At 37.2% G+C, this 144,179-nt stretch overlaps 1 pseudogene; it reads right to left on the reverse strand.

The window, feature by feature from the left end:
* Positions 1–16,533: 16,533 nt before the first annotated feature.
* Positions 16,534–19,063, reverse strand: LOC145130291 (germacrene A hydroxylase pseudogene; annotated as a pseudogene).
* Between the last annotated feature and the right edge of the window lie 125,116 nt (positions 19,064–144,179).

The raw sequence follows: 144,179 nt of genomic DNA on the forward strand, positions 1-144,179 counted from the left end.
ATTAATTCTTGACTAATATTAATTAAACAATATGATTTCTCCTTTAATATATTATTCTCATAATATATTAATAAATCATATTTAATCCTTTCTCTCCATAATTCATCCTATCAAGTTGCTTTGGTGAAGGCAACCCAAAAGGACCATGCACCATCGGGTCAAGTACATACCAAAATAGTTATGGACTTAGACACTAATCCAACAGTCTCCCACTTGGATAAGTCTAATAACTATTCTGCGTATGACTTCAGATCCTGATCTGCAATCGTAGCTTTCCAAAGCCGCTGTCAACTCTGATCCTATCACATACGCGTGTCCTTTAGATAAGGGATCATATATTCCTCCATTCTAGATATCGTAAGACATGATTTATAATCATTCTTTCTGTACTATTTCTCGACTTCCGATTTATGACGACTGACTAATTGAACAAATCAAATTAGCCCTAGCCCGGCCGAGCATTTACGTTTGTCATCACTAAATCATCGAGGGGCCCAAAGATATCGCTTTTATCCTTCTTTGGATAAAAGGAACGGATAAACTTTGATTCAATGCTCGCTTGCACTTACTCACCGAATCACACACAACAATATGTTTTATAACACCAAGTTACTGGTGCGTTTACATATTATCAATGTGCAACCGATTTGCAAGATACAACTCACACATCTTGGTTTCAAGAATATAAGATGTTATCGTCTCACCAATCACTCGTGATACAATTCATGTAGTGATCCAAGTGAGCGTGGGTTTAATCCAATGCTCAAATCATATTCATAAGCACTCATGAACGTTGCAGCAAACATTTGCTTATGTCTAATACTCTTTAGACAATCCACACACCAATTCACGACAGTCTTTATTCATACCTACTTCCAACATATGAACGACTGTGGCCCGTTCGAATAATTTGACTGTTCTTAACCAATTAAATCATTCAGGAAGTCAAAACATGCAAAGTGAAACACAAGAATAATACTAATCCCATATGGCCTCAAACCTTTGAGCATAAATAAAACACCTTTTATTTATCACTATATCGATTACTCATTATTTGTTGTTTCGGGTAATCAACTTCTTACTTGAATTATTACAACACTTGTCCCATGCTCTTAGTATGCACACAATGTTTACCTATGGTTCTTACTTTGTGAAATAGATCAAATGAACACATTTCCAATCATACTCATTTCACAACTCCCAATCCTTTTTCACAAGTGAAAGAATATCAAATCCTTGCCACTTATGGAATATGCTAGATTCTAACATTTTATGCAACGATCCTTTTGTAATGTCACTGCACTAAAGTCACAATGACTATTGCCAATGAAATTACAAAGTCCTCTATCGATGATTGTTACAAGACAATTCCTTAGATGTGATGTCTCTCACTCAAAGTACATTCCTTTGAACATCCTTTTGCATAAAAGTTTCTAATCTAGACATAGTTTTTCAATATTCAATTCCCAATATGGACATGTTTCCATATTTTCCATATGACAACTCATTCTTAATAGAATCTTATCCATTTATAATAATGTCGATATGTTCCATCCAATACTATACTTCCAACTACTCACAAGCGACCAATCCTCGGCGAACTTTGGATTGTCCTTTGATAGTTGTTTAATTATCTTAGTCAAAACCAATTCTTGTTCTTTTTCCCTCTAAATGCGCTAGACATTTGGAAAATTTTAGAATGGTCAAATATTATAGCATTTGCAATCGATCCTATACCCGAAGCGTATGGGACACGATGCATAACGTCTTACATAAAGATTTGATACTTTATCAATCTTCTGCCATAATATTTTATGTGCTACGTTCTCAAAATTCGAACTATGAAGAGGAATGCCGTAATCATAATCGAAAATTGTGAACACACTATGTTTCCACAACCTAAGCCTTTAGATTTGAAATGAAGCATAATATTCTCTCCCTTAATTATTGCAAAACAACTTTTCAACTCTTGCAACTTTGCAAAGTATAACTATTGTTTTCTATAATTAATATTGCTAACTTGCAATACTTTCCATAATAATCATACAATCATAACATTTATGCTCCCACTATCATGATGATTATTATAAACATAACACTTATGCTCCCACTAGCTTTGACATGTATTCAGAAACCAACTTAACTTGCAGAAAAACAATACTTGTTGAATTTCTTAAGTTCATGTTTCTAATACCTAATGCTTTGATAATCCTTTATCTAAGCTTATACACCTTTTCTTTAGATAGTTCATATGTGTGTCTTGCCAAATCTCACAATTCGAATCATGGAAAGGGATACCGTAACCATAATCTAATTCGAGAATTCAATTTCACTATCTTCTTAAAATCTTTCTTAGTGAAAGCATTTCCTCACAGTCATTTTCACTTAGATTTTAATGGTGTATGTGTTCCTATCCATGTGAATTTGTCAAAACCAAAGTTTACGACAAATTCAAACTCATATGGACCGAACTTTCTTAATCTTGACTTCTTGCCTTATGGTAACACAGCTGCCCACCATGTCTTCCAAGTAGTTAAGCAGCTCACCCTTTCCTATCAATGTACTTTCATTGATCAAGGTCCTTGCCTTTTATGCATTCAAACGAGAACTCATAGGACTCACATGCATAATTAACTCAATTGGAATGGCACAGAAACAAAAGAGTGTCAACATGATAGGTTGTAAACCTCAACTCGTGTGCTAGTGATGATCGATAAGGTTTATTTTGATTTGTTCTTGAAACCTTTCAAGACCATTGAGACTCCCACTGACTCCTTGACGTATAAGATTCTCTTGTCAATAAACATTTCTTGACAAACAAATATTCAAGAGTTAGTGTAGTTTTTATCAAAACAAAACACTTCATAAAATTGGTCCTAGTTGGTCTTTTGTCTTGTCCAAGACATCACAACTTTCCACATTTGATGAATGTTATAAACCTTCTTAAGACTTGTCACTCATTGTCACAATCTTAACTCTAAGACTTGTTTGGAACGAAGTATGATTGACTTTTTGATTTAACCATTTCTTCAATTCTTGATTCCTCTTCTTAGACATGCAATTGTACTAAGACTCACTTAGAGGATCAATTGAGATATGGTTCTTAATCATTAAGACTTATAAAACATAAAAGGTACTCTCCCTTCTTCTTAGAATGGAGAAACTTTTATCTTTCTGCCTACTTGATTCTTCTTATTCGTTCTGCTATTGATTTAAACATTTTCAATCAATTCAGAATTACACTTAATCTTATAAGTATAATCATATTTACTAAACCTTTAGTAAATCATGACGAACATATTTGCTACTCTTATGGTGGACTTTGATCAACACACAACTTTGTGTACTCGATCTCCTAGTCCTTCACTTGACACTTTGTCAATGAATTAGTCTAATTTTGAAATATGAAATTTCTCATTCATCATGCAACCAAGTTGCGTGATTCCAAATTTCTGTCCAACTGAAACTTGGGCGATGAGAAACTCTCCTTTTTTTGGTAAATTTTCGACATTTCCATAATTAAGAATCAAATCCATTATTGCTAATCAATTTTTCATACACGCCATTGCAAGGATAAATAAATAATATAAAGTCAAAATTTATTTTATTGCGGAAAAATGTTGTCCTTACAATGCAATTCATTGAAAAACTATGCTAATACATATTTCTTAGCAATCTAATTCTAACTCTAAGTAGTAGCTCAAGAATCTAATCTTCAAGTAATGCGATCAAAATCCATTTCTTCACGGTTAGATTCTGCTTACTTCTTCCCTTAAGCTTCCTCTCTTTTCTTCGATCCTACAAAACATCAATTGTAATCTTATCACATTATGTATTAAGAATCTAGAATAGGAGTTTAAAAGAGTTAGTCAATGGATTTTACCTAAAGCAGAGCCATACGTTTTGACTCTCCCATCTCTTAGATATCTTAGGTAAATAGGGCAACTTCGTCTCCAATGCCCCTTCTCTTGGCAATAAAAGCAAATCGACTCTTTCGGAACAGGACATGGAACTACTTCAGACATTGCCTTTCTCTTATGATCAAACTTTTCGATCATAGCATGTCTTTCGTTGCCATTGTCTATATCCATAGAGGTCTTGAAGGCAGATTCACCAATCAACTTTGCTTTTCCATTGCGCCAAACCATTGCTGATTCAGCAGCAATAAGCATATAGGTGAGATCTATAATGGTCACGTAGTAGTTCATCATATAGTACTCTCTTACGAACTCACTATATGAGTTAGGAGGTGACTGAAGAACCCAATCAACAGCCATCTCCTCACAAACAACGGATCCCAACATTCTTAACCTATCAATGTGTGACTTCATCCCTAGGACGTGTGCACACACCGACTTTCCTTCTATATGTTTGCTTGCCAAAAGGGCTTGAGTGAGCTTGAACTTTTCAAGCCTTCGAACTTGTGGGTTAGGGAGAATAATTGGAGGAGGTGGAGGAAGTGAAGCATGATTTCTTGTTCCTCGATCGAATCGTGGAATATCATCTTCATGTGGAAAGATTGTTCCACGGGATTTGGGAAGACCATAGTTGTCGAACTTTGACATCTACAAAACGGGAGAAAACAAATTCAAGTTAGTTGATTGATTGAGTCCTTAGTAAATCACCCAAATGAGATACTAAGGCTAGGACCCAACACAATATGCTACAACCTAGAAAAGGGATGCCGTAATCTAGTTGCAGAATATTTGAAGGTAAGTGAATGACGATTCACTAATTTCCACCACGAAAAACAAAAAAAAAAATTTAAGTTTTTAAATCTATGAAAACTCCTAGATCCTTTGAGATTCATTAAACATTTCAATGGCATGTTTAAATCTCGATATGCCCCTCAAGTTTGTGACTGGGATGCCGAGGATCACAAAGCGGGTGTGAATAACCATGCAAACTTACATGGTGCCCTCACATGTTACAGTCACCTATTCGATGTGTCGGTAAACCACACACGCTCCACCGAACTATGACAAACATTGAGTCACCCTTTGCTACCTTTGCTTAGAACCATTTAGTGTGCCGGTAAACCACACACGCTCCACTAACGTCTTCGCAAGGGCACAAAGTGTAATTTCATGGAATTGCATCAATTCACTTTTGCCTAAGTAACTAAGATTGGGAATTTGTAAAACATTTAGTTACTTTTGTACTCCATTATACTTATAATGGAAGGTTTTGTCCTATCCTACCTGTTCGGCTAACGACCCTCCACTAGTCAAGAGTGCGGTGGGTAAGAGTGGATACCCATTCAATCGCCATTTTATAGGCAATTTCCTTAAACACTCCTTATAGACCAGCTTCGTGAATGAGGCCTACTAACGGTAAGACTGACTTTTACTCATACATATATATAATGTTAGACTTTTAATGTTATATATAGTATATGGTGTATTTTACACTTTTAAAATACTAGGTGGTCAAATTTAACGATTATTCTTTTAATTCAATTAAATTGTAAACCAAAACTTTTATGGATTTATTAAACCTCTTTTAATTATACACCTTAATTAATTTATAAAACCATAAGGGTGTGATTTGAACTTTTCAAAAACAATACTAGGGTTTTAGAATTTAACATTCCTAAATTAAACTTTTAATCAACTTTTAAATTCCAAAACATGAAGGCAAGTTTTGAAACATTTCAAAAACTTAGGGTTTAGAATTTAAATATACATCAAAATTAAACTTTTAATCAAAATTTAAATTCCAAAACTTGAGGACAAGTTTTGAAACCTTTTCAAAACATTAGGGTTTCAACTATTTAAATTTCAAAACTAAACTTTTGAGTTTAAATTTAAAAATATAAAACCTAAAGGGATTAATTTGAAACTATTCCAAACTTTGTCAAGAATATTCTAGATCACATAATTCAAATAAGGCAATTAACTATAATTGGTGGTTATCTAATTAGATCTAGTTCAAATTCTTGCAAGATAATGATCAAATAATTTCCATAACTTAACATATATCAAATAAGGTAACAATTATCTTATTAGATGACCAAAATCTTTTATTTTGACAAGGATAATCATAAGGGATTAACAAAATTCGAATTTTATTAAGTTTAAACAATTATGGCAATTATCCTAAGTCAAAATAGATAAAAAATCCCGAAAATTCGCCTGTCTGACAGCTAAACTTGTCGAGTCCCCTTATGGACTCGCCGAGTAGGGGCCTACTCGCCGAGTCCACAATGGGACTCGCCGAGTACATCAGGCAGGAGGCAAAAAAACGATTTTTTCAAGCATGAACAAATTAACAAGGCATCAATACAATAGAAACCAATCTAGGCTCTGATACCACTGATGGGTTTTGATCATAAGAACATCCTATGTGCTCATACAAACCCTAATGCTTGGATCTAGGTTTCTCTATTGTACATGCAAGTCATCCAAGACTATAAACCCTAGGTCTAGTATATGATAATCAATATAACATATAAATTAGGGTTTAGATCATACCTTAATTGTTATGTAGCAATAACAATCTCAAATCCTTCTTGTATTGACTTTAGAAAGCTTAGAGTCACAAATGTCACTCCTCTAATGGTTCACAAACACCAAGAGCAAGAGGATGAAGAGGAGAAGAGAAGGAGGCTCTCAAAAACGTATGGAAACCCTAGAAGGAAGCTTGTCCACGTTTTTGAGGCATAAGGGCTTTATATATAGTGAGGCTATTAGGGTTATCTAACAAGGAAACCCTAATTTGGATGCTTAAGCCCTAAGCAACCCATAGACTCCTTTCCTTAAGGGCCTTGGACGATTTCTAATGGGTTTCCCCATAGAATTCGTCCACTCCTTAATATAAGGCAATCCATAGCCCAAATTGCAATTATCTTATAATTACAATTCCAGTCCCTTAAGTTTAATTAATCTCTTTTAGTCACAAAACTAATTACTAATTAATTCTTGACTAATATTAATTAAACAATATGATTTCTCCTTTAATATATTATTCTCATAATATATTAATAAATCATATTTAATCCTTTCTCTCCATAATTCATCCTATCAAGTTGCTTTGGTGAAGGCAACCCAAAAGGACCATGCACCATCGGGTCAAGTACATACCAAAATAGTTATGGACTTAGACACTAATCCAACATATGTAAGAGTCCATATTTAATTAGTCTCTTTTTGATCACCAAATTAATTCCAAATTAATTCTATATCAATACTAATTAAATAATATGATTTCATATTAATATATTATAACTAATAATATATTAATATATCATATATAACCTCTTCTCTCAAAAGTCTATCCATACAAATTGTTCCGGTGAAGTGCAACCCAAATGGACCATGTAGTGTCGAGTCAAGTATATACCAATTATAGTTATGGACTTAGACACTAATCAAACAGTCTCCCACTTGGATAAATCTAATAACTATTATTGCAAGTACGACTTGATAACCCGACTAGCAATCGTAGCTCTTAAAGCCGCTGTCGAACTCTGAACAAATCAATGACGCGTCCATTAGATAAGGGATCATATATTCCTCTATTCTAGATATCATATGGACTAAGACATGGATTATAATCATTCTCTCTGTCTAGTTGTTGTTTCCCTATTTCTGATTTATGACGACCAACTAATTGAACAAATCAAATCAGTCCAGGCTTTGCCAAGCACTTAGGGGTGTCATCACTAAATCATCGAGGGGCCCACAGATATCGCTTTTATCCTTATGAGGTAAAAGGAATGGATAAACTTCGACTCATATTCTTGTAATAACTACTTGTTGAATCATACACAAAGGCACGTTTTATAACATCAAGTTACTGATGCGTTTTCGTACAATCAATGTATAACCAACTCATAGTCAACAACACATATCTCTAGGTTTGAAGAATATAAGATATTATCGTCTCATGATTCACTCGTGATAAAATCCATGAAGTGATTCAAATAAGTGTGGGTTTAATCCAATACTCGAATCTTATTCCAGAAGCACTCATGAACTCTGCAGCTAAGTCTAGCCACCTAGACAAACTACAGACTACAGACGCATTCATGACAGTCTTGCTTCATACCTACTTCCAACGTATGACCGACTGTGGATGTTTGAATAACCTAGTTATTCGGAAAGTCAAAACATGCAAAATGAAACACAACAATAATACTAATCCTATATGGCCTCAACACTTTGAGTGTAAATAAAAACACCCTCTATCTAAGCACCATATTGATTACTCATTATTCATTGTATAATGTTTCGATTTATCAACTTAATACTTGAATTAAAAACAACAGTCATGCCATGCACCAAGCATGCATACTATGTTTGTCTAAACAATAGCTATGCCATACTCCAAGTATGCACACTATGTTTGTATATGATCCTTATTTTGTGAAACAGATCGATTGACAATATTTCAATGATGTTCATTTCACAATCCCAATCCTTATTGTAAATGTAAGAGTACCAAACTCTTGCCATTTACTATAATCTGCTAGATTCTAAACTTATATGCAATGATCCTCTTGTAATGACTATGCTCACGTCACAGAGACTTGGCAAAAAACATTACAGAGTATTCCAATGGAGAGCAATTCCATGGAAACGAAGTCTCAAATTCAAAGTACATTCCTTTGAACATCCTTCTTTGCATTAAGTTTTCTAATCTTACACAGATTCCAAGAATAACTTCCACCTATGGAAACACTTCCATATTACCATTTTGATTATCACTTTAGAACAAGAGCTGACTCCTTTTCAGAATATGTCAATATGGTTCTTTCCAAAGTTTACACTATATTTCTAATTGTCCATAAGAAACCAATCTTTGGTAAACCTCAGATTGTCCTTGACAATTGTTTAATCATTTTAGTCATACCCAGTTCTATTCCTTTTTCGCTCTTAATGCCCTAGGCATTTGGAATATTTAGAATGGATGAATATTATAGCACATGTACTCGATCCTATATCTGAAGCATAAGGGACACGATTCATGATGTCTCACATAAGGACATGATACTTGACCAGTCTTTTGTTACAATATTTTTTATTTGTCATGTTCTCACAATTCGAACTATGAAGAGGTATTTCATAATCATAATCGAATTTTGAGAATACAACATATATAGAATTTCCTTATATTGAACCATTCCAACACAACATTCATATATATCCTTGACTAAATTTGATTAAAATCTCAATATAAACTTGTAGAATTGGAATGAAGTATAAAATCCTTTCCCTTAATTATAGCAAAACAACTTTTCAAAGCGAATTGAAACTTTGTTTTCTATAATTAACATTGCTAACTTGCAACACTTAACATAATAATAATGCTCCCACTAGCATAATGATTATTATCTTTCTAGCATAACACTTATGCTCCCACTAGCTTTGACATGTACCCAGAAATCAACTGGACTTCTAGAAATCAATACTTTATTGACTTTCTTACCAAAGTTCAGATTTCTGATACGAGATTGCTTTGATAAGACTTTATCAAAATCATACACCTTTCCTTAGATAGCTCACATGTGTGTCTAAACAATTATGAAGAGGGATGTTGTAATCATAATGTTTAGACCTTTTCACCATTCTAACAAGTCCATGTTTGTGTGTCGGTTAACCACACGCGCTCCACTAATGACTTTGAGAATGCAAAAAGTCACAATTACTATCTACTTAAAATCTACTTAGTGAAAGCGTTTCCTCACCATCATTTTCATGAATCGAAGAGAAACCTTATGAGACTTAGATTTTTTATGGTGTAAGTGTTCCTATCCATGTGAATTTGTCACAACCTTAATCACAAGACAAGGTTAGTGGCAAATCGAAATTCATATGGACTGAACTTGTTCAATCTTAATTTCTTGCCTCCTGGTAGCACAAGGGCCTACCATTGCTTCCAATTTCTTATGCAAACAATTGAGAACTCTTAGAACTCACCTGCATAGTCAACTTAAACTGGAATGGACCGAAACAAGAATGTGTCAACATGATAGGTTACAAACCTCAGTCGTGGGCTAGTGATTAACAATACTCTTTATTAGTTCTTGAAACCATCTCAAGATCTTTTAAGACTCCCACTATCCTCTTCACATATAGGATTCTCTTGTCAAGAACCATTCCTTGACAAAACAAATATTCAAGAGTTAGTGCGGATTCTTATCAAGATAGACATTTCACACAATAGGTCTTAGTTGGTCTTTGATTTATCACAACTTACCAATTTCAAATGTACAAGAGTAAGAAAACATTTTACTCTACATTTGACAAGTGTTTTAAACCTTTCTTAAGATTATGTCACTCAAGGCTCAATCTTGGAGTATGACTCTAAGACTTGATTTTGGGACGAAGTATGATTTATCTTTTGATTTAACCATTTCAACAATTCACGATTCCTCTCCTTAGCCAAACAAATGCACTAAAGTGTCCTTAGAGGATCAATTGTGATATGGTTTTGTAATCACTAAGATAATCATAAAACAAGTACTCTCCCATTTCTTCAGATTGGAGAAACTTTCATCTTTCTGCCTAATTTGATTCTTTTTATTCATTCTGTCTATCATTGAAACTTTTCTAATGATCCAGAATTATACTTAATCTTGTAAGCATAACCATATTTACTAAACTTTAGTAAATCATAACGAATAATCTTATCAATCTTTGTGGTGGACCTGACCAGCGCACAACCTAGTGTACCTGATCCCTTAGTCCTTTACTTGACTTACATATACATGTAAACAAGGACTTAGTCTTAATTTCCCAAAGATGAAAATTCTCATTCAACACACAACACAACTTGCATGATTCCAAGTTTCTATCCAACTAAACCTTGGGTGATGAAAATCTTTCCTTATTTGGTAATTTTTGACACTACCACAAACGAAATATCAAATCCATTTTTGCAATATTGCTATTAATGAAATCATATAAACAACAATTGTTCACTAATACCATTGTAAGGATACTTAAAATAAATAAAATCAAAACTTTTTCTTTTATTTTAAAACTTGCGGAAAACTTTCCTTACAATGCAAACACATATGAAAACATGTTGTTATCTATTCCTAAGCAATATATATCATAACTCTGAAGCAGTTGCTCAAAATTCTGATCATCGAACTATGCGATCGAAATCCATCCTTTCGCGATCAGAATCAACATACTCTTCTTTTAATATTCCTTTGATTCTCTAAAACATCAAAATGTAATTACATTACATCATGTATTAAGAATCTCCAAAAGAGACTTAATAGAGTTAGATAATGGAGTTTACTCAAAGTAGAGTCAAACTTTTGACTTTACCATCCTTATGTGTTTTCAGGTAAATTGGGCAGCTTCACAACCAATGCCCCTTCTCTTGGCAAACGAAACATATGGACTCTTTGGGAATGGTACACTTGATTGTCTCAGACTCAGCCTTTCTCTTTACCATTGGTCAAATGACTTGACCATGGCCGATCCCTTTCCATTGGGAAGAGAAAACTTTTATGGATTTCCAAAGTCACCATTGTCAATGTCCAAAAAGGTTTGGGAAGTAGATCTTCCAATCAAATTTGCTTTACCACTGCCCCAAATCATTGTTGATTTAGCAGCATCAAGCAAATAGGTAAGATCATTAAGGGTCATTTCAAGGTCTGCTACATAGTAGTCCTAAAAGAACTCACTATATGACTCAGGAAGTGATTCATGAACCTAGTCAACAGTCAACTTCCTTGAGACTTTGACACCCTACTCTCCTGTCTTGTCAATATGTGACTTATCCTCCGAGATGTAAGCACATATAGACTTTGCTTTCCAATAGGGATTGAGTGACCTTGAACTTTTCAAGTATTTGAACTTGTGGGATAGGGAGAATAATTGGAGGGGGTGGAGGAAGGGAAGCATGATTTCCAGTACCATTAATGCACAACGAAGGGATTAATCTTTCACCTTGATTGCCATGTGGGATATCATCTTCAATAGGAAGCTTGTTCTAAAGATTTGGGAAGACCATAGTTGTCTAAGCTAGACATCTATCATGGGAGAAATTCAAGTTAGTTGATGCCGTAACCTATTTATAACTGGAAGAGGGATGCTGTAATCCAAGTTATAAAATATTTGAAGGTAGGTAAATAACGATTACCAATTTCCACCAAGAAAACAAAAATAGATTATTAAGTTTTAATTGGATTTGGAACTCCTAGATCTTTTGAGATACATTGAACTTTCAATGGCATGTTTGAATCTCGATTGTGCCCTCTCAAGTTTGTGACTGGGATGTCGAGGATCACAAACAAGGTGTGAATAACCATGCAAATTAACTTGGTACCCTTAACTTTATCACCTAATTGATGTGCCGGTTAACCAAACGCGCTCCACCAATCTATGATAAACATTAAGTTACCCTTTTCCACACATTGTCAGTCCCATGTTAGTGTACCGGTTAACCAAACACGCTCCACTAACGACTTAACAAAGGTGCAAAGTGTAATTTCATAGGTTAGCACCATTTCACATTTTCCTAAGTAACTAAGATTGGGAATTTATAAGTGTTTATTTAGTTACTTAGTATTTATCATTATACTTTTAATGAAGGGAGAATTATAGTCTTGTCCTACCCGTTCGACTAACGACCCTCCACCAGTCAAGGAAGCGGTCGGTGAGAGTGGACACCCATTAAACTGCCATACTAATGGTAAGATTGACTTTATTTTATACATATTTGTATAATTAAAATTATAATAATAGTATAAGGGTTGAATTTTAAAAATTTTAAAATTCTAGTGTTTGATTTGGAATTAAAGTACTAGTGTGTGTGACACTTTACAAATTCCAAAACTTGAGGGCAAGTTTTGAAACTATTCAAAACCTTTCATATTCATAAAATATGAGTTTAATGTTCCTTTAATGGTAAGACTCTTGAAAATCCATAACTTGAGGACAAATTATGGACCTCATAAAACAATTTATGGGAAAAGACTCTTCAAGTTTATTAACCTATGACTCTTTAATAATACTTTTAAAGAAAAACTTTTGGTTTTCCATAACTTGAGGACAAGTTATGGAATCCATTAAAGGCCATTAAGATCAAGAATTACACTAACAAACAATTTGCACATAATTCCTATGATCTACCAAAACTCATAAGCATGAACATTCATAATCAACAATTTTCAAGAATTACATAAACACACATAAAACTTGAAATTTTGATAACAACCCTGAAATTGGTTTACCATAATCATTACCACATAAAAAACAGGTTTTATAAGTCCAAAACAGTTTAAGGTAATGATTCTAGACCAATTCCAGCCCTAAAACTCGAAAATCTGCCAACTGGAAGACAAACTCATCGAGTTCTATAAGGAACTCATCGAGTTCATGCTATAACACATGAACTCGTCGAGTTTTTGGCCAGAACTCGTCGAGTTTTCAGTCTGGCCAGATTCTGGGTTTTGAAAAATAAGTTGCATCAAGTATAAATGAAAACAAGCGTAGGATCTGATACCACTGTTGGGTTTTGAGCATTCTAACACTCCTAAGGTGTACAAGCAACCCTAAATACCTTGCATCTATGTTTTCTCTATTATACATGCAAATATGAAGTTTCCAAGGTATTACCCTAACTAGCATACAAAGGTTTGATACTTGGGTAATAAAACAAGTTAGATGACATACCTTTTCTTGTGGTTGATTCCTTGGAGCTTTAAGAGCCTAACACCAATAGTGTGAATGCCTCAAGTGGAATCACAAATCACTATCAACAACTTGGAAGATTTGAGAGAATATCTATGCTCCATAAAATCGGCCCTCTCCTTATAACACACACTCTAGTACCAATTTTATGAGCCAAGGACCCCTTTATATATTATGGAGGATTAGGGTTACATCCATGTAAACCCTAATACCTATGACCTTTCATTTACACGGGATCCATGGGTTAAAATCTCAATGGCCTATCCATGGACTTCCATATACTCTTAGCCCATCCTAAGTAAACCTTCGCCCATTCCATATATATGTAAGAGTCCATATTTAATTAGTCTCTTTTTGATCACTAAATTAATTCCAAATTAATTCTAGATCAATACTAATTAAATAATATGATTTCATATTAATATATTATAACTAATAATATATTAATATATCATATATAACCTCTTCTCTTAAAAGTCTATCCATACAAATTGTTTCGGTGGAGTGCAACCCAAATGAACCATGACGTGTCGGGTCAAGTATATACCAATTATAGTTATGGACTTAGACACAAATCCAACAATTATTTCCAGGAGGTTGGGAGTTGGTGGAAGCAGTGTTCGTAAAGAATGTTAGTGCAGAGGTCGTTATCGGTTAACACTCAATGAATTTGATTCAGGTGCACATAGGTCGTTATGATGTATGGATCCCTGGGATTTCAGCTGGGCACGCATGGGTCTTTCATTGAAAAGCTAATATTTAGGATGTTCTTAGGGAGTACCTCGATATGGCTGACTGTCCCTTCGTGCTCGCTTCGTTCGGGAGGTCTCGCGATGGTGATAATTTCCTCCTTAACTTGACGCTTGCCCGCATCTTTTCGATCTCCTGTATTCCTCTGGTCAGCATTGAACTTGGACCTCAAATCCTTGGCAATTGCTATGAGGTCGCCCGTTAGGCGTTTTTCATCCATTTCCTTCCTCAGGACCGTGCACTCGCCGGTGTCGTGCGTTTTACTTTTGTGGTACTTATAGTACTTCCTTTTTTCTTTGTCCACCTTTTGATGTGTTTTCTCAACCGCATGCACCTCAGCCCGGTGACTCCGAGGCTCATCCTTACTGAAAGGGAGAAATTTGCGAGGTCGGTGTCTTGAGTGCTGGGTGTCTTGAGTGTTGGTTGTGCTTGTCGTGGCTTCTGTCATGGTGGTCTCGGTGATTGGAGTTTGCATTGGAGTTTTCTTCCTTATGCTTCATATACACGTTTGCGACGGCTTTCAGGTAGGCTTCCTTCTGTTCCTCGCGTTCGATTTCGGATGTATTTTTCGACTCTGTATTTGAGTTTGTCTCTCGACTATGGTACGATCTCGTGCATCTTTTTTTATAAGGACCCGAGGAGTAGATCTTCGGTGAAGGCACCGGTTACAAAGAACTCTTCGTGATCCAGAACGCTGAGTGTCGCCAGTGTAGGGTTGTTTTAAGGCTGTGTATCTCTAAGTACGCGCCTGGATGGCGCCAAATGTTGTGATATGTCTTCGAGCCTAACGTGCTGATGGATCGTATCATCTGGTTAAGCCTAAGAATCACATCAAAGAAAGAGCCGACGTTAGTCGTCATCCGGGAGGGAATCTCGGAACGAGACTCCAATGGTCTAGTCAGTAAGTGTATGGGAAAATTAGAGTTTAGTATTAGATAGAGAGAGGGCGATCCTTTCTTCTGGAGAAGAATGATCTCTTTTATGCCTGTCGTCGAGGGAGTTTGTCCCCGACACTACCTTTTGTCTTGCTTGGACTGTTAGGACGTGGAGACATCCTATTGGTATATTTTAGTATTATTTTTTCTTAAGTTCCTTGATTTTTCCTTTTGTTCGTTAATTTAAATTTCGCTATCATAAAATCAAAAATCACTTAGAAGAAAAACAAGCTTCATCTTTAAGTATATCCCTTTATTTTTTTCACGAAATTCATGGAGTATTTTAGTATTGTTTTTTCTTAAGTTTCTCCATGTTTCCTTGGAATTTTTGAGGAACTATCTAGGAACACACTTAAATTCTTTCCATTCAACATAAATGTGAGGCCTTTTATTTTCTTGGAAAAAATGATACGATTTATTTTATAATAATGAAATTGTAAAAAGTATATCCCTTTATTTTTTTTCACGAAACTCATGGAGTATTTTAGTATTATTTTTTCTTAAGTTCCTCTATGTTTCCTTGGAATTTTTGAGGAACTACCTAGGAACACAATTAAATTCTTTCCATCCAACATAAATGTGAGGCCTTTTATTTTCTCGGAAAAAATGATACGATTTGTTTTATAATAACGAAATTATAAAAAAAAAATTAACGAGGAAAGTTAAGTGTTTATAAATTTCATAGGAAATACCGAAGAATTCTTACTCCTCGAAAACATTAGTAAGGAAATCCCATACGCAAGTGATTTTGGTATACAAAAATCCAAGATTTGCACCACCATTGCATACCGCTAAGAGTTGAAGTAAAACAATAGACACAACCTTGTAAGTCTTTCATGCATTCAAGCTTATAAACCTAGTTGACTTGGGTCTTTCAACCAATATGGGACTTATTCCCACATTCACCTATTTTGCTAATTTTATTCTCTAATACCCGTCTTTGAGTATCGATATTTCATTCACATATACTTTATTTTGAACATATAATATATTGTTTCGAAGTTTTCACTGAGGACAACACAAACTCAGTTATAGTTAATTATCTATACAAGATATGTATATATTTATAAACGTACAAAATTAATAAAAATATAAATATTTATACTAAAATTTTCCAACATACTGTTTAAAGCACATACATCATTATAAAACATATAAAGAGAACGGAATCAAAATGGAATTACGCACATGCATTAGTTTGTATTACAAGCACTTGGAACTAAAAGCAACTCATGCTTTCGCTTTAGAGCTGCTCCAAAAGTCTCACTCATATCAAGGTCTTCAGATGTTGTTCCATCCGGGAGTTCCCAATTGAAGTGGTGGAGTAGCATCGCAAGAGGTAGCTCCACGTTGATCAATCCCAAATTCATGCCAGGACACATTCTTCTTCCAGCCCCAAATGGGAGAAACTCGAAATCTGTTCCTGACATGTTAATTGGATTATCACTAAATCTTTCAGGTACGAAACTTTTTGGATCAATCCAGTAGTCTGGATCACATCCTATTTTCCACACATTGATCATAACTTTTGTATTGGCAGGAATGTGGTATCCACCAATCTCACACTCTACTCGGGACTCTCTAGGGAGTAACAATGGAAGAGGTGGGTGCAACCTTAATGTCTCCTTAATCACTAGCTTTAAGTAGTCAAGTTCTTGAATATCAGACTCACAAATCTTGTTCTTTCCCTTGAGTACATGTCTCAGTTCTGCTTGCACTTTTTTCATCACCTTTGGATTTTTCATTAGTTCTGACATTGCCCATTGAATCGTTACTGCAGAAGTATGTGTGCCTCCGGCAAACATGTCCTGTGCCATAAAAAAAAACATGAGTTGCAAACTACATTTACTGGTAAGTTAGCTAGGTGGGTAATTAACCCTAGAACATTGCTATTTGTGCTTTTTCGTGTATAGTGTCTAGTTTTATTTTCATAGAAAGCATTGGTGACAGATTTGCGCATGTATCGTGATTGATTTTCTGTCACAAAAACTTATATTTTGAAAATTGGTGTCCAATTAAAAGAATAAACAATGTACGTCACAAGAATAAATTAACCATATTTGTTTAAAAGTGTCATATACGGCTTGCATTTACCTTTGCATGCATTTTATTCAACATAATTAGTTATTGTTGGGTACATTCTACTTGATTTCTTGCATATAAAATATCGAGTAATACCTTCAAAAATTTATTCCATATTCATTATACATGATTCGGCCCGTATTTAATAACGGTTGAAAAACTCATGTACCGCTAAAGCTTGATGCATGTATAAAAACTAATGGGATATAATCATTTATCTCTAATGATTTAGCATAAATAAAGATGGCAAAAAGTTAGAAACTAACAAGACATGATAATTTGACTCAGAACTGAGACATGAATTATTAAAAAAGTTTGGTTAAGAGATTTCAATATGTATAATTAAATGGGTTGACATCACAAAAGAAAATTATAAGAAAAATTAAACGGATCAAGACTTTACTTTCATTTTTTCACTTTTTAATTTATCTTCCACACTCGGCAAGAAAACAAATTGGATATATGACATAATAGGACACAAAAATATTTAAGTAAATAATGATTCATTTAATATTTCAACTTGACAAATTAAACAGGTCATGTTTGCAAAGTCTAAGCATTAATAACATATAATTTTAATTTTAAAAGTTAGTCGCTATATTAAGAAAGAAGTACCCTTCAAGATTTTTTATTTTTTTTTAAGAAAGAAGTGATTATTTCGCGACGTAGATAACCGCATGAGATCTGTTCATTAAGATGTCGTACATGTTTGCCAACATTTATTTTGCATATATGTAACAAAATACTAACCAAGATTACTGCTTTGACGTTGGCAGAAGTTAACGGAAACTGAAGACCCCCGTCATCTTTAAGCCTCAATAGAACATCAACCAGGTCTTCATTGTCAATGATGTGTCCACCTGCTCGACGTTCTTGGTGCTCGGCTACGATGCTGTCAAGAATCTGATCCATCTTCTTGTGTAACTTCACTAACTTTTTCCTCACCCCGGAAACTACATGCAATACTTTCACAGAAGGAAATATATCAGCCACATCAAAACCACCGGATAAAGCTATAATCTCTTCAAGCAACGCTGTAAGGGTTGCCTGATCCTTACATCTGCTCCCAACCGCAACCCTACATATGATGCTATTTATCAGCGTGAAAGTCTTCTCAGAAAGATTGATTATTTTTTATGTCTGCATAGCCATGGATTCAATGAGGTTCCACGACTCTTCTTCACGAATAGATCGAAACGACTGGACCTTTTTTACACTCAAAAGCTCCAAGGTGCATATCTTGCGAATCTGTCTCCAGTATTCTCCATAGGGAGCGAATGCAATATCTGTGTAGTTGTATGCAATGATTTCAGCAGTTAGAAGTTTGGGTCTGTCTGCGAAAGAGAGATCATGAGTTTTCATGACTACTTTGGCCAAATGGGGTGATGAGATTACAACAGCGGAGACTTCACCGAGTTGAAGACGAAAGACTGGTCCTAGTTTTTCGGCTAAGTTTGCTACAGCTCGGTGTGGGAGTGCGCCAATGAGATGATGCATGTGTCCGATTAGAGGGAGCTTCCATGGCTGTGGTGGAAGCTTTGTCGTTGTATCAAGGGAGTTGGAGCTTCTATGCGATTTGAAGAATAAGAAGAATATGGCAGCAACAAAGAAAAGGAGAAAAAAGGGGATTTCGAGTTCCATTTTAGCTTGGCGAAGTGCTTGTTAGAGAGCGCAACTAAGGGTTTCTTATAAAGGTAATATGAGTTGACTATAAAAAAAGGAAATGAAATTATCAAGTAATAACATATTTTATTTGTTATAATTATTTAGTACTTAATTTTTAACAGCAAATTTTATTTCAAAAATAAGATAATAAAGGTACATAACAGAGATGCGGTATCTCATAGGATTAAGACACAGTTTGACCGTTAGAAGTTTATATATATATATATATATATATATATATATATATATATATATATATATATATATATATATATAGAGAGAGAGAGAGAGAGAGAGAGAGGTAAAAATTCAAATGAAAATCACAAAAGAATAAGAACCTAAGAACTTCTAATTTTAGCTTGTTAAAATAAAATAGTGGCATTATTGTAAATAACAACACATTTGAGTCTAGTTTCACAAACAATTTATCATATGTTGCAAACTAGATCTAAAAGTTAAATTTGATTCTTTCTTTCATAGTTCTCAAAAACTCAACCCATCAATTCTCTCCCTCATTCCACCGGTGGCAGGAACCTCCAGCTGCTATCATCGCCGCTACCGATGTGTAGTTCGTCGGAATCCAAGTTTGCACCATCGCCGTCATCCAGATGTGTGATTTCTATCCGAGATCCACCTAATCGAACCACCAGATGCATCACTAGCTTCGTCCTCCTCCACCTTCAGAGCTATGATTTTTGCCGGTAGCCGCCACCACCGGCGACCAGCGAGATCAGATTTACAGCTGCATCAACTCCGAAGACATACCTCCTCCGACGACATCACCTTCTTCATCCTTCACTGTCACTCCAGCAGATCTACAGCCATATCCATCATTTTCTTGTTGATTTCTTGTGAACCAATAGATCTACATCGGATCTCTCTAGATCTGGATCAGATCTCATGAGATCTTCTCATGAGATCTGCATTGGATATCACCAGATCTGATGTGTTTGTGCATTTTCAGTTCAGATCAGATCTGGTCAGCGCACCAGATCTTGAGATTAACGAATTTTCGAACGCCATATCTACTACCTAACACCAGATTTTCATCAAATCTGATGTGTATGATGCATTTCATGTATGGATCAGGTGTATCTGGTGCATTTCATGTTGGCTTGCATCAGATTTTATTTTTGCAGATAAATCTTCAAAAAAAATCAGGTACGTCGATTTTTATAAATAAATCTCTTTTAAGTTTAGTTTTCTACTTGTTTTTCTACTTGCATCTGTTGTAGATCTCTATGATATATATTTTTTTTTTGTTTTTTTCTGTTAAAGCGTGAATTTGATGTTTTAATCCCTCATTTGTTGTATAATTTTGTTAATCTTAGTTTTAATTGTTATTAAGTTGTGAATGTATATTTTTTTTTTTGAATTAAACTTTGAATTTATTATGCTAGTTTGTTAATTTTCTATATTAAATTGTGTATTAATTATAATAAGTGTTTTAAGTTGATAATATGGATGTGAAAACTACTTTTTGTGTATTAAAATATGAATTTAGTGTACTAAGCTGTGATTTTTGTTTTTTAAACTGTGAATTGATTGCATTAAGCTTTGAATTTTCTTTTTAAGCTACGAATTGACTGTATTAAGCTGTAAATTTTCTATTTGAACTGTAAATTGACTAGATTAAGCTGTAAATTATGTGTATGAAGCTATGAAGTAACTTGTATTAAGTTAAGCTATGAATTTTGTGTGTAAACTTTGAATTGGCTATATAAAGAGTGTTAAGTTGAAAATATGGTTGTGGATGCTTACTTTTTGTGTATTAAACTTTGAATTTTGTTTACTAAACTATGATTTTTGTGTTTTAAACTGTGAATTTACTGCATTAAAGTGGGAATTTTCTTCTTAGACTATGAATTGACTATATTAAGCTGTGAATTTTGTGTATTAAATTATGAATTGATTGTATTAAGCTGTGAATGATTTAACATTAAGTTGTGATTATTTTATAATTTTTTTGTTTGCTTTTGAAATAATGTAAATTTTATTCACGGCTTAATATATTTAATTCACAATTTAAAATATGAATGATTTATGTATAAATTTTTTGTTAATTTTCTTCTGAATATATTTATTTTTTATGTTGTATAAGTATGTAAGAATACATTAGTTTTAATAATACTTTTGCATTAAATTCAAAATGAGTTAAATAAATGGTTTTATTAGACTGTGAATGTAGTATTTAAGTTATTAATGCATGACCTTATTTACACATCTGATTTAGAAGAAAATGATGGTTGTGATGCTGATACATGTGGTTAGTGACAGTGTATGGTGGTAGTAGTAGTAGAATTTGAATTTTTGATTTCTTTGAGTTTGTGAATTATTGTAAAATGGTTTGTATTAAGTTGTAAATTTTGTGAATTAAGCTATAAATGGATTGTATAAACTTGTCATTTATATAAGTTTTGTGTTCAAATATGAGAACATATAAGAATGAAAATATTATACTGCAAAAATTACCATTTTGCCCTTTTGTCACACCCCCATACGGGAACGGCGGAAACGTTCGGGGCGGAGGACGTCATATGTAGTATCACAACACATGCATCATAGTAATCAAAGTAACAAACAACCATTGCATTAATATTAAAGTGTTTACAAAGTATGTGATTCGCATAAGATTGACTCCAAAAGTAAATAACAAAACAAGACATGAAGCTACTATGCTCCATCTTCTGAATCCCAGAACGCATACATGTCTTCTAGTTTCTTGAGAATACAAGTTATTTTGAAAGAGTAGATCAACATTTAAGCTGGTGAGTTCATAAGTATTTTAGTTATGAAGTATACTATAAGTTCTTTTAGAAAAGTTCGCATGTTCCTCCAGAAAATCCTATATTTTCTGATATGATGAAAGATAAGTAAAAATGACTCTACAATTCCTTCTATGAGTACTAAATGGATACAAGTTATATACAATTTAGAGTAAACAGACAATCGATTGTGTGAATTTGCCCTAAGCCCACAACCAAATAAGGAACAAGAAATGAGGCAGAAGTCACACATCCCACTGTTTGTTAAATCTTCATTGTATATAACCTTGGCGTATTCATTTGGTACTTACGGAGTTAACTGTAATAGTTCTTTTATATTTGATGAAAACATTCTTTAAGAAAATCATATATTTCCTTTAGTAAAAATGGTAACCATAATAGTTCTTTCTATAATCACTTAGTTTATACCAGCTATATATAATCTAATATCGAACGGACAGTTAATTGTGTGAATCTGCCCTAAGCCCTCAACCGAACAAGGAACAGAAAATGAGGCAGAAGTCACACATTCAACTTCCTATCGGATATTAATTATATATAATCCTAATGTATAAATTAAGGCATTATAGAATTAACCACTAAAGGTGTCACACCCCGATCCTTGTCGGAATCGATCGAGGCGTGATATATTGTTCAAAGTCTCATGAAAACTATGTTATAATATGATTAGATTCAATTAAGTACTAAGTATGCAAACAAGATCCACAACATACAAATACAAATCTAAATACGAACAACATTTATTACATCAAATTTAAATAGTCTTGTCGATTTCTAAGGCACAACCTATTTTTCATCAACTTCATTCTTCAAATCTGCATCATGGGTAAAAACAGGTCAACTACGAGAGTTGGTGAGTAATCTAATTTTAGTAGAGAAAATTGTGAAGTTGAAACATTTATAATTTGAAATTTGTTTTCTTTTGAAGTCGGCAAACAATTGTATTTGAGATAACGGTTTATAAATCAAAAATTGATTAACAAATGATAACAACAACAATAAGTCCTCACCCTATATATACATATGTATATATATATAAATATATATAGGATGGAGCATCTAATCATCATACACACTCAACCACGTGCGATCAATCACCTTAGCGTCCCAAGGCGGGGTGGTCAACCCAATAGCGCTATTATTGTCCATAACGTACCTCAAGAATACGGGCATAGTCATGGATATTAGACTAAAAATGATAATGCACTACAAATACATGTAGCGTAAACAAACAATAGTTATACAATTAATGACTCACGTATAAATGTCCCAACAATGTCTCAATTGTGATAAAACAATAAAATGAAGTTGGAACATCTTAGAACCACATGATACACCCCAAAAGTATTGAAAATTATAAAGTATGGGGTAGATTACTCACATTAGTCCCAAAACGAAATGCGTGTGTCGTACGATAGACGATTCATGTCAAAATGGCGTAGAACCTAATATAACTAATAGTTTTGGTTTAGGAACTGCTAAACGAGAATGGAGTATTAATACAAATAATTAGACACATATTCTTATATTAGATGAATTAACAATAATTCATTTTGATTATAATATTAAGGTATTTATTTGTTAAATGAATTTTAAATTGAATTACTTACTTTGCATAATTAATTTATATTTTCAATTTAGGCCAGATTTTAATAATTTCTTATTAAAATAATAACTTGCCCAATTATAATTATTTACAGATTTTAACAATTGTTTATATGAAATAATCATTAAAATGCATTTTTACATGCTTAAATACTTAGGAAAATAGTTTTAAATAGTAAACAGTATTGAAAAATTATGAAATTATTAGGAAATCATTACTTCATACAATATGAATTACTGTAAAATTTGTATATTTTTCGGAACTGTTTTAGTATTTATTTAATATTTTAATGATTAAACAACACAAAATTCGGGAAAAATAGTAAATGATTCTCAAAAAATCTGTAAAATTAACCATAGTTTTATAACATGATGTAGAGCTCAGTGTATAAGTTTCAGATATTTGTGACTATGGGAAGTATTTTTTATATATTTCATTATTAATTAATCAATAAAATCATAAATAATAGTAAACAGTAATATAAATGCATGAAACTTCATAAATTATGTTTAATCAATATATTGGTCATCCCAGAATTTTCTCAGAATTTATTGAATGCAAAAAGTATTTTATGTGAATTATTGCCCTACTTTATTGCAATAATTATAGTAATTCAATAAAAATAAGTTATTTTCTGAAAATTTCCTGAACTTCTTATTTTATTTATGGGATTCTGAGAAAAATCATGTTTATGCATAAAATGAGTTTTAGATATTTTGGTGGATTTAATTTGTTTCTTGTATGAATTTGAAACTTTTAACAACATACCTTGATGAATGCTTCAAGAGGGATGAAGATTTGAGTATAATAGATTGTTCTTGGCTGGAATATGAGTATTTCTTGGATGAATTTCGAGATTGAGAGTGAGAGAAAGAATAGAGAATGTTTAAGTGGTGAAGAGAATAATGTGTTGGGAGAAAAAGGAAAGGAAAGTGGATGGGAGGTGTGAGTGGGAGACCATGGGAATAATCTTTTTGCTTTTGGTGGTCTTCATAATTTCCCACTAACACAAACATCTTTTACATAATTAATATAAGAGTTTTATAAAATTTAATGTAAAGTTTATAAAAATAGAGTTTTATAAAATTTAATGTAAAGTTTATAAAAATGGAGTTTTATAAAAGATGAGTTATTATTTGATTATAACAATCTACTTTGATTTGAAGTTTAATTATAGCATTCAAGTTTGATTCTTTTAAATTTAATTAGAGCATTATACTTTGATTTGATTTTAATATGGTATCATAATTTAATTTGATTATAGTTATAACGTTGTACTATACTATGTTGCTATTAACGTCAATTTATATCGTAGTGTATGAGTTTCGATCCTATTAGCGTCAAGTAATCTTGAGTAGGGTTTGAATGAGATTGCGAGAGGTTTCGTTTGTGATCTTTTTGAGTGTCCGGCTTCGCAACGCAAGGTCCATAGACCCCGTTAAGCCATGATTTAGTGTCCTACACAATCCCGATGATTGTGCAATAGTGTTTTATCGCTTTGGTTCATTGTTTAGCACTGTTAAGGCTAAGGAAAATCAAACACATGAACTTTCCAAATGATGTTTTCTCATTAAAATAGCGAATTTTACAGTGATTACATAACGTAAACCCTATCATACAAGGGTTAATGGAGTTGACCGGTTTGACTAGTTGACTTTGTTTGACTTTGACTTGACCGAAATTTGATGGTTGTCACATCATCCCCCCGTTAGAGGGAATTTCGTCCCGAAATTTGCATTTTGCTTGGGACTTCCAGAGTTTGGAAAAAGATGTGGAAAACTTTTCGTAGTACAAGAAATTGATTATGGTGAGGAACAACCCTCCTGATGTCACATGATGACCTTGGAAATTTCTTATTGTAACTTGAACTGAGTCAATTTAAAAGGAGTTTATTGTTTTGGGATGATAGAGTATTCTATGTGTGCTTTTATACTCCCTGTTTTATCCTTGGTATTACCACTATGAATATTTTATAACGTAGTTAGCGAGTTCCATCATTACGAATGTTTCAACAAATTTTGACGAAATTTGCATTATAAGTCCTACAAGTTCTTTTATAGTCGATTGACGTAAACTAGTCGTATATCATTAAGATTGCAAGGGCATTTTGGATGGGTGACCCCGCCTTAAGCCCACAACCAAACAAGGAACAGGGAATGAGGCGGAATCACACATTCTAAGTCCATAGAATCTTAATGATATATGACCATAATGTTTACACTAGCCCTCATAGATTCCAGGGGAGTAGTATTATTGGGCTAGAAGTAGGAATTGTAGTTCAAAATAAAATAGTTATAAGACTGCTATCTTCAAACTTGGGCTTTGGCCCCTCCCGATTCCTAATCAGAATGGTCCAATACTCCCAATTCTCCAAGCGACCAAGCGGTATCAAGAAATCAAAATCGATTCATCCCCATTTTCCCAATTCGCTGCCTATCTCGCCTGCTGTTCGTTTGTCGCTGTCTCGCCAAGTCAGTCGCCTGGTCTCACTCTCGCCAATCGTCATCGCCAAGTGCCCAAGTCCCCATTCACACTTCACAGAAATCAGGTATGTAATCCCGAGACCCAAATCCTGTTCAGATGTTCTTTCTTTTCTGATTGTAAGATTGTTGATTGTTGGCGTTGGCGTATTACACTGCTGCTGCTGTTTTCTGTCAATTTGTTGCCTATTTATGCGTTACTACTGTCTTACTGAGTTTCCTTTTAATTTGGCTGTCATTAGCGATTTGGCGATTTGCCAATTTGATTTATAAGTTATGAACTTATAGATTTGGTTATTGATTTGGTTATGCTTAACAGCTTGTCAGCTTCAAACAAAACTGAAAAGTGACAACAAAGATTGATTTGGTTATTGTTAAATGAGTTATTGGTTATTGTTCTAATTTTGAATTTGATTTTGTTTTGATTGGATCAATTGTTCCTTCATTTTGATTTTTCTAGATATAATCATGGGAAAGATGAAAACATTGAAAGAGAAATTGTTGTCTGCTTACTAATATATCATTCATAATCTGTTTTTAAAGACATTAAAGGCTGTCGGGCTGAGTTGTAATTCTTTTTCTAGGTGTTTTTGGTGTTTATTTGTAGAAAACAATCTGTTTTTTTTTTAATTTTAATTTCAGTTTATAATATTTTCGCCCCCCCCCCCCCCAAGTTAATTGTTCAAGCTCCGCCACTGATAGATTCACTAGTAAAAACCCTGAATTTTTACATAGATGATAAGACTTATTTGAGTTTTGTCGTGTTCTCAAGATTCATGGTTTATATACTTGAATTGATGCTAGTTTTAGTAATAAAAAGAAATTTAGAATTTAAACGTCGATGTTAGAAGCTTGTACTGATATTTAAGGGGTTAAAAAAAATAAAGTTTTATTAGTTACCTATAGCGACACACAAGTCATAATTTGCATGTGTGAAGACTTGGAGTACTTTCTAATTGGTTCATGTGTGAAGACTTGGACTACTTTCTAACTGGTTCAAGTGTGAAGACTTGGAGTACTTTCTAATGAAAAGTGTGCTACTGGGGAAATTCGAAACTGGTACGTAGCTTCAAAGTCAAGAATATGCGGTAGGCATGTGATGTATTAAATGCATGAGGCACATAAGTCATAATTTGCGGCAACATATACGTATATGTGTGTGAATTGAAGAAGAAGGTTACAGTTCAAAGACCATATATATTCATTTCCTCTTTATTTGTTATTAATTACTTCTCCCACTTCACTTATATAAATCATCACATTCTTACCGCAACTTTTAACTTCTCCCTCACAAATGGATCCACCTGCAGATCATCAAAACCCCATAGATGACCTCGATTGGTTTCAGTACTTTGATCATCAAGATCTTTTCAGGTATATACAAACGTTACTCATTACCCCATCTTTCGCACAGAAAAGTGATTTTGTCTATATTGATCAAAACATGGTTTGGATTTGTAGTGATCAAAAAGAGTCTTTCATCGTGTTGGATTTGATTATCTTGAGTTTTTTTTTTTTTTTTTGGATTTTTGCAGTGGTGACATGCTCGACCATCATGATTACGAGTTGTCGGAAAAATTGCATGAAGTGCTCGATCAGAACGTTTCCACAGTACTTAACAAAGATCAAAACATCATTTCTAGAAATGAGTTTCACGATTTGGATCCCCTTAAAGACATAAGCTTATGGGATTGTTGGGAGGATGGTAATTTACCATTGGTTAGTTTCAGTGAAGACTGTAAATCCGGTGGTGAGGCTACATGTAGTTCTAGTGCTGCCACCACTTATCACGGTGGCCGGAAGGTGGCAAATAGATTGAGACCATTGGAGTTTGAAGAGATAGCGAAGTACTTTGAGATGCCGATAATCATGGCAGCAAAGGAACTAGGGATAAGGTTAACATTGTTGAAGAAAAGATGCAGAGAGCTAAACATAAACAGATGGCCTCATAGAAAACTTAAGAGCCTTCAATCCCTCATTCAAAATGCCAAGGTAAACTACGATAATAACCTTCTATACATTACTCATGCATGTATGCATGCACTTGGTAACCAAAGTAGTTTTGGTATTTTCTAAAATTTTAATTATTAGTTTCTTTATAACATAAACATAGGCCCTAGGCATATGCCACATCGAATCAATTGTTTTACTACGATTTCTGATTTATATTTACATAAACTTAACTCATTGTAAATTTTATGAACTCACACGAAAAATATATTGCATCTACCTAAAAAAAACTAGGAGTTGGGATTAAAGGAGGAGGTAGAGACGTTAGCAGGGCACAAGAAGATGATGGAGAAATTGCCAGGTATGGAATTGACAGAAAGAACAAAGAAGCTTAGGCAAGCTTGCTTCAAAGCTATTTATAAGAAGAGAGGACTTAACAATCCTTAGTCCTTACCTTTTCTTTTAGTCATTTTGTTATAATTAGTGGATTTTAATCTACATTGTATGTGTTTTTCTCTTGATAGATTGATACCCTTTTTAGTTTCATTGTGTTTGTCTATTGATTTTTTATGCAGAAAATTTTGTATAATTTGGATATTATAGTTTGTATTATGTATTTAGCTATATTCTAGATTGCCGACACGACTACGCTGACGACTCTATACCAGAGGTCTATATAAATAGACTTATGAATTTAGTAGGAATAACTTGATTATAATCTTGTGATTTGTTCCATGTCTGATCCACTCCTAAGATTCACTCGACATGCCCCCAGTTATGTGTAATTAAAATTTTATTAGACTGTTGATCCTAATGAGTCTACCCTAAGTCCACAACCAAACAAGGAACATGTCAACTATGAGAAACACGCATATGGACTTGTGAGTTATTTGTAAATTGATTAGGGAAATAAATTTTTTTTTAGACATTGTTGGGTAAAATAATTGTAAAACACTTGTTGGGCCATGGTTAGGAGTGTTGGGCACCTTTTGGGCTTTCCATGGTTACTAAATGTGAAACATGTAGCACTTGTGTGGGCCCCCACAAAACTAAGTTTTCACATTTCTTTCCCACTTCTAGGCCCATTAGGGAACTTAATAGTCCAATGAGTTGGCCATTTTGGAGTGTATCCTTTCGGATACGTTTGATAAGGTCGGGTATTTTGATGGCTCAAAAGTAATGTGAATGACGCGCTTTGGCCTATAGGTTTGGGAACTCTCGCCTTTGGTCCCCAGATAAGCAAACTGGTCCCTCGGTTGATTGGGATGTATACGAATGCTTACCTAGTCAGGACTTTCGGGCTACCGGCACCTCCCCCTTCCAGTTACTACGCGTCCATTACTATGATCCTACCCAACTAGAGTGGATGACTTTGAATTTCCTATGAGCTCTAAGGAATACATATATGTATATACATTTTGTTAAACAACTTGAGTATGTGTGTGATTTTCAGAGAAAGTGGAGAATATTCACAAGTGTATGCACACATATAAGTGTCAGGAGTAATACGTATGCACATAAGGGAGCAATTAACACACAAAGGTATTCCTAGGATTTTCTAAGTGCGAATTGCATGCAGTTGTGTGTGAATTTTATAAACTAGCATACGAGAGGACCCTAGAGGCTATAGACTAGGTCAAGGCAATTAACCTAATTCCTTATAGTCAAGGGCTCTGATACCAATCTGTCACACCCCGATCCTTGTCGGAATCGATCGAGGCGTGATATATTGTTCAAAGTCTCATGACAACTATGTTATAATATAATTAGATTCAATTAAGTACTAAGTATGCAAACAAGATCCACAACATACAAATACAAATCCAAATACGAACAACATTTATTACATCAAATTTAAATAGTCTTGTGGATTTCTAAGGCACAACCTATTTTTCATCAACTTCATTCTTCAAATCTGCATCATGGGTAAAAACAGGTCAACTACGGGAGTTGGTGAGTAATCTAATTTTAGTAGAGAAAATTGTGAAGTTGAAACATTTATAATTTGAAATTTGTTTTCTTTTGAAGTCGGCAAACAATTGTATTTGAGATAACGGTTTATAAATCAAAAATTGATTAACAAATGATAACAACAACAATAAGTCCTCACCCTATATATACATATGTATATATATATATATATATATATAAATATATATAGGATGGAGCATCTAATCATCATACACACTCAACCACGTGCGATCAATCACCTTAGCGTCCCAAGGCGGGGTGGTCAACCCAATAGCGCTATTATTGTCCATAACGTACCTCAAGAATACGGGCATAGTCATGGAGATTAGACTAAAAATGATAATGCACTACAAGTACATGTAGCGTAAACAAACAATAGTTATACAATTAATGACTCACGTATAAATGTCCCAACAATGTCTCAATTGTGATAAAACAATAAAATGAAGTTGGAACATCTTAGAACCACATGATACACCCCAAAAGTATTGAAAATTATAAAGTATGGGGTAGATTACTCACATTAGTCCCAAAACGAAATGCGTGTGTCGTACGATAGACGATTCGGGTCAAAATGGCGTAGAACCTAATATAATTAATAGTTTTGGTTTAGGAACTGCTAAACGAGAATGGAGTATTAATACAAATAATTAGACACATATTCTTATATTAGATGAATTAACAATAATTCATTTTGATTATAATATTAAGGTATTTATTTGTTAAATGAATTTTAAATTGAATTACTTACTTTGCATAATTAATTTATATTTTCAATTTAGGCCAGATTTTAATAATTTCTTATTAAAATAATAACTTGCCCAATTATAATTATTTACAGATTTTAACAATTATTTATATGAAATAATCATTAAAATGCATTTTTACATGCTTAAATACTTAGGAAAATAGTTTTAAATAGTAAACAGTATTGAAAATTTTTGAAATTATTAGGAAATCATTATTTCATACAATATGAATTACTGTAAAATTTGTATATTTTTCGGAACTGTTTTAGTATTTATTTAATATTTTAATGATTAAACAACACAAAATTCGGGAAAAATAGTAAATGATTCTCAAAAAATCTGTAAAATTAACCATAGTTTTATAACATGATGTAGAGCTCAGTGTATAAGTTTCAGATATTTGTGACTATGGGAAGTATTTTTTATATATTTCATTATTAATTAATCAATAAAATCATAAATAATAGTAAACAGTAATATAAATGCATGAAACTTCATAAATTATGTTTAATCAATATATTGGTCATCCCAGAATTTTCTCAGAATTTATTGAATGCAAAAAGTATTTTATGTGAATTATTGCCCTACTTTATTGCAATAATTATAGTAATTCAATAAAAATAAGTTATTTTCTGAAAATTTCCTGAACTTCTTATTTTATTTATGGGATTCTGAGAAAAATCAGGTTTATGCATAAAATGAGTTTTAGATATTTTGGTGGATTTAATTTGTTTCTTGTATGAATTTGAAACTTTTAACAACATACCTTGATGAATGCTTCAAGAGGGATGAAAATTTGAGTATAATAGATTGTTCTTGGCTGGAATATGAGTATTTCTTGGATGAATTTCGAGATTGAGAGTGAGAGAAAGAATAGAGAATGTTTAAGTGGTGAAGAGAATAATGTGTTGGGAGAAAAAGGAAAGGAAAGTGGATGGGAGGTGTGAGTGGGAGACCATGGGAATAATCTTTTTGCTTTTGGTGGTCTTCATAATTTCCCACTAACACAAGCATCTTTTACATAATTAATATAAGAGTTTTATAAAATTTAATGTAAAGTTTATAAAAATAGAGTTTTATAAAATTTAATGTAAAGTTTATAAAAATGGAGTTTTATAAAAGATGAGTTATTATTTGATTATAACAATCTACTTTGATTTGAAGTTTAATTATAGCATTCAAGTTTGATTCTTTTAAATTTAATTAGAGCATTATACTTTGATTTGATTTTAATATGGTATCATAATTTAATTTGATTATAGTTATAACGTTGTACTATACTATGTTGCTATTAACGTCAATTTATATCGTAGTGTATGAGTTTCGATCCTATTAGCGTCAAGTAATCTTGAGTAGGGTTTGAATGAGATTGCGAGAGGTTTCATTTCTGATCTTTTTGAGTGTCCGGCTTCGCAACGCAAGGTCCATAGACCCCGTTAAGCCATGATTTAGTGTCCTACACAATCCCGATGATTGTGCAATAGTGTTTTATCGCTTTGGTTCATTGTTTAGCACTGTTAAGGCTAAGGAAAATCAAACACATGAACTTTCCAAATGATGTTTTCTCATTAAAATAACGAATTTTACAGTGATTACATAGCGTAAACCCTATCATACAAGGGTTAATGGAGTTGACCGGTTTGACTAGTTGACTTTGACTTGACCGAAATTTGATGGTTGTCACAAAAGGTCCTTTAAGTTATACTGGTTTAACAAAACAAATTAAACCTTTTATAGATAAGTTTCTAGTTTAGCCTACTTAATGTTCTATCTGAAAAAGTATGTTTTTGTGCTAGAAAATGGTATACTGAATTTGTATGCTATGACCTGACCCATACCTGATACTCCCTATGATTACTTGGTGTATACAGGATATATATATATATATATATATATATATATATATATATATATATATATATATATATATATATATATATATATATATATATATAAGATCGAGTAGATAGTAGATTGTGTGAATCTGCTCTAAGCCCACAACCAAACAAGGAACATGAAATGAAGCGGAAAGCATACATCCTAATGTCTATCGGGTCCGATTAATATATTTCCCTAATGTATCCACTAAGGAATAATAAAGAGTATCATTAAATGCCCCCTTCTAACTGAATGTTCATGTTACTAGGAAGTTATGTGGCACTTTTCTATTTGTTAGGAAGACTACTAGAAGTAATGAAATCCTACATTCTAAATGCCTCGGTCGATACTGCTGTGAGTTATATATATATATATATATATATATATATATATATATATATATATATATATATATATATATATATATATATATATATATATATATATATATATATATATATATTGCTATGTTTTATTTATTATTGTCCGATACTTTGTAGATATATATATATATATATATATATATATATATATATATATATATATATATATATATATATATATATATATATATATATTGCTATGTTTTATTTATTATTGTCCGATACTTTGTAGATGTACCCCATATACAACCTGGTACTTTGTAGATGTACCACAAATATATCCTTATACCTTGTATATTATCATATTTTGTTATAAAAAATGAGTTAATGATACGCTCCCTTCCTAGGTTACTAGGAGTGTAAAGCATAAGTTCGTGAATCATGATTTATTCTTCTGTTCTAGAATATAGTATGTTCCTTCCTGTTCTTGTTATAGTATGTTCCTTCCTGTTCTAGTTATAGTATGAACTGACCCCTAAACTATACCTATTATAGTTTACTAGTATGTTTGTTTGAACTGTTACTGACTTGAAGATAAGACTCAATTATCTACTGAGTTAAGCATGTACCTTAAAAACGGAGTTTTATAAACAAGAATCTAACATCTTTTTAAAAGAGTTTTTGAAGTGATTTGATAACTTACAAAAGCATAAGAAATCCTTTAATGTGACGGTTATCACATGTAAATATTTACACAATAATATTGTGTTCAACTTGTACTCCCCCTCCCCCCCCCCCTAAAAAGCATTTAAAACATTTAAAAGATTGATTATAGGGGTATGAACTCACCTTATGTGGGTGATTCAATTGAAGATTCGAGTAAGGACGAGAAGTTCCACGAATGAAGTCCTGAGGCACAAATGAGTCCTAAATGACATATATTGATACATATATGTATATAATTAGTGTTTAAAACACCTAACATGTAAGGGAAACAACCATAGGAACTAGGAAACACTCTCAATGGAGTGTTAGAATCACATGTGATTGATCTCTAGGAGTTCACGGCCTTGGGAGGGTTTACGGCCCAAGATCCTATGAAGGGTTTACGACCCTTATGAAGGGTTTACGTCCGTAAACCATTGAAGATCTTGAAGATGATGATGAAAGGTGATGAATAAAGGCTAGAACAAAGGGGTTTCTAAGCATGAACAAGAATAGGGATGAGATACATACGTTTTGGAGTGAAAAGTGAGCCTTCACTTGATGATACTTGAGAAATAATGGGTAGGTCACGGTTGGAGTTTGGAGAAATGAAGATATAAATGAAGAAATCTATTATAAATGGAGGGTGGTTCATGGCCAGAAGAGTGTTCACGGCCGTGAACAGGGTTTACGACCGTGAACCTCATGTGTTGGGTTTTCTAGTTCGGGTGCAGCCTTCTGATCTCGAGCTAATTCTTCAAAACACTCGATCCTTAAGTGTACTAGGATTAGAACTCATTAGAATGACCCTAACAAGGCTAAAAGGCAATAGAAATAAGTCTGACTTTTGGTTGATTGGATTGGCTTTACAAGATAGAAATTTACGGGTTGTCACATCATCCCCCTGTTAGATGGAATTTCATCCCAAAATTAGCTTTCTTAGCAGTACTCCTGGGGTTGTGCTCCTCTGAATGGTAGAATACCCACTCGTAGACCTGGGCAACTTTGCCCCGACGCTCATGATAAGATTCGTACTTGGTCCATATATCATCATCTGGTGTATACAAGTCGTATATAATTAAGATTAGTAAGACGGTCGGATGTGTGAATCTGCCCCAGGTCCACAACCAAACAAGGAACAGGAGATAGGGTCGAAACACACATACTAAATCCTCATAATCATAATTATATACCACTCTCGCGTATATACTTAATAGTGATGGGTGGGCTGTATTCGTCCTTAGCCTCTGTGCTTGAACTTGATCTGTTGGACGAGTGGTAGTTCGGGAAGGTCTGCTGAGTGTACGGTGGCAAGGTTTCGGAGGGCAAGGTACTCCTCACATGAGTACTTCGGGATTTAGAAGACAAGAGACAATACCGAGGTCTGGGTTGGGTTGTCGTTACGAATGACGAAGGTTTCATTAAATTGTCGGTTAAGGCGTTGGATTTTCGAAACACTTGAACTTGGTATGGTGAGGACCACGCCAATCCATGACGAATGATGACAACGGAAGCTTTACAGAAACAAATGTTAGGGGATTTAAATGAAACTTTTGTTATACGATGGTGTATCCCGAGTGTGCTCGACAATGTATTCCGTGTAGACTTTGTAGTGCTTTCAGTTTTCTCCTTGATATAACCATTGCCACAAATCGTACCGCGATGAGCGAGTACTAACTGTGAAATTGCTTTGATAACTAGTGTCGATACTTTATGTTATGATCCTCCTTGGTACCTCTATGATCGCCTGGCATATACAAGTTATGTATAGTTAAGATGAATAAGACGGTCGACTGAGTGACTCTGCCTTAAATCCATAACCAAACAAGGAACAGGAAATGAGGCGGAAGCACTCACTCTAAGCCTGTAAAATCTTAGCTATGCACAACCCAGATGTACATACTAAGCCACCATAGCTTACCTGAACGGATCTTTAGTTCTCTTATGAATGTTGTGACTTGTTCAGACGAGTGAGTTATTATAATTACTTTTAGTATCCCCAATTTTAATCTTATATTAAATATAAATTAAAAATTTAAAGTAATTGTGTAACGCCCCATTTCTGGTATGTAATTTTAATTAAGTATCTCTATTTCTTAAGGGGTACTCGACGAGTCTGTAGCCCGACTCGTCGAGTAGAAGCGGGATGAGTTCGCGATTTAAGTTGGCTACTCGGCGAGTCCATATGTTGGGACTCGGCGAGTCTGCCTGTCTGGATGAAGCCCTAATTTCAAGGGTTTGTACCCTATTTAAACGTCATTATAGCCTCCCACCCCAGCCTCCAGCACCTTTAGAGCATTTCCCCTGTAAACCCTAGCCCCCATTGTTGAACTTGAGTGTGTTTGTGCTAGTTTGGAAGCTTTGGAAGGGAAGGAAGGAAAGAAGGTCCATAGAAGAGAAAGGAGATCCAAGAGTTAGTTTCCATCTGTTTCTCATTCAGGTAATAAAGTTATTACCTTGTGTATTCCTCCATTAAACCCTCTTTTATGCTTGGTATGTCTTCCTTGGAGCCTTATATGATTCAAAACTTGAGATATGGACTTTCCTTTGGATGGGAACCTTAGATCTGGACGTTATTGAAATCTTGGCCTTGTTCCAAACCCTAAGAGCCTAGTATTTGATGATTTTGGGTATTTTAGCCTCATACCCTTGTGCATGCAAGTAAAGATGGAAACTTTACGTGTAAAACCAGTCCTAGAAGCTCAGATCTATGATTTGGAAGCACTGAAATAGATTAGAATCGACTGTATAGTAATAGCATGCTTGGGACTCGACGAGTTGTTCTTCAACTCGGCGAGTTGTTCTTCAGACTCGACAAGTTGTTCATACGACTCGGCGAGCCACAGACTAGACGTGTTCATATGATGAAGGACAACTCGACGAGTTGTTCATACAACTCGGCAAGTCGGATGAAGTTAGACTCGATGTTTGTATCGAAGAAGAACTCGTCGAGTCTTTGCCAACCTCGACGAGTAGAAGCGAGTAAAGGACTAGAATGGATGAAAGGGACTCGGCGTGTTGCCGGCCCAACTCGGCGAGTCCGGTCAACTGGAAGTTGACTTTGACCAGGAAATTGACTTGACCAGGGGTAAGTAGTCATTTTACCCTGAGATTTGTTATCAGTATTGATTTAGTGTTTATGGGATTTGTAGCCGGGGAGTTCCGGAGCAGCAATCAAGCAGTTTCAGATTTAGTATCTCAGCAGCCAGTGTTACGAGGTGAGTTTCCTTCCAATAGGAACGGGTCTACGGCCACAATGCCAGCCCGTTAGATAGCAGTAGTTTCAGACTTTGGTCCAATGCAGTAGTTCAGTATGCTTGATGTTTTTGTGATTCAGGCATGTTTATGTGTTAGTTAGTTCGGGCTTTGGTCCGATACAACATGCAGTATATGTGTGCTAGTAGTTATGATTATGTTATGCTATGTTCAGTTAGTCCGGAATTCGGTCCGATGCAGGGGGTAAGACCCCAGTTAGTCCGGGTTTCGGTCCGATGTAGGGGCAAGGCCCCAGTTAGTCCGGACTTCGGTCCGATGCAGGGGGCAAGGCCCCAGTTTGTCCGTACTTCGATCCGATGCAAGGGGCAGGGCCCCAGTTAGTCCGGATTTCGGTCCGATGCAGGGGGCAAGGCCCTAGTTAGTCCGGGCTTCGGTCCGATGCAGTGGGCAAGGCCCAATATGCGCTTTATATGTTATAATATGGTATGTGGTAGTTTGGGGGAGCTCACTAAGCTTCGTGCTTACAGTTTTCAGTTTTGGTTTCAGGTATTTCCGGTAGCAGATAGTAGAGCTCGGGATGATCGCATGGCACACACCATAGCTAGTCAGCCTGGGATGTTTTACTCTGATAAAAAGATTATGTTTTGAATTAACACTATGATTTTATGCTATGATTTATGTTATGAATTGACAATTGTGGTTTAAGTAATGATTTAAAACGAAATTTTCAGACTGTATTTTTGGGATGTTTCAAGTTGGTATCAGAGCCTTGGTTTGAGGGATTCGGGCGTACTCCCGAGTGTGTCTGAACTCAAACTAAGGAAGTGGTATAAAGTTTTCAAAAGAAAAGAGTTTTAGAAAAGCAAAAAGAAACTTAAAAAGGAAAAGAGTTTTAGAAAAGCAAAAAGAATTTTTAGAAAGAAAAGAGCTCTGAAAAGAGAAAAAAAAGGGTGTGGTGCATGCAATCAGCCGAGCTCAAGTAAGTACTCCCAAATTACCCATATAAGTTTATATTATGATTATCAGTTTCAGTTTCAGTAGAACAGCATGCTAGAATAGGACTAAGGATCTAGGAGGATGCCTTATGTGCCTGCTATATGTGTTTCAGCTTTATGAGAATTGCATGCTAGTATTGAGTAGACAGCAGTAGGATAGCCTGTTTAGGTTATGCCTGATAGTATGAGCTTAGCATTGTATGCTAGTACAGTTTCTTGTTATGAGGATAGAATTGCTTGAGTAGTTTCCTGTGTCTGAATGCTGCTTGCTTTGTCCCTTGTGGGACTCTGAGTGATGGGAGTTAGCGTTTGAGTCTAACCGTTGTAGGGACGAGTCTTTTACTCGAAGGATTATCTGAGCCTCGTCACATGTGATGGTATTCAGGTGATGACTAATTGGCATTACAAGGAGGCCTTCAGCAGCTGAGGACTGGTTTGGGTAGAGTCAGAGATTTGCCTAGGGCAAGCCTAGGATGAGAGTAGCAGGGATCAGTAGCAGTAGAAGGGGCTTGGTTGAGTTAAGGTAACTCTTGAGGAAAGTACGGATAGATGTGGAAGGTAGTATGGGCCCATACTACTGAAAATAGAGGATCCGTACTCGATTCAAGAGGGGCCAAGATGAAACCAGGGAAATTGTAGAGTGTGTATGAGATCCCTCAGCAGCAATGAGAATTCTGACAGTTATTGTGATATGTTTTCAGCATGGTGACGTTGCGCGAGATACCAGTTGGCAGTTCAGGTGCCGAGGAGGGATCTGGCTCAGGCTCCAGAGCCGGACAGCTTGATGATCAGATGAGAGATGTCATTTACGCAGAGATTATGCGCAACATCATTGATCAGACTCCTGTGATATTCGGTTCGGTTAGGGAGGCCATCGTGGAGCTTTTGGATAGTCGTCTTGAGGCCTTTAGGGCCGGGATAGTTTCAGGGCAGTTTGGGGCTTGTCTAGAGCCCGACTCTTATGGATCCCAAGGATCCATCAGGGATGGGGATCCCATTTTTAGCTCTTGCCATCAGGGGTCGGGAGTGAGTGGGGCACCCTTTCCCCAGGAGAGTTCTCTGCGTGATTGGGTTGCTGCGGAGGTATCACGAGTCGTTTGCGAGGAGCTACCCGACATCGTCGAGAGGGTCACTGATAGGTTGACCGAGAAGCTCCGGGATCAGACAGCGGTTGTTCAGACGATCAATGGGGTAACGCAGAAGCAAGAGATTGACCAGGAGTCAGAAAGGAAGAGGAAACCGGATGAGGTTCAGTGGCCCACAGGTTCGGGTAAAAGAACTAAAGGGCCGAGTTCGAGATCGAGAGACTTCCAAGGCCGCAGCCGATGTGGTAAGTGTGGCAGGACGCACGGGGGTGCATGTAGGAGTAGTAGAGGTGGTGATCCTGGCTGTTTCAAGTGCGGTCGGACTGGTCATTTTAGCAGAGATTGTACTGCTACCATCGCCCAAGGACTTGACCCGATATGTTTCCATTGCAGTCAGAGGGGCCACAAGAAGGCCCACTATCCGAGTTTGTGTTTAGCAGGGCAGGTGACAGCTCCTGCCCCTGTGACTTCGAGAACCGCCAGCAGACGTCAGGGTCGGGCAAGGGCGCCCACGGCTCGGAGCAGAGCATTCCGGTTGATTACAGCAAGGATTCGAGCAGCACGGGAGGTTGGAGGTGCGTATCTTTTACCTTCCTGTCAATTATTATTTATGATGTTGTTGTTATGTTACTGCACCGATTTAGTAAGTACATATATTGGAATATTATATTACCTACTTGTGAGTGACTCATATGCCATCTGCATATCTTGGATTTGGAATGATAGCTGGAGGACGTCTCCTGTAGAGCAGGTTACTTCGGATGCAGTAACTGTAGCAAGTATGAGTAAGACTCGGTAGTATCTCACTACCTTTGGGAAGGTGTAGTTCGGGTTTAGATCGGTTATATTCCAACACGAGGAGCACCTGAGGGAGGTGCTAGAGACTTTGAGAAGGGAGAGACTTTTTGCAAGGAACCCCAAATGTGAGTTCTGGTTGTGTGAGGTATAATCTCTTGGGTACCTTGTCAATCAGAAGGGTATTCTAGTCGTTCCGGCTAAGGTAGAGGCCGTGATGCAGTGGAAATTTCCGAGGTCTCCAATTGAGATTCGGAGCTTCCTGGGTTTAGCAGGTTATCACCAGAAATGTATTCAGATTCTTGGAAGTGGTGTGATCTTTTGGAATTGTTAGTAGTGACACACTAGCAATGGAAAACGTGGTTTTCAGTAGATTGAGCATAGAATGGTAAGAAGGATTGAGGATCCTTCCAGCATTATGTGCTGTAAGACGTTAGTTGAATCAAAATGGGGGAGAATCATCCAAGGATTCAGAAGTAGGAGCAGTTTTGAAACTGGGATAAGTTTCGCATCCTTATCAGAAAGGAAGACAGTCCAGACAGATGTGTGGTTTGAGGATAGTGTGAGATGGAAGTTTGGAAAAAACTTGCCAGTAAGGAGATCGCATTCCCGTAATGTTTGCCAGCAAGCCTTAGGGAATCAGGTTGGGGATTCCAGTCAGGACATGGGTTCAGTCTTGAATGATAGGTCGTATGTATACTCGTCGTCGGATGTATTCGGATCAGTAACCAACGAATGAGATAGTGTTAGAGTGTTGTAAGTCTGCGGGCGTAGCCGTAGCATTCACTAGCAGCCAGATAGTGTTAGAGTGTTGTAAGTCTGCCGGTGTAGCCGTAGCATTCACTAGCAGCCAGATAGTGTTAGAGTGTTGTAAGTCTGCGGGTGTAGCCGTAGCATTCACTAGCAGTTAGGTAGTGCTAGAGTGTTGTGAGACTGCGGGCGGCCGTGGAATACACTTGGCTGGTAGACAGCATGAGCGCGTTATTAGGACGCGGAAGGAACATTAGCCCCCCAGTTCGGGCATAGCAGTAAGGATGTGGAAATCCACGAAGTGGAATTCGGAATTGTCTGGATGGATTAGACCTAGTTGAACCAGTGATAAGACTGTAGGAATGCCACTGCAGTTGTGAGATCGAGGAAGCAATGGATTGCTTCAGGTTACTTGTTATATAAGGCTACAATTGGTCATGTAGCAATCGCGTTTAGCTGTGGGTTGGTAACCTCAGGATTCGACGTGTGGAATCGATCAGTTAAATCAGAAGGCCGCTAGGGCCACAATGACAAGATAACTAGTAGTTGTTAGTTTCAGAGAAGGATTTCGTTCAGAAGTTGTGTGAGGCGACTAAGTAGGGAGTCCTTGGGGCTCCGCAGTCGGGCGGGAACCCGGTATTTCAGATGAATGACGAATGAATTGAGACCAGGAAGGTCTCGATAGATGTTGGAAAACAGCCATGTAGCAGCATGCTGTTTCAGGCAGTTCAGTGATCAGGCAGTTCAGTGTTCAGGCAGTTCAGTGTTTCAGGCAGTTTCGTGTTCAGATAGTCCAGTGTTTCAGGCAGTTCAGTTTTCAGGCAGTTCAGTGTTCCAGGCAGTACAGTGTTCAGGCAGTTCAGTGTTCAGGCAGTTCAGTGTTACCAGGCAGATCAGTGTTTCAGACAGTGTTGGGTCTCCAACGGTAATGGTATTTTGGATCCAGCAGGTCCGTAGCAGATTGAAGACTGCGCAGAGTCGACAGAAGAGTTACGCCGACAGGAGGCGTTCGGACTTGGAGTTTCAGGTGGGCGATATGGTCCTCCTGAAGGTATCACCCTGGAAGGGTGTTATCAGGTTCCGGAAGAGGGGTAAGCTGGGCCCTAGGTTCATTGGTCCTTTTAGGGTTTTGGCCGGGTGGGTCGGGTTGCTTATCGGTAGGACCTTCCAGCAGAGCTTAGCCACAACCACAACACTTTCCATGTTTCTCAGTTGAGGAAGTGTTTGGTGGACGAGTCAGCAGTTGTACCCTTAGAGGATATTCAGGTTGATAGCAGCCTGAATTATATCGAGAGACCAGTTGCGATCTTGGATCGGAAGACGAAGACCTTGAGGAACAAGGTGGTTCAGTTGGTGAAGGTGCAGTGGCAGCACCGAAAGGGTTCAGAGTGGACGTGGGAGACCGAGGGGGAGATGAGGGAGCATTATCCTGAGTTATTTTCGGATTCAGCGGCAGCAGACTTCGAGGACGAAGTCTAAGATAAGTGGGGGAGAGTTGTAACGCCCCATTTCTGGTATGTAATTTTAATTAAGTATCTCCATTTCTTAAGGGGTACTTGACGAGTCTGTAGCCCGACTCGTCGAGTAGAAGCGGGATGAGTTCGCGATTTAAGTTGGCTACTCGGCAAGTCCATATGTTGGGACTCGGCGAGTCTGCCTGTCTGGATAAAGCCCTAATTTCAAGGGTTTGTACCCTATTAGAACGTCATTATAGCCTCCCACCCTAGCCTCCAGCACCTTTAGAGCATTTCCCCTGTAAACCCTAGCCCCCATTGTTGAACTTGAGTGTGTTTGTGCTAGTTTGGAAGCTTTGGAAGGGAAGGAAGGAAAGAAGGTCCATAGAAGAGAAAGGAGATCCAAGAGTTAGTTTCCATCTGTTTCTCATTCAGGTAATAAAGTTATTACCTTGTGTATTCCTCCACTAAACCCTCTTTTATGCTTGTTATGTCTTCCTTGGAGCCTTATATGATTCAAAAGTTGAGATATGGACTTTACTTTGGATGGAAACCTTAGATCTGGACGTTATTGAACTCCAGGAGCTCATTATAGCCACCTTTATGAAATCTTGGCCTTGTTCCAAACCCTAAGAGCCTAGTATTTGATGATTTTTGGTATTTTAGCCTCATACCCTTGTGCATGCACGTAAAGTTGGAAACTTTACGTGTAAAACCAGTCCTAGAAGCTCAGATCTATGATTTGGAAGCACTTAAATAGATTAGAATCGACTGTATAGTAATAGCATGCTTAGGACTCGACGAGTTGTTCTTTAGACTCGACGAGTTGTTCATACGACTCGGCGAGCCACAGACTGGACGTGTTCATATGATGAAGGTCAACTCGACGAGTTGTTCATACAACTCGGCGAGTCGGATGAAGTAAGACTCGATGTTTGTATCGAAGAAGAACTCGTCGAGTCTTTGCCAAACTCGACGAGTAGAAGCGAGTAGAGGACTAGAATGGATAAAAGGGACTCGGCGAGTTGGCGGCCTAACTCGGCGAGTCCGGTCAACTGGAATTTGACTTTGACCAGGAAGTTGACTTGACCAGGGGTAAGTAGTCATTTTACCCTGAGATTTGTTATCAGTATTGATTTAGTGTTTATGGGATTTGTAGCCGGGGAGTTCCGGAGCAGCAATCAAGCAGTTTCAGATTTAGTATCTCAGCAGCCAGTGTTACGAGGTGAGTTTCCTTCCAGTAGGAACGGGTCTACGGCCACAATGTCGGCCCATTAGATAGCAGTAGTTTCAGACTTTGGTCCAATGCAGTTGTTCATTATGCTTGATGTTTTTGTGATTCAGGCATGTTTATGTGTTAGTTAGTTCGGGCCTCCGTCTGATGTAGCATGCAGTATATGTGTTTATGCTAGTAGTTATGATTATGTTATGCTATGTTCAGTTAGTCTGGACTTCGGTCCGATGCAGGGGGCAAGGCCCCAGTTAGTCCGGATTTCGGTCCGATGCAGGGGCCAAGGCCCCAGTTAGTCCGGACTTCGGTCCGATGCAGGGGGCAAGGCCCCAGTTAGTCCGGACTTCGGTCCGATGCAGGGGGCAAGGCCCCAGTTAGTCCGGATTTCGGTCCGATGCAGGGGGCGAGGCCCCAGTTAGTCCGGGCTTCGGTCCGATGCAGTGGGCAAGGCCCAATATGTGCTTTATATGTTATAGTATGGTATGTGGTAGTTTGGGGGAGCTCACTAAGCTTCGTGCTTACAGTTTTCAGTTTTCGTTTCAGGTATTTTTGGTAGCAGAGAGTAGAGCTCGGGATGATCGCATGGCACACACCATAGCTAGTCAGCCTGGGATGTTTTACTCTGATAAAAAGATTGTGTTTTGAATTAACACTATGATTTTATGATATGATTTATGTTATGAATTGACAATTGTGGTTTAAGTAATGATTTAAAACGAAATTTTCAGACTGTATTTTTGGGATGTTTCAAATTGTTTTATTTTGAAGTTGTACCGCTGCTCGTTGGTGATTCTTGGGGTAGCTTTTCCTGCGGTGATCATCAGAATTCGTCCATCCGCGCATGAGTTCTTCGTTATCGGGCAGTCCCTCTTGTATTGCCCCGTCTCACCACAGCCATAGTAGGCCTGGTTCATTTCAACTTCGGGGACTTGGGAGATCGGTTGTGCCGGTGCCCTGCAGAAACGGGCAGTGTGCCCCTTCCTGCGGCAATTCATGCACTACATTTCCCGAAATACTTCGGTGTGGTGGTAGTTACACTTTCCACACTTCGGGAGAGTTCTAGCATATCGACTGGCAGGTGCTGGAGTAGCAGGTGTTGTGGCGGCGTATACAGTAACCATTTGTTGCTGCTGCGGGGTTTCCTGTGTTGTTCGCTCCTTCCTATTTGTCCCCGACTTTCGTTTATAGTCCCCTCCCTTTGATATCTCGAGAACAGGGACCACCACGCCATGGCGGACTCCATGGTCAATGAGTCTATGGGCCTGTCGTTTGGCGCTATCGAAGGTTGTTGGGTTAGAAGACAGTACACCCCCCTGAATTGGGGTAGGTAACCCCCAGATGTACCTTTCTATCTTCTTACTCTCCGGGGTAACCATCCCGGGGCATAGTGCTTCCAGGTCGCTTAACCTGTCAGTGTAGGCCACTATGTCTGAGCTGACCATGGTATGCTCCCATAGCTCTTGTTCCAGTTTTTGAACTTCTCCCCTTGGGCAGTATTCTTCCAACATCATCTCTTTCAGGTTCTCCCAACCTATCGAGTTAGCCACTGGTAGGGTCAGTGAATTAACATGGCTATTCCACCATGTTAGGACTCTGTCGGAGAAGGTGCAGGCATCAAACTTCACTTTGCTCCCTTCTGGGCACAGACAGATTTCGAAGACCGAATTGTTTTCTCGAATCATCGCATCAGAGCAATGACTCCCCCATTTCCATTAAAGGATTTGGGTTTGCAGTTCATGAAGTCCTTATACGAACACTCCCTTGGGTGTCCGTGGGTAACTCCGGGGTTAGTTAAGTGGGTACCGCTACCAGATTCGCTGGTACTACTTGCGCGAATGTGAGTTATAGCAGCTGTTACTGCAGCCGTTATCGCTGCTTGGAGAGCAGCAGAATCGAATTGTGGTGGTGGATTCTCTGTTGTGCTATTGACTACACGCCTTACAGGTCTACCGCGAGGCATCTTTTGCTAAAAAGAATACAAAGATGAGATGGAAATAAGTCTATAGCAGAGGTTATAAGCCGAAAGCTGAATGACTAAGTTATCCTAGTTCTGAGTGTATCTGGTTCTGACTTTCATAGGGTTTTGGAAACAATTCATAAAGGGAGTCTATATAAAAATAAACTTTATGGATCAGAATGGAAGTGTCTAAAGAATATATGAGATTAAGTGAAACATTATGAGGTGATCCTTACCGGGTCCTCCTATAATTGCGCAATGTATATAAGTTGTATATAATTTAATATTAAATAGACCTTCGAATAAGTGATCCCACTCTAAAACCACAACCAAACAAGGAACATGAGGTAGAGCATAGATCACAAATTCTAAGTCTATAAGATCTCATTTATATAAAACCTTGGGAGTATACACTCCAAAATTATAGACCTACCAATAAGGGTCTTTTAATTTTTCACATAAGTTATTTATAGTGACTAAAATACTCCTATAGTATTTTAACTTTATGATCTGATCTAGAAATCCCTTGAATAGAGTTAGGTAAGTTTTATGACTATTGCAACACCACATCACTCCCAAACACATGTCGGTCATATCTCAAATGAATATAGTTGATCAGACTATATTGATCCCAGATATGATTACATAACTATCCAGGTTTGACCGCAATGTCCAACCATTAAATACATATGTTATGTTCTTCTTGTGATACTTGTTTTAGTATGTATATATGTATTCAGGTATGTATACTTTTATAAGAATATTGTTATATTTTAAAAATATACTTTTAGTCAGAGCACTTCGGCCCCATTGTATTTATAGTTGTATATATTTTATAGGTTGATATACTTAGTTCACTATAAACAATGTTCTGATACCAATCTGTCACACCCCCAATCCGGAACGGCGGAAACGTTCGGGAGCGGAGGACGTGATATGTAGTATCACAACACATGTATCATAGTAATGAAAGTAAGAAACAACCATTGCATTAATATTAAAGTGTTTACAAAGTATGTGATACACATAAGATTGACTCCAAAAGTAAATAACAAAACAAGACATGAAGCTACTATGCTCCATCTTCTGAATCCCAGTGTGCGTACCTGTCTACTAGTTTCCTGAGAATACAAGTTATTTTGAAATAGTATATCCGCATTTAAGCTAGTGAGTTCATAAGTATTTTAGTTATGAAGTATACTATAAGTTCTTTTAGAAATTTTCGCATGTTCCTGTAGAAAATCCTATATTTTCTGATATGATGAAAGATAAGTAAAAATGACTCTACAATTCCTTCTATGGGTACTAAATGGATACAAGTTATATACAATTTAGAGTAAACAGACAATCGATTGTGTGAATCTGCCCTAAGCCCACAACCAAATAAGGAGCAGGAAATGAGGCAGAAGTCACACATCCCATTGTTTGTTAAATCTTCATTGTATAAAACCCTGACGTATTCATTTGGAACTTATGCAGTTAACTGTAATAGTTCTTTTATATTTGATGAAAACATTCTTTAAGAAAATCATATATTTCCTTTAGTAAAAATGGTAACCACAATAGTTCTTTCTATAATCACTTAGTTTATACCAGCTATATATAATCTAATATCGAACAGACAGTTAATTGTGTGAATCTGCCCTAAGCCCACAACCAAACAAGGAACAGAAAATGAGGCGGAAGTCACACATTCAACTGCCTATCGGATATTAATTATATATAACCCTGATATATAAACTAAGGTATTATAGAATTAACCACTAAAGGTCCTTTAAGTTATACTGGTTTAATAAAACGAATTAAACCTTTTATAGATAAGTTTCTCGTTTAGCCTACTTAATGTTCTATCTGAAAAAGTATGTTTTTGGGCTAGAAAACGGTATACTGAATTTGTATGCTATGACCTGACCAATACCTGATACTCCCTATGATTACTTGGTGTATACAGGATATTTATATATATATATATATATATATATATATATATATATATATATATATATATATATATATATACATATATATAAGATCGAGTAGATAGTAGATTGTGTGAATCTGCTCTAAGCCCACAACCAAACAAGGAACAGGAAATGAAGCGGAAAGCACACATCCTACTGTCTCTCGGGTCTGATTAATATGTATCCCTATTGTATCCACTAACGAATAATAAAGAGTATCATTAAAGGCCCCCTTCTAACTGAATGTTCATGTTACTAGGAAGTTATATAGCGCTTTTCTATTTGTTAGGAAGACTACTAGAAGTAATGAAATCCTACACTCTAAACGCCTCGGTCGATACTGCTGTGAGTTATATATATATATATATATATATATATATATATATATATATATATATATATATATATATATATATATATGTATATATATATATATGTATATATTGCTATGTTTTATTTATTATTGTCCGATACTTTGTAGATGTACCCTTTATAAATAAAATCCGGTACTTTGTAGATGTACCCCATATATATCCTGGTACTTTGTAGATGTACCACAAATATATCCTTATACCTTGTATATTATCATATTTTGTTATAAACAATGAGTTAATGATATGTTCCCTTCCTAGGTTACTGGGAGTGTAAAGTATAAGTTCGTGAATCATAATTTGTTCTTCTGTTCTAGAATATAGTATGTTCCTTCCTGTTCTTGTTATAGTATGTTCCTTCCTATTCTAGTTGTAGTATGAACTGACCCCTAAACTATACCTATTATAGTTTACTAGTATGCTTGTTTGAACTGTTACTGACTTGAAGAAAAGACTCAATTATCTATTGAGTTAAGCATGCACCTTAAAAACGGAGTTTTATAAACAAGAATCTAACATCTTTTTAAAAGAGTTTTTGAAGTGATTTGATAACTTACAAAAGCATTAGAAATCCCTTAATGTGACGGTTATCACAGGTAAATATTTACACAATAATATTGTGTTCAACTTGTATTCCCCCCTTAAAAGCATTTAAAAAATTTAAAAGATTGATTATAGGGGTATGAACTCACCTTATGTGGATGATTCAATTGAAGATTCGAGTAAGGACGAGAAGTTCCACGAATGAAGTCTCGAGGCACTAATGAGTCCTAAATGACATATATTGATACATATATGTATATAATTAGTGTTTAAAACAACTAACATGTAAGGGAAACAACCATAAGAACTTGGAAACACTCTCAATGGAGTGTTAGAATCACATGTGATTGATCACAAGGAGTTCACGGCCAATCTCTAGGAGTTCACGGCCCAAGATCCTATGAAGGGTTTACGGCCCTTATGAAGGGTTTACGGCCGTAAACCCTTGAAGATCTTGAAGATGATGATGAAAGGTGATGACTAAAGGCTAGAACAAAAGGGTTTCTAAGTATTAACAAGAATAAGGATGAGATACTTACGTTTTGGAGTGAAAAGTGAGCCTTCACTTGATGATACTTGAGAAAGAATAGGTAGGTCACGGCTTGAGTTTGGAGAAATGAAGATAAAATGAAGAAATCTATTATAAATGGAGGGTGGTTCATGGCCAGAAGAGTGTTCACGGCCGTGAACAGGGTTTACGACCGTGAACCTCATGTGTTGGGTTTTCTGGTTTGGGTGTAGCCTTCTGATCTCGAGCTTATACTTCAAAACACTCAATCCTTATGTGTAATAGGCTTATAACTCATTAGAATGACCCTTAACAAGGCTAAACTGCAATAGAAATAAGTTTGACTTTTGGTTGATTGGATTGACTTTACAAGATAGAAATGTACGGGCTGTCACACCTTTTTATATCAAAGAGAGAAAAAAATAGGATTTTCAAATGTTTAATAAGAATATAATGTAAATATTTATTAACTAATGCGGGTTCTTAATCTTTTGTGGTTCTCATTTGAACCACTCCATATATATATATATATATATATATATATATATATATATATATATATATATATATATATATATATATATATATATATATATATATATATATATATATATATATATATATATATAGCGAGAGAGAGAAAGAGAGAGAGGTAAGTTCAGTTGAGAAAATAAAAAAGGTTGAGAATGAGGCAATCATTCTTAGTCACTCATTTATTTTTGCCGCAAAAGCCTCTGTGTACCAGCGGAAATGGGAAAGAAATACACATGTGTTTTCCAACAAAACATGTTTTCTTAAACTATTTTAATCATTACCTTAATATATATACAAAAACATAGTTTTTTTCGTTTTTTTAATTTTTAAGAAGCTATTTTTATCGAAAAATGATTTTAAATATACCAAAATTCATGATTTTTTATTCTCTACAAATAGACATCCATATTGATATACTTTTAAGATAAAAGAAAAAAAATTTATTTTTATTTTTTATATTTTCATCTATCGTTATTCAGAAGTAAATAAAAATGCATCAGATTTTTAGTACAACACATTTGTTTTTCACTTATGAATAAAAAATATGATTATTTTTTTACAGATTAAGTATCATTCATATATAAATATAACATATAATAAACTCTTTACAACTTATATCAACTCTCGTCACATGTTATATTCACATATGAATAAAACATTTATTGATTTTCCTCACAAGTTATATTTATATACGCAGAACACATTTACCATAATTTTGTTACAGTTCAATTGTTATTCCTATATGAATAAGTAGTTCAAATTTTCAAAACACTTCATCTTCTTCTAACATACTACTTATTTATATATGAATAACAAATAAAGTATAACAAAAATGTTAAAAATGTTTTATTAATATATAAATCACATATTACGACAATTAATATACGTTTTATTTATATATAAATATAACATGTGACGAAAGACGATGTAAAAAATTATATTTTATGTAAGAAAACTTTATAATATGTTATATTCATATATAAACAATACTTAAATTGTAAAAAAAGTTAAGCATGGGTTTTACTCATAAATGAATAACGAATGTACTTTAATAAAAATCTGATGCATTTTTATTCATTTATGAATAACGATAGCTGAAACTCTAATTTTTTTTTATTTTATCTTAAAACTATATCAATATGGATGTCTATTTATAGAGAATAAAAATCTATGAATTTTGACATATTTAAAATAAATTTTCGATGAAAATAGCATTCTAAAAATAAAAAAACAAAAAAAAAATATATGTTTTTGTGTATATTAAAATAATAATTAACATATTTTAAGAAAACATGTTTAGTTGGAAAAACACATGTCTATCAGTTACAAATTTCGTGGTACGCTTAAATGTTTTGCAGTAAAAATAAATGTGTGGCTTAGAATGATTCCCTCATTCTCAACCTTTTTTTTTATCAATTTAACCATTATATATATATATATATATATATATATATATATATATATATATATATATATATATATATATATATTTTTTTTTTTGATGGTGTACTTGATCCGCATAAGAGAATATAACTCCACGTCGTTGGCTAAAAACCGACATTTGATTTAAGAGAAGATTTTTAAATTATTATGCTCGGGGAATCTCTACTTATTTATTACGCATAAATTATTATATTAAATTATAAATACAAAATAAAAGATTATTATATGTGAGGATAGTTGTACTATTGCATAGAATTAAGACTAGCATCCCATGAGCTTAAAAAGACAAACATTAAGGTATTAATTGTCGTTTTATGATATTTTAAATATATTTTTCTTTTTATTTATCCTTTTATTTATATAAGATAATGATAAATCGATCTTTTATATATATATATATATATATATATATATATATATATATATATATTAATTTTGATATTTGTCTGCATCAAATGAATAGGAGGATAAATATAAAAAAATATAAGATATTTTATTTTTCTAAGGGCATGATCGTCATCATACCAATCCCACTTAATTTTTTGTATTATTGTAAATATTAATAAAAAGCTCTCAAATTAACATTATAAAACAAAATTTTGGATTTTTTTATCAAAAAAAATAATTTTCGTTTTTCTTTTTTTTAACTGCAGATTTTTTTTTACTTTTCTGGAAAGCATAAAATTTTAAAAAATTTGAATTTTTTTTAAAAACTGCAATTTTTTCAAAAAAAACTGCAATTTTTTTTTAAAAAAACTATATTTAAAAAAACTGCAAATTTTTTAATAAAACAATAATTTAAAAAAAAAACTGTAATTTTTTCAAAAAAAAAATGCATTTTTTTTTCTAAAATATTGCAATTTTTTTAAAAAAAAGTGCAACTTTTTCAAAAAAAACTGCAATTTTTTTAATAAAGCTGCATTTTTTAAAAAAAATATAAATTTTTAAAAATCAGTAAATTTATATAAAAAAAACTAGAATATTTAAAAAAAAACTCTAATTCTTTTAACAAAAAAAAAATCAACATTTTAGGTGCATATATTCATATTTTTTTCAAATGAATATATGCATATTTCTTATACTATAATAATCGTAAGTAAATCATAAAAAATCTCATTTTTATTAATCAATCTATAAACATAATAGTACAAGTATGTTATTCGATACAAAAAAAAACATAAAAAATAAAAAATGCTACGAAGATTCACAATGTTATCATTTCGTGATATCAAGATTTTCATATTTTCTTGAATTTATCACTTTTCACCTCTTCAATATTTTCCACAAATTCTTCAAAATCTACAAGAAAATTAAAAAATTTTGATTAATACAAGAACACTCACAAAAATGCACATGCATATATCATATAAGATTTCATATGTGAATTACATGTGATTTACATGTGAATCACATGTAATTAATATCTGAGTTACATGTTATTTACATGTGAATCACATGTAATTCTTATGTGATTCACTTGTGATCTACATGTGAATCACATGTAATTCATATGTGAATCACTTGTGATTCATATGTACCTCATATGAGATTCACTTGTGATTTACATGTGAATTACATGTGATTTTATATGTGAATTACATGTGATTCATATGTGAATCACTTGTGATTTACATGTGAATCACCTGTGATTTATATGTGATTCACTTTTGATTTATATGTGAATCACTTGTGATTCAAATGTGAATCACTTGTGAGTCACATGTGAATCACTTGTGATTCACATGTGAATCACTTGTGATTTACATGTGAATTACATGTTATTTACATGTGAATCACATGTAATTCATATGTGATTCACTTATGATTTACATGTGAATCACATGTGATCCATATGTGAATTACATATGATTTTTTTCTATAACGATATGAGATTTGCTGAATTCCAAAACACAAATTCAAAAATAGAATACTAAAGAAGCAGATGGTGATTATTAGTGCACTATATAATTAGTTTATGTCCAAAAAATAATATAAATATTTGAATGTTTGTAAAGATACTTTATATCCAAATTATTAGTTGAAAAACTAAAAAAATATAAAAGTACCCAAAATATTCAAGAACCTCAGCAACCTGATCAGCTAAGTCATCAACAGATAACAATGGATCAATATATGACATTGCTGCAGCTCCCAACTGCAAAAGCTCTTAAAGATGTATAAAATAAGATAGGAATACGAATTGTTTTACTATTGAATTGTTTATATATTTAAAAAAGAATAATAAAAAATAAAAATGAAGTTTTGATTGCTCACCTCATGTCCGGGAGGGCTAATATGGTTAATGCAGAAATTATGAATCAGTAAAGAAAATGCTTCAGGGCATAAGAAAAGAACTTGGAAACATGACATATATGTTCAAACATGCAAACAAATAAGCAAGATTTCATTTATTTTCAACAAATTTTGTTGATTAACGAATGAAAAACAAAGTCACTTACGATTTAAAGCTAAATCAGGATATGTAATAAGAACTGGCTTCTCTTGATCTCCATATATGGCAACAGAAACAAATCACTGGAAGTTTTCACAAGGTGTTCCTGGAAATGAAATTATTAATTTGTGTAACAATGAGAACATGAATTTAAGATATAGATTCAATTCAAATCAGTACACAATGAATAACATGAATCCCCTTTCAAAGAAAACGATGGATTCATGGAATCACAGATTACCTCAAATGGTTTAGGACAACATAGTAGTTGAGTTTCTCCATTGGTGTCAATACCTCAATATGCTACAACCATAACCATTTCAAACATTTACATGATATCTCTTTTTTACTAAGTTTCAATGATTTAGGATCCTTTTCTTTTAACTCAATCAATCCAGATAGCTATTATGACTTTCTTTTTTACTTAATCTTAATCTGGACACAATGTATTAATAAGTTAAGTAAAAGAACCACGATTAATGTATCAAGACACTAACATTTAACATATTTGATGAATATCATGAAGATTTATCCAGTCATATAGCACTATAAAAAAACAATAACTCAAATTTCAGCCATTTTAGGTAGAATGATATAGTTAGTACCTGTGTGATGACTTTATTGGCAACGAGTTCATCGACATTTCCGATGTTGACTTGGACAGAAACCTAAATTGGAATTGGTTTATCATTCATGAAGTTAAAGTGAAGTTAACATGTGATATTTCTCATTGAGGCATTTCATTGAACATGTTGAGTGCAAACAAATATCTATATTTTTCAATAACACATGTGTCTATTTTTATACCTACAATCAACACAAGGATTTAGCTCTTTATAAAAACATATTGACTAAACAGGTTCAACTTAACGATTAGGCAAAACAAATTCATAAAGGTGAAACAAAGGTCAGGAGTCAACAATAGAAACAGATGATACCTAAATTTTCATCGACAAGGGATCATCTTCTTCGTTCAGGTCTTCAATCCACAGTGGAGGCCGAGATGAAGTCGGCGATTACAGTGTACTCCAGGGAACGAATTGATGGAGGATAAAACGATTCATAATCAAAGCATCTTCACTGGAGTTTTTTATATGAAGAACATGAGATCAAGGAGTTCAGCAACAATGAAACTTCGATCGTTGGGGGATTTCAGATTTCATATAGATTGATGATCGATGATGATAGTTTGATCGATTGGGATCTAGAAATCGACGATAAATCATGTTCGTCGTTTATCTTCACCGTATTTGTGTGAGTAGAAGCAATTTCAAAATCGAAAGCATGGAATTTGATGAAGGATTAGAGGCAATTCGATGGAGGTGAGTCGTCGGAGGATGGATCGTAGGTTTGAGCGAGAGAGGAAAACGGGGAGGAGAGAGAGAGAGATGAAAATTTATTTTATCAGATATTAGATTTAAGAAATCATTTAATTATACTTTTATTCCTATAATACCCCTGACTGAATTAATTAAGATACCCTTCCTTCTTTTTTTGTCTACTTATTTACAAAAACGTCACCTTACATCTCGACCCTTCATTTTTTTGACCCAACGTTCCACCTTTAGTTCTTGGGTTCTCGGGAAACTTTGAGTTCTCAAATGATCCTTCCTGTCTCTCTCTCTCTCTCTCTCTATATATATATATATATATATATATATATATATATATATATATATATATAGGGTGAGGACTCATTTTAAAGTGAGTACTCGTAAGAAAACTTAAAAAAAATTGAAAAAAAAATACAAATCATAAAATCGAACATAATACTATATCCAGTAGACAAAAAATTGGAATTTTTTTTTTGATCATTAAAATTGAAGCATGGATCATTTTTATGATCCATGATTCAATTTTAGTAATGCAAAAAAAAATTCCAATTTGTTTTCTTCCGGATATAGTATTATACTCGATTTTATGATTTGTATTTTTTTTAATTTTATTTTTATTTCAATTTTTGTAAGGTGTCCTCATGAGTCGTCACATTAAAATGACTACTTACTGAAACTGGACCATATATATATATATATATATATATATATATATATATATATATATATATATATATATATATATATATATATATATATATATATATATGTGTGTGTGTGTGTGTGTGTGTGTGTGTGTATGTGTGTGTGTGTGTGTTTTATGCCGAAAAGTCCCATTATTTTGGAAATTTTTTTGATAAAGTCGTACAAGTTTTTTTTAACATAAAAGTCCCATTATTTTGAGAAAAATCACATAATCTGTCATTTCCTTTTCAAATATAAAAATTGATTCGTTAATTTAGGCAAAATGTTAAATAATTGAGATATTTCTATTTAAAAAAAAACTTTTAGAACTTTATTAAAATTTTTTCCAAAATAATGGGTCTTTTTTGAATAAAACATATATATATATATATATATATATATATATATATATATATATATATATATATATATATATATATATAGTCAAGTTCAACAACGAACTTAATTGTAGGGAGCGAACCAACAAACTGTGCGACCTTCTTTCTTTTTTCCCTCGCTTTGAATTGTTCTTGCTTGCGACTAAATCTTAATCGATTCACAGAATCGATCGACACCTACCACAACCTCTTCTCTCTTGGACATAGATTGCAGGTTCTCTACCTCTTTTCTCAACCTCTCCAATCGATCCCAACCCCTCATTTTCCCTTCAATTGAAGTTTAAACTGGTGTTTTTGCTTGAATTATGTTGATTTCGAGATTTTGTTTGTGCAAGTATAGAGATTCATGGAGAATAATGTTTATATCAAAAGTGAAGGAAGAGAAAAAACAATGCATCAATCAAATGCATAGGTTTTTTATTTTAAGTTTACTTGAAAAAAAGAATATTGCATCAATTTTTTTCGTATTCAATCTTTGTCGTTGTTAGTTGTACTTACATGGGTGAAATTTTAAATGAATCCTTGAATTTGATTTTGGAGCTCTGAATTTTAACCCAAAAATTTGTTTGATCATATTTAAAGTTCACGTTCTTGGTTCAGATGTGTTGTTGTCGATTGATTGAATTTTTTTCCAGTAACCGTGCGTACTATTATAGTCAATTAGAGCTTCACAAACATGTAATTAAGGATTGTGATAAGGCTCTTAAGCTTGATCCCACACTTCTCCACGCTTATATCCTCAAAGGTTTTTCTTTTACTCCTGTAATTCATTTTCAATTATGGACATTGGGATTCATTATGTAACATCCTGATGTTAAGGCATTTCTAAATTTTAACCCTAAGTATGAAGATTATTGCATTTTAGTCTTTGTTTATGAGAAGTGTTACAAAATGGTCCATAGTGGCATTTTGTAAATAATCGGTGTGGGGCACATATGCTCGGCGTACGTGGCAGGATCCCAAACCCTAGGGTTTAGGGTTTGGACCATATTTACACATCTTTATGGCCTCCAAGTCTTTTCTATCACCAGTCTCCATCATTTCACTCTACCTTAGCAAACCCTAGTTCTTTGTTTGAGCATTCTTGACCTTTGGTGTGCATTTTAGTAACCTTGAAGGAGAAGGAGGGAAGTGGAATTACTTTGGAAGCTTGAAGAAGCATTGGATCTGGAATCCTCATCTATATAGCAACCTCCAGGAGGTATACATTTCTAAACTTAGCTTGCATTTCTTTAGATCTTGTTAGTTCTGGAGTCTTAAAGCATTTTGGTCCTGAATCTTGACATTTATGAGCGTGGCATGCTCTAGCCCGAATAAGCCGTCTTTTCAAACGTTTTGAGATGTCTTGAAGCATAAAAATATGATCTTGGTTCTTAGTTATTCCCCATACATGTGCTAGGATATCCTATTGGATTAAGAAGTTAGGGTTTGTTTCTATTAAGCACTTCTAGCCATGCAAAGTCATAAAGTTGGAAACTTTATGACTTATAATGATATTTTAGGCCTAGATCTAGATTTGGACGTAAGGACTTGATGGATTAAGCTCTTAATAGGAATTTGAGATGGCCATGTACGTATGTTGGGCGTACCAAATGGTACGCCGCAAGTACACGGTCAATGCCCCGATTTCTTAATCAAGCTGATTACACCCCACGTACAGCTGAGTACGCCCAACGTATGCAGCTGAGTTGACTTGAATGTTTTGTTGACCTTTAAACTTGACCAAGGTTCGACCAATTTTGACCAAAGGGTATTTTGGGTAATTTGATATGAAGTTAAGTTAGGTCATGCTTTAATTAATAGGTAGCGAGTAGAGTCGGTATTCGGAGCAGAGATTTATTCAGCTATCGTTCGACTGAGAGGTGTGTTTTCCTCACTTACTTGTGGTTCGAAGGCACCAATGTCGGCCCACTAGGTTACGTATCATGGTTTATAGGATGGCGTTATGCTAGTTATATGATATATTGTAGATCTATATGATTACATGTGTTTGCTGGATTGTGTTTTATGTTTATCTCTTACATATGTCGACATATTATGGTTAGGTTGAGGCGAATTTTCTTTGTATTGAAGGACAATATACCCAGGGCGGTCCAGATAGTCTGTAGGCCCTACGAGGCGGTCCAGTCATGCTGAAGGCCCGTAGAGCGTTGCAGATAGGTTGTAGGCCATGCGAGGCGGTCCAACCAGGCTAAAGGCTCATATTTGCATGCTATTGTTTATTGTGTTGTGTGATGGTACTTTGGGGGAACTCACTAATCTTTGACTTACGGTTTTAGTTTACCGTTTCAGGTACTTCAGAGGATCGTGGGAAATAAAGACATGATCGTGCACATCTTCCTATTTTTATGACATTGGATATTGGGATACTCATATTTTGAATAATACTTTTGAAACAATGGTTTTGTAAACACTTTATGGATGAAATTGGTTGTTTTTTGAAAATTTTAAATTTTTATGATTTTTAAGATGTTACAAGTTGGTATCAGAGACTTGGTTTGAGAGAATTGGATGAACATTCGTGTAAATCCAGACTCAAACTAAGGAACTGCAAACTTTTTTAAAATGGTTTTCAAAACTAACAAAGGAAGGATGTTATGTGTAGGATCAGTCGGAGCAAGAAAGTATACCCCAAGTTACCCACACTGTTATTTGATATGATGTTTATGGTAGAACAACGTGCTAGTTATAGGGTAGGGATCTCCAGGAATTGCATGATAGAATTGTCTGATGTATGATGCCTTATTCCTACATTGATTTTCTTGCTTATTGTTTGGAGGATTCTTTCGAGTATGAATTAACTATTAATTGAATACATTAAGTCACATGCTGCATGGGTTAAATAATATTAGAGTGAAGGATTTGGTCCTATTGCACAACTCTTATCTGATTCCAACCGTTGTAGGGTTGAATCTTTTTAATCTAAGGTTATTTAACTTATGTTGCATGTAACACTCGTGTTTCCAGGCTAGGCATTATTGATGATGTAATAGTCTAGGACAACCTTTGTAATTTGTTTTGAAATAAGAAGATGTATTATTGATTATTATGTGTTTTATGTTTAATTATTATAATTTAATGAATTAAGGATAAAAATAAGCATCGAAAATAAATGTTAGACAAACCTGATATCTATGAAGAAAGTTGTAGTTGTTGACATAAGGATTCCGGAGATATAACGAATACCGAAATCCGAGTTATAACGAAGAAGTTATGACCTGTCAAAGTTTCGCGATAGAACCGGCACGACGCTGTGTGACGTAAAAAGTGAATTTACGATAAAGTGATTTTTAGCCTTAGCAATCTAAACGAAAGTTATAGTGTTTGTTAAACCGAGAGCATGCATAAAAAGAATGCCCAAATCTGACTTCGTATGAGGAAGTTATGATTTTTCTAAGTTTCAGCTTAGCAATAGACATCTAAAAACTCGAATTTTAGATCGAGTAATTTTTAGCCGACACAACCTAAATGAGAATCGAAGGTCTCGTCAATAGTAGTACAACGGTAAAAAGACAGACGAAAACGGACGTTGGATGAAGAAGTTATGATTTTTAACGGATTTTCCTGTCTCGGTCTGTTAAAAATAATAATATTAAAAATAAATTCAAAATTAGCCAACAGAGTCTAAATGAAAGTTGTAGAGTATAATCTCGCCTATGCGTGCATATAAAGAACGTCGAAAATGGAGCTCTCATGCGAAAGTTATGAATTTTTGAAGTTTGGGGCACAAAGTCCGAGAAGCTTTGCATACTGGGCTCGGACTCGGCCACGTACAAGCTTCGCATGCGAGACACGTGTCCGGTCCGTGGCATGACCGAAGCGAGCCACATCGCCCTTCCCTTGCGAGCCGCCCCGTGTCCGAGCAGGTGAGTCATCCGAAGCGCAGGTCCAATCCGAAGCCGACGTGTGCCCCCCCCCCTCGCCAGCTATCTGACGCGTGTCCTTCCCTCCTTCCCTCCGGATCCGAAGCCTCGCCTATGTAAAGGGAGGTGCGAACGCTCCCGATTTAGTTTGGAAATTTCACACTTTTTACCCCTAAGTCCATTTTTTAGCTATTCCAACATCCCCCGAAGCCCCGGGATCATACCTAACAACCGAAGAACGTCCCGAAGTGTCCGAAGATCCCGAGAAATTTATATTTTCGGTTTGAAGCTCAACCCTCGCAAGGCCCGTTTTTCACTAAAGGTCCCGGTTTAATCGGAAACGATCCTTTTAAGAAACACAATGCTGCCCGATTATCGTTAAATCAAGTGAGTGTGTAGTCATTTTCATCTTACACATATACATGAAGTATTTTCTATAAAATACATGCTATATGTAATTATATTGTTTTTTTATATGAGATGGGTGTTGAATAGATGTTTTATACAAGTTTTAAAATGTATATGTATTTTTATCTACAAATATATTGGGTAAAACATGGGTAGATGAAATAGTTGATGTGTGTTAAAATGATAAGAGGGCTCGATGTTGTTGTTGTTGTTGTTGTAGTCATGTAGCGGAGTATAGATGACGACCACCGACCTTTCTAGACAGTCCAGTGGAACGCTAGCAGGTTTGCAACATGTAGGTGTTGGTGAACTATATGTTCGCTGGTGTACATCCCCCTCATGGTTGCCTTATTTGACATAAATTGCTGAGGAATCCCTAAAGCAGTGTTGTCACCCCGATGAAAATCCTTAGACTAGGTCCCTTATGATAGGTGTTTAGGGACGTAAAGTGAGGATAACAGGAATGGGTAATCAGGGTTATTGTTGGTTGATGTAATTAATAAATTTATTTTTGGCTGATGAATTTAATAAATTTATTATTATTTGTGGGTTGAAAACCCTATATGCTCACTAGGCTCCCAAGCCTGACCCACTCAGCTTTTTATATTACAGGTAGTGGACCCAGAGCATAGTTGGATGATGATGAGGGATTTTTGGATTATAGGCCAGTAGATGTAAATATCTGTTGTAAGGCTTATAATATATTGTTTATGCTTTTGGTCTGTATCGGAACATGACATCCCGAGGTTTTGATATATAATGAATATATATATATATATATATATATATATATATATATATATATATATATATATATATATATATTTCTTTAAGAAATGTTTTGATAAATTTTTATCATGTTTTGTTTTGGGGACAAATTCCGCAACATCTTTTAAAAAAGATTACTCTGATTTTATTTTAAAAGCATAAACTAAATCGGTCTTTTCTGGCGGAGAAATTTGGGGATGTCACATTGCATGTGATTGTATTCATGAAGTAATTAACTAGCATCAATTGGGGTCTTCCGAAAGTTGATGGTAGGGTGAGGTGTGGATCCTAGAATAGCCTAGGTAGGATATAGTACTCATGATACGCTTTTAGCAAGTGTTGGGAGCATCATTATGACTGATAGTGTGTGTGTGAGCAGCCGGCCTAATGAGGAATGTTTAGCCTACCTCGAGATAGTGAGGATATTATGTAGGCGTATCCTAGTTGTCGTAATTGTTTTGGGTGATTGTGATGATCCTTGAGACAAATATGGGTAGGTGTTGAAGGTAGTATGGGCACGTACTACTGAAAGCACAGGACCCGTACGGGTAGCAAGGAAGTTACAAACCCCGAGGGGTAGTCTTGTCATGTGGTTGTAGCAATTTGTATTGTGGCATTTCTGATGATTTTTGGTTCGTTTCAGTATGGAGTTCATGAGGGGATATGGTTTAGGATTTTGAGCTGATGACTAGGATATGCCGGGGTTGACTGTTGATCAGATACGGGAGATGATTACCATTGAGGTTTCACAGATATTGTAGGAAGAATTGTATAGTATCGTGGATCGGATACCTGGTAGGCTAATTGCCAAGTTCGAGGAGCGAACTATAGATTTCCATACTGTGAGAGAGACTGCTAAGATAACTTCTAGGGGAGATCTTGATGTAGGAATGCATCTCGGAAAGAGAAGGAGGGCTCATTCAACGATGGAAGAAGAGGTCGAGGCTGCTAACTTGGGTACTGGAAGTCAAGGGAGTTATGATATTTGCGGGAAGTATGGGGGAACCCACGGGTTTGCTTGTCACAATTTCAAATGCTATTAATGTAGAGAGAGAGGGGCATGTCTTTCGCAACTGCTAAAAGGATCGGATGTGTTTCCACTGTCACCAGTCGGGTCATCTCAAACTTGGCTGTCCTGCATGGGCAGGGGAGGGAGTACAAGCCCAGATGTCCACCGTCCGGTAGGAGGTCAAGGTTGAAACGCAAGAAATCACATGTTCGAAATTTTGATCATTAGTTTAATTTTGAGTGGATAGTCATTCGTTTTGTAGCTTGCTAGAACTATTATGCTAGCACCTATAGGCCGTAATAAGTCATGGATTTAGCTTTCAGGGTGCTTTGTGAATCATAAAGTAGGAGGACCATTCGTGAAGGGTTGGAAGCTGTAATGTTGGGAAGGCTTCTGACATACCCATTTAGGGTTTGGAATTTCCTCGCGATTGCTGGTTATTATTCAGGAATTGTCATATGCCATTTTGTATACCGAGAGCTAGGTTTAGAGAGTAATTGGACGAATTAATTTTTAGGCGGCGATGTGGAGAATGTCAGCCATTCTACTCGGAGGATCAGATGTCGCAACGTTGGAGGATCAACATGCAGATATATTTGATGGGTTATGTGTTATGAGTCGAAGAAGTTACAGTGTAAGCTCATTGGAATTTGGTATTCAAGGCTGATGAGATCTTTTATGATAAGAATGATAGAGTTATTGATCCGAAGCGAGTGCAAAGTGAGTTGTCATATATTCCTGCCCTCGGGGTTGTGCACATAGTTCTTGCGTCGGAAGCTTCTTAACAATATCTCGTTGCAGCCGAATATCCCTTCTAGGACAACAAAACAGAGTAAGAGGAGTGTGTATTGCTCAAGTTGAATATCAATTGAGGGTGGTAGGTTGGAAAGGAGTCAGTCTGACCTTGGTTTTAATGGCATTCAAAAGTTGGGATCAGTCAGTTGAGAAATTGTACGATCGGTTCGATTATTAACGCTGGAAAATTTCTTTGAGAAGGATGTATGGATGGTGATTAAGCTGAAAAGCTTAGGACCTGGACGCTATGGCCAATGGCGGAGCCAAAAATACTTATAGTGGGGTACAAACATTATCAAGAAATATTCTATGTATTTATCATATTTGGGGCATTAAAAAACATGATATTATCTCTTTAGCTGGGGGTACAATAACATAGAACATGTTTACAAATAAATTTTTTTATATACATAAAACAATTTTTTTGGGGATGCTGTAGTACCCCCAATGCCCCATGTAGCTCCGCCACTGGCTATGTGTTGTGAGGGAATAGTGAAAGTCTTGAAATCGTTAGAGAAGGACTAATTCCAAATGGGGGAGAACCGCTTGGAAGTATCAGTAATAAATCCTAATACAGATTATCTTGGAATTCGTGTCTAAGGACAAGGGAATAGCTAGTTTGGATCATAATCAGTAAAAAATCAGAGGCTAAGGAGTTGGATTATCTGAGTCGGAGGATCCGACTCGTATTGATCTTCGATTAAGTATTCTTGTGGATGGATGAAAAAACCATGGGCTGGGCCCATGGCAATTGTGGAAATGTTGTAAGACTGTGGGGTAATCGTAACACTCCCTAGGTGGTAGTCGGGCGTTGAAGTATGGTAAGTCTGCGATTTGGCCGTAGCATTCTTTGGGATGAGTTAGGTCATACCAGGAATGGTTGTGTGAATGTCGCAAGCACGGTGAGGTACTATGAGCTTCCCATTCCAATGATTGGATGGTGTCATGACATGTCACATACCCTCGTGGATTTCATCTATGTGATGACAAGTACAGTTATTGGTTATCAGTTTGGGGGTAAGCCCGAGTGTAGTTTTTGGTTATCAGATCGGGGTAATCCCGAGTGCAGTTATTGGTTATTAGATCGGGGGTAAGCCCGAGTGCAGTTATTAGTAGGGGTGTTCAAAGATATCCGTATCCGGAATTCCGAATCCGAATTATCTGAAAATCGGATATCCGATTTTTTGGAATCGGATATCCGATTTTTTGGAATCGGAATTGGATAGTGTTTTTCTGATTTTTCAGATAATTCGGATATCCGATATCCGAAAATTTTGATTTTAGTTTATATATTATTTGTTATTTTAATCGCATATGTCTTATGAAATGAATGTTAGTAACTAAACATATTCATTATACCCTTAATTAAATACCTATGTTACTTCATATGTCTTTCTAATTTAAAAATATGTATTTCTAATTTAAATACTTCATATTCCTTCCAAATTTGAACAAAATTTCACATTTTCGGATATTCGATTTTGATATCCGAATCCGTATCCGAATTTTCGGATATCCGAAATTTCGGATACAGAATTGGATACCAAAAATCAACTATCCGAAATTTGGATATCCGAATTTTCGGATATCCGGTTATGAACACCCGTAGTTATTAGTTAGGCGGATCGAGGGTAGGCTCGAGTGTGGTCAACGGATGATAGGGCTGTTGAGCCAAATGAGTGTTTTGGTTAATCTTGTATGTGACCGATTAACTTCCCTTTAGGTCTCGTCAATGCATTTATATGTTGATTATTCTTTCCACGCGTTTTCATGGTGTTCCTAGTCAGGGACTAAAGGTGGGTATGACAATCGGATGATCACCAATATTGGAGTGCGGTTTCTGAAGTTTAGGACTGATAGATTCCCGGTTCCGGGAAAGTATATTGATGGAGTTATTAGTTCGAGAATTTATAGTTGTTGGGTTCTCACTGGAAGTTGGGACTTCAGTTGAAGGGAGAAAGAGAGTCGTGCAATTGAGTAATTTCAAGTTATTGTTTGTTGGCATTTGTGGGTTTCTATGTAGCCTCTCGAGCTTTTTTGAGTAAGATTCTTTGACTTGAAGTGGTTAAAGGGAGTGCCAGATATGTTGACATGGTTGTGTTTCACAACAACAACTATCACTCCAGTAGCGGTGCGCCGCCATTTGAGCTTCTCTATGGGAGGAAGTGTCATACCCCAGTATGTTTGGGAAAGGTGGGTCATTGGGTCATGGGAAGGACGGAGGTAGTCCTTCAGACGATAGAGCTTATTCAACATATTAGGCAGAGGCGACATACATCTTAGAGCCGACAGAAGAGTTACGCTGTAACGCCCATGTTTCTGGGCTAGGCATTAATGTTGTTGTAATAGTCTAGGTTAACCTTTGTAAACTCATTTCGAAATAATAAGAATGTGTTATTTGAGTATTATGTGTTTTACGCTTAATTATGTGGCTTAATTGAATTAAGGATAAAAATAAGCGATAAAATAAAATATTAGATAAGCCCGATATTTATGAAGGAAGATGTAGTGATCGTGACAAGGTTTCCAAATATATAAAGAATGCTGAAATCCGAGTTATAACGAAGAAGTTATGACCTGTCGAAGTTTCGCGACGGAACCGGCACGACGCTGAATGACGTAAAATATGAATTTAAGATAGAGCGATATCTAGCCTTAGTTATCTAAATGGAAGTTGTAGATTATGTTAAACCGAGAACGTGCATAAAAAGAACGTCTAAATCTGACTTCGCATGAGGAAGTTATGATTTTTCTAAGTTTCGACTTAGCGGTATGCAGCCCGAAATCTCGAAATTGAGATCGAGTGATAATTGGCCGAAACAATCTAAACGAGAATCGAAGATCTCGTCAATAGTAGTGCAACGGTAAAAAGACAGACGAAAACGGACGTCGGATGAAGAAGTTATGATTTTATAACGGAATTTTTCCTGTCCCGGACTACTAAAAATAATATAATAAAAATAAATTCAAAATTAGCCGACGGAGTCTAAACGAACGTTGTAGAGCATAATCTCACCTACGCGTGGATATAAAGAACGTCGAAAATGGAGCTCATATGCGAAAGTTATGAATTTTTGAAGATCATGGCACGCATACCAAAGCTTATCCGAAGAGTACGCCCAACGTACTCGATGTACGCCCATCGTACTGCTTGTAGAGGGAGTACGCCCAGCGTACTCTAAAATTACGCCCAACATAAATCGAGTTTCAGCACCCTATAAATAGAACTCCAGGGCTGCCGAGTTTGTTGCTCAAAATCTTTCTTTCTCTCCCATATTCTCCTCGTTTTGCGTGCAAGAAATACCCCGAAGCCCCAGTATCAATCCCGAGCCCCGAAGCAAGTCCCGAAGCCCCGAGGATCCCGGAAGGTGAAGTTTCCGAGCCGAAACTCTGCCCGCGAGAAGCCCGGTTTTCAAGAAAAACATCCCGGTTCTATCGGAAAAGTTTATTTTAAGAGACGAGGTGCAGTCCGATCATCGTGTTATCAAATGAGTGTATATTCGTTTTCTTCTAACACATAGATATGAAGTATTCTTTATAAAAATACGTGCTATGTGTTTACATATTAATTGTTTATTTGAACTAGTTGTTGAATGGATGTTTTGTATAGGTTTTAAGCTGTATATAAATGTATATATTTTATCTACTGATATGTTGGGTAGAACGTGGGTAGACAGTTGGTGTGTGAAGAAATAAAATGATGAGAGGCCTCGACGTCATTGTTGATCTAGTCATCTAGCGGAGTATGGATGACGACGACGGACTCATTCTAGACAGTCCAGTGGAACACTAGCAGGCTCATAACCTGTAGGTGTTGTGAACGATGTGTTCACCGGTGTACTCTATCCCCCTCATGGTTTCCTTTAGGACATCTATTGCTAAGGAAGCCCCTTTGTAGTAATGTCCGTCCTGATGAAAATCCTAGATTAGGTCCCTTGTAATAGTTATTGTTTTAGGGACATAAAGTGAGGATAACGGGAATGAGTAATCGGGTTATTGTTGGTTGGTGAAATTAAATATAATTATTTAATGTGGGTTGAAAACCCTATATGCTCACCAGGCACCTAAGCCTGACCCACTCAGTTTCTTTGTATTACAGGTAGTGGCGCAAGGGCATAAGTTGGATGACAGTGTGAAGATATTTTTGGATTATAGACCTGTAGTTATGTATAACTGTTGTAAGGTCTAATTTGTATTGTTTATGCTTTTGGTCTGTATCGGAACATGACATCCTGAGATTTTGTTATATAATGAAAATACATTTCTTTATGAAATGCTTTGATAAATTTTTATCATATTTCGTTTTAGGAACAAATTCCGCAACTCTTTTAATCAAAGGATTACTCTGATTTTATTTAAAAAGCATAAATTAAACCGGTCTTTTCTGGCCGTGATTTTGGGGATGTCACAGTCGGTATCAGAGCATTAGTTTAAGCGAACTAGGAATTTGTAGGATTTCTAGACTTAAACTTAGAATGCTAAGTGAAGATTGTGAGATGAGTGTCTGTTATATTTTAGACACGAGCACTAGTTTATTTTAGGAAAGTTGCCTAAAATGCTTTTATGTGCTAAATGTTATATGTTTGCCATATATGATATTATTTGTTCGGATCTATGGTCTGTTGCCGACCGGATCTGGAAACCTTATGTGTTTAGGATTCTAAGCGTGCGTCGACGGTATTAGAACTAGCATGTAAACGTTTCGAAGTGATAAGGATGATTTGATTATCTATCGTGATTGAAGATCTAAATTCACCTTATTTGGTGTATAGATCAAGAATGGTAAGAACAAGAAGCGGAGTTGGAAGCGCGAACGAAAACAGGAATCAACCACCTGTAATCGAGCTAATACCTGTTGTAGCTGCTGCACCTGAGCCGGTGACAATGGCTGGTGTACAATTGATGATTCAGACGATGTTGGATCGTCAGATGGAAGAAACTAGACGTCTGCTTCAGCAAAATCGTGAAGAACTTTCAATCCAAGTTGAAGAGCCCGAAGTGAATGGAGGGCCGTCGGAAGGTGGAAACTTCAGTGGTACCGTTGGTCAAGCCAACCCACCAATTGTTAGACAAGATAATCGTGATGGAGGAAATGATGGAAGAGGATGTAAATACAAGGATTTTATGGCATCTAAGCCACCGTGTCTATCCGGAAGCTCGACGCAGGTGCAAATTATGGATTGGATCTCCGAAATGGAGATAATGTTTGAAAGTTGCGAATGCAGCAACAGGAAGAAGACCGCTCTTGCGACCCCTTTGTTGAAATATGGCGTGTTGAGTTGGTGGAAGTTGTTAGCTGACTCTATGCCCAAGGGAGAAGCGAGCAAGATGTCTTGGGAAGACTTTGTGGAACAACTGAAACTGCAATACTGCTCCGAGCAGGACCTTCTAGAAATCAATAGTGAGTTTCAGAATCTGAAAAAGGGAAAAATGAGCGTTACTGAATACGCTGCTAGTTTCACAGAAAAGATGAAGCTTATCCCATACCTAGTTCCAACAGAACTCTCAAAGGTCAATAAGTTTGCCCTCGGACTACCAGCGGACTATGGTCCAATGGTTAAGCAAGCAACCACGTTGAAAGCTGCCATCTAGGCTCCTAAGAATGTTGAGACTCAGATAAGGGAAAAGGGTCTGGGGAGATCAGAGGTTGGTGAGAAGAGGAAGTTGGATGGGCCTTCAGGGTCCAACAAGAAAAAGAAATTCTCAAAGTCTAGTTCGAGAGGAGGAGGAGGCGAAGCGAAGTGGTGCGACAAATGCAAAAAGAAGCATCATGGGAAATGTGATGGGGAAGTCACATGCTTCAAATGTGGAAAGCCAGGGCACTATGCCAACGAATGCACCCTTACCAAGAAAGTTTGTTACGGGTGTGGTGAGGAGGGGCACATCTCGAGGGATTGTCCGAAAAAGAAGGAGGCAACAAAACCCAACAATCCCCCAAAGCCAAAAGCGAGAGCCTTTCAGATGACACTGGAAGCTGCTAAAGAAGAAGCCGATGTCGCTTCAGGTACCTTTCTCATAAACAAATTGCCTGCCCAAATTTTATTTGATTCTGGAGCCAACTACTCCTTTATTTCGCATGAATTTGGTAGAAAACTAGCTTTGCCTGTCGATAGACTAGATAATGCTTTATTAGTCGAAGTTGCTAGTGGCAAGTTTGTACCTATTAGCCATCGTATGAAAAATATCTTAATCGACCTGAACGGGAATAAGTTCCACGAGGAATTATTGCCTATCGAACTAAATGGTTTCGACCTCGTGTTGGGAATGGATTGGCTTAGCGCCAATGACGCTGAGATATTGTGCCGAAAGAAGATAGTAAAAGTAAACCCGCCAGGGAAAGAGTCGTTTATGGTGTACGGGGACAAACGCAGGGTAAATTCTGGAATCATTTCTCTAATGAAAGCCAGAAAATGTTTGGCCAAAGGATGTACATCATATTTGGCATTCGTGATTGACGCAAAGAAGGAGAAAAAGGAGATGAAGAGCATTCCTATCGTGTGTGAGTATCAGGAAGTATTTCCCGAAGATCTTCCCGGATTACCGCCTGATAGACAAGTGGAGTTCAGAATAGACTTGTTACCAGGAACGACACCAATAGCAAAAGCACCTTACCGATTAGCACCAACCGAGATGAAAGAGCTTATGACACAACTTCAGGAGTTATTGGACAAAGGTTTCATTAGACCTAGTTCATCACCATGGGGAGCCCCGGTGTTATTTGTAAAGAAAAAGGACGGGAGTATGAGAATGTGCATCGATTACAGAGAGCTGAACAAGGCAACAATAAAGAATAGATATCTGTTGCCAAGGATTGATGACCTGTTCGATCAACTACAAGGCTCAAGTTATTTTTCAAAGATCGACCTAAGGTCAGGATATCATCAGCTGAAACTAAAAGAGAAGGATATCGAGAAGACTGCATTCAGAACGCGATATGGACACTACGAGTTTTTGGTTATGTCGTTTGGACTAACCAATGCTGCAGCAACATTCATGGATTTAATGAATAGAGTTTGTAATCCGTTCCTTGATAAATCTGTGATAGTGTTCATAGATGACATTCTGGTTTATTCGAAAAGCCAAGAGGAGCATGGCAGACACTTGCGCGAAGTGTTAGAAGTCTTGAAGAAGGAGAAGTTGTATGCTAAGTTCTCCAAATGTGATTTTTGGATCCAAGAAGTCCAATTCTTGGGTCACGTGGTCAACCAAGAAGGAATAATGGTTGATCCAGCAAAGATCGAAGTTGTGATGAAGTGGGAACAACCAAAAAGTCCCACGGAGGTCCGAAGCTTTTTGGGATTAGCCGGATACTACCGAAGATTTATCCAAGGCTTTTCTTCGATCGCTACTCCATTAACAGCTTTGACTCACAAAGGAGCTACTTATACTTGGCGTGATAAGCACAAAGAAGCATTCGAGTTGCTAAAGAAGAAGCTATGTGAAGCACCGATTCTTTCTCTACCCGATGGAATTGAATACTTCACTGTCTATAGCGATGCTTCTGGTGTTGGATTGGGTTGTGTTTTGACCCAAAGAGAAAAGGTGATAGCATATGCGTCTCGACAGCTGAAAGAGCATGAAAAGAACTACCCTACTCATGATTTGGAGTTGGCAGCGGTAGTATTTGCTCTAAAAATATGGAGGCATTACCTCTATGGCTCGAAGTGCAAACTTTTCACTGATCATAAGAGTCTCCAATATCTCTTTAATCAGAAAGAATTCAATATGAGGCAAAGACGCTGGCTAGAATTACTTAAGGACTACGACTGCGAGATACTTTACCACCCCGGTAAAGCCAGGAGGAATAAGAGATCTTCTGATGGAAGAAGCTCACAAAACCATGCACTAAATTCATCCTGGCAGCACTAAAATGTATAAGGACCTGAAACCCTATTACTGGTGGCCGACGATGAAGCTCGACATTGCGAAGTATGTGGCGGAGTGTGTGACCTGTGCGAGAGTCAAGGCACAACATCAGAAACCATACGGGAGTTTAGAACCTTTACCTGTGCCTATGGGTAAGTGGGAAGACATTGCTATGGATTTTGTCACTAAACTGCCCAGAACAAAGAATGGTCACGACATGATTTGGGTGGTCGTTGATCGCTTCACTAAGAGTGCGCACTTCATAGCAGCCAATGAAAAATGGTCTATGGATAAGCTTGCGAATTCTTACGTGAAGGAAATTGTGAGGCTTCACGGTGTTCCGTTAACGATTGTATCAGATCGTGACAGCCGTTTCACCTCAAGGTTTTGGAAAAGTCTACAAGAGGAGTTGGGTACCAAGTTGTGTTTGAGTACAGCTTACCATCCACAGATTGATGGTCAGAGCGAAAGAACGATACAAACACTTGAAGATATGCTGAGAGCATGTACCCTGGAATTCCAAGGTAACCGGGATGAAGATTTACCTTTGGTAGAATTTTCCTACAATAATAGTTTCCATTCGAGCATAAAGATGGCACCTTATCAAGCTTTATACGGACAGAAATGTCGTACGCCGTCTTGTTGGCTGGAGGCTGGGGAAAAGCAGTTTATGGGACCGGAGATAGTCCATCAAACTGCTGAAAAGTTGAAAATAATTAAGGAGAGAATGTTAGCAGCTCAGGATCGTCAAAAGAGCTATGCTGACAAGAAAAGAAGACCGATGACTTTTGAAGTTGGAGATTCGGTTTTGCTAAAAGTCTCGCCGTGGAAGGGACTTATAAGGTTTGGAAAAATGGGAAAGTTACGTCCAAGAATTATTGGACCGTTTAAAGTTCTTCAGAGGATTGGGAACCAAGCTTACAAGCTCGAACTACTAGAAGAACTGAGTGGAATTCATAACACTTTTCATGTGTGTTATTTGAGGAAGTTCACGGGAGAAGTTCCCGACATGATTCCACTTTCGGAGTTGATAATTGATGAGAACAAAAGGTTAATTGAAGAACCGGAGGCAATCGTTGACCGAAAGACTAAGAAGTTACGACGTAAGATGGTCAAATTAGTGCTTGTCCGTTGGAAACATGCAAATGGGCCAAATCTCACCTGGGAGACGGAGAGTGACATGATGAGTCGCTATCCGCATTTGTTTGTTGATGTCTGATTCCGGGGACAGAATCATTCTAAGGTGGGGAGAATTGTAACGCCCGTGTTTCTGGGCTAGGCATTAATGTTGTTGTAATAGTCTAGGTTAACCTTTGTAATCTCATTTTGAAATAATAAGAATGTGTTATTTGAGTATTATGTGTTTACGCTTAATTATGTGGCTTAATTGAATTAAGGATAAAAATAAGCGATAAAATAAAATATTAGATAAGTCCGATATTTATGAAGGAAGATGTAGTGATCGTGAAAAGGTTTCCGAATATATAAAGAATGCTGAAATCCGAGTTATAACGAAGAAGTTATGACCTGTCGAAGTTTCGCGACGGAACTGGCACGACGCTGAATGACGTAAAATACGAATTTAATATAGAGCGATATCTAGCCTTAGTTATCTAAACGGAATTTGTAGATTATGTTAAACCGAGAACGTGCATAAAAAGAACGTCTAAATCTGACTTCGCATGAGGAAGTTATGATTTTTCTAAGTTTCGACTTAGCGGTATGCAGCCCGAAATCTCGAAATTGAGATCGAGTGATAATTGGCCGAAACAATCTAAACGAGAATCGAAGATCTCGTCAACAGTAGTGCAACGGTAAAAAGATAGACGAAAACGGACGTCGGATGAAGAAGTTATAATTTTATAACGGAGTTTTTCCTGTCCCGACATACTAAAAATAATATAATAAAAATAAATTCAAAATTAGCCGACAGAGTCTAAACGAAAGTTGTAGAGCATAATCTCACCTACGCGTGGATATAAAGAACGTCGAAAACGAAGCTTGTATGCGAAAGTTATGAATTTTTGAAGATCGTCGCACGCATACCAAAGCTTATCCGAAGAGTACGCCCAGCGTACTCGATGTACGCCCAGCGTACTGCTTGTAGAGGGAGTACGCCCAGCGTACTCTGAAATTACGCCCAGCGTAAATCGAGTTTCAGCACCCTATAAATAGAACTCAAGGGCTACTGAGTTTGTTGCTCAAAATCTTTCTTTCTCTCCCATATTCTCCTCGTTTTGCGTGCAAGAAATACCCCGAAGCCCCGGTATCATTCCCGAGCCCCGAAGCAAGTCCCGAAGCCCCGAGGATCCCGAGAAGTGAAGTTTCCGAGCCGAAACTCTGCCCGTGAGAAGCCCGGTTTTTAAGAAAAACATCTCGGTTCTATCGGAAAAGTTTATTTTAAGAGACGAGGTGCTGTCCGATCATCGTGTTATCAAGTGAGTGTATATTCGTTTACTTCTAACGCATAGATATGAAGTATTCTTTATAAAAATACGTGCTATGTGTTTACATATTAATTGTTTAGTTGAACTAGTTGTTGAATGGATGTTTTGTACAGGTTTTAAGCTGTATATAAATATATATATTTTATCTACTGATATGTTGGGTAGAACATGGGTAGACAGTTGGTGTGTGAAGAAATAAAATGATGAGAGGCCTCGATGTCGTTGTTGATCTAGTCATCTAGCAGAGTATGGATGGCGATCACAGACTCATTCTAGACATTCCAGTGGAACACTAGCAGGCTCATAACCTGTAGGTGTTGTGAACGATGTGTTCACCGGTGTACTCTATCCCCCTCATGGTTGCCTTTAGGACATCTATTGCTAAGGAAGCCCCTTTGCAGTAATGTCCGTCCCGATGAAAATCCTATATTAGGTCCCTTGTAATAGTTGTTGTTTTAGGGACATAAAGTGAGGATAACGGGAATGGGTAATCGGGTTATTGTTGGTTGGTGAAACTAAATATAATTATTTATTGTGGATTGAAAACCCTATATGCTCACTAGGCTCCCAAGCCTGACCCACTCAGTTTCTTTGTATTATAGGTAGTGGCGCAAGGGTATAAGTTGGATGATAGTGTCAAGATATTTTTGGATTATAGACCTGTAGTTATGTATAACTGTTGTAAGGTCTATTTTGTATTGTTTATGCTTTTGGTCTGTATCGGAACATGACATCCCGAGATTTTGTTATATAATGAAAATACCTTTCTTTATGAAATGCTTTGATGAATTTTTATGATATTTCGTTTTGGGAACAAATTCCGCAACTCTTTTAATCAAAGGATTACTCTGATTTTATTTAAAAAACATAAATTAAACCGGTCTTTTCTGGCCGTGATTTTGGGGATGTCACATACGCCGACTAGCGTCGATCTGAGTTGGAGTTCTAGGTTGGTGACATGGTTTTTTCTAAAGGTGTCACCCTGGAAGGGTGTAATACGCTTCAGGAAGTGGGAAAGTTGGCGCCCCAGTATATTTGCGCCATTTCGGGTGATTTACAGGGTTGGAAAGCTAGCTTACAGGATGGATTTTCCTGAGGACTTCAGTCAGATTCACAACACCTTCCAAGTGTCTCAGCTTCAGAAGTGTGTGGCCGATGATTCAACGGTTGTTCCTTTGGATGATTTTCAAGTTGATGATCTCCTAAATTACATTGAAATACCAATGGTGATTTTAGATCGGAAGATGAAGGCCTTGCGCAACAAGGTGGTGTCCGTGGTCAACGTTCAGTGGCAACATAAGAATGAATCTGAATGGACGTGGGAACCCGACTCTAAGATGCGGGAGCATTACCATGATTCGTTCACAACAACGAACTTTGAGGACGAAGTCTAGTTCAAGTGAGGGAGAATTGTAACATCCTGATGTTGAGGTATTTCCAAACTTTAACCATATGTATGAAGATTATTGCATTTTAGCCCTTGTGTATGAGAAGTGTCGCAAAATGGCCCATAGTGGCATTTTGTAAATAATGGGCGTAGGGAACGTACGTTGGGCGTACTCATATCGTATGATGGGCATACATGGCATGATCCCAAACCCTAATTATTGGGTTTTGGACCCTATTTAGACATCTTTATAGCCTCCAAGTCTTTTCTCTCATCAACCTCCATCACTGCACTTGACCTTAACAAAACCTAGTTCCTTGTTTGAGCATTCTTGACCTTTGGTGTGCATTTTGGTACCCTTGAAGGAGAAGGAAGGAAGTGGAATCACCTTGGAAGCTTGAAAAAGCCTTGGATCTGGAATCGTCATCTACCTAACAACCTCCATGAGGTATAAAGTTCTGAACCTGGCTTGCATTTCTTTAGATCTTGTTAGCTCTTGAGTCTTGAATCATTTTGGTCCTAAATCTTGACATTTATGAGTATGGCATGCTCTAGCTTGAATAAGCCGTCCTTTCAGATGTTTTGAGATGTCTTGAAGCATAAAAATATGATCTTGGTTCTTAGTTCTACACCATGCATGTGTTAGGATGTCCTAATGGATTAAGAAGTTAGGGTTCGTTGGTATTAAGAACTGCTAGCCTGTTGGGTTATTAGGGTTACAACTTCAATGCTCTAAGCGGAAAAACATTTGAACAATTAAATGATTAGGGCACATGCAACCTAATAAGGATGTATGTCTTTCACATATAGGTAACATACTATGAATCGTCATCTTACAAAACTCTCCTATGAAAAACTAATTCATAAGAACAAGAAACTTACCTTGAATATTGTTATAGAAAACAATCTTGAATTCCTTTTTCAAAGCTTTTGGCAGCAAGCACCACAAGTGTCGTGCCTCTGATGGTTTACACCAAAACTTAAGCAACCACGGAACATGAAGAGAGAGAGGAGAAGAGTAGGATTTTCGGCCAGATCTTCTTAGGGGAAGGAGTACCAAAAATATGAAGGGTATGTCCCTTTATATAGTTGAGTTAGGTTAGTGCCAAAACTAGGGTTTAAGGAGGAAACCCTAATCCCTTTGCTTGGTGACTAAGAAACCCATTCCCTCCTTATTCAATGGCTTGGACGAAAGCTCCTTGGGCTTGCCCAAGTGATTTTCATCCACCTCGTCCAATGAGGTCCATAGGATCCTTGCCTCAACCTTCAATAAATAACCAAACATACCCTGCACTTTTAATTAATCCAATTAATCCCAAAATTAATTCCAATTAGTTTCTGATTAATTATTAATTAAATATTACTATTTCTAATTAATATATTATTCTTATAATATATTAACAAATCATTTATTTGATTTCTAATTAACTTATTAACCATATAATAAAATAATAAATCAGTCTTCCTCTCTAAAAGTTATCCTATTCAATTGCTAGGTTTGAGGGCAACCCAAAAGGATTGTGCTGCCATCAATTCAAGTTTATGCCAATTATAGTTAATGGCTTAGACACCTAATCCAACAGTCTCCCACTTGGATAAGCCAGCAACTATAATTGCCAGTATAACTACCAAATTGACCAGGAAATTGTAGCTACCAAAAGCTGTTGTCGAACTACTAATTGAATACATCAATTTAGTCTGGGCTCGTCCAAGCACTTCAGATGTCGACATTAAATCATTGAGGGTCCCAAAGATATCGCTTTTACCGTTAGGGCAAAAGGAACAAATAAACTTTGAGTTATACGCTTGTACTATTTACTCATCAAATCATACATAATAATATGTTTTATAACATCAAGTTACTGATGTGTTTACGTATTATCAATGCACAACTGACTTGTAAAACACAGCTCATATATCTTCATTTCAAGAATATAATATATTATCGTCTCAAAATTACTTGTGATAAAATCCATGAAGTAATTCCCTGAGCGTGGGTTTATCCAATACTTAAAATCACCATTACTAAGTACTCACGAACATTACAACAAAACTATTACTATGTCTAATCTCCATAGGCAATCTACAATTCAATTCATGACAGTCTTAATTCGATACTTACTTCTAAAAGTACGAGCGCCTGTGGAATTTCGAATAATCAAATTATTCAGGAAGTAAAACATGCAAAGTGAAACACAATAATAACCTAATTTACAATGGTCTCAAAACTATTGAATATAAATAAAACTCTTATTATTTAATCTCAATATTAATTAAGACTTTATTCATTGTATATTGTGTCGAGTAATCAACTGACCACTTGAATTAAACATCAGTCATGCCATGCATACTATGTTCCCCTATGGTCCTTCCTTTGTGAACAAATCGACCAGATACTATTCCAATGATGCTCATTTCACAATTCTAAATTCTTGTCACTACTAAAAGTGTTATAATTCCAACCTTACACGCATGGTGCTTTTGTGATGTCGAGGCTTTAAAGTCACAGAGACTTAGCCAACGATATTACAAAACGTTCCATTGGAACTTTTAGTAAAAATATTTCCATGATAATGAAGTCTCAAATTCATGGTACACTCCTTGAACACTTTCCTTTCATTGAAGTTCCCAACTAACATGTATATTTTAATAATCAACTCCCACTATGGAAACATTTCCATATTCCCATGTGACCATCAATACAGATTAAGAATCATCGCAATATAAAACATGTCACTAAGAAACCAATCTTTTGGTATAACATTACAACATTCTTGACAGTTGTTCAAGAACTTTAGTCACACAAAGTTGTAGTCCTTTTCCCTTCTCAATGCCTAAGGCATTTGAAAAATCAGAAAAAGGGAATATTATAGCATATGAAAACGATCGTATATCCGAAGCACATGAGACTCGATTCATTATGTCTTACATAAGGACCTGATATGTGTTCAGTCTCTTGCTATAATATTTCCTTATATCAAGTTTCCTATGTTGAATCATTTCAAAATGATATTCATATATGTCCAAGACTAAGCTCTATTAAACCCTTCAATCTAAACTGTTAGATTTGAAACGAAGTATGAGTACCCTCTCCCTTAAGTCTATCATAGAGAAATAATTCCCAAACTTTGCAATTTGCAAATTTGTCAACATTTTTCCCTACAAATAGTATTGCCAACTTGAAACACTTAGCATAACAATTATGCTTCCACTAGCTTTGACATGTACCTAGAAATCAACTGGACTTTTAGAAATCAATATTCTTGAATTTCTTTGTAAAGTACAGATTTCTGATACGTGATGCTTCGACAAGTCTCCAACCAGAATTTGTAAGCTTATACACCTTCATTAGATAGCATATATATATACATATATATATATATATATATATATATATATATATATATATCTATATATATATATATGTATATATATATATATATATATATATATATATATATATATATATGTGTGTGTGTGTGTTTAAACCCTTTCAGAACTTATAGCTATATGTCCTGAAAGTTCAAACAATTCCTTGCCAATTCGAACTATGAAAAGGGATGTCGTAATCATATTGCTAATTTGAGAATGTAATTATCAGAACTACTAACAATAATTATATTTATCAGATTTTTAAAATCTACTAGCGAAAGTGTTTCCTCATAATCATTCTCATGATTTAGAGTGAAACCTTTTGCCACCTAGATTTTATGGTGTACTTGTTCTCATCCATGTGAATCTATAATTTCAAACCTATAATCATAAGATAAGGTTTATGACAAAACCAAAATAAAATTTAATTTTCCTTTCGTGGATTGAACTTTGCTTATTCTTAACTTCTTTCCCTTTGGTAGCACAAGGGCCTACCAGTGCTTCCACGTTGTTATGCAGCTCACCCATATTGACCAATGTAATTTAACTGACCAATGTGCTCTACCTTTTATAGTCAAATGAGAACCATAGAACTCATAAGTCTTGCCAACTCAACTGGAAGGTGCATAGAAACAAGAATGTGTCAACATAACACGATAGGTTATCAACCTCAGGTCGCGCACTAGTGATAACTAAAAGGTTTATATTTCAACTGACTCCTAAAACTCTCAAGATCAATAAGACTCCCAATGAATTCTCGACATATAAGTTTTTCTCTCAAGAAACATTTCTTGACGAGCTAAAACAAATATTCAAAAGTTAGTGTAGATTCTCGACAAGAAACACTTCATGGAATTTGTCTTAGATTATCGTTTGTTTTAACCAAAACATCACAACTTCCAATTCCAAATGTGCTAGAGTAAGAAAACATTTCATGAGGTGTTATAAACCTACTTAGTATAAAATAAGTTTCAAGATACGATGTGTAGTAAATACAGAATGGCTCTAACACTTGATTAGAAACGAAGTATGACTCATCTTTCGATTGAACCATTTCAACAATATCTGATTCCTCTTCTTAGTCAAACAAATGCACTAAGATGTCCTTCAAGTATCAATTATGATATAGTTCCATAATCATTAAGACGATAACAAAACACGATACTAAAGTACTCTCCTTTACTTTCAGATTGAAGAAAATTTTATCTTTCTATCTAATAGATTCTTCTTATTCGTTCTGCTACTCTTTGAATCTTTTCAAAGTACCAGAATTATGCTTAATCTTATAAACATAACCATATTTACCGAAACATCAGTAAATCATGAAAAATAGACTTATCATCCTTTGTGGTGTATCTGAATAGTTGATATCAACATGTACTAGATCCATTAGTCCTTCACTTTGACTCACATAAACATGTGATCAATGAATTAGTCATAATCTTCCAACGATCCAGACTCTCATGCATCACACAATTCAAATTGCATGACTCCGAGTTCCTCTCCAACTAAAACTTGGGTGATGAGAATTCTTTTATCACTTAGTTAATTATGACATTACCATAAGCGATACAACAAGAATCATATCTACAATTAACATTGCTAATAATAGAAATGTGAGTAACACTTTCATAAATGCCATTGCAAGGAAATATAAAGTAAACCAACTAGATAAACCAAAATTTCACTTTTATTGATAATAAACGAAAAATTGGACCTTTTCCATACAATGCATAAAATGAAAACAATGCTTCTAGACATTTCCTAAGCAATCTATTAAATTATCATAACTCCTAAGTAGTAGTTTTCCAAAATATGATCATCGCACTATGTGACCGAAATCCATCTCTCACGATCAGATTTAGCTCACTCTTTTTAAGCTTCCTTCTTTCTCTTAGATCCTACAAAACCTCAAAATGTGATCATCACATCATGTATTAAGAGTCTATGAATAGGAACTTGTTAGGATAATGGAGTTAGATAATGGATATACCTGAAGTACAGTCACATGACTTGACTTTACCATTTCTGATATCTTTCAGGTAGTTTGGGCAACTTCACAATAAATGACCCTTCAATTGGCAATAGAAACATATGGACTTTTTAGGGTTAGCACATGGAACTATCTCAGAAATAGCCTTTCTGTTTACTATACGATCAAACTGTTTAACCTTGGCTGATCCCTTTCCATTAAGAAGAGCAATATTTTCTGGAACACCATTTTCACCATTGTCAATGTCCATGGAAACTTTGCAATCAGACCCTTCAAGAATCTATGCTTCACTTGTGCTCTTAAGCATTTCCACCTCAGCATCAATCAACATTTGGGTCAGGTCAATTAGGGTCACGCCGAGGTCGCTCATATAAAAGTTATCAATAAACTGACTATATGACTCAGGAAGCGAGAGGAGAACCCAATCAATGGCTTGCTCCTTTGGTAAAATGAAACCCATTCTATCTAATTTTTCAATGTAAGATTTCATTTCCATAACATGCGCACACACAAAATTTCCATCTCGGTGTTTACATGCCAATATGGGTTGAGTAGTTTCGTATTTTTCAATTCCAGGGAAATGTGACGTGCGGGGAGTCACTAGAGGAGGAGGAGGAAGAGTTGGAGAAGCATGATGTCCAATTCCACCATTTCCCGAAGAAGAGAAAACATTTTGACATTGATCTGAAAGTGGAAGATCATCTTTAGATGGTAGAGGAAAACTATTTCCAAAAGAACGAGGAAGGCCATTATTGTCTTGACTTGACATCTATAAAGGGAGAAAAGGTAATTCTAGTTAGTTGATTTTAATCCTTAATTATTAACCCATAAATTTAAATTAAGGCTAGGATCCATATTTTTGATTCGAACATTGAAGAGGGATGTCGTAATCAAATGCAAATGTATTTTAGGTAGGTAAGGATTTTACCAGTTTCAATCTTATGAAACTCCTAGATCATTTGAGATTCATTGAAACTAATCAATGGCATGTTTAATCTCAGATTATCGTCTCACTTTTGTGACTAGGATGTCGAGGATCACAAACGAGATGTGAATAACCATGCATATTAGCTTGACACTCTCGATATCATTTATCATCTCGTTTTAATGTGCTGGTTAGTCACACTCGCTCCATTAATCAAAGATAATTTTTGAGACACCCATTACCACTCTTTATTAGTCCCCCATTAGTGTGATGGTTAACCACACACGCTCCATTAACAAATTATAAAGTGTAATGTGCAATTTCATGGATTAGCATACAAATTCACATTTTCCTAAAGTAACTAAGATTGAGATTTTAAAAAAAGGTTTATTACTTTTTAATTCATTATACTTCTTATTTAATTCATTATACTTATTAATAGGATTATGTCCTATCAAATCTGTTCGGCTAACGACCCTCCACTACACAGGAGAGTGGTGAGTAAGAGTTGACACCCATTCAAAGGCCATTTTATAGGCCGCTTCCTTATACCCTCTTTATGGCATGGTTTCGTGAATGAGGCGTACTAGCGATTTGACTGCCTTTTCTTATACGTATAATATATATTAAATTTTTAATTATATACATAGTATAAGATGTATTTTAAAACATTTTAAAATTGCAAGGGTTTAATCTTCTAAGAAATTAAGCTTTTAATTTAACTAAATTTAAACCATTTTATGGATTTATTAATTATATTTTAATTCATTACTTAATTAAATTAATAATATGATCCATAAGTATAATTTTCAATGTATTTTAGACTTTTCAAAAGACAAGGTTTATAATAAAATAAACCAAATCATATTTGACATTAATTATTAATTTTACTTAATATCTAGATTTATTATTTATACACTTACAAAAATCAATCATATTAATCAACAAAACAATTAATCAAGTCAAATACTTATCTCTTAACTTCTAGGGTTTTATTTTATCATCATAGATACACCAAAATCGGATTTGGAGGATAAGTATAGCAAGTAATTATCACATAAAATTTGATTAGTCAGATAAGGCACAAAATCTTGGAACTAACCGAGCCCATGTCCTGATCCTGATTGCTCACGTTGTGAGCAACAACAAAACAAAATCAGGTTTCTTTTTTTGATTCACCAATGTGAAAATATATGAAAGAAAGCCTAGGCTCTGATACCGCTGTTGGGTTATTAGGGTTACAACTACAATGCTCTAAGTGGAAAAACATTTAAACAATTAAATGATTAGGGCCCATGCAACCAAATAAGGATCTATATCTTTCAAATATTGGCAACATACTACGAATTGTCATCCTACAAAACTTTCCTATGAAAAACTAATTCATAAGAACAAGAAACTTACCTTCAAGATTGTTATAGCAAACAATCTTCAGGGCAACCCAGAAGGACTATGCTACCATCAATTCAAGTTTATACCAATTATAGTTAATGGCTTAGACACCTAATCCAACATACCCATGCAAAGTCATAAAGTTGGAAACTTTATGACTTATAATGATATTGTGAGCTTAGATCTGGATTTGGATGTAAGGACTTTATGGATTAAGATCTTAATAAGAAGTTGAGGTGGCCAGTACCCTGGGCATACCAAATGGTACGTTGCATGTAGGCGGTCAATACCCCGACTTCTTGGTCAAGTTGAGTACGCCCATCGTACTCAGCTAAGTTGACTCTGCTGTTTTGTTGACTTTTGATCTTGACCATGGTTTGACCAATTTTGACCAGAGGGTATTTTGGGTATTTTGATATTAAGTTAAGTTAGAATGTGGTTTAATTAATAGGTGGCGAGTAGAGCCGGTGTTCGGAGCAGAGATTTATTCAGCTATCGTTCGGACTAAGAGGTAAGTTTTCCTCACTATAACTGTGGGTTGAAGGCACCAATGTCGGCCCACTAGGTTACGTATCCTGGTTTATAAGATGGTGTTATGCTAGTTAGATGATTGATTGTAGATCTATATGATTACATGTGTTTTTTGGATTGTGTTTAATGTTTATTTGTAACATATGTCGACATATTGTGGTTGGGTTGATGCGGTCCTACTTTGTGCTGAACTCCAAGATACTTGGAATGGCCCAGATAGTTTGTAGGCTATGAAGGCGGTCCAGTCATGCCGAAGGCCCGTAGAGCATTCCAGAGAGGCTGTAGGCCCTGTGAGGCGGTCCAATCAGGCTAAAGACTCATATTTGCATGCTACTTTTTGTTGTGTTGTGTGATGGTACTTTGGGGTAACTCACTAAGCTTTGGATTACGGTTTCACTTTATTGTTTCAGGTACTTCAGAGGATCGTGGGAAAGCGAATGCATGATCGTACACATCTTTATGTTTTTATGAAATAGGATCTTGGGATAATCTGTTTTTGAATAATACTTTTGAAACAATGGTTTTGTAAATACTTTATGGATGAAATGGGTTGTTTTTTTTTTGAAAATTTTAAAATTTTATGATTTTTGAGAAGTTACAGATTACCCTTTTTAGTTAACCAAACATACACAATGTTTGTAGTTGATCAATTTCTGGAAACCTAGTTTTCAAAATCGAATATTTTTAGCTTGTTATCAATTAACTTTATTAAAATTTTGTTTACTTTACTACTATAGTATGCACTAAAAGTTCTAGGTAGGTATTGGCCTTTTGTTGCATGGTTCACATACTCAAAATCAAATATTTTTAGCTCGTTCCATATCCATCTTTGATCAGGTTAAACTTCTTCTGAACTTCATTTCTATAAGATAATCTTCATACCTATGTGAATATGGAAATCCATCATACATGCATCGATGATTTTCTTCTTATATCTAATAAATTTTTGTTTTTTCTCACTTTTTCTTTGTTTTTTCTTTTCTTTTATCTGGTTGCAGATATTGAGAGAAGATCCTCCGTACCCAATTATACACAATTATATTCATATACTTATTCTATGTCATACTACACATATGCATATATATATATATATATATATATATATATATATATATATATATATATATATATATATATATATATGCATATGAATATGCATATATGCGTATACTTTTTCTTGTGTATATGTCATATTATACATATGCATATGCATAATATTTAAAAAAAGTATATATATTTTTTTAAAAGTGAATTTTAGATGAATATTCTTATTATTTTATGCATATACATATGACTATTCATATACATAATCATAATCATAAGTTTTTTATTTACTTATGCATGTACTTATTCTTATGCATATCTTATTCATATGTATATATTTATTATTATGCATATGCATATGCATATACTTATTATTATGTATATGCTTATCTATATATATATATATATATATATATATATATATATATATATATATATATATATATATATATATATATATATATATATATATATATATATATATGCATATACTTACGAATATACAGATAGTTATTCATATACATATGCATATACTTATTCTTATGCATATGTGTATACATAGCATAAGCATATATATTTAATTACCTTATGAATATACCTATTTCATGCATATGCATATACTTATGAATATGCATATGGATTTATTCATATGCATATGCATATAACTATGAATATGCATATGTCATCTACTTATTCTTATGAATATGCATATACATAAGATAATCATATATATTTATTGTTATGCATATGTATATACATAAGCATAATCATATGTATTTAATTGTGATATGCATGTACTTATTCTTATGCATATGCATATGTGTATGTCTATGCATTTGCATATATATATATATATATATATATATATATATATATATATATATATATATATATATATGCTTACTCTTATGCGTACATATAGAAGTATTAAAAATGGTTTTATAAATATGTATGTGTATATGCACATGTTTTGTGTATACACAAAAAAAATATGAATATGCATTAAAAATGCATTTTTTTTGAATAATTCTTTTTTTAAATATTAATTTCGAAATGTGAATATCTTCGCTGGTTTTTACAAATAGAAAAAAATAAAAAAAATAATTTTTTTCCAAGTATGTGAAAATATACCTTATACTTCGAATTTAAGATTTAAAATAAGAATTTTTCAAAAAATACATTTTTAATGCATATTAATATTTTTTTGTGCAAATATGCATTTCCAAAAATATGTGCACATGTACAAGCATATAATTTTGTTTTTCATTTTTTTTTTGTTTTTTTTTTTGCAATTGTCATAGATATATGGATGTACGTGCACATGTGAAATTTGGTACCGAAATTCACTATAGATAAAAAGTTTGTTGGTTTTCTCCCTCAATCTAGTTCTCTATTGATCTTGCCTATATATATATATATATATATATATATATATATATATATATATATATATATATATATATATATATATATATATATATATATATATATATATATATAGGAAGCTCAAAAGTAAATATGATACATGGAAAAAAAACAAAACCTAGAGGAGTAACAATCAATAAATGACCGAATAAACTATCAGTTACGAGTCTAGGACGCTAAACCATATGGTTTACTATGTTAATCAAACTGGTAGAAAATGTAGAAAATAAAAGAAAATATTAGTTGCGGGTCTAGATCGGGTCAGGTCGTATAATCATAAAAAAAACGATTTAAATATCTTACATTTGTACCCAACGAGTTCTTACAATTGTCGGTGGTGACAAGTGGCAACCGGCGCACCTAATCGACTGATTGTCAATTGTGATGTGCCGCACTAGAGAGTGATCGACAATTGTGAAGTGAAAATTGAGGCTTGGAGAAGTAAAGAAGGTTGGGAGTTAATACTGATTCATGATTATTATTATTATTATTATTATTATTATTATTAATTTAACTTGTATTAGGCTATTAATATTGGATAATACATTTGGGATATATATATATATATATATATATATATATATATATATATATATATATATATATATATATATAGAGAGAGAGAGAGAGAGAGAGAGAGAGGTTGCATAATTGTTTTACCAAAAATATTATAGTAGTTCAATACAAATATTTAAGGTAGATAACAAATTTAATTATATAAAACTTGTTAGTAAAAATAATAATAAATAAGTGGGTCAAGTGACCCACCTTACCTACATTTACTCTCGCCATTGTGAACTACATAATTATTTTAATGACAACATAGATCGGAGGTTGTTTTAGTAATCTCTGCAAGGATTGAGTCTCCAAGCACTAGTATGAAAATCGACATAGGTCATACAAAATAATTGTGATTATATATCTTCACCACACATTATTTTTTCAGCTCAAATGTGACCAAAGGACCTGTCATTTTTGGTATCATACGACGGCATTGCTATTTAGTGACCATAGCAACTGAAAAAGTGTGGTTGTATTAGGAAAATTTTGAGTAAAGTGTAACATCCGGTTTCAGGATGTTTCTTATTTCGGAATGGCGGACTTTAATTTATTCAAGAGAAAGTCTCGAGCTTTTAAGGATGGGGTTTGGAGCTTAAAGGAATGGGATTTTAGGCTAAATGTATAGGGATTTTGATTTATTGGGCTAGCATTGGGCTGGGGATGATTTGGGTTTATGGTGATTGGGCCTTGCTGGACAAGGCCAATCATGGCATGAAACATAGAGTGTCACGACGTGAATGTTGGTGCACCCAAGCCCATGATTTTTAGGGTTTATCCTGTATTTAAAGGCATTGTTTCCGATTTTTAGGTCATTTTCAGCCCTCATCACCTCAAAGATCCTCCTTAGAGTGAAACCTAGCCTCTATATTGTCACTCCTGCTTTCCTTGCAAGTTCTAAGGTTATTGGAATCTTTATTTGGAATATTGAAGAAGAAAATGGATCATTTGGTGATTAAGAGTTGTTTTCCCTAGAGTTCATCTTTACCCATTCAACTTCTGGCTCATGGAATGACGCAAAGCTTCTACCTTTGTGCTTATTTGATGCTAGATCTAGGTTTTAAGTTGTTTTGTGGTGTCTTCTTAGTCCCTTTAATGGTTTGTTGGAGTTTGGAAAACTCCAAAACCATTTGGACAAATTAATTAACTTTTGGATTTGATTGGTGTTGGAAAAATGGTTGGGCATGCTTGTCCTTTGACCATGCATTGAGTTTTGGCTTTGTAAGTGGACTCTTGGACGTAGGGTTTGAGATTTAGAGTTATTAAGCCCTTTGGATGGATAAAGTAGCAAACTTTATCCATTAAGTCGTTGAGGAATATCAGATCTAGGAATTAGAACTTCTAATGCAAAGAATTAAGAGCTTAATGAGTTAAGTTGTATGGATTGAAATCATGACGCGACACATAGAGTGTCACGATGCAATTTCAGAGCATTCATGACTATTTTTTCGTTTAGTGGATCACGATGCGACTGGTCATGGTTCACGACATGATTGGTCGCTGACCGCTAACTATGACTTTACCCATTTACATTTTGACCAGTTTGACTTGTGTTTCAAACATGGAGATTTTGAGATATAGACTAAGGTTTACTCTATGGTTTAGGCGGTGCATGTAGCCGATTTGTTGAGACTTCGAGTAGTTGGATTTGAGTCTCGGATTCATGTGAGTCTTCTCACTATACTGTAGGACACTAGGTGTCATTGTATGGTAGTTGTCTTCGTGACTCTTACAGCTATGTTGGTATGTTTGTGAGGTTGGGCACGCTTATACGTTTGTTGGGTTGGACCCGTTAGGCTAGGACCTATTATATATTTGTTGGGTTGGACTGGTAGGGTTGGGCCCACTTAAGTGCTTTTGGGGTTGGTCATGTTATTGTGTTACAACCCGAAATTTTTTTATCTTGTAAGGTCAAACACATCAACTTAAGGTCAAACTTATAGGTTTGTATACCTAGTATTCGTAAGGGTTGCGAGTTAGGAAGTGAACCATGTAAGAACCGAGAGCCTAGATCAACAATCGAGCCATAAAACCTCATCAAGTGAGGTTCACGGCCGCAAACCATGTTCACGGCCGTGAACCCTTCTTAGACTGTGAACTCTCTCTTGGCCGTGATCTCCTCCCTATAAGTAGGTGTTCACTTCATTTTTCATTCATTTCTACTCCTTCCAGCCGTGAACATGAGTTCTCTCTCAAGTATCATCCTCAAGAACACTCTTTTCTTCCCTGAAACCTCCCTTTTCTTTTGTATCTTCTTGGAAAACAACAAAGGGCCTTCAAACACTTGTTAAAACACCAAAATCTTCAAGTGTTCTTCTTGTTCTTGGGCCGTGAACCACTCTTAGGGCCATGAACCCTTTATAGGGCTGTGAACCATTCAACTTAGGCCGTGAACACTCATGTGTTCTTGGGCCGTGACCAACCCATAGGGCCGTGAACTCCATTTCAGCCTTCCAATTTGCTTCTAACACTCCTTTGGTGAGTTATTCTTTCATGCCTATATGTATCATTATATGTCATTTAGGACTCGTTTGTGCTTCGGGACTTCATTCGTGGAACTTATCATCCTTCTTCGATTCTTCAATTGATCACCCACATAAGGTGAGTTCATACCCATATAATCTATCTTTTAAATGTTTTTTAAACGCTTTTAGGGGGGAGGGGATACAAGTTAAACACAATTAAATTGTGTTAATATTTACCTATGACAACCATCACATTAAAGGGATTCTTATGCTTTCATAAGTTATTAAATCAATTCCAAAACTCTTTTAAAAGATGTTAGATTATTGTTTATAAAACCCCATTTTTAAAGTACATGCTTAACTCAGTAGCTAATTGAGTCTTTTCTACAAATCAGGAATAGTTAAAGCAAACATACTAGTAAACTATAATAAGTATAGTTTAGGGATTATGTACATACTATATTCTACAACATAGGAAAAATACATGATTCACGTACATATACTTTACACTCCTAGTGAACTTGGAAAGGAACGTATCATTAATATATATATATATATATATATATATATATATATATATATATATATATATATATATATATATATATATATATATATATATATATATATATGGGGTACATCTACAAAGTACCAGGTTATATATATGGGGTACATCTACAAAGTACCAGGTTATATATATGGGGTACATATACAAAGTACTGGGTTATATATTGTCACACCCCAAAACCGGAACGGCGGAAACGTTCGGGGGTGGAGGACGTCATGTACAATATCACAACAATGAATAGTAGTAAACAAGCAACAACATCATCCATTGCATTAATAATATAATTTTAATACAAGTGTGTTCTGTTAAGTATAATAGACACCAAAAATATGAAACAAAATAAAAGATGAGTCTTGAACGAGCTCCATCTTCTCAAAACCTGGCACCGGTACCTATCTACTGGTGACCTGAGAATACAAGTTACTTTGGAAGAGTTTATTAGCTTTAAAGCGGGTGAGATCATAAGTATTTTAGTGTCATTGCTTGTATGAAAGTGTTTGTAAGTATGTGATGTATAAGTTTTTAAATGTTTGTAATTGTTTGTAAATGTTTGAACTCTCCTAGAAAACCCTATGTTTTCTACTAAAAGTAGCCTTCTACCAAGGCATCAAATGTTTGTATGAAAATGTTTGTAATTGTTTGTATGTGTATCTCTTGTAAGAGTATGTATTTTCCCAATTCTAACTATCATTAACCAAAAATATAGTTTTTAAATTACGGTTCATTGTGAGAAGATCACAAAGTGAATGCAATGGGGAAATAAAATAGTACTGTAGTGTTGTATTAAGTAACTACTGCTGTACTAACTACTTTAAACCAATTGTTAATTAAAGTATCATGTGATATGCCTGTACCATACTACCGACTAAAAACACGACGATGAAAGACGTCGGAAGAAATGACATTTAGCACCCGTAGACTTGCAAGTCCCACTGTAGCGAGCAGCAAAGTGTAGGATAGTCAATCCAGTATAGATCTATACACAAAATCAACGCTCTCCACTTAAGGAGATTCTGGATATAAAACGAGCCATGACAGGTGATGCCATGCCCCGTTACGTGGCTCACATAACTGTTGTAGTGTTCTTGTATATGTATTGTATGTACTTGTCGTATTGTATGTTCTGTCTGTCTAGTATGTATGTATGTTCTCTCTGTTTCTCATAATAGTATGTTCTCTTGTATAATGTATAGTATGTACTAACTGTATTGTATGTTCTCTCTCTGTCTAGTATGTATGTATGTTTTCTCTGTATGTTATTGTTTGTTTCTCATCATAGTATTCTCTATCTGTATGTATTGACTCACGTATGAACTGACTCATTGTATGTTTCACTGTTCTAGTAATAGCATTGTAACTTCCTAAACTATACCTATTATAGTTTACTAGTAATGTTGTTTGTATGGATGAACATGTTTGTATACCTTTGCTACACAAAGGTATTGAAATGAAAGAAGTAACTTTTATATCTATATACATATACATAATATATGACTAGGATTCAAACGACCTCCGGACAAATAGCCGATACCCTAAGTCCACAACCAAACAAGGAACAGGAAGCAAGGCGAGCTATCAGTCCTAAGTCCTTTCAATCCTACTTATATAACTATATCAATATAGATACACATTTGACAAAGTATAAGTTTAAAAGAGTTTGAATAGAAAGTATTTAACATGTAAAAGAGTTTGTAAAATAGTTTGAAGTAGTTTGTTTGATAACATAGTTTGAAAAGTAAGAAGTCCACTTGTTTAGTAGTTATTAATCACATGTGATTGATATAATAACTATAATAGTTCAACTTGTATTCCCCCCCATAAAAGCATTTAAAATAATTTAAAAGGTTGATTAAGGGGTATGAACTCACCTGTAGTGAGTGGTTTGGATGAACGGATGGTATATGATGCTAAGTGTCAAGTGAAGACTTGAGCACACACACGGATCCTATTTAACATATAATAACACATATATGTATCCAATTAGTCATTTAACAACTAATTAACCAAGTTAAGACACCCTAGGACATGGAAAACACTTTGATTCAAGTGCTAGAAGTACCAAGGGTTGCATCTAAGGGTTGTATAGCCACTTAACTGAGTTTTCGGTCCAAGTGGTATGTTTCTTGGAGTTTTCGGTCCAAATGGTTTTCGGTCCAATGACCTTTCGGCCCATATGGTTTTCGGTCCAATGACCTTTCGGTCATGGAGTTCTCGGTCTAAGGAGTTTCAACCGAAAACTCATCAAATCTTGTAAAAATGATGTTTTCAAGGGTTATGCTCAATGGGATCGGTCTCTAGGGTTAATGCTTAGTCTTAGGAAGGTTTAAGGCTATAAGAACCCCCCTTAATGAGGGTTTTCGGTCTAAGGAGATGCACCAGACCGAAAACACCTATTGTTCTTGGGTAAATGATGATTTCAAGGCCCTAAATCAAGTATCCTTACTAGATAACAAGTATAGGAGATAGATACTTACAATATGGAAGCAAGGAAGGGTGTTTTCGGCTCAAAACACTAGTGTGTGTTCTTGGTGTTCTTTAAGTACACTTGAAGATATAAGAAAATGGAATGATTTCATGGATGAAATCATGTAAGATCACTAGATAATGGAAGAGATCGACTAAACAAGGAAGGAAACACTTACAATCTTGAAGATCTTGACAAAAATTCGGATGATACTTGCGAGAGAAATGTTCTTGTCTTGGAAATGGGAAAAATGACTAAAAATGACTAAGTGTCATTTATATACCCTTTAGGGTTTTCGGCCCTAACACTATTTTGGGCCGAAAACTCCAAACTCTTGGAGTTTTGTGACGTGAATGTTGCACAATTTATCCTAAACTATACTTCCTCTAATTATCTCTTGAAGTACTAGTCTTTAGAACACTCAAACTGACTCCAAAAAGCTTAAAAATTAGCAGAAATAAATCTGACTTCTATTGAAGTGAATGGTTGTACAAGATAGAAATTTCGGGTTGTCACATCATCCCCCCGTTAGAAGGAATTTCGTCCCGAAATTAGAGTTTAAGCAAATAAGTAGTTACAAATAACTAAGCAAAAAGATGAGGATATTTGAGTTTCATCTGATCCTCTCGCTCCCAAGTGAATTCAGGTCCTCGCTTGGCGTTCCAACGAACCTTCACTATCGGGATATGGCTTTGTTTCGTTTGCTTGACCTCTCGGTCCATGATCTCTATAGGTTCTTCCACGAAGTTGAGGCTCTCGTTGATTTCGATCTCGTCGAGTGGGATTACAAGAGTCTCGTTGGACAGACACTTTTTCAAGTTCGAGATGTGGAAAGTAGAATGTACGTTACTGACTTCACGAGGTAAGTTAAGTTTGTAAGCTACAGGGCCGATTCTAGCGAGAATCTCGAAAGGCCCTATGTATCTTGGATTTAGCTTTCCAGGGTGAGACCTTCAATAGAACACGGTCGCCCACCTGGAATTCCAACGGTTTCCTTCGTTTATCTGCGTAGCTTTTCTGTCGGTCTCTAGAGGCTTTCAATCGTTCACGAATCTGAACGATCTTCTCTGTTGTTTCCCGAATAATCTCTGGACCCGTGAGAGTGTTTTCAGGAACTCGTCCTTTAGCTAACTGGGTATCACCCACCTCAGCCCAGCAAAGAGGGGATCTGCACTTTCGGCCATAGAGGGCCTCGAATGGAGCAGCCTTTATGCTCGTGTGATAACTGTTGTTGTAGGAAAATTCGATAAGGGGTAAATGAGTATCCCATGCCTTCCCAAAGTCGATCACACAGGCTCGCAACATATCTTCCAAGGTTTGGATAGTCCTCTCACTTTGTCCGTCTGTCTGTGGATGGTAGGCTATACTCATGTCCAGCCTAGTTCCTAGGGAACTTTGTAGCGACTGCCAGAACCTCGAAGTGAATCTACTATCTCTGTCCGAGATAATGGATATGGGAACACCGTGCAGTCGTATAATCTCCTGTATGTAGGTTATTGTAAGCTTCTCCATATTGTCTGTTTCTTTGATAGGCAGGAAGTGTGCGGACTTGGTCAATGTGTCGACGATGATCCATATGGTATCAAGTCCACCCGTTGTCTTGGGCAACTTGGTTATGAAGTCCATAGTGATCCACTACCACTTCCATTCCGGTATCTCCGGTTGTTGTAGTAGACCTGAGGGTTTCTGGTATTCGACCTTGACCTTGGCGCAAATAAGGCATTTACTCACGAAGGTAGCAATCTCTGCTTTCATATTAGGCCACCAGTATAGCTTTTTAAGATCCAGATACATCTTATCTGAACCTGGGTGGACGGAATAACGAGTGTTGTGAGCTTTGGTCATGATCACGTCTCTGAATCCACCGTGTTTCGGTGTCCAGATCCGATCCACGAAATAAAAAGCTCCGCCTCCCTTGACTTCCAAGTTCTTATCCATCCCTCTCAGGATTCACTCGCCACATTTTCAGGTTTCAAAGCGTCGAGCTGAGCCTCCTTAATTTTCATTGACAAGTGTGAATGGATAGTTATTGTCAATGATTTGACTCTACGACCAGAGTATTCTTTCCGACTTAGGGCGTTAGCTACTACGTTGGCTTTACCCGGATGATAACGAATTTCGCATTTGTAATCACTGAGTAGCTCGACCCACCGTCGTTGTCTCATGTTGAGCTCCTTCTGGTCGGATATGTGTTGTAGGCTTTTGTGGTCTGTAAAAATAGTGCTTTTTGTACCGTATAGGTAGTGTCTCCAGATCTTCAGAGCAAACACAACTGCTCCTAACTCAAGATCGTGTGTGGTGTAGTTGACCTCATGTGTCTTCAGCTGTCTCGAGGCGTAGGCGATGACCTTACCTCCCTGCATCAGAACACAGCCGAGCCCTTGATTTGACGCATCGCAATAGACAACGAAGTCTTCTATCCCTTCATGGAGGGATAGTATTGGTGCGGTGCACAAGGCTTGCTTGAGCGTTTGGAACGCTCTCTCCTGCTTCTCTTCCCAGTCAAAGGCCATGCCCTTCTGGGTCAGTGTTGTAAGAGGTTTCTCAATTCGGGAGAAGTTCTGAATGAACCTACGATAGTAGCCAGCGAGGCCTAGAAATTGACAAATTTCGGTAGGCATCTTCGGTGCTGACCAGCTCTCAATGGCCTTGATTTTGGAAGGGTCCACGTGTATTCCCTCTTCGCTAACCATGTGCCCCAAGAATTCGACTCTTCGGATTCAAAATTCGTATTTCGAGAACTTCGCATAGAGCTTCTCCGAACGTAGCGTTTCTAAGACTAGTCGCAAATGTTGGCTATGCTCCTCTTTACTACGAGAGTAGATAAGTATGTCATCGATGAAGACGATGACGAACTGATCCAAGTAAGGACGACACACCCTATTCATTAAATCCATGAATACTGCGGGCGCGTTTGATAATCCGAACGGCATCACTACGAATTCGTAGTGCCCATAACGAGTTCGGAAGGCTGTCTTCGGGACATCCTCCCCTAGCACTCGTAGTTGGTGATATCCGGATCTTAGATCGATTTTTGAAAAGAAGTTCGCCCCTTGCAGTTGATCAAATAAATCGTCTATGCGAGGCAGAGGGTAACGATTTTTGATGGTTAGCTTGTTGAGCTCCCTGTAGTCGATGCACATACGAAATAATCCGTCTTTCTTCTTGACGAACAAGACCGGAGCTCCCCATGGTGAGAAACTTGGTCTTATAAAGCCCTTGCTGAGCAGTTCGTTAAGTTGATCGGACAGTTCTTGCATCTCTGCAGGTGCTAGACGATAGGGCGATTTGCCTACGGGGGTAGCCCCTGGAACTAAGTCTATTCTGAACTCGACTTGACGTTGCAGAGGTAATCCTGGGAGTTCTTCTGGAAAGATATCGGGAAAATCATGCACTACAGGAATGTTGTTAATGTCTTTCGCTTCTTGGCTCACATCGACAACATGAGCAAGGAATGCGCGACATTCCTTTCGCAAGAATTTATGGGCTTGAATGCTTGAGATGATTCGAAGGTTCGTGCCGGGTTTGTCGCCATAAACTACTAGAGTTTCGCCAGACGGCATATTAAGGCGAACAACCTTTTCATAACACATGATGTCGGCACGATGAAGGCTCAACCAATCCATGCCGATAATGACGTCGAAACTTTTAATTGAGACCGACATGAGGTCGATCGAAAATGAATGGCTATCTAGAGTTAGGGTACACTCTATGAATATACTGCTAGTGCTCTCTGTCTTTCCATTAGCCATTTCAACAGTGAACTGTTCTTTAAGTGCTCGTGATCTTTGCTTAAGTAAATGAGCAAATTTTTGGTTCACGAAAATCCTCTCCGCTCCACTATCAAATAGTATGCATACATAAGAGTTTTCGAGGAGAAACGTACCAGTGACCACTGTGGGGTCGTCAACTGCTTCCTCGTGGCCTATGGCCAAAACTCCTCCTACTCCACCGGCATTCCCTGCCTTAGGGCAGTTCCTCTTGTAGTGGCCCACCTCGCCACAACCGTAGCAAGCTTAGCCCACTCCTGCGCCGCGGACTTGGTTGATTGGTCTCGCCGGAGCTTTGTAGAAACGGGCGGTGTGCCCCTTCCTGTTGCAGTTTGAACACTGCATTTCTCGGCATGCTCCGATGTAATGGAAGTTTCTTTTGTTGCACTTAGGCAAACTTCCAGCATACTGCTTGACCGGAGCAGCAGCGGCAGGTGTTATCGCAGCATGAACTGCCACGACCTGCTGCCTTTTGGCAGCCTTCTTCTTCTTCTTGTTATCCCAGAACTTCCGCTTGGAATCATCGGTTTTGGAGGGTTCTGAGATGGCCAGGGTTGTTGTTGTTGACGGGGTACGAACCCCATGGTCAATAAGCCGCTGTGCCAATCACTTCGCACTATCGAATGTAGTGGGGTTCGAAGCTAAAACATTCCCCTGAAATGGAGGCACCAGCCCCCAGATGTACCTCTCTATTTTCTTTCCCTCTGTGTGAACCATGTTGGGACAGAGGGCCACCAGTTCGCAGAACCTGGCGGTATAGGTCACAATGTCGGAGCCCTTCATGGTCAGGCTCCAAAGTTCTTGCTCCAATTTTTGGATCTCGCCCCTCGGACAGTATTCTTCAATCATCAGCTCCCTCAGAGCTTCCCAGCCCATAGCATTAGCCACTATAAGAGACAGTGACTTGACATGGCTATTCCACCATTTCAGGGCTTTTGCCTCGAAGGTGCACGCAACAAATTTGACTTTGCTTCCTTCCGGGCATGAGCAGATCTCGAAGATCGACTCCGTCTTTTTGAACCATTGTGAGAGGGAAATGACTCCGCCAGTCCCTTTAAAGGACAGTGGCTTGCAGTTGGTGAAGTCCTTGTAGGAGCACTCTCTGAAGCGCACATGGATTTCACCGTGAGTAGAATGAACAGGTGTTCCTCCTCCAGTGGAACCGGAAGAATGATATTGAGCCATGGCTGTTGCCACAGCCGCAGCTACTGCAGCAATTAGAGCTGCCGTATCGATTTGAGGAGTAGGTGGTGTTGCAGTTACCGGAGGATCGCGTCACGTTGATCGGCGTGGAGGCATCTTTTAACTATAAGTTTACAAAGATGAAGATATTGATAAGAATTTAATAGGGAGAATTTGATGAGAATGACTCATGGACTAACTCTCCATAGCCCAACAGCACAACTGAATAGCACGATTGAATGTAGATTTAGTACTAAAAGATGAAAACATTTGGATAATAATTTCCATGAGATTAGATATCTGTCAATAATACTGGAATTACAGATGTAACAAGTTCGGGAAAAATGACCTAGAAGTAGGTCTTACATCAACCAAGATGGGAAAATTTCGACAGAATTACGACCTAATCAAGACCTAACAGGTCCAAGTTTTAATAAAGATAGGAAATTAGACGAGAGTTTTTACACAAACTAAGTTATATCCAAAAGAGAAGTCGAGGAGACTCTATCTGCGGCGAGAACTACTAGAGTGAGTTCTTGACTCCGACAGAAGGCGTTGTATGTCCCTCACGCGCCTTTCGGATCTTACTTGCTGAGCTCGAAGTTCCCTGACTTCAGCTTGGGTTTCAGCAAGTTTTCTCGGCAGAGCTGCATTCTGGTTCTGAGTCCTTTCGCGAGCAGACTCTAGCTGACGAATGCGGACTGTGTTGACTTCAGAGTTGGCGTCAATTTCCATGACTCGGTCGATAGTTGATCGACCTTGCTCGGTGTTCTGAGAAATCCTACGGACCATGATGGGCAGGACTCGATCAGCTGAACCTCCCTTGTTTAGGTTGTAAAAGCTTCTGTCCCCATTGTAGGGAATGGGTTGACCCTGTTCCTGACTCCATCTGTTCAAGTTTGTGGCCCACAGAGGTGTGAGTCCTTGAAATGCTGGACGAGGGTTTGGGTTTGGAGCTACTGGGGGTAGGTTGTTGACTTCTGGCTCTGAGTCAGAACCATCAAAAAAGCGTTCAGCTTGGTGATCATCCAAAGGGATTGGGTGATCATCTTCTGGCTCTTCTCCCAGCCATCCCGCATTGCCGTTGTTGGGATAGTACGTGTCTCCGGGGATATGGAATCCAGCCATGATATCTACGCGAGAAAAGGGGTAAACAAAATAATTAATAGGCGAACTAAGTAGATAATTATAAGATGATCTTTATTAGTTACTTCAATACTTGCTTAATGCATACCAGTTATATGAAAGTAAAACAGGATAGTCCTTCGAATAAGTCATCCTAACTCCAAATCCACAACCAAACAAGGAACAGGAAGAAAAACAAAGATCACAGATTCTAAGTCTATGACATCCTAGTTACATATAACCTTAGTGTATCCACTTAGCAATTATTGACCTACTAATAAAAACCTTTAATTCTCAGATAAGTAATTATAGTAACACAAAATACTCCTATAGTATTTTAAGTTTATGTTCTGTTCTACTGTTCTCGTTGTAGTATTGTTGGTAAGTTTTTAGACTTGTTGCAACCTCACAACCACGCTTAGGCATATGCTAGTCACTCCTCGGATAATATAGTTGATCAGGCTATATCTTCCCAGGGTTGACTATATGTCTCTAAGTCTAATTGTGCTGTCCATCAATCGTAATACTTTTGTTCTGTCCTAGTGACACTGATTTTTGTATGAATGCAGGTAGGTATACTTGGTTAAATATTTTATTATTTAAAAGTATAAACTCTTGTTCAGAGTATTTTAATCCCGTTGTGTTTATAGTTTGTATATCTTTCATGGGTTGATATACTCGATTCACTATAAACAATGCTCTGATACCAATCTGTCACACCCCAAAACCGGAACGGCGGAAACATTCGGGGGTGGAGGACGTCATGTACAGTATCACAACAATGAATAGTAGTAAACAAGCAACAACATCATCCATTGCATTAATAATATAATTTTTATACAAGTGTGTTCTGTTAAGTTTAATAGACACCAAAAATATGAAACAAAATAAAAGATGAGTCTTGAACGAGCTCCATCTTCTCAAAACCTGGCACCGATACCTGTCTACTGGTGACCTGAGAGTACAAGTTATTTTGAAAGAGTTTATCAGCTTTAAAGCTGGTGAGATCATAAGTATTTTAGTGTCATTGCTTGTATGAAAGTGTTTGTAAGTATGTGATGTATAAGTTTGTAAATGTTTGTAATTGTTTGTAAATGTTTGAACTCTCCTAGAAAACCCTATGTTTTCTACTAAAAGTAGCCTTCTACCAAGGCATCAAATGTTTGTATGAAAATGTTTGTAATTGTTTGTATGTGTATCTCTTGTAAGAGTATGTATTTTCCCAATTCTAACTATCATTAACCAAAAATATAGTTTTTACATTACGGTTCATTGTGAGAAGATCACAAAGTGAATGCAATGGGGAAATAAAATAGTACTGTAGTGTTGTATTAAGTAACTACTGCTATACTAACTACTTTAAACCAATTGTTATTTAAAGTACCATGTGATATGCATGTACCATACTACCGACTAAAAACACGACGATGAAAGACGTCGGATGAAATGACATTTGGTACCCGTAGACTTGCAAGTCCCACTGTAGCGAGCAGCCAGGTGTAAGATAGTCAATCCAGTATAGATCTATACACAAACTCAACGCTCTCCACTTAAGGAGATTCTGGATACAAAACGAGCCATGACAGGTGATGTCATGCCTCGTTACGTGGCTCACATAACTGTTGTAGTGTTCTTGTATATGTATTGTATGTACTAGCTGTATTGTATGTTCTCTCTATCTCTCTCTGTTTCTCATAATAGTATGTTCTCTTGTATAATGTATAGTATGTACTAGCTGTATTGTATGTTCTCTCTCTGTCTAGTATGTATGTATGTTCTCTCTGTATGTTATTGTTTGTTTCTCATCATAGTATTCTCTATCTGTATGTATTGACTCATGTATGAACTGACTCATTGTATGTTTCACTGTTCTAGTAATAGCATTGTAACTTCCTAAACTATACCTATTAAAGTTTACTAGTAATGTTATTTGTATGGATGAACATGTTTGTATACCTTTGCTACACAAAGGTATTGAAATGAAAGACGTAACTTTTATATCTATATACATATACATAATATATAACTAGGATTCAAACGACCTTCGGACAAATAACCGATACCCTAAGTCCACAACCAAACAAGGAACAGGAAGCAAGGCGAGCTATCAGTCCTAAGTCCTTTCAATCCTACTTATATAACTATATCTATATAGATACACATTTGAGAAAGTATAAGGTTAAAAGAGTTTGAATAGAAAATATTTAACATGTAAAAGAGTTTGTAAAACAGTTTGAAGTAGTTTGTTTGATAACATAGTTTGAAAAGTAAGAAATCCACTTGTTTAGTAGTTATTAACCACATGTGATTGATATAATAACTATAATAGTTCAACTTGTATTCCCCCCATAAAAGCATTTAAAATCATTTAAAAGGTTGATTAAGGGGTATGAACTCACCTGTAGTGAGTGGTTTGGATGAACGGATGGTATAGGATGCTAAGTGTCAAGTGAAGACTTGAGCACACACACGGATCCTTTTTAACATATAATAACACATATATGTATCCAATTAGTCATTTAACAACTAATTAACCATGTTAAGACACCCTAGGACATGGAAAACACTTTGATTCAAGTGCTAGAAGTACCAAGGGTTGCATCTAAGGGTTGTATAGCCACTTAACTGAGTTTTCGGTCCAAGTGGTATGTTTCTTGGAGTTTTCGGTCCAAATGGTTTTCGGTCCAATGACCTTTCGGCCCATATGGTTTTTGGTCCAATGACCTTTCGGTCATGGAGTTCTCGGTCTAAGGAGTTTCAACCGAAAACTCATCAAATCTTGTAAAAATGATGTTTTTCAAGGGTTATGCTCAATGGGATCGGTCTCTAGGGTTAATGCTTAGTCTTAGGAAGGTTTAAGGCTATAAGAACCCCCCCTTAATGAGGGTTTTCGGTCTAAGGAGATGCACCAGACCGAAAACACCTATTGTTCTTGGGTAAATGATGATTTCAAGGCCCTAAATCAAGTATCCTTACTAGATAACAAGTATAGGAGATAGATACTTACAATATGGAAGAAAAGAAGGGTGTTTTCGGCCTAAAACACTAGTGTGCGTTCTTGGTGTTCTTGAAGAACACTTAAAGATATAAGAAAATGGAATGATTTCATGGATGAAATCATGTAAGATCACTAGATAATGGAAGAGATCGACTAAACAAGGAAGGAAACACTTACAATCTTGAAGATCTTGACAAAAATTCGGATGATACTTGAGCGAGAATTGTTCTTGACTTGGAAATGGGAAAAATGACTAAAAATGACTAAGTGTCATTTATATACCCTTTAGGGTTTTCGGCCCTAACACTATTTTGGGCCGAAAATTCCAAACTCTTGGAGTTTTGTGACGTGAATGTTGCACAATTTATCCTAAAGTATACTTCCTCTAATTATCTCTTGAAGTACTAGTCTTTAGAACACTAAAATTGACTCCAAAAAGCTTAAAAATTAGCAGAAATAAATCTGACTTCTATTGAAGTGAATGGTTGTACAAGATAGAAATTTCGGGTTGTCACATATATGGGGTACATCTACAAAGTACCGTACAATAATAAATAAAACATAACATTATATAAAACTGACAACAGTATCGACTAAGGCGTTTAGAGTACGAGATTTATTAACTTCTAGTGGTTTTCCTAAACAATAGAACTACGCCACATAACTTTCCTAGTAACATGAACATACAGTTTGAAGGGGGCCTATAATGCTAACTTTATGATTCCTCGGTAGATATAGTAGGGTTATATATTGATCGGATCCGACAGGCAGTAGGATGTGTGCTTTCCGCTTCATTTCCTGTAACTTGTTTGGTTGTGGGCTTAAAGCAGATTCACACAGCCTAGTATCTATTCGATCTTAGATTTATATATGATCTGTATACACCAACTAACCATAGGGGTAACAGGTATGGGTCAAGTCATAATACACAAATTTAGTATACCACTTTCTAGTACAAAAACATACTTTTCAGTTAGAACATTAAGTAGGTGAAACTAGAAACTTATCTATAAAAGGTTTGATACGCATTATTAAACCAATAAAACTTAAAGGACCTTAAATGGTTAATTCTATAATACCTTAGTTTATACATCAGGGTTATATATAATTAATATCTGATAGGCAGTGGAATGTGTGCTTTCCGCCTTACTTCCTGTTCCTTGTTTGGTTGTGGACTTAGGGCAGATTCATACATTTAACTGTCCGTTCGATATTAGATTATATATAGCTAGTATAAACTAAGTGATTATAGAAGGAAATATCGTGGTTACCATTTTTACTAAAGGAAATATATGATTTTCTTAAGGAATGTTTTCATCAAATATAAAAGAACTATTACAGTTAACTCCGTAAGCACCTAGTGAATACGCCAGGGTTATATACAATGAGGATCTAACAAACAATGGGATGTGTGACTTCCGCATCATTTCCTGTTCCTTGTTTGGTTGTGGGCTTAGGGCAGATTCACACAATCGACTGTCTGTTCGATCTGGATTTTATATAACTTGTATTCACTAAGTAGTCATAGAAGGAATTGTAGAGTCATTTTTACTCATCATTCATCATATCAGAAAATATAGGATTTTCTGGAGAAACAGGCGAACTTTACTAAAAGAACTATTACAGTTAACTCCGTAAGCACCTAGTGAATACGCCAGGGTTATATACAATGAGGATCTAACCAAAAATGGGATGTGTGAATTCCGCCTCATTTCCTGTTCCTTGTTTGGTTGTGGGCTTAGGTTAAATTCACACAATCGATTGTCTGTTTGATTTGGATTTTATATAACTTGTATTCATTAAGTACTCAGAGAAGGAATTGTAGAGTCATTTTTACTCATCATTCATCATATCAGAAAATATAGGATTTTCTGGAGGAACATACGAACTTTTCTAATAGAACTATTACAGTTAACTCCGTAAGCACCTAATGAATACGCCAGGGTTATATACAATAAGGATCTAACAAACAATGGGATGTGTGACTTCTGCCTCATTTCCTGTTCCTTGTTTGGTTGTGGGCTTAGGGAAGATTCACATAATCGATTTTCTGTTTGATCTGGATTTTATATAACTTGTATTCATTAAGTACTCATAGAAGGAATTGTAGAGTCATTTTTACTTATCATTCATCATATCAGAAAATATAGGATTTTCTGGAGGAACAGGCGAACTTTTCTACAGAACTTAGAGTATACTTCTTATAACTAAAATACTTATGAACTCACCAACAAAAATGCTGATCTACTCTTTCAAAATAACTTGTATTCTTAGGAAACTAGTAGACAGGTACACGCTCAGGGATTCAGAAGATGGAGCATAGTGACTTCATGTCCTTGTTTTGTTATTTACTTTTGGAGTCAATCTTATGTGAAACGAATACGTGTAAACACATTAATATTAATGCAATAGTTTTTGCTGCTTGTTTTACTATGATGCATGTGTTGTGATACTGAGCATGACGTCCTCTGCCCCCGAACGTTTCCGCCGTTCCGGTTTAGGGGTGTGACAGATTGGTATAAGAGCATTGTTTATAGTGAACTAAGTATATCAACCTATAAAATATATACAACTATAAATACAATGGAGCCGAAGTGCTCTGACTAAAAGTATATTTTTTGAATATAACAATATTTTATAAAAGTATACATACCTGCATACATATATACATACTAGAACAAGTATCACAAGAAGAACGAAACATAAGTATTTAAAGGTTGGACACTACGTTCAAACCTGGACAGTTATGTAATCATATTTGGGATCAATATAGCCTGATCAACTATATTTATTTGAGATATGACCAACATGTGTTTGGGAGTTATGTGGTGTTGCAACAGACTTAAAACTTACCTAACTCTATACACAAAGGATTACTGGAACAGAACATAAAGTTAAAATACTATAGGAGTATTTTATGATACCATAAGATAACAAGAAGTTTAAAACTTACCAAGTTCATACCAATAAAATACTATAGAAGTATTTTAGGCACTATAAATAACATATGTGGAAATTAAAAAGACCCTTATTGGTAGGTCTATAATTTTGGAGTGTATACTCCCAAGGTTTTATATAATTGAGATTTTATAGACTTAGAATTTGTGATCTATGCTCTACTTCATGTTCCTTGTTTGGTTGTGGTTTTAGAGTAGGATCACTTATTCGAAGTTCTATTTAATCTTAAATTATATAAAACTTGTATACACTGTGCAATTATAGGAGGACCCAGTAAGGATCACCCTATAATGTTTCACTTAATCTCGTAGATTCTTTAGATACTTCCGTTCTCGCACGACAAACCTAGATAGATGTAACCACACCATCATAAGCAGTCAACAAAGGAGTCCAGGAGGAACCAGAAGAGAATCATGAGGAGGATTTCAAGGAGGGATCAATCGAAGAAACCAAACTTCCTATGCGTCACACTAATAAATAATAACCTAAAATGACTTAGTGAGCTAGTGAATACACTATTTACACTATGTGTTAGGATTATTTCTTTTTCGTACAGCTAGTAACCGTTTTTCAATTCACAGAAATTCATTCGAGGATAGCCACTTCCGATTCATAAAGTTTATTTTATATAGAATCCCTTTATGAATAGTTTTTCAGAACCCTACGAAAGTCAGAACCGGATACACTTACAACTAGGATAACTTAGTTATTCAGCATTCGACTTATAACCACTGCTATAGACTTATTTCCGCTTCACTTTGCATTCATTTTAGCAAAAGATGCATCGCGGCAGACCTGTAAGGCGCGTAGTGAATAAAACACCATGGAATCCACCACCACAACACGACCCTGCTGCTCTCGAAGCAGCGGTAGCAGCCGCAGTAACTGTCACAACTAGGAATTCTGATACGTTGTAGACACTTGACAAATAATGACATTGTACCTAAAACTAGAAAACATGTATGGTGTTATTCAATGACAACAAAAATTCCATCAAATACTCTACACAAACTTTCAAATAGTCAACAAAAGTTGGAAGCCCTAAAAATCTCGGTTTAAGTCCAGTTTGGACTAGGATTTTCTTAATGGGCCTAATGGACCAATAAGCTTCCAATATGACTTTTTGGGCTTAGAACTCTAAAATGGGCCCTAATTGGACCCATTTGCATGAAACTTAATATTTTGGGCCTTATAAGCCTAAAATGAACTAGGTTGTCTTTAATGGGCCTTATTGGGCCATAACAAATCTAATTAGCCCTAATGGGCCATAAAACTCATTCTTTGATTTATTTTGGGCCGTGAACCATCTCCAAAGACCAATTGGGCCGAAAATCATCAAATGGGCCATCATATGGATTTAAGCACAAAAAAGCCCCAAATTCTTTCTTTCCTCTACCTCTCTCGGCCCAACTACAAAACATAGGGAGAAAGAGTTGACTTTTATATGCCACCTCACAATTATACTTGGGATATCCATGCAACTATCCCATACTTCCAAGCATCTATCACTTCTCTCTCTCTCTTCTCCCATTTATTTTCTTCTTCGGCCGAGAACCCATCACACACACTCACACTCTTCCAAATTCTCCCAAACACTCACAAGAACACTCTTACATCTTCTCTCAAATTTTCGAGAATTTGAACATCTTCAAGAAGAGTTTCATCATAAAAAATCATCAATTCTTGGTAAGTCCTACCACACTTAAGTTGTATAACTTCATCTTCATGTTAGATCACTCATTCTAAGTAATTTTTTGGTGATCATACTCCTAGAAACCTACTAAGTTCGAGATCCATCCAAGAAAGCTTGCTAGGACCGAAAATAGCATTAAACTCTTTCACTTCTTCTTCAAAACCGAGATCCACAAGAAAAGGTGAGTTCATACCCCTCTTTTTTCGGTTTTCACAAGTTTTATGGGGGAGAATACAAGTAAAATGTGTAGATCTATGTGTATGTGTATGCTATGTATGATTTCATGCATGTATTTGTGATTATATGTATTTATGTGGTAAATATGTAACAAAAAGGGAAGAAATCACGAAATCTATGGCATAAGAAGGAAAACAAACATGAACTAAGATATATTACACTAAACAAGTCAAGAAAAATACCCTCTAAGATTAAAATAAACATATTGCAACATAAAAACCATTTTTGGGCTTAAATTGTCAGATAAACAAAAGCTGGGTTAAAAATTGCCATTCACGGTTTTTCTTTAGGATCAAAAGGGTCAAAACAGTTAAAATAAAAGTTTTTATGAATATTATACTCTTCAAAGGAATAGAAATGTAAATTGTAGCTTAATGGGCCAATTTTTGGGCTTTTCAGCCCATTGAGCCCAAAATTGCGAAAAACCAAATTTTTAAGGGATTGAATGATAAACTTCACAAAACAGGAGGTAAAAAGGGTAACCAAAACCAATTCAAGGGTTAGAATGATTTATTTTCCAAACAAGGATAAAAAATGTAAACTTTTTGGATTTTGGGCCAAAATTGTAAAACTTGCGAAAAGTTTGGGTTTTAACTGAAAAATTCCTTACTGGAAGGGCTGAAACTGCCAAAGAGAAATTTTTGAACTAAAAACATCACTTAAACAAGTCTATGGGTCAAAAATGCCAAGAAAATGGTTTAAGGGCCTAAAATGTTCTTTTTTTCAAAATAAGGGACTAAAATTGTTATTTTTATTAAAGAAGGGCTGAAAAGGTCAAACCAACATTTTGAAGCAATTATTTTGTTTTTAAGATATTTGAGTCAAAAACACCAAACTACAACTCATGAAAATAGAAAGATGAATATACGTATAATTCCAAATATCGTTATAAACAATCGACCGGCCTCGTGCCGATACGAAGATAACAATCGTTCAATCAAATTTTCCAACAATTATACTATACCTAAAACAAGTAAATATCCAAATAGTTGGGCTTGAAAGATCCTAATCACGCTTATTGGACCTTCGTGGCCTATTGACATGACTTTTGGGCCTAACATTAATAATAAATGTTTATTGGGCCTCCGGTGACCCAATTACATGCTTAAGGGACCCTCAATGGCGTATATATGCTATTGGGCCTTGGTGGCCCATTAGCATTGCTAGTAAGGTCCAAATTTAATCAAATATGAAATGGTCCAATGTGTCCTTCGTATAACCAACAGCCTTAAATAACACGCGTAATTAGCAGGACCTTGTATTCCTCTTCTTCGTATCTGTTAAGCTTATTTGAAATCAAAGTAAACAAACCCAGGTCGTTAATCAACAGTAATCAATTTTGTTTGGATTAAGTGAGTAATAACGGGCGACACCTCTAAGGGTCGTTTGTAGTCTGTAGTTATAATCAAAGTCTCCTGGAAGGAGAGCGAGAGTTTGTGTATAGATCTATACGGGGGTGACTCCCCCACACCTCAGCTGTTCGCTACAGTTAGACTCGGCCAGTCTAGGGTGACAAAATCTTAAGATCAATCCCGACGTACGTTAGGTTGCCAAAACAGACGAACTAGTCATTATTATGCATGGTTATAACGACTCACATAATTAATTAAATCCAATACCATCCGAGTAATCAAGGAAGAGTAATCAAAATCATTCGTTGTGGCGGTATAGCAATTTGAAAAACAATTATATTTTATGTTATCGGAAAGCATCGGGTTTTTCGAGGAAATCAACACCACTCGCTTGTATTTTTCTATAACTATAATACAAAACTTCCTTTTATACACGTTTTGAAATCATTCATGCATCAACTTATGGATCTTCACACATTGGTAAACAATTATCTTTTCAGAAAATATTGGATTTTCTGGGTTTTACAAACTACAGAAATCATTTTTATCACAACCCTACTTATGAACTCACCAAAATTTCATATGTTGACCGTTTTTCAAAATAACTTGTATTCTCAGGTAACAGGTAAGCTGAAGGGTAATATCAAGTATATAGGATGTTATGTTTTGAAAACACTCAAACAATTTATGTTATGGATGTGTAATATTTAAAACAATGTACTGGATGTGAACAATATCAGTTGTAATGTATTGATTCATGGTGATGTTTATGTTGTGATTCATGTATATTCATTGTGATGATATTCAACTTAAGTCACGCGAGCCCTCAGACGTTTCCGCCATCTGGTTTCGGGGGTGTGACAGGTTGGTATCAGAGCTCTGTTTAAAGTGAACTGGCATATCTAACCACACATTGATATGCAACTATAAACCAAAGAGGGACTAAAACAACTCTGAACAAAACAAAATAAAACACAACGATAAAAACATCTTTACTTGTGCGATATAGGAAAAGAACATAATACCAAATAAAATAAGATAATATTGACATCTCGGTTAAGTCGGGACTGTTCATGGTTGTATTAAGGGGTGAGTGTAACCTGATCAACTACATTTTCTCCGAAGTACAACTAATACATGCCCCGGTAAAAACCTCGATGGACGGTAAACCTAAAAACATACCCCTTGTTACCAAGAAAAGAACATCAACTCAAATTACATAATAAGTAAAACATCTTAGGAATAATATTAGTACATTTATATACTATCGCAGACTGTATGGCCGGCTTCCATCACCCCGGAGATCCGTATTTCCCTAATTAGGAAAATAACGAATGGCTGGAGGAGGAACCTGAAGAAAACCCTGAGGAAGGGTCTGAAGAGGAACCTGAGGCGGAAGTCGAGGGCGGACCTGCCGAGCCCGTGGAGGTCCTGGAAGAAGAAGAAGCCGAAGAGGACTTCGAGGAGGAAACTAGCGATGATGGTGATTCGGACACGGAGTCTGAAGTCATCAAACCCCCTTACCCGACTAGGGTACCCGCTCACCGGATGGGCCCGACTGGCCCTACACCCCCCTGGGGTATCGATCTTTGGAGGTGGAGCAGACAGCAGGGACGGCGACCTCCTTTTGGCATGGCACGCGAGTTCTACGACCTGAGGGAGGGAGGACCAGCTGATCGCGCGCTTCTGGTCATGGTGAGACTATTGCGGAACACTGGCGACCTAGCTCAGAGCACCGCCGATCAGATGCACCAGATGCGGACTAGAGTCGATCGTGCCGAACGAAGTTTTGTGTGTAATAAATTCAAACACTTGTTAAAACAACAACCCCAGAAGCTTAATGAAACCTTTACGGTGGAAATGGCTAATGGGAAAACAGAATCCACTGGGGAAATCTACATCGGATGTACCCTGACCTTAAATCATCACGTCTTTCAAATAAACTTAATGCCTGTTTCCATTAGGAGTTTTGATGTGATTATCGGCATGGACTGGTTAAGCCCCCACCATGCTGAAATTATGTGTCACGAGAAGGCCGTTCGCCTTCACCTCCTAAATCACGAAACCCTAATTATATACGAAGGCAAACCCAGCACGAACCTTCGTCTTATCTCGTGCATTAAGGTACAGAAGTATCTACGAAAGAAGGACTTGATGTTTCTAGCTCATATAGTGGATAAGTCCAAAGAAGAGATCAATATTCGAAACATCCATGTGGCTTGCGATTTCCCGGATGTCTTTCCGGAGGATCTTCCGGGGATACCCCCAGAAAGAAAAGTCGAGTTCCGAATTGATCTAGTGCCAGGAGCTACTCCCATCGCCAAATCGCCCTACAGATTGGCTCCTGCGGAGATGCAAGAGTTGTCCAGTCAACTCAACGAACTTTTGGACAAAGGATTTATCCGACCCAGTTTCTCAGCTTGGGGAGCTCCGGTTCTCTTTGTTAAGAAGAAAGACGGTACCTTCAGGATGTGTATTGACTACAGGGAACTTAATAAGCTCACCATCAAAAAACGCTATCCACTTCCGAGAATCGACGATCTATTTGACCAACTCCAAGGAGCAAGTTACTTCTCTAAGATAGATCTGCGATCTGGATACCACCAACTCAAAGTTCGGGAGGAGGATATCCCCAAAACCGACTTCCGAACTCGTTATGGACATTATGATTTTGTCGTAATGCAATTCGGTCTAACGAATGCCCCTGCTGCATTCATAGACCTAATGAATCGAATCTGCCGACCATTCCTCGATAACTTTGTCATCGTTTTCATCGACGATATCCTAGTCTATTCCCGAAGCGAAGAGGAGCACGACCGACACCTCCGACAAATCCTGGAAACCCTGCGAACCGAAAGGTTATACGCAAAACTCTCTAAGTGTGAGTTTTGGCTCCGTAGTGTGAGCTTTTTAGGTCATGTTGTTAGTCAAGAAGGGATACATGTGGATCCTTCTAAAGTCAAAGCCATCGAAGGACGGGCGATCCCAACAACACCCACCGAAATTCGTCAATTCTTAGGTCTCGCAGGCTACTACAGGCGGTTCATTCAGAACTGCTCCAAAACAGCTAAGCCACTTACCTTGCTTACACAAAAGGGCGTACCCTTCGAATGGACGGATAAGCAAGAAGCTGCATTCCGAACTCTGAAGCAAGCACTCTGCAGTGCGCCGGTACTATCACTACCGGAAGGAATATAAGACTTTGTAGTATACTGTGATGCGTCGAATCAGGGTTTAGGCTGTGTACTCATGCAGCGTGGAAAGGTGATAGCTTATGCATCCCGGCAACTAAAGACACATGAGGTGAATTATACCACCCATGATCTGGAATTAGGAGTTGTGGTCTTCGCCCTGAAGATTTGGAGGCAGTACCTTTATGGTACCAAGTGCACCATTTTCACTGACCACAAGAGTCTCCAGCACATCTTAAATCAAAAGGAGTTAAACATGAGGGAACGAAGATGGGTTGAATTGTTAAACGATTACGAGTGCGAAATCAAGTACCACCCAGGTAAAGCTAACGTAGTAGCTGATGCCTTGAGTCGGAAGGATTACTCGAATCGTCGTTTGAAGACTCTCTCCATAACCATCCAATCCCACCTGACCTCGCAAATCAGAGCAGCCCAGTTGGATGCCATGAAGGCAGAAAACAGAACGAGCGAAGCATTATGTGGAATGGAAAAGAATTTCGAAGCGAAGGAGGACGGAGCATATTACTTCATGAACCGCATTTGGGTCCCTAAACTTGGGGGATTCAGAGAAGTAGTCATGAATGAAGCCCACAAGAGACGATACTCCATCCATCTAGGTTCAGATAAAATGTACTTGGATATCAAGCGACATTATTGGTGGCCTAACATGAAGGCAGAAATTGCCACTTACGTTAGCAAGTGCCTCACTTGTGCTAAAGTAAAGGTGGAATATCAAAAGCCCTCGGGATTACTACAGCAACCAGTAATTCCCAAGTGGAAATGGGAAAGGATTGCTATGCACTTTGTGACCAAACTACCCAAGTCGACTGATGGTTTTGGATACCATATGGGTAATAGTTGACAGATTAACAAAATCCGCTCATTTCCTGACAATAAAAGAATCATACAAGATGGAACGTCTGACAAGGATCTATATCAAGGAAATCGTGAGACTCCACGGAGTGCCAATATCTATCATCTCAGATAGGGATAGTAGGTTTACTTCACGCTTTTGGCAATCGCTTCAGAAGGCTATGGGAACACAACTTGACATGAGCACTGCCTACCACCCGCAAATGGATGGTCAAAGCGAGTGAACCATTAAAACGTTAGAGGACATGCTTTGCGCATGTGTGATAGGCTTTGGAAGGTCGTGGGATACCCACTTGCCTCTGATCGAATTCTCGTACAACAACAGTTACCACTCAAGCATCAAAGTTGCTCCTTTCGAGGCATTGTATGGGCGTAAATGTAGATCACCGTTGTGTTGGGCTGAGGTAGGTGACACTCAGTTAGCACAAGGACAAACATCAGACAATGCACTAACGTGACCAGAAATCATACGCGAGACGAACGAGAAGATAATTCAGATCAGGGCCCGACTGCAATCATCACGAGACAGACAAAAGAGCTACGCCGATAAGCGGCGAAAGCCCTTGGAATTTAGAGTCGGGGATAGGGTGTTATTAAAGGTCTCTCCCTGGAAAGGGGTGATTCATTTTGGGAAGCGGGGAAAACTAAACCATCGATACATTGGACCTTTCGAGATTCTTGCCCGAATCGGTCCAGTGGCTTATAGACTGCAGCTACCCGCTGAGCTCAGCAGTGTACACCCCGTGTTCCATGTTTCCAAGTTAAAGAAGTGCTTATCCGACGAAACTCTCGTCATTCCATTAGAAGAAATCAAAATCAACGAGAATCTCTTGTTCATCGAAGAACCAGTCGAAATCATGGACCGGGAAGTGAAACGTACTAAGCAAAGTCGCATTCCGATTGTGAAAGTTCGATGGAACGTGAAACGCGGACCAGAAGTTCACATGGGAATGCGAAGACCAGATGAAGCAGAAGTACCCTCATCTATTCTCACATTCTCATATCTAGCTTTAAAAATAATTTCGGGTTGAAATTTCCTCTAACGAGGGGATGATGTCACAACTAGGAATTTTGATACGTTGTAGACACTTGACAAAGAATGACATTGTACCTAAAACTAGAAAACATGTATGGTGTTGTTTGTGACAAACCGAAATTTCTATTATGTACAACCATTCACTTCAATAGGAGTCAAATCTGTTTCTGCTAATTTTCAAGCTTTTTGGAATAAGTTTGAGTATTTTTAGATTAGTACTTCAGGAGATAATAGGAGAGAGGATGCCCTAGGGTTTATTGTGCAACAATAATGTCCCAAAACTCCAAGTGTTTGGAGTTTACGGCCTAAACAAAGGTGTTTACGGCCGTAAACCCTAAAAGAGGGTATAAATATGACACTTAGTCATTATTTATCACTTTTCACAATTTCAAGATCCAAAACTCAATTCTCTCTCAAGTATCATCGACTTTTCTTCTTGATCTTCAACATTGTAAGTGTTTCTAGCCCTAAAAAGTTGATATCTTATTTAATCTAGTGATCTAACATGATTCCATCCGTGAAACAATTCCAAAAGTGTAGATCTTCAAGTTTCACCAAGAACACCAAGAACACACACTAGTGTTCTTGGACTTTTAGCACCTTTTCAAGCTTCTACTTGTAAGTACTCTTACCCTAGTGCATTATAGGGCTTGTTATACTTCTTAATCAACTAGAAAACACCGAGAATCAAAGGATGAAAGGTGTTTACGGTCCAAGAACACCTTGGACCGTAAACCCTAGTAAGGGTGCCAAAGTGTTCCCTAGTTCCTTCTAAGCCTTGGAAACTAGTCTAGACCTTTTCCTTAATGTGTTTAGTACTTGAAAACATCAAAAGACCATAAATCATTTGGGTTTACGGCCGTAAACCCAAAGACAAATGGTCCAAGGACCGTAAACTCCCTAAAGGAGTGAAATGGTGCCCTAATATCTTCCTAAGGCTTATACGTGAAGTAGGAATGCTTCTTAGGACTTGTAAAGCTTCAAAACTCAACATGGTAAAAGTTCCATGAGTTTACAGGCGTAAACTCATGGGTTTACGACCGTCAACTCAATGAGTTATGGTCACAAAACTATAAACTCCAATAAAGGGTCCCCTTGAACCCTAAACTCAATAGCAATGTCCTACAACACTTAGATGCAATCGATATGACTTATAGCACTTAAATAAGGTGTTTTACATGTCCTAGGATGTCTTCACTTTGTTAATTAGTTGTTTAAAGACTAATTGGATACATATATGTGATATTATATGTTAACTAGGATCATTGTGTGTGTACAAGTCTTCACTTGACACCTAGCATCCTATACATTCCGTTCATCCAAACCACTCACTACAGGTGAGTTCATACCCCTTAATTAACCTTTTAAATGTTTTTAAATGCTTTTATGGGGGGGGAATACAAGTTGAACTATTATAGTTATCATATCAATCACATGTGATTAATAACTACCAAAGAAGTGGATTTCTTACTTTTCAAACTGTGTTATCAAACTGTTTTACTTCAAACTGTTTTACAAACTCTTTTACATATCAAATACTTTTATTAAACTCTTTTAAGTTATATTCTGTGTATCTATATGGACATAATTATATAAGTAGGATTGAAAGGACTTAGGACTGATAGCTCACCTTACTTCCTGTTCCTTGTTTGGTTGTGGACTTAGGGTATTCGGGTTATTTGTCCGAAGGTCGTTTGAATCCTAGTTATATATCATGTATATGTGTATAGATATAAAAGGTTACTTCTTTCATTCGGTTCAATGCCTTTGGGTAGCAAAGGTATACAAACATGTTCATTTACACAAACAACATTACTAGTAAACTATAATAGGTATAGTTTAGGAAGATACTATTACTAGAACAATGAAACATACAATGAGTCAGTTCATTCATGAGTAATACATAGTGATGAGAAACAAACATAATACATAGTGATGAGAAACAAACATAATACATAGTGATGAGAAACAAACATAATACATAGTGATGAGAAACAAACATAATACACAGTGATGAGAAACAAAACATACAGGCTAGACAGAGAAAGAACACACAATACAGCTAGCGCATACATATACATATACATATACATTACTTACAGTTACGTGAGCCACTTAACGGGGGCATGGCACTACCTGTCATGACCCGTTTTGTATCCAGAATCTCCTTAAAGTGGAGAGTGTATGAGTTTGTGTATAGATCTATACTGGATTGACTATCCTACACCTTGTTGCTCGCTAGAGTGGGACTTGCAAGTCTACGGGTGTCAAACGTCATTTCTTACGACGTCTTACATCGTCGTTTTTCTATAGAGTCGGTAGCAGGATACAGGCCGATCACATGGTACTTTAAATAACAATTGGTTTAAAGTAATTAGTACAGCAGTAGTTACTTAATACAACACTATAGTACTATTTCATTTTCCCTTTACATTTACTTTGTGATATTCACACAATAAACAATAATGTAAAAACTATATTTTTGGTTAATGATAGTCAGATTTGGGAAAATACACACTCTTACAAGAGACACACACACAGATACTAGATGCCTTGGTAGAAGGCTACTTTTAGTAGGAAACATAGGGTTTTCTAGGAGAGTTCAAACAATTACAAACTTTTACAAAACTTATACATTACAAGACTTACAAACACTTTCATAACAAATACAAACACTAATATACTTATGAACTCACCAGCTTTAAAGCTGATAAACTCTTTCAAAATAACTTGTATTCTCAGGTCGCCAGTAGACAGGTATCAGAGCCAGGTTTTTGAGAAGATGGAGCTCGTTCAAGACTCATCTTTTATTTTGATGTATATTTTTGGTGTCTATATAACTTGACAGAACACACCTATATTAAATTATATTATTAATGCAATGGATGATGTTGTTGCTTGTTTACTACTTTTCATTGTTGTGATACTGTACATGACGTCCTCCACCCCGAACGTTTCCGCCGTTCCGGTTTTGGGGTGTGACAGATTGGTATCAGAGCATTGTTTATAGTGAATCGAGTGTATCAACCCATAAAAGATATACGAACTATAAACACAGCGGGATTAAAATACTCTGATAAGAGTTTATACTTTTAAATAATAAAATATTTAACTAAGTATACATACCTGCATTCATACTAAAATCAGTGTCACTAGGATAGAACAAAAGTATTACGATTGTTGGATATCACAAGTAGACTTAGAGACATATGATTAACCCTGGGAAGATGTAGCCTGATCAACTACATTATCCGAGGATTGATTAGCATGTGCCTATGTATGGTTGTGAGGTTGCAACAAGTCTAAAAACTTACCAACACTACTACAACGAGAACAGTAGAACAGAACATAAACTTAAAATACTATAGGAGTATTTTCTGTGACTATTAATTACTTATCTGAGAACTAAAAAGGTCTTTATTAGTATGTCAATAGTTACGGGGTGGATAAATTAAGGTTATAGGTAACTAGGATGGCATAGACTTAGAATCTGTGATCTTTGCTCTAGTTCCTGTTCCTTGTTTGGTTGTGGGCTTAGAGTTAGGGTCACTTATTCGAAGGTCTATCCTGTCTAGGTTACATATGACTGGTATGCACTACGCAAATGTTGGAGTAACTGATAAAGATCATCTTATAATTATCTAGTTAGTTTGTCTATTAATTATTTCCTTATCCCTTTTCTCGCGTAGATATAATGGCTGGATTCCATCTTCCCGGAGACCCGTACTATCCCAACCACGGCAATGCAGGATGGCTGGGAGAAGAGCCAGAAGATGATCACCCAATCCCTTTGGATGATCATGAAGCTGAAGGCTTTTCTGATGGTTCTGACTCAGAGCCTGAAGTCAACAACCTACCCCCAGCTGCTCAAGACCCAAACCTGAATCCTCGTCCAGCATTTCAAGGACCCACACCCCTGTGGGCCACAAACTTGAATAGATGGAGTCAGGAACAAGGTCAACCCATTCCCTACAGTGGGGGACAGAAGCTTCTACAACCTCACCGAGGGAGGTTCAGCTGACAGGGTCCTACCCATCATGGTTCGTAGGATTGCTCGGAACACCGACCAAGGTCGAGCAGCTATTGACCGAGTAGTGGAGATTGACGCCAACTCTGGCGTTAACACAGTCCGCATTCGCCAGCTAGAGTCTGCTCATGAAAGGACTCAGGTCCACAATGCAGTTCTACAGAGGGAACTTGCTGAAACCCAAGCTGAAGTCAGGGAACTTCGAGCTCAGCAAGCAAGATCTGATAGGCGCGTGAGAGACATAGAACGCCTTCTGTCGGATTCAAGAACTCACTCTAGTAGTTCTCGTCGCCGATAGAGTCTCATCGACTTCTCTTTTGGATATAACCTAGTTTGTGTAAAAACTCTAGTCTAATTTCCTATCCTTGTAAATCTTAGACCCGTTAGGTCTTGATTAGGTAGTAGTCTGTTAAATTTTTCCATCTTGGTTGATGTAAGACCTACTTCTAGGTCATTTTTCCTGAACTCGTTACATCTTTAATTCAAGTATTATTGACAGATATCTAATGTTATGGAAATCAATATCCAATTGCTATCATCTGTTAGTTCTAGATCTACATTCAATCGTGCTATTCAATTGTGCTGTTGGGCTATGGAGAGTTAGTCCATTAGTCATTTTCATCAATTTCACAATCAAATTCTTATCAATATCTTCGTCTTTGTAAACTTATAGTTGAAAGATGCCTCCACGTCGATCAGCAAGACGCGATCCTCCCGCACCAACACCACCTACTCCTCAATTCGATACGGCAGCTGTAAATGCTGCTGTAGCTGCGGCTGTGGCTACAGCCATGGCACAATATCATTCTTCTGGTTCCACTGGAGGAGGAACCCCTGTCCTATCTACTCATGGTGAAATCCATGTGCGCTTGAAAGAGTGCTCCTACAAGGACTTCACTAACTGCAAGCCATTGTCCTTCAAAGGGACAGGCGGAGTCATTGCCCTCTCGCAATGGTTCGAAAAGATAGAGTCGGTCTTCGAGATCTGCTCCTGTCCAGAAGGAAGCAAGGTTAGGTTTGCTGCTTGCACCTTCGAGGCAAAAGCCCTTACATGGTGGAATAGCCATGTCAAGTCACTATCCCTTATAGTGGCAAATGCTATGGGCTGGGAAGTTCTGAGAGATCTAATGGTTGAAGAGTACTGCCCGAGGGGCGAAATTCAAAAACTAGAAGAAGAACTGTGGAGCCTAACCATGAAGGGCTCTGATATAGTCTCTTTTACCGCCAGGTTCTGTGAGCTGGTGGCCCTGTGTCCCAACATGGTTCATACAGAGGGGAAGAAGATAGAGAGATTCATATGGGGGCTGGTGCCTCCATCCCAGGGAAATGTTTTGGCTTCAAACCCCACTACATTCGTTAGTGCCAAGCGATTGGCACATCGGCTTATAGACCATGGGATTCGCACCCCGGCCGCAACAACGACCCTGGCCATCTCAGAACCCGCCAGAACCGCTGATTCCAAGCGAAAATTCTGGGATGACAAGAAAAAGAAGAAGGCTGCCAAAAAGCAGCAGATCGTGGCAGTTCCACCACGTAGGAGCCTGCCGGGAAATGCAGTGTTTGAACTGCAACAGGAAGGGGCACACTGCTCGTTTCTGCAAAGCTCCGGCGAGGCCAATCACCCAAGTCCCCGGCGCCGGTGTGAGCTAAACTTGCTACGGTTGTGGCAAGGTGGGCCACTACAAAAGGAACTGACCGAAGGCAGGGAATGCCGGTGGAGTGGGAAGAGTTCTGGCCATAGGCCACGAGGAAGCGGTTGCCGACCCCACAGTGGTCACTGGTACGTTTCTCCTCGATAACTCTTATGCATGCATACTGTTTGATAGTGGAGCGGAGAGGAGCTTCGTGAACCAAAAAATTTATCATTTACTTAAGCAAAAATCACGAGCACTTAAAGAACCGTTCACAGTAGAAATGGCTAATGGAAAGACGGAGAGCACTAGCAGTATATTCATAGGGTGTACCCTAACTCTAGATAGCCATTCATTTTCGATCGACCTCATGCCAGTCTCAATTAAAAGTTTCGACGTCATCATCGGCATGGATTGGTTGAGTCTTCATCGTGCCGACATCATGTGTTACGAAAAGGTTGTACGCCTTAATCTGTTGTCTGGCGAAACTCTAGTAGTATATGGCGACAAACCTGGCACGAACCTTCGTATCATCTCGAGCATTCAAGCTCAGAAATTCTTGCGAAAGGAATGTCGCGCATTCCTTGCTCATGTGGTCGATGTGAGCCAAGAAACGAAAGACATTCAGAACATTCCAGTAGTACGCGACTTTCCCGACATCTTTCCAGAAGAACTCCCAGGATTACCTCCGCAACGTCAAGTCGAGTTCAGAATCGACTTAGTTCCAGGGGCTACCCCCGTAGCCAAATCGCCCTATCGTCTAGCACCTGAAGAGATACAAGAACTGTCCTGTCAACTTATCGAACTGCTCAGCAAGGGCTTTATAAGACCAAGCTTCTCACCCTGGGGAGCTCCAGTCTTATTCGTCAAGAAGAAAGACGGATCGTTTCGTATGTGCATCGACTACAGGGAGCTCAACAAACTGACCGTCAAAAACCGTTATCCTTTGCCTCGTATTGACGATTTGTTCGACCAACTTCAAGGGGCGAACTTCTTTTCAAAAATCGACTAAAGATCCGGATATCACCAACTACGAGTGCTAGGGGAGGATATTCCGAAGACAACCTTCCGAACTCGTTATGGGCACTACGAATTCGTAGTGATGCCGTTCGGATTAACAAACGCGCACGCAGTATTCATGGACTTATTGAATAGGATGTGTCGTCCTTACTTGGATCAGTTCGTCATCGTCTTCATCGATGACATACTTATCTACTCTCGTAGTAAGGAGGAACATAGTCAACATCTTCGTCAAGTCTTAGAAACGCTGCGCACGGAGAAGCTTTATGCGAAGTTCTCGAAATGCGAATTTTGGATCCGAAGAGTCGAATTCTTAGGGTACGTGGTTAGCAAAGAGGGAATACACATGGACCCTTCCAAAATCAAATCCATTGAGAGCTGGTCAGCACCGAAGACGCCTACAGAAATTCGTCAATTTCTAGGCCTCGCTGGCTACTATCGCAGGTTCATTCAGAACTTCTCCTGCATTACGAAGCCTCTTACGACACTGACCCAGAAGGGCGTGGCCTTTGACTGGGAAGAGAAGCAGGAGAGAGCGTTCCAAACGCTCAAGCGAGCCTTGTGCACCGCACCAATACTATCCCTCCCCGAAGGGATAGAAGACTTCGTTGTCTATTGCGATGCGTCGAATCAAGGACTCGAATGTGTTATGATGCAGCGAGGTAAGGTCATCGTCTATGCCTCGAGACAGCTGAAGACACATGAGGTCAACTACACCACACATGATCTTGAACTAGGAGCAGTTGTATTTGCTCTGAAGATCTGGAGACACTACCTGTACGGTACAAAAAGCACTATCTTTACAGACCACAAAAGCCTACAACACATATTCGACCAGAAGGAGCTCAACATGAGACAACGACGGTGGGTCGAGCTACTCAGTGATTACGAATGCGAAATTCGTTATCATCCGGGTAAAGCCAACATAGTAGCTGACGCCCTTAGTCGGAAAGAATATTCTAGTCGTAGAGTCAAATCATTGACTCTGACTATCCATTCGCACTTGTCCACACAAATTAAGGAGGCTCAGCTCGACGCTTTGAAACCTGAAAATGTGGCGGGTGAATCCTTGAGAGGGATGGATAAGAACTTGGAGGTTAAGGGTGGCGGAGCTTATTATTTCATGGATCGGATCTGGACCCTGAAACTTGGTGGTTTAAGAGACTTGGTCATGAACGAGGCGCTCAACACTCGTTATTCCGTCCACCCAGGTTCAGATAAGATGTATCTGGATCTTAAAAAGCTATACTGGTGGCCTAACATGAAAGCAGAGATTGCTACCTTCGTGAGTAAATGCCTTACTTGCGCCAAGGTCAAGGTCGAATACCAGAAACCCTCCGGTCTACTACAACAGCCAGAGATACCGGAATGGAAGTGGGAGCGGATCACTATGGATTTCATAACCAAGTTGCCCAAGACAACGGGTGGACTTGATACCATATGGGTCATCATCGACCGATTGACCAAGTCCGCACACTTCCTGCCTATCAAGGAAACAGACAAGATGGAGAAGCTTACAAGAACTTACATTAGGGAGATTGTACAACTGCACGGTGTTCCCATATCCATTATCTCAGACAGAGATAGTAGATTCACTTCGAGGTTCTGGCAGTCGTTACAAAGTTCCCTAGGAACTAGGCTGGACATGAGTACAGCCTACCATCCACAGACAGACGGGCAAAGTGAGAGGACTATCCAAACCTTGGAAGATATGTTGCGAGCCTGTGTGATCGACTTTGGGAAAGCGTGGGATACTCATTTACCCCTTGAGGATTTTTCCTACCACAACAGTTATCACACGAGCATAAAGGCTGCTCCATTCGAGGCCCTCTATGGCCGAAAGTGCAGATCCCCTCTGTGCTGGGCTGAGGTGGGTGATACCCAGTTAGCTAAAGGACGAGTTCCTGAAAGCACTCTCACGGGCCCGGAGATAATACGGGAAACGACAGAGAAGATCGTTCAGATTCGTGAACGATTGAAAGCCTCTAGAGACCGACAGAAAAGCTATGCTGATAAACGAAGGAAACCGTTGGAATTCCAGGTGGGCGACCATGTTCTATTGAAGGTCTCACCCTGGAAGGGCTTGATACGCTTCGGAAAGCGTGGACAGCTAAATCCAAGGTACATAGGGCCTTTCGAGATTCTCGCAAGAATCGGCCCTGTAGCTTACAAACTTAACTTACCGCGCGAACTCAGTAACATACATTCTACTTTCCACGTCTCGAACTTGAAAAAGTGTCTGTCCGACGAGACTCTTGTAATCCCACTCGACGAGATCGAGATCAACGAGAGCCTCAACTTCGTGGAAGAACCTGTAGAGATCATGGACCGGGAGGTCAAGCAAACGAAACAAAGCCGTATCCCGATAGTGAAGGTTCGCTGGTACGCCAAGCGAGGACCTGAATTCACTTGGGAACGAGAGGATCAGATAAAACTGAAATATCCTCGTCTTTCTGCTTAGTTATTTTTAACTACTTATTTGCTTAAATTCTAATTTTGGGACGAAATTCCTTCTAACGGGGGGATGTTGTGACAACCCGAAATTTCTATTATGTACAACCATTCACTTCAATAGGAGTCAAAACTGTTTCTGCAAATTTTTAAGCTTTTTGGAATAAGTTTGAGTATTTTTAGATTAGTACTTCAGGAGATAACAGGAGAGAGGATGCCCTAGGGTTTATTGTGCAACAATAATGTCCCAAAACTCTAAGAGTTTGGAGTTTACGGCCTAAACAAAGGTGTTTACGGTCGTAAACCCTAAAAGAGGGTATAAATATGACACTTAGTCATTATTTATCATTTTTCACAATTTCAATATCCAAAACTCAATTCTCTCTCAAGTATCATCGACTTTTCTTCTTGATCTTCAACATTGTAAGTGTTTCTATCCCTAAAAAGTTGATATCTTACTTAATCTAGTGATCTAACATGATTCCATCCGTGAAATCATTCCAAAAGTGTAGATCTTCAAGTTTCACCAAGAACACCAAGAGCACACACTAGTGTTCTTGGACTTTTAGCACCTTTTCAAGCTTCTACTTGTAAGTACTCTTACCCTAGTGTGTTATAGGGCTTGTTATACTTCTTAATCAACTAGAAAACACCGAGAATCAAAGGATCAAAGGTGTTTACGGTCCAAGAACACCTTGGACCGTAAACCCTAGTAAGGGTGCCAAAGTGTGCCGTAGTTCCTTCTAAGCCTTGGAAACTAGTCTAGACCCTTTCCTTAATGTGTTTAGTACTTGAAAACATCAAAAGACCATAAATAATTTGGGTTTACGGCCGTAAACCCAAAGACAAATGGTCCAAGGACCGTAAACTCCCTAAAGGAGTGAAATGGTGCCCTCATCTCTTCCTAAGGCTTATACATGAAGTAGGAATGCTTCTTAGGACTTGTAAAGCTTCAAAACTCAACATGGCAAAAGTACCATGACTTTACGGCCGTAAACTCATGGGTTTACGACCGTAAACTCAATGAGTTATGGTCACAAAACCGTAAACTCCAATAAAGGGTCCCCTTGAACCCTAAACTCAATAGCAATGTCCTACAACACTTAGATGCAATCCTTAGGACTTATAGCACTTAAATAAGGTGTTTTACATGTCCTAGGATGTCTTAACTCTGTTAATTAGTTGTTTAAAGACTAATTGGATACATATATGTGATATTATATGTTAACTAGGATCATTGTGTGTGTACAAGTCTTCACTTGACACCTAGCATCCTATACATTCCGTTCATCCAAACCACTCACTACAGGTGAGTTCATACCCCTTAATTAACCTTTTAAATGATTTTAAATGCTTTTATGGGGGGGGGGGAATACAAGTTGAACTGTTATAGTTATTATATCAATCACATGTGATTAATAACTACCAAAGAAGTGGATTTCTTACTTTTCAAACTGTTTTATCAAACTGTTTTACTTCAAACTGTTTTACAAACTCTTTTACATATCAAATACTTTTATTAAACTCTTTTAAGTTATATTCTGTGTATCTATATGGACATAATTATATAAGTAGGATTGAAAGGACTTAGGACTGATAGCTCACCTTACTTCCTGTTCCTTGTTTGCTTGTGGACTTAGGGTATTCCGGTTATTTGTCCGAAGGTCGTTTGAATCCTAGTTATATATCATGTATATGTGTATAGATATAAAAGGTTACTTCTTTCATTCGGTTCAATGCCTTTGGGTAGCAAAGGTATACAAACATGTTCATATACACAAACAACATTACTACTAAACTATAATAGGTATAGTTTAGGAAGATACTATTACTAGAACAATGAAACATACAATGAGTCAGTTCATTCATGAGTAATACATAGTGATGAGAAACAAACGTAATACATAGTGATGAGAAACAAACATAATACATAGTGATGAGAAACAAACATAATACATAGTGATGAGAAACAAAACATACATGCTAGACAGAGAAAGAACACACAATACAGCTAGCACATACATATACATATACATATACATGACTTACAGTTATGTGAGCCACTTAATGGGGGCATGGCACTACCTTTCATGACCCGTTTTGTATCCAGAATCTCCTTAAGTGGAGAGCGTATGAGTTTGTGTATAGATCTATACTGGATTGACTATCCTACACCTTGCTGCTCGCTACAGTGGGACTTGCAAGTCTACGGGTGCCAAACGTCATTTCTTACGACGTCTTACATCGTCGTTTTTCTATAGAGTCGTTAGCAGGATACAGGCCGATCACATGGTACTTTAAATAACAATTGGTTTAAAGTAATTAGTACAGCAGTAGTTACTTAATACAACACTACAATACTATTTCATTTTCCCTTTACATTTACTTTGTGATATTCACACAATAAACAATAATGTAAAAACTATATTTTTGGTTAATGATAGTCAGATTTAGGAAAATACACACTCTTACAAGAGACACACACACATATACTAGATGCCTTGGTAGAAGGCTACTTTTAGTAGGAAACATAGGGTTTTCTAGGAGAGCTCAAACAATTACAAACTTTTACAAAACTTATACATTACAGGACTTACAAACACTTTCATAACAAATACAGACACTAATATACTTATGAACTCACCAGCTTTAAAGCTGATAAACTCTTTCAAAATAACTTGTATTCTCAGGTCGCCAGTAGACAGGTACCGGAGCCTGGTTTTTGAGAAGATGGAGCTCGTTCAAGACTCATCTTTTATTTTGATGTATATTTTTGGTGTCTATAAAACTTGACAGAACACACCTGTATTAAATTATATTATTAATGCAATGGATGATGTTGTTGCTTGTTTACTACTTTGCATTGTTGTGATACTGTACATGACGTCCTCCACCCCCGAACGTTTCCGCCGTTCCGGTTTTGGGGTGTGACATTATTCAATGACAACACATCAAATACTCTACACAAACATTTAAATAGTCAACAAAAGTTGGAAGCCCTAAAAATCCCGGTTTAAGTCCATTTTGGACTAGGATTTTCTTAATGGGCCTAATGGACCAATAAGCTTCCAATTTGACTTTTTGGGCTTAGAACTCTTAAATGGGCCCTAATTGGACCTATTTGCATGAAACTTAATATTTTGGGCCTTATAAGCCTAAAATGAACTAGGTTATCTTTAATGGGCCTTATTGGGCCATAACAAATCTAATTAGCCCTAATGGGCCATAAAACTCATTCTTTGATTTATTTTGGGCCGTGAACCATCTCCAAAGACCAATTGGGCCGAAAATCATGAAATGGGCCATAATATGGATTTAAGCACAAAAAGGCCCCAAATTCATTCTTTCCTCTACCTCTCTCGGCCCAACTACAAAACGTAGGGAGAAATAGTTGACTTTTATATGCCACCTCACAATTATACTTGGGATATCCATGCAACTATCTCATACTTCCAAGCATCTATCACTTCACTCTCTCTCTTCTCCCCTCTCTTTTCTTCTTCGGCTGAGAACCCATCATACACACTCACACTCTTCCAAATTCTCCCAAACACTCACAAGAACACTCTTACATCTTCTCTCAAATTTTCGAGAATTTGAACATCTTCAAGAAGAGTTTCATCATCAAAAATCATCAATTCTTGGTAAGTCCTACCACACTTAAGTTGTATAACTTCATCTTCATGTTAGATCACTCATTCTAAGTAAGTTTTTGGTGATCATACTCCTAGAAACCTACTAAGTTCGAGATCCATCCAAGAAAGCTTGCTAGGGCGGAAAATAACATCAAACTCTTTCACTTCTTCTTCAAAACCGAGATCCACAAGAAAAGGTGAGTTCCTACCCCTCTCTTTTTTGTTTTCACAAGTTTTATGGGGGAGAATACAAGTAAAATGTGTAGATCTATGTGTATGTGTATGCTATGTATGATTTCATGCATATATTTGTGATTATATGTGTTTATGTGGTAAATATGTAACAAAAAGGGAAGAAATCACGAAATATATGGCACAAGAAGGAAAACAAACATGAACTAAGATATATTACACTAAACAAGTCAAGAAAAATACCCTCTAAGATTAAAATAAATATATTGCAACATAAAACCCATTTTTGGGCTTAAATTGTCAGATAAACAAAAGTTGGGTTAAAAATTGCCATTCATGGTTTTTCTTAAGGATCAAAAGGGTCAAAACAGTTAAAATAAAAGTTTTTATGAATATTATACTCTTCAAAGGATTAGAAATGTAAATTGTAGCTTAATGGGCCAATTTTTGGGCTTTTCGGCCCATTGAGCCGAAAATTGCGAAAAACCAAAATTTTAAGGGATTGAATGATAAACTTCACAAAACAGGAGGTAAAAAGGGTAACCAAAACCAATTCAAGGGTTAGAATGATTTATTTTCCAAACAAGGATCAAAAGTGTAAACTTTTTGGATTTTGGGCCAAAATTGTAAAAGTTGCGAAAAGTTTGGGTTTTAACTGAAAAATTCCTTACTGGAAGGGCTGAAACTGCCAAAGAGAAATTTTTGAACTAAAAACATCACTTAAACAAGTCTATGGGTCAAAAATGCCAAGAAAATGGTTTAAGGCCCTAAAATGTTTTTTTTTTCAAAATAAGGGACTAAAATTGTTATTTTTATTAAAGAAGGGCTGAAAAGGTCAAACCAACATTTTGAAGCAATTATTTTGTTTTTAAGATATTTGAGTCAAAAACACCAAACTACAACTCATGAAAATAGAAAGTTGAATATACGTATAATTCCAAATATCGTTATAAACAATCGACCGGCCTCGTGCCGATACGAAGATAACAATCGTTCAATCAAATTTTCCAACAATTATACTATACCTAAAACAAGTAAATATCCAAATAGTTGGGCTTGAAAGATCCTAATCACGCTTATTGGACCTTCGTGGCCTATTGACATGACTTTTGGGCCTAACACTAATAATAAATGTTTATTGGGCCTCCGGTGACCCAATTACATGCTTAAGGGACCCTCAATGGCGTATATATGCTATTGGGCCTTGGTGGCCCATTAGCATTGCTAGTAAGGTCCAAATTTAATCAAATATGAAATGGTCCAATGTGTCCTTCGTATAACCAACAGCCTTAAATAACACGCGTAATTAGCAGGACCTTGTATTCCTCTTCTTCGTATCTGTTAAGCTTATTTGAAATCAAAGTAAACAAACCCAGATCGTTAATCAACAGTAATCAATTTTGTTTGGATTAAGTGAGTAATAACGGGCGACACCTCTAAGGGTCATTTGTAGTCTGTAGTTATAATCAAAGTCTCCTACAAGGACAACGAGAGTTTGTGTATAGATCTATACGGGGGTGACTCCCCCACACCTCAGCTGTTCGCTACAGTTAGACTCGGCCAGTCTAGGGTGACAAAATCTTAAGATCAATCCCGGCGTACGTTAGGTTGCCAAGACAGACGAACTAGTCATTATTATGCATGGTTCTAACGACTCACATAATTAATTAAATCCAATACCATCCGAGTAATCAAGGAAGAGTAATCAAAATCATTCGTTGTGGCGGTATAGCAATTTGAAAAACAATTATATTTTATGTTATCGGAAAACATCGGGTTTTTCGAGGAAATCAACACCACTCGCTTGTATTTTTCTATAACTATAATACAAAACTTCCTTTTATACACGTTTTGAAATCATTCATGCATCAACTTATGGATCTTCACACTTTGGTAAACAATTGTCTTTTCAGAAAATATCGGATTTTCTGGGTTTTACAAACTACACAAATCATTTTTATCACAACCCTACTTATGAACTCACCAACATTTCATATGTTGACCGTTTTTCAAAATAACTTATATTCTCAGGTAACAAGTAAGCTGAACGGTAATATCAAGTATATTAGGATGTTATGTTTTGAAAACTCTCAAACAATTTATGTTATGGATGTGTAATATTTAAAACAATGTACTGGATGTGAACAATATCAGTTGTAATGTATTGATGCATGGTGATGTTTATGCTGTGATTCATGTATATTCATTGTGATGATATTCAATTTAAGTCACGCGAGCCCTCGGACGTTACCCACGGACACCCACATCCGCACAAGTAGTACTAGTGGATCTGGTAGAGGTACCCACCTAACTAACCCCGACGTTACCCATGGACACCCACAGGAGTGTTCGTACAAGGACTTCATGAAGTGTAAACCCAAATCCTTTAATGGAAATGGGGGAGTCATTGCTCTAATGCGATGGTTCGAGAAAACACATTCAATTTTCGAAATCTGTATGTGCCCAAAAGGGAGCAAAGTGAAGTTTGCTACCTGCACTTTCTCCGACAGATCCCTAACATGGTGGAATGGCCATGTTAACTCACTGACCCTATCAGTGGCTAACTCGATGGGTTGGGAGAACCTGAAAGAGATGATGTTGGAAGAATACTGCCCAAGAGACGAAGTTCAAAAGATGGAGCAACAACTATGGGAACATACCATGGTCGGATCAGACATAGTGGTCTACACTGATAGGTTTAGCGACTTGGCAGCACTATGCCTCGGGATGGTTACCCCGGAGAGTAAGAAGATAGAAAAGTACATCTGGGGCTTATCTACTCTGATTCAGGGGATGCACTCTCTTCTAATCCAACTACATTCGATAGCGCCAAACACCTGGCCTAACGACTCATTGAACATGGAGTCTGCCATGGGGTGGTGGTCCCCGTTCCCGAGAAAACAATGGGAGGGGACTATAAACGAAAGTCGAGGAACAAGAGGAAGGAACGAACTACACAGGAACCCCCGCAGGAGCAACAAGTAGTTACTGTACACGCCGCCACAACACCTGCCACTCCAGCGTCTGTCAGTCGATATGTTGGAACTCTCCCGAAGTGTGGTAAGTGTAACTACCACCACACCAGAGTATGCCGGGAAATGCAGTACATGAATTGCCGCAGGAAGAGGCACATTGCCCGTTTCTACAGGGCGCCTGCACAACCAATCTCCCAAGTCCCCGGATTAGAAGTAAGCTAGGCTTGTTACGGGTGTGGCGAGACAGGACACTACAAAAGGGACTGCCCGATAACGAAGAACTCTGGCGCGGATGGATGAATTCTGATGATCACCGCAGGAGAGACTGCCCCGGAACCACCAGCGAAAAGCGATACATGTTCTAAATAAAAATTACTTTAAATATTTAAATTTATATTAATATTAAAAATTAGGGAAATTTAAAAGTAATTATAAATTATTAATTCGTCCGAACAAGTCACAACATTCATAGTAAAACTAAAGATCCGTACAGGTGAGCTATGATGGCTTAGTATGTACATCAAGGTTATGTATAACTAACATTTTGCAGGCTTAGAGTGAGTGATTCCGCCTCATTTCTTGTTCCTTGTTTGGTTCTGGATTTATGGTAGAGTCACTCAGTCGACCGTCTTATTCATCTTAATTATACATATCTTTTATATACCAAGCGATCATAGAGGTACCAAGAAGGATCATAATATAAAGTATCGACACTAGTTATCAAAGCACTTTCAATATTAGTACTCGCTTATCGTGGTACGATTTATGGCAGTGGTAATTTCAAGGAGAAAACTGAATGCACTAGAAAGCCTACACATAATACATTGTCGAGCACACTATGTATACACCATCGTATAACAAACGTTCTTTCAAATCGGCCTAAAATTTGTTTCTATAAAGAGTTCGTCGTCATCATTCATCGTGGATTGGTGTGGTCCTCACCATACCAAGTTCATGTGTTTCGAAAATCCACCGCCTTAACCGACAGATTAACAAAACCCTCATCACTCATAACGACAACCTGACACAGACCTCAGAATCGCCTCCCTCATATTATCGACCCTGAAGTACTCATGCGAGGAGTACCTTTCCCTCCGAAATCTTTCCGAAGTATACCCAACATACCTTCCCGAACTACCCCTCGTCCAACAGATCAAGTTCAAGCACAGAGGCTAAGGACGAATACGGCCCACCTATCACTATTGAGTGTATACACAAGGGTGGCATATAGTTATGATAATGCAGAGTTAGTATGTGTGTTTCTGCCCTATCTCCTGTTCCTTGTTTGGTTGTGGACCTGGGATAGAGTCGCACATCCGACCGTCTTACTAATCTTAATTATATACGACTTGTATACACGAGGTGATGATAGATGGACCGGGTATGAATCCTATCATGAACTTCAGTGCAGAGTTGCCCAGGTCTACTAGTGGAGATTCTACCATTCAGAGGAGCATGATCCCAGGAGTCCTGCTCAGAAAGCCAATTTCGGGACAAAATTCCATCTAACGGGGGGATGATGTCACAACCCGAAAATTTCTATCTTGTAAGGTCAAACACATCAACTTAAGGTCAAACTTATAGGTTTCAAGACCTAGTATTCGTAAGGGTTGCGAGTTAGGAAGTGAACCATGTAAGAACCTAGAGCCTAGATCAACATTCGAGCCAAAAAACCTCATCAAGTGAGGTTCACGGCCACTAACCATGTTAACGGCCGTGAACCCTTCTTAGTCCGTGAACTCTCTCTTGGTTGTGATCTCCTTCCTGTAAGTAAGTGCTTGCTTCATTTTTCATCTATTTCTACTCCTTCCAGCCGTGAATTTGAGTTCTCTCGCAAGTATCATCCTCAAGAACACTCTTTCTTCCCTTAAACCTCCCTTTTCTTTTGTATCTTCATGGAATACAATAAAGGGCCTTCAAACACTTGCTAAAACACCAAAATCTTCAAGTGTTCTTCCTGTTCTTGGGTCGTGAACCCTTCATAGGGCCGTGAACCCTTCAACTTGGGCCGAGAACACTCATGTGTTCTTGGGCCGTGAATACCCCATAGGGCCTTGAACTCTGTTTGAGCCTTCTAATTTGCTTCTAACACTCATTTGGTGAGTTATTCTTGCATCCTAGGTTTTTTACTTATCGCCTTTGTAGTTAGATTCACTAATTTCATGCTTATATGTATCATTATATGTAATTTAGGAATCGTTTGTGCTTTGGGACTTCATTCGTGGAATTTATCATCCTTATTCGAATCTTCAATTCAATCACCCACATAAGGTGAGTTCATACCCCTATAATCTATCTTTTAAATGTTTTTTAAATGCTTTCAAGGAGGGGGGGGGGATACAAGTTAAACACAATTAAAATTTGTTAATATTTACCTGTGATAACCATCACATTAAAGGAATTCTTATGCTTTCATAAGTTATTAAATCAATTCAGAAACTCTTTTAAAAGATGTTAGATTGTTGTTTATAAAACCCCATTTTTAAAGCACATGCTTAACTCAGTAGCTAATTGAGTCTTTTCTACAAATCAGGAATAGTTCAAGCAAACATACTAGTAAACTATAATATGTATAATTTAGGGATTCAGTATATACTATATTCTAGAACAGAGGAATAATACATGATTCACGTACATATACTTTACGCTCCCAGTAAACTAGGAAAGGAATGTATCATTAATTCATTTGTTTAAAACAAAATATGATAATACACTTAGTAAATGGTTATATATATATATATATATATATATATATATATATATATATATATATATATATATATATATATATATATATATGGGGTACATCTACAAAGTACCGGGTTATATATATGGGGTACATCTACAAAGTACCGGGTTATATATGGGGTACATCTACAAAGTACCGGGTTATATATGGGGTACATCTGCAAAGTACAGGGTTTTATTTAAAAAGGGTACATCTACAAAGTACCGGAGAATAATAAATAAAACATAGCAATATATAAAACTCACAACAGTATCGACTAAGGCGTTTAGAGTACATGATTTCTTAACTTCTAGTGGTATTCCTAAACAATAGAACTACGCCACATAACTTTCCTAGTAACATGAACATACAGTTTGAAGGGGGCCTATAATGCTAACTTTATGATTCCTCGGTAGATACATTAGGGTTATATATTAATCGGATCTGACAGGAACTAGGATGTGTGCTTTCCCTTTCATTTCCTATTCCTTGTTTGGTTGTGGGCTTAGAGTAGATTCATACAGCCTACTATCTATTCGATCTTAGATTTATATATAATTCGTATTCACCAAGTAATCATAAGGGTAACAGGTATGGGTCAGGTCATAACACACAAATTCAGTATACCGCTTTCTAGTACAAAAACATACTTTTCGGATAGAACAGTAAGTAGGTGAAACTGGAAACTTATCTATAAAAGGTTTGACACGCATTATTAAAACAATATAACTTAAAGGACCTTAAATGGTTAATTCTATAATACCTTAGTTTATACATCAGGGTTATATATAACTAATATCCGATAGGCAGTGTAATGTGTGCTTTCCGGCTTACTTCCTGTTCCTTGTTTGGTTGTGGACTTAGGGCAGATTCATACATTTAACTGTCCGTTCGATATTAGATTATATATAGCTAGTATAAACTAATTGATTATACAAGGAACTATCGTGCTTACCATTTTTACTAAAGGAAATATATGATTTTTTTAAGGAATTTTTTCATCAAATATAAAAGAACTATTACATTTAAATCTGTAAGCACCTAGTTAATACGCTAGGGTTATATACAATGAGGATCTAACAAACAATGGGACGTGTGACTTCCTCCTCATTTCCTGTTCCTTGTTTGGTTGTGGGCTTATAGCAGATTCACACAATCGATTGTCTGTTTGATCAGGATTTTATATAACTTGTATTCATTAAGTACTCATAGAGGGAATTGTAGAGTCATTTTTACTCATCATTCATCATATAAGAAAATATAGGATTTTATTGAGGAACAGGCGAACTTTTCTAAACGAACTATTACAGTTAACTCCGTAAGCACCTAATGAATACGCCAGGCTTATATACAATGAGGATCTACCAAACAATGGGATGTGTGACTTCCCCCTCATTTCCTGTTCCTTGTTTGGTTGTGGGCTTAGGGCAGATTCACACAATCGATTGTCTGTTTTATCTAGATTTTATATAACTTGTGTTCATTAAGTACTCATAGAAGGAATTGTAGAGTCATTTTTACTTATCATTCATTATATCAGAAAATATAGGATTTTCTTGAGGAACAGGCAAACTTTTCTAAAGAACTTAAAGTATACTTCTTATAACTAAAATACTTATGAACTCACCAGCTTAAATACTGATCTACTCTCTCAAAATAACTTGTATTCTCAGGAAACTAGTAGACAGGTGCACGCTCAGGGACTCAGAAGATGGAGCATAGTGACTTCATGTCCTTGTTTTGTTAATTAGTTTTGGAGTCAATCTTATGTGAAATGAACACGTGTAAACACTTTAATATTAATGCTATAGTTGTTGATACTCAGCATGACGTCCTCCGCCCCCGAACGTTTTTGTCGTTCCGGTTTGGGGGTGTGACATATTGTATGGCATGTGGTATCTTGAGGAAACTCACTAAGCTTTGTGCATATGATTTTAAGTTTAAATGTTTTAGGTTCTTTTGGTAGCAAATGGAAGGGCACGACGTGATTCTATCGCATCTCCTATTATGATTTTGAGATTATTTGCACTTATGGTTTTATTACTCTGATTTTTGTTATTAAAATAACTAGATGTTACTTTTTATGATTGATTGCATGGTTTCCTCTGATTTAAAAAATGAAAATTTGTTTGAAAATTTGGGACGTTACAAATTCGTATCAGAGCCTTAGTTTGAGGGATTCAGGATGGCACTATGTGCCTCTAAATTCAAACTAAGGACTGAACGATTTCTTTTTACAAAAATGTTTTCTAAAAAGCTTTTACAAAAAGAAAAGGATGCGATGCGTGCAATCAGCTGGAGCAAAACTAAGTGGTTCCTTGAATACCCAAACATGTTGATATGTTATATGTGTTATGTTTTGATATGTATTGTAGAAATTAAACTATGGATCTTCTTACAATTCCATCCTAGAACGCCTGCTTAAGAGAGATGTTTTTTTTGCCGGTTATGTCAATTGTTAGAGATGCATGATATTGTGTAGGCTAAGGATCTTTCATATACTGCATGTTATAATTGGATGATCGTTATGATTCCTTACTACCTGATCGATTTGCTACTTAAGTGTTGTGTAGCACCCAATTCCTGGTACGCATTTAATTCAAGCATTTTTATGTTTTTCCCTGGGACTCGACGAGTCGGAGGGCCCACTCGTCGAGTAGAGTCGAGATCCGCAGACATCTTAAGTGACCTACTCGACGAGTCGGAAGACGGACTCGGCGAGTAGGCGCTGTGTGAGTGAAACCCTAGATCTGAGGGTTTGCACCCTATATAAACACCTTAACTCAACCTTCCTTGTCCCCAACACTCTCTTAGAGCTGGATATCGAAACCCTAGCCGTTTGTGTGTGTGTTAAGGCCATTTTGGTGTTCTTGGTTGGTTTGTGAAGCTTGGAAGGAAAGAGGAAGCTTGGGATTTCAAGTTGGGACTTGTAGATCCAAAGATCTTACTTCATCTTCAGCTCAAGCAAGGTAAATGCCCCCTGTTTTGGTCTTCCTTTTTAGTTGTTCATCTTTAGGGCCTAGAGTCATGGTGCATTTAGGGCTTCTTAAGCCATTTTCGGATTTGTAAGGTGATTCATGGGGTTCTACTTCCAGATCTGAGTCATTGGAGGGGTTTCATGGCATAAAGGTGCCAACTTTATGGCCATGAGAGCCCCATGCACATTGTAGAGCACCTTCTATGGACTTTTGAGCTAAAAACCCCATGCATGTGCATCAAGTTTGGCACTTTACGTATAAAATGGACATTAGGAGGCCGGATCTATGGTTTTGGTGTGTTAAATCCCATTTAGATCGACTTTATAGAAATGGTCAAGGTTGGACTCGGCGAGTCGTTCTTGGGACTCGGCGAGTCGGTGAGCTTTCAGCCATCTTAAACCCTTTTGCGATGGTCAGTTGTTAGAAGAGGGAGTCCCATAGCTGTTTAGACATGTTGGGAGGCCTGGAGTTCATAGGACTCAACGAGTGCTAGAACAGACTCGGCGAGTCCAAGGCAATCTCCCAACTCTTGAAGATGAACTCGACGAGTTGTTCATACAACTCAGCGAGTCGAGGACAGGACTGGTTTGTAGGATGAGGATGAACTCGACGAGTTGTTCATACAACTCGACGAGTCGGATGAAGGATCATTCGATGCTCGTATCGAAGGAGAACTCGTCGAGTCATTTCTAAACTCGACGAGTAGAGACGTGGATGAGGACAGTTAAAAGGATAGGGACTCGACGAGTTGGCGGACCAACTCGGCGAGTCAGGTCAACTGGAAGTTGACTTTGACTTTGACTTTGACTTTGACTTGGTCTTGGTTAGGGGTAAAATAGTTATTTTACCCTAAGTGTAGATATCAGATTCGGACGGAGTGTTTTGTGGGGATTATAGCCGGAGGATTTCCGGAGCAGCAGCAGACGGAGACTTCCTGCACAGATTATCAGCAGCTACTCGTTTGAGGTGAGTTACCTTCCAGTAGCGGTGGGTCTACGGCCACAATGCCAGCCCACCAGTAGGAGTTGTATGTTGGATGATTGTCTTCGTGATATCATCCAGGTTTGCTACTACCTAATATGTTATATGCTAGCATGATATGTTATATGTGATAGTGGTAGTGGTAGTAGGAGGGGAATAGTCCCCAAGTTCGGTTTTTAGGACCGAAAGGGTAGTTCGGACACCCCATATATGTCTGATAGTATGTTTATGTTATGATATATGTGATAGTAGCAGTAGGGGGTGGAATAGTCCCCGAGGGTCGGTTGTTAGGACCGATGGGTAGGTCAGCACCCCAGAACTGCTTGACACGGGTAGGTCGGCCCCCCATAATGGCCGTACGGGTAGGTCGACACCCCTTAATGGCCGTACCGGGTAGGTCGGGCACCCCAAAATTGCCCGGCAGTATGTATGCTATATGATTGTATGGTATGTGGTACGATGGGGGAAACTCACTAAGCTTCGTGCTTACAGTTTATAGTTTTGGTTTCAGGTACCTCTTCAGCGAAGGGGAAGGAGCTGGCGCGGTAGCAGCACATCATACACACTCGCATTGATTTTCCGCACTTGAGATATTATGGGATTGTACTCTGACATGATGCTATTTTATGACTTGGGTTTTCAGACATGATATATTTAGGTGGTTTTCTTATGAATGCTTTTATAATCAGTTAATTAAAATGAAATTTTTGGACTCAAAATTTGGGATGTTACAAGTTGGTATCAGAGCCCTGGTTTGAGGGATTCGGACACACCCACGGGGGTGTCTGGACTCAAATCGAGGGATTAAAAGATTTTTACAAGAAAATGGTTATCTAAAAGATAAGTTAAAGGAGTTTTGAGAAAGAACGAAGTGTGTGATGTGCGCGACCGGCCGAGCTCAAGTAAGTATTCCCCAAAGTACCCATACAAGTTTATGTTATGTTTATCAGCTTTAGTAGAACAACATGCTAGAATAGGACTAAGGATCTAGGAATGATGCCTTATGTGCCTGCTTTATGTGTTTCAGCTTATGAGAATTGCATGATAGTATTGAGTAGACAGTAGTAGGATAGCATGTTTAGGTTATACCTGATACTATGAGCTTAGCATTGTATGCTAGTGCAGTTTCCTGTTATGAGGATAGGATTGCTTGAGATCGTTCCTTTTGTCTGAATGCGGCTTGCTTTGTGCTTTGTGGGACTCTGAGTGATAGGAGTTAGCCATTAGGTGAATACGTCACGTTACATGTGATCATGATTGAATAATCTCAGAGTGCTGGATTTGGCCCTATTGCGCAGCTCTCGTTTGAGTCTAACCGTTGTAGGGACGAGTCTTTTACTCGAAGGATTATCTGAGCCTCGTCACATGTGATGGTATTCAGGTGATAACTAATTGGCATTACAAGGAGGCCTTCAGCAGCTGAGGACTGGTTTGGGTAGAGTTAGAGATTTCCCTAGGGCAAGACTAGGATGAGAGTAGCAGAGATCAGTAGTAGTAGAAGGGACTTGGTGGAGTCGAGGCGGTCTTTGTGGAAAGTACGGATAGATGTGGAAGGTAGTATGGGCCTGTACTACTGAAAGCAGAGGATCCGTACTCGAATCGAGGAAGGCTGAGGCAAGACCAGGGAACTTAAGATGGGGGTGATCCCTCTAGATGTATCAGTATCACTGACGGTTGTCATTATGTATTGCAGAATGGTGGTACTACGTCCGAGGCCAGCAGTTGGCAGCTCAGGAGAAGGATCGGGTTCGGGCTCAGGTTCCGAACCAGTGGATGAGAGGCTACGCGAGTTCATCGCGTCAGAGATCACTAGAGGCATCCTTGATGCGACCCCGGTCATCTTTGGGTCGATCAGGGAAGGGATTGTCGAGCTGATGGAGGATAGCCTCCGGGCGTTCAGGAGCGACATGGTGACCAGCTGGTCAGGATCACACACACTATCCTTTAAGGACTTCAGGGGCAGTGGTGCGCCAGATTTCCATGGGGCGAAGGACTCCACTGTGGCCAGACGGTAGATTGTAAACATTGAGTCTGCACAGTTGACCAGCTTCTGCCCCTAGGGGTCGAAGGTGAGATATGCAGCAGGGTGCTTGAGAGACAGGGCCATGGATTGGTGGGAGTCGGTTGGTGACTCTCTGGGAGCCTCGGTAGTTGAGGCTATGACATGGCCGGACTTTGTGACCCGGTTCAGGAGTGAGTTCGCGCCAGCTGTGGAGCTTCAACAGCTGGCCAGGTAGTTTTTGGATATACGGAGACTGTGGCGGAGATCACCGCCAAGTTCCGGGAGAGGGCGTTACTAGTGCCCTAGTATGCGGGAGATGAGGATATGAGGAGGACCCGCTACCATGACATGCTAAGAGCTGACATTCGGGAGCATGTTAGTTTTTCGGCTTGCCCTACCCTGGATTCCATGGTTGCCAGGGCAAGGGAGAGGGAGATTGATCTGGAGCATATACGGAAGAGGAAGGTAGAGGAGGGACAAACGACTGGGGATTCGGGGAAGAATCCCAAGGAATCAGATGGTAGGCCGAAAGGCCATTCAGGACACGGCCGCTGCAGGAAATGCGGCAGGCCGCACGAGGGGGCGTGTAGGTTGGGATCGTCGGGCTGCTACAAGTGCAGCAAGACGGGGCACTTCAACAGGGATTGTACCGCCCCTCCACCCACTATTTCGACATCTGAGTTGTTGTGTTTCCACTGCAACCAGAGGGGCCACAAGAAGGCCAATTGCCCCCAGTTGACAGCAGCAGCGCCAGTGAAGGCGCCAGCTCCAGCGACCCTGCGGATTACTGATGGCCGACAGGGCAAGGCAGAGGCTCCAGTGGTGAGGAGCCGGTGATGGGTTTTGAGCATTCTAACACTTCCTAAGTGTACATGCAACCCTAATAACCTTGGATCTATGTTTGTCTAATTATCATGCAAAGTTGAATTCCAAGGTTATATTCCTATCTAGCATACATGGGGAACAAATTTCAACTTGCATGAAAGATAGAATAACTTACCTTGTTGTTACTTATGATCCATGAAACCTTGTGAGCCTAGCACCCCAAGTGTGATGCCTCAAATGCTTCACACACCACCAAATGCTTTTGGAATGACTTTAGAGAGAATACACACTTCTAAAATCGGCCTAGCCCTCTTGTTTCTTATGTGTAGCCTATTTTGGTGGAGAACGGGTTTCTTATATAGTGTTGACACATCTAGGGTTACACCATGTAAACCCTAATGTGTCATGACTCTTCATTTCCATGACCCATGGGTTTGTAACTCCCATGGAGCATCCATGGAGCATCCTATGGGTGGAACCCAACTTGATAATCCATGGAGCCTCTTAGCCCACTATATAAGATATGGAAGATTTACATAATCTACCCATATATTTAATTAGTTATCTTTTGATCACTTAATTAATTCTAAATTAATTCTTGATCAAACTAATTAAATAATATTATTAATATATTAGAACTTATAATATATTAATAAACCATAAGTGTTATTTCTCTCATTTTAGTTTATCCAATTGCATGGTGCCATGCAACCCAAATGGACCATGCCGGGTCGGGTCAAGTACATACCAGAAATAGTTATGGACTTAGACACCTTATCCAACAGTCTCCCACTTGGATAAGTCTAATAACTATAACTGCAATACTTCAGGAACCGATCGGCAATCGTAGCTCTTTCAAGGTCTCTTGGAACTGAGAAGATGATGATACGCCATTTAAGATAAGTGATCATATAATCCTCTGTTCTAGATATCAGCCGGACAAATACATGGAACAATATCTTACTTATTGTCCAGCAGTTTGTTTCCCGATTTCCGATTTGTTTGACAAAGAACTTAATTGAACACATCAACTTAGTTCTGACCGGGCCCGGTACATAGGTCAAAACAAAATCATCGAGGGGCCCAGATATCAGCTTCTAATCCAAGAAGGAACAGATAAACTTCGACTCATATGTTTGTTCTACCACTCATTGAATTATACACAAAAGCACGTTTTATAACATCGAGTTACCAATGCGTTAACGTACAATCAATGCATAACCAACTCATAAGTAACAAATAATATCTCTAGGTTTGAAGACTTATATGATATTACCGTCTCACGATCACTCGAGATAAATTCCATGAAGTGATTCCAGTGAGCGTGGGTTGAGTCAAATGCTCAGAACTTATGAGCACTCATGAGTGTTGTAGCCATGTCCAACAACTTAGACCTCTGCAACCAATCATGACAGTCTTGATTCATACCTACTTCCGACATATGACCGACTGTGGAGGTTCGAATAATATGATATACCAAACATAATTATTCTGGAAGTCAAAACATGCAAAAGAAATATGGTAAACGATCGACAAGAGATAGCAACACTTTACTCATAAATAAAACACCTTTTATTCATCATCTAATGTCAATTACACTTTACAAATTTCAAGGTTATCTAACTACTAAATCTAATATCATCCTTTAGCCCTATGCTCCGAGCATGCTGGAGATGCTTAACCCGAGTCAGTCCCTTCGTGAGGGGATCTGCTGGATTCTCATCCGATGATACCCTCTTTGCCACGAGGAGTCCTTCTTCTATTCGATGTCTGATGAAATGGTATTTTCTGTCGATGTGTCTGGATCTCCCGTGATCCCTTGGTTCCTTGGCTATGGCAACTGCACTTTCACTTTCACAGAAAATTTCGATTGGCTCTTTAATAGCTGGTACAACTCCAAGGTCTCCAATGAAGTTCTTCAGCCATATCGCCTCCTTTGCTGCCTCGCTAGCTGCTATATACTCTGATTCGCAAGTTGAGTCAGCCACTGTCTCTTGCTTGGAACTCTTCCAAGAAATTGTTCCTCCATTTAAGGTAAAGACCCAGCCTGACTGAGAGCGGAAATTATCCCTATCAGTCTGAAAGCTAGCATCACTAGACCCTACAACTCTCAAGTCTTCACTCCTACCGAGGGTAAGGACCCAGTCCTTAGTCCTCCGTAGGTACTTGAGGATATTCTTTACCGCAGTCCAGTGTGCCTTGCCAGGGTTCCCCTAATACCTGCTAACCATGCTCAAAGAAAAGGCTACATCAGGTCGAGTACACGTCATAGCATACATGATCGATCCTACAGCTGAAGCATAAGGTATTCGACTCATTTCTGTTATCTCAGCCTCAGTACTAGGGCTTTGTGTCTTACTCAATCTGGCGTTACTCTGGATGGGTAACTCTCCTTTCTTGGAGTCCTGCATGCCGAATCTCTTCAGCACCTTATCCAAGTAGGTACTCTGACTAAGTCCAATTAGTCTTTTACTCCGGTCTCTCAAGATCCTTATCCCTAGAATATAGGCAGCTTCTCCTAGGTCCTTCATAGAGAAACACTTCCCAAGCCAGGACTTAACTTCCTGCAGAGTTGGGATGTCATTTCCTATGAGTAGTATGTCATCCACATACAATACCAAAAAGCTAACTATACTCCCACTAGCCTTGACATATACACAAAATTCAACTTCACTCCTAGAAAAGCCAAATTCTTTGACTTTCTCATCAAAGCAAAGATTCCATCTGCGAGGCGCTTGCTTTAACCCATAAATGGATTTCCCAAGCTTACACACTTTATTAGGGTACTCTGTATTGACAAAACCCTCTGGCTGACTCATGTAAACATCCTCAGCCAACTTTCCATTAAGGAAAGCGGTTTTGACATCCATTTTCCATATTTCATAGTCATGAAATGCAGCTATGGCTAACAGAACCCTAATAGACTTAATCTTGGCCACTGGAGAAAAGGTCTCATCATAATCAACTCCCAGAGTTTGTGAGAAACCCTTTGCAACCAGTCGTGCCTTATAAGTGTGTACATTACCATCCATGTCGGTCTTCTTCTTGAAGATCCATTTGCACCCTACAGTCTTACGACCTGGTACATTCTCAACCAAGTTCCAAACTTGATTGTCATACATGGACTGTATCTCGCTGTCCATTCCCTCTTTCCACTTGGCTGACTCAGGGCCTGCCATGACTTCCGCGTAACTGTTAGGTTCATCCAGACCTATCAGTATCTCATTACTGATAAGTGTATCACCTTCCGCAGTAATATGGAATCCATAGTAATGCTCAGGTGCATTCCTAACCCTTGTGGAACGCCTCAGAGGTACAGACTTGTCAATTGGCTCAACAGGAGTTTCCTCCTCAAGTTGAGTGCTAGGGTTTGAAGTTCCTTCACCACTTGACTCTTGAATTTCTTGAAGGTCAACTTGCCTCCCACTGTCTCCTTGGCTTATGAACTCTCTCTCTCGAAAGAAAGCCCTCCTAGCTACAAAGACCACATTCTCACTAGGTCTGTAGAAGAGGTAACCAAAGGATTTATGTGGGTAACCGATGAAAATACACCTCTCACTTCGAGGTTCGAGCTTATCATGAGTCTCGCGTCTCACGAAAGCCTCGCAACCCCAAGTCTTAATGTGGTCTACTTTGGGTACTTTACCAGTCCACATCTCATGAGGAGTTTTGGCAACTTTCTTTGTGGGAACTAGATTAAGGATATGGGCGGCAGTCTCTAAGGTATACCCCCAAAATGAGATTGGTAGCGAAGCTCGACTCATTATGGAACGAACCATATCCAACAAGGTTCGATTACGCCTCTCAGCTACACCATTCAACTGCGGTGTCCTGGGAGGTGTCAATTGTGAGACAATCCCACATTCCCTAAGATAGTCGAGGAACTCTGAACTAAGATACTCACCACCTCGATCGGATCGAAGCATCTTAATGTTCCTGCCCAATTGATTCTCGACTTCCTGTTTAAACTCTTTAAACCTCTCAAAAGTCTCAGACTTATGCTTGATTAAGTAGACATATCCATATCTACTGTAATCATCAGTAAAAGTCAAATAATAACGATTAGCATCCCTTGTGGCATGTTTGAAGGGCCCACACACATCCGTGTGTATAAGATCCAACAAACCTTTACCCCTCTCATAAGAACCTGTGAAGGGTGACTTTGTCATTTTTCCAAGTAAGCATGATTCGCAACTATCATCTGACTTTAGGTCAAATGACTCCAATACTCCATCCTTTTGGAGTTGGCCTATGCGTTTCTTGCTTATATGTCCAAGATGACAATGCCATAATGATGCTTTATCCAAGTTATTATCATTAATAGAATCGATACACAATACATTATTTCCTAAGTTATCAACCACAGATACAGTTTCATACACACCATCACAAGGTAATGCTTTAAAATAAAGAACATTATTAAAGAAAGCATTAATCGAACCAACTTCATTATCAAATGAAAAGGTGAAACCTTGTTTATACAATGCATGAAAGGAAATAATATTTCTTGCCATTTCTGGCGAATAACAACATTTATTCAAATCTAAACTAAACCCACTACTTAGCGATAAAGTATAAACTCCAATCTTGGTGACAGGTAAAGCTTTCCTATTCCCCATGATTAAGTTTATTCTTCCATGCTCTACATTCTCACTTCTTCTTAGTCCCTGCAAATCAGAACAGATATGAATACCACAACCGGTATCAAGGACCCAAGAGTTAGAATGGGGTGAGTTATTAGATAAGATAGTGTAAATACCTGCATGGTTGGGTTTAACTTTCCCATCCTTTACATCTTGCTGGTACTTTGGGCAGTTCCGCTTCCAATGTGACTTTTCATGGCAATAGAAGCATTCAGCCTCTTTAGGGTCAGAAGAAGGAGTGACAAAACCTTTCGTGGTTCCACTTGAAGAAGAGCCATCAAGGGTCCTAGCCTTGGTACCCTTCGAAGAGCTCTTCCTCTTCTTCCCTCTACCTTTCCTGATTGCCAAAACCGAGGCGGAGTTTGGAGTAGGAGTGTTAACAACCGACTTACCCTTAAGTCCTGTTTCTGCGGTCTTGAGGAGTTCCTGAAGTTTGCTGAGTGTGACCTCTTACTTATTCATGTGATATGTCATGCGGAATTGATCATAGCACGATGGTAAGGAGTGCAAAATGATATCTATTGCAAGCTCCTCAGGGAAGTTCACATTAAGCTTCAGCAACCGATCCAAATACCTTTGCATTTTCTACATGTGGCTCGTGACGGATTCCCCGTCCTTCATCATGGTTGTTATGATAGAGCATATGATTTCATACCTCTCTTGTCGTGCACTTTGATGGTATCTTTCCATCAGATCTTGGTGCATTTCAAAAGGGTAGAAGTCCTCATAGGACTTTTAGAGTTCCGCTGTCATGGTGGCCAACATGATGCATGCCACTTTTGTAGCATCCCTTTCATGTGCCCGGAAGTCAGCGATCTCCTGGGGAATTGCAGTGGTCTCATCAATCTCCTTAAGCTCCTTGTCAAGGACATATTCTTTGTCCTCGTAGCAGGTAATCATCCTGATGTTTCTGATCCACTCATTGAAGTTGGATCCATCAAAAGTGACTTTCCCACACAAGTTCATAAGGGTAAAGGAGCCATTAGGATTAGAGCCAGAAGCAGCATTGTTTGAAGACATCTGAAAGAAGAGGACAAGATTAGTTTAGATATTAAGAGAGTCCTTAATAAAACACCCAAATGTAATATTAAGGCTAGGATCCAATCACAATATATTATAACTTAGAAGAGGTATGCCATAATCCAAGCTAGAACATATTTGAAAGGTAGGTGAATGACGATTCACCAATTTCCACCATGAAAAACGAAATATAAATATTAGGTTTTTAATTGGTTCTTAGAAATTCCTAGATTCTTTTGAGATTCAATGAACTTTTCAAAGGCATGTTTCAATCTCGAGTGTGCCCTCCAAGTTTTGTGACTGGGATACCGAGGATCACAAAACGAGGTGTGAAGTAACCATGCAAATCACTTGGTACCCTCAAGGTTTATCACTCAATCGATGTGCCGGTAAACCACACACGCTCCACCGATGCTACGGTAAACCTTAAGTCACCCTTTACCTACCTTGTTAAGTCCAAGTTAGTGTGCCGGTTAACCACACACGCTCCACCAACGACTTAAACAAAGTGTAAAGTGTAATTTCATGGATTAGCACCTTATTCATATTTTTCCTAAAGTAACTAAGATTGGGAATTTAATAAAAGCATTTAGTTACTTTATAATATTCATCATACTTTTAATGAGAATTTATAAGTCCTTGTCTTACCCGTTCGGCTAACGACCCTCCACCGATCAAGGAAGCGGTGTGTGAGAGTGGACACCCATTAAGTTGCCATTTTATAGGCAACAACCTTATACCCCCCTTATAGACCGGCTTCGTGAATGAGGCGTACTAGCGGTAAGACGACTTGACGTTATACATATATATATATTAGTAACTTATAATATTATAAAGTATAAGGGTTGAATTTTAACTTTTAAAATTCTAAGGGTTTGAACTAAAGTTTTAATCATGACTTTACATGTTCCAAAACTTGAGGGCAAGTTTTGTAAACTTCCAAAACTTTTCATTTCTTATAACTTATGAATTAATTGAGTAATACAAATGAAGACTCTTCATTTTTATAACTCTTGTGTTCTTTTAATGGCTTTAATAAAAGTGAGACTTTTGGTTTTCCATAACTTGACGACAAGTTATGGACTCCATTAAAACACATTATGATCATGAATTAAACTACCATGAAGGTTACAAGCAATTCCTATGATCATCTAATCTTCATAAGTTCAAGAACATGAATATGAACACTTTCAAGAATCAAAAAATTACACTTAAAAAAACTTGTAATTTTAATAATTGCCATTGTAAATGGATTAGCATAAACATTACACCATCTAAAACAAGCTTTAAAACATCAAAACAGTTTAGGGTAATGTTTCTAGTCCATTTCCAGCAACAAATGTGCAAACTTTCATACGAGCAGAAAACAGAAAAACGATATTTTTCTCAAGCTGTTTGCACACAAAAAAAAAAAAAAAACAACAAACAAACCTAGGCTCTGATACCACTGATGGGTTTTGAGCATTCTAACACTTCCTAAGTGTACATGCAACCCTAATAACCTTGGATCTATGTTTGTCTAATTATCATGCAAAGTTGAATTCCAAGGTTATATTCCTATCTAGCATACATGGGGAACAAATTTTAACTTGCATGAAAGATAGAATAACTTACCTTGTTGTTGCTTATGATCCTTGAAACCTTGTGAGCCTAGCACCCCAAGTGTGATGCCTCAAATGCTTCACACAACACCAAATGCTTTTGGAATGACTTTAGAGAGAATACACACTTCTAAAATCGGCCTAGCCCTCTTGTTTCTTATGTGTAGCCTATTTTGGTGGAGAATGGGTTTCTTATATAGTGTTGACACATCTAGGGTTACACCATGTAAACCCTAATGTGTCATGACTCTTCATTTCCATGACCCATGGGTTTGTAACTCCCATGGAGCATCCATGGAGCATCCTATGGGTGGAACCCAACTTGATAATCCATGGAGCCTCTTAGCCCACTATATAAGATATGGAAGATTTACATAATCTACCCATATATTTAATTAGTTATCTTTTGATCACTTAATTAATTCTAAATTAATTCTTGATCAAACTAATTAAATAATATTATTAACATATTAGAACTTATAATATATTAATAAACCATAAGTGTTATTTCTCTCATTTTAGTTTATCC

The sequence above is a fragment of the Lactuca virosa genome, chromosome 1 (assembly GCF_052849685.1).
Source record: "Lactuca virosa cultivar CGN04683 chromosome 1, Lactuca_virosa_CGN04683_v6, whole genome shotgun sequence".
NCBI lineage: Eukaryota > Viridiplantae > Streptophyta > Magnoliopsida > Asterales > Asteraceae > Lactuca > Lactuca virosa.